The sequence below is a fragment of the Mytilus edulis genome, chromosome 10 (assembly GCF_963676685.1).
Source record: "Mytilus edulis chromosome 10, xbMytEdul2.2, whole genome shotgun sequence".
Lineage (NCBI taxonomy): Eukaryota > Metazoa > Mollusca > Bivalvia > Mytilida > Mytilidae > Mytilus > Mytilus edulis.
In genome coordinates, this window is record NC_092353.1 from 60,879,730 (window position 1) to 61,001,625 (window position 121,896).

Below are 121,896 nucleotides of genomic sequence, written 5' to 3' on the forward strand. Positions count from 1 at the left end.
CACGGCTACTTTCATAAGTCGGGGTTCAAACATTTATATGTCGGTGTTAAAAATTAACAAATACGCGAATAAAAGATAATATTGACAGCAGTTCAATATTAATGAAAACAAAGTTAATTGCTCCTCACAGCTATAATACATAAATACTATGTTACTATTTTAAATAGACAGGTTTGTGAATTACTTGTTAACATCGCGAAAAGAACAATCTGTGTAACTCACACTTGATCAAATTATACAAACAGAGCATAGTTGGTTGACTCTCACACTAAATGCCAGCGAGTATTTTCTGACTTGTTGTTGTGAATAATACATAATGCGCATGATAAACCTTTTATTTGAATTATTTTTGTGAAGACCTTTAATTACTTGAAAAATTTCCTCCGAATTTTGGCAATGTACGATTCATTCTCTGTATTGTTTTAAGGTCTTTAGTATCGTTCGTTGTACATTAATGTACTGTTAGTTGTGCAAAAGCCTATTAATATGGTAGACATATGTATGACACGGCGTGACAAATTTTTAAAGCCTTTTTATGCGAGTTCTCAAACTTTTAAAGGAAAATTACCGTATAAATACAATATATTCATGGTTGTTTTTCTCCAGTAAATTTTCGAATCAATGACAAAACTCACCAACAATATTTAAATAAGCATGATATGAACGTTATTATAATTGTTAGTACCGTCAATAGTAAAGTCATTTTAAAAACTATTAGTTGTTGCATGTCGAATTAACATATGAATCAACAATGAAAATTCATCGCACCTTAAAAAATTCCACATCAGAAATGATTGCACTTACAGTGATAATTCATCGCATCTATAGTTAAAATGAATCGCATTCAGTGATTAATTTTATAGATTCTGCTGCTTTAAATACACTTTTTGGACATTAATCCTTTTATTGTACATTATAGAGTTATATTCTAATGAAATTGTGTTGAAACAAACGTTTAAATCAATTATTTTGTCTTTTCAAAAAGTAAACAAATGCAGTTTTTCTCATCATCCTTTATTCTAAAAAAAAAAAAGACATACTCGAATACAACAGTGAAAATGAACGAACTGGATTCGCACATTATATACACTGATTTCGATTACATTTAAAATTTCGAGAATTTCAAGAAACTCGTTGCATGTGTCTTCAAAGTAATAGACAACACATATTATTAATACATTCTAATATAATATATATAAATGACTTTTACAGATAATGAGATATATAAATTAATACATGCTTTTTCCATATCATCACGATCCTTCTCGAATTTTGCGCCTGTCCTAGGTCAGGAGCCTATTGCCTTTGTTAGTCTTTTATTTTTTTAAATTTTTGTTTTAGTTCATTTATATGTTTTAAAGTTTAGTATGACGTCCATTTAAACTGAATTGGTACACTTTTTTTTCAGGGGCCAGCGTAGGTCCGCCTCCGGTTGCTGGATTTTCTCGCTGTGTTGAAACCCATTGGTGGCCTTTGGCTGTTTTCTGCTCGTTGGTCGGGTTGTTGTCTCTTTGTCAATTTTATTCTTTATATATTTAAAAATTGTAATTTTTCAGACAGGCGAAGGATAAACCTCAAGAGCACCTTAAGTGATTCATCTACATCTGAAACAACAGACGGATCAGGTACGTGTAGAATATTTGTCTTTAGAAACTTTCCGAGAAAGGATTTAAATATCGTCGTCCTCCATCTAAAAAACTGAAAACAACACGTTATTAATTTCATGCGTCGGAAGCGCTTTTTCAGAATTTACCTTCATCCTGAAACCTCAAAGCCGAATACTTGAAAGCCAATTATGTATAAGGACCGAAAACGTTGAAGAGCTCAAACAGCTTGAAAACAATAACGTCAGGTCATTCTGACGTTCTTTCAACCTATTGTAAATGTTGGTGTAAACGGTTAATAAATCTGATAAAAAGTTTAGGAATATTGTGATTATTCGAATATCATATTTTGAAAAAAACTTACAAATTAATAAGAGGTTCATAACATGCTTATGTCTAGAATAATTATTTTTCAAGTACTCGAAAGCAGTTTGTGTTCGAAGCGGCCCACAAGTCATCCGACAATGTGTTGGTGGTATGACGTAAATACTGTATTGAAGTTCGAAAGAATAAATCATAAATTATTCTACATTCAATTCCGTGCGTCATAGAGTAAAGAATCCTATCATTAACATATATCAGCGTTACTTTGAAGGTCCCTACTATTTATGAGTTACCTACACTACACACAAAAAAAGTAAAATATCGCTTTATATCGGCCTGTGGTGAGTGTTCTTCAACTAATCTTCCAATTTTTTAACTAGATTCTTGACTTCACTATCAAAGAACTTATCTTTTACATTTGTAATAAAGCATATGAAAATAGTGGAATTAACTGTTTATAGAGTATAAAAAATTCTTTCGATGTTTTAAAGAAATTACATTCTTCTGATGGGACATTTGTTTTGGTGGACAGTTCTGACTTTTCAAATTTAACACAAAATTTCCTATAAAATTAAACGGTGGTTTGATTTAAAAAAAAAATTATATCTATTTGCTGCAAGTCATATACAGCATTTTTTTGTAATGAAAAGGGTAAATATACAAGATAGTTACTGGAGGAAGAGAGGTTCTGGAGGTGTGATGAGATGATTAATGCTGTAATTTTTTTCCTTGACAGCATTTACGTTTGGACTCTTAAGTTTGTCAACAGGTTTTTGTTATTATTCTGGGCAAGAATTACGCTCGTTTATTAGCAGACTTGCTCCTGAACTGGTATGAATCACAAACTCAGCAAAGATCCGTCTTAACTCTATTGAATTGATACATTTAAAAACATTTTCTAAAAACACTGTCGAACTGTTTTTTTTTACTATATTAGATTCAGTTATACACGGGCAACTAAATATACAAAATTACGACGAAAGTGATCATTTTCCTATTTTGGACGATGATGTATCTGTGGTACATTCTTATGGTGTTTCTATTTCCAAACTCGTTATGCCCGTGCCTGCAGCAACGTTTTGAATTTCAATGAACGTAATCTATGTATTACTGGTAAATTTTTAAGTCAAAGATTTCGGTACCATATATTTCTTAAAAACCGGATAGCACATCCTAATTTTTTACGGTGATTTCTTTGACCGAACACGCACATTTAGATGCGATCCGGGTAAACTTATCGATCTTGAAAATCAACTTATTCTAAAGGGTTACCTAATAGTATTTCACACTGTTTTTTAATATTGTTTTCATCGGTATATATTTCATGTTGTTAATTAATTAAATCCTCCCCAAAAAAATAATTAATGTTATACACATATATACATGGACAGTTCTACAATCTATAATCTGACGATACCTAAATGTCGGCACTGCACAAGATCATGTTTTTCTACGACTATCAATGACATCTTTACACTCAATCCATTGGAAGTTGAATGTGTTTGGGTCTGAGATTCGTGATTTTCTTATTAGTTGTTATTGGCTTTAAACTAGCTCGAAGGAACTGCTGGAGTACTCAAAGATCTGTTCTTTGTGTCTTTCGTGTTTTTGTTCGATGTTTTTGTGCTTTGTATCGATCAAAAAAGTATAGCAAAATATCAAACTTCAAGATAAATTCAAAAAAGAGAAATATCATAACAACTGAAAAAAAACAAAGGTTATAAACCAATGACGCGAGTAAAAAATGTCATATTATATATTTTTATTGACAAAATTGGGTTAGTAACCTGAACAGACATTATAGGTTAAGGTCTTTTGGACCCTTTGACTAAAAAGGCTGTGTTTTCATCGAAATATTCACTGCGAGCACAGACAAACCTATGTATGTGGTTTTTGAGACATGGGATGCCCTAGATGAATAAAATTCGAATGAATTTATGTTCTAGAAAATCACAAACTGAACTGGATTAAGTGGTGCACTTTTTTTGTTCGATCCTACAGATGGTGACACAATAAACAAAGTTGGGAAAGAACTTTTAATAGGTTATAACTGAAGTGACCTGTTTATGTATTGATTGAGATAGATAATATCAGGACTTAAGATACCTGACAATAATTAGTGATTAAAACTCTGTCACTGAGTTAGTCTCTGGATGCGGGAATTTCTCGCTGCGTTAAGGACCCATTGGTGGCATCGGACTGTTTGGTCGGGTCGTTGTCTCTTTGACGCATTCCCCATTCCCCATTTTCATTGTAATGTTTATAGTAGGGATCTTCAAATGTTCAAAAGATGCCTTAAGCTGTGATGCGGTTTTGATATGACTGTTTACTATATGGCAATAGAGCCTACAAACTGTATTGTATAAGAATTTGAAATTTCATTCTTCAAAGAACTTCAGTGTAGTATTTACGACATACCACCACCACATTGTAGACTGCTTTGTCAGACTGTACAAACATAAACCGTTTGCGAGTACTTGAAGTTCATAAAGAATCAAAAGATTTTTTATTTGATTTTTCCGGTTTAAGGCAGTTTTGAAATACTATGAAATAGCAACTTTTATTCCCTGACAACACTATTTTCAATCTATTCTAGATTGAGGACGAAATTTTGGTTCTGATTTTATCTTTTAAAAGTTTTCACCTCACGGTTTTAAACGATATTGAAGTCCCCTATAATAAATTGACCATAGGGATTATAACTAAAATTGGATGATTCACAGTCGCATGTTACAGGAGTATTAGTTTTCACACTGATGTCTGATGTTGCTGACGTATAATTAGAAAATAGACTTCTGCTGGGTTCTTTTGTATTGATACGAAATAATAAGTGGCATGGTTCGTTGTTATCAAAATAGGGAGGTATGCAGTTTTCATGGAAGTCATTGAATATACTCCATAAGTTGATACAACCAATACCTCTGTTAATATAATTAATTTTCAGAAAATGCCGTTTATGACCTTCATGTTTATCTATAAGAGAGTAACTGTTCCCCATATATATAATAAGTTGAACATATCTTATATGTGAAATGACAAGATGTACATGACGTTTTTTACCAAACTTAACCCACTTGAACTTTACCATAGTTTCAGGGTTAGTTGTATTTAGAATTAAAGAACTTTTGCGAGCACGCTCACATACCCCTCATCCACATTGTTACTGGGCAAACAAAATATCACCAGATCTGGCAAAATAAAATTATTTTAAGATTACTGCAGGTGATTCACTTGGTGTTTTTATTTCGAAACGATATACGGTGAGAGTGGATAAACATTATCTTGCTTTTTTTTAAAACAGGAATGTATGTTAGTAAAAGCTTCTTCAATGGTATTTGTGCAACAGGATTTGCTGTTTTATTTCTGTCAGTGTGTGTCAATTGTTTCTTCATTAAATCTAGAGCTGCAATCCTAAAAAGAAAAGAACGATATTCAGATGACAACGAAAATCAGGACGTCATGCAAGGAAATGCTACAAATAACGATACGGCAAATGACACAGCTCTGGAGGAAAATGAAAATGTAATCTCACATTACGAAACGATTAACGAGAATGAGCTGTTAGAATTGTCCCACCCACCAACTAGTCAACATTTGTCAAATCGTCATGGTGCCCCCAACATTGTTCAATCTTTACAACAGGATAACACTTACTTGGAAGTTATAGAAGACACCAACAATCAAATTTTAAACCCAAGAACGAGAATCAACGGAGAGGAAGACCATGTAAGGATATTCATTAGTTCACCGAGAAGGGAAAGAAATCCTACGAGGTTTATTTTTTCTACAAATAATGAGAAAGATGAAAAAAGTAATACAATTAACAAAGAATTTCCAGTGACGATTGAAAGAAATAACTTTGAAGACTACAAAGCAAGTAACAATTCAATGTCATTGTCGTCTTCCTCTTCAGAACAGTCTTTGAGTGAGGACATACTCGAAAAAGACAACAAAGAGTGCAAACATCCAAACCAATATGTGTCTTTAAATGTGAATGATATGGAATATTTAAACAGTTACAGCGCACTAATGACAGAAAACAAACTAAGGGAAAATGGGTCACAGAATTCAAATGAAAGTGAAACTCCTGGAAATAAATGAGCAATACTGAACAAGAAACCTAAAAACCAGTGCCTATTATGAGGTTCTTAATATTTTTAATTATGTGAACTAGACATTATTGAGGTGGAAGTTAAATGAATTTGTAAATATCCAAGAGAGAACGTTCTGTGTTGCCCGACACCGCGTTTAGTTTTCGCGCGGAACCAATAATATTCAGCTTTAAATCCTGTTCCTTACCTGGAAGAAGTAAACGAAGGAAACATAATGAATCGCATGCCTTGATTTGAAATAAGTGCATAAACTAAAACCTGTTTATAGGTCCAAACAAAAAATGCCAGATTTTTGTGTAACCAATATCAAAATAGCATTTTTTTAATATTTGAATTATTATTATTTCTATACAAAAACCTGTAATATTAAAAGTAGATACCAATAATTAAACACCTTATTTTGTAATAACTTTAGTACTTTTGATGTTTGAATAAATAGAATGTAATGTGTTTAAATAGAAAAAAAGACAACATGATATATAAAAATAAGAATATCTGGTATGATTCCCAACATGCATGCCCAATGAAACAATTTCCAGCAGGAACCATAAGAAGTACATATAAGCGAGTGTTGTCACTGTGCAGCATTCAACAATGAAAATAAATCAAACCTCTAACAAAATGTGTAATAAAAGTTTATAACAAGTTAAATGATCCAATAGGTCAAGGTGCTTTATAATTAAATTTGTTATACGTAGCTGGTAATTTACAGACTAGAGGTAATGCCATTATCATTTTATTGTAAGTAAATTTTCTTGGTACAGAAAGTTATGTATTCATTAGGTTGATAGTTTTGTCAATTATATTTGTTGGAAGAGAAAAGGAGTTAAAACGCTGTCTTCGTCTTAGTTCTTTTGCTGATCTGCACACTTAATAAATACAACCAAACTAACAACATGAACAAGCGAATTGACAAAACTAATGACGAACATACTTCAATATATCAAAGTTATAGTTGCTAACATGGCTACATTTGAAGTGATTTAATAATAAAGGATCATAATTCAATCTTTCAAAAAACAAACACAGAATTATCTTTTTTACAGTGTTTTGAATTTACACAAAATATATAGAGGCATAATTTCCCATTTCCTTATTCAGTTTGTTGTAAAAAACTGAAATAACACGTTTAATAATTCTATGCGCCCGAAGCGCTTCTCTGGATTTACCTTCATTAGGAACGCTCAAAGCCAAACATTTGAAATCCGAAGATAAATAAGTACCAAAACCGTTGAAGAGCTATATGACAAAAATACCTAAAATAAATAACCAAATTCATCTAAAGTCAACTCTGTCTTAGAGAGTTAAAACCTTGTAATATACTTTGCACATTGTCGGACAAGGGAAAAACTATATCTATAATTGTAGTGACGGATAGATAATTCATTAGTAAGTATATGAGCTTACTTACTTACTTACTTAATCCTCTTCATGTTCTTTACCACATAAGGCATCAACAAGGGACCTGTGTAACCATGTATTTTATTCTCTGCTGCTATATCTCCTCTCCATGTGCCTTTCGGTCTTCCAGGCTTTTTTGTTCCTTGTGGTATCCATGTCAATACCTTTTTCACATGCCGGTTGTTATCCCTTCGCAGTATATGTCCAATATATTTCCACCGCCTTCTCATGATCTCATTCACTATATTCTTCACACCTGTTCTTTCTGATAGTTCACTGTTTGAAATTACACTTGGCCATCTGATGTTAATTATTCGTCTCAAACAGCGTCCTTCGACTTTCTACTTTTTTGGTTGTTCTCCCTGTTTCTGAACCGTACAACAGAACTGATCTAACATTGCTCAAGTACAATCTGATCTTTGTCTTTCTGGATTTTTTGTTGTTTTTCCATATGTTATTCAGGTTTGTGAATGCAGAAGTCAATACGGATGTTAACTCCTTTTTCAATACTTCCTTCTGCGTTAACTCTACTACCAAGATAATTGAATTAGTTTACTTTTCCGTACACTGTTATTGCTTTATTGTTCTTTGTACCTATCTTCATCACCTTAGTTTTCGTTGCATTAATATTTAGTCCTACTTTCGCTGCCTCTGATGTTATCATGTAACTTATCTGTCTTTTTCTGCATGTGTTCATGTGTATGAGAAAAGAGGCTGATATCATCAACAAAGTCCATGTCCTCTAAAAATGCTGTTAGTCCCCACTGTTTACCATGATTTTCAGTTGTTGTCTTCTTCATTTCCCAGTCAACCACCAATATAAAGAGAAAGGGAGATGTTATGCATCCCTGTCTTACTCCAAATGTTATTAAAAACCAATCTGATAGTTTTCCATCATGTCTGACTGCACATCTAAAACCATCATACATTTCCATAATGATGTTAATTATTTTCTGTGGAATTCAATACATACCCATGATGAACCAAAGTGACTCTCTATGGACGCTGTCAAAAGTTTTTTCGAAATCCAAATAATTTATATATATGGGTTACTTCCATTCTAGTGCTTGTTCTATAATGTTTCTCAGTATGAGGATGTTATCTATACATGCACGGTTTGTTCTAAATCCACTTTGTTCATCCCGTAGAATGGAATCGATTTTGTCTTTGGTTTGTTCTAAAATTATTTTACAAAGTATCTTACCAGGTACTGATAGTAAAGTAATTCCACGCCAGTTGTTACAATCTGTAAGGTTACCTTTCTTTGGTAGTTTTATTATGATACCATCTTTCCACTGAGTAGGTAGTATTTCTTTTTCCCATATTTCATTCAGCAAATCACGTACGATGTTTAAGTTGAGATTTATGTCTGATTTTAGTACTTCTGTTGGTATGCCATCTACCCCAGGAGCTTTGTTGTTTTTAAGTTTTTTAATGGCTGCGTTGATTTCATCATCTGTTATGGGTCCTATTTCTATTTCTATTTGTGGTGGAGCTTCCTCTGTCCTGTCAACTGAGATTTCATGGTTCAGGCCTATTCAACACCTCATCAAAATGCTCTTTCCATCTTTCCAGTTGTTTCTCAAATTTGCATATTGTCTGACCATCTGTATCTTTGATGTTAGTACTGTTGGTATTTACCCTGTCACTTAGTTGTTTTGTAATGTTATATGGCTTTCTCATATCTCCAACTTTAGATGCATTTTCAGCCTCTTCCTTCAACTTCGTACTTTATTTGGCCTTTTTTTTTTTTTTTTTTTTTTTTTTTTAACTTTTTTGGATTCGAGCGTCACTGATGAGTCTTTTGTAGACGAAACGAGCGTCTATTTAGTCCTGGTATCTATGATGAGTTTATTTACAATCACTGGGTCAATGCCACTGCTGGTGGAGATTTGTTTCCCCGAGGGTATCACAAGCCCAGTAGTCAGCAATTTTTTTGCTGACATGAATTATCATTGATATTGTTATATTCATAAATTAACTGTTTACAAAATTTTGATTTTTTTGAAATACAAAGGCTTTTCTTCCTCATGCATAGATTACCTTAGCTGTATTTGGCAACACTTTTAGGAATTTTGGATCTCAATGCTCTTCAACATCGTTCTTTATTTGCCCTTTTTTTTTAAACTTGTTTGGATTCGAGCGTCACTGATGAGTCTTTTGTAGACGAAACGCGCGTCTAGCGTATATATAAAATTTAGTCCTCGTATCTATGATAAGTTTATCTATGTATGCCTTTTTGTCTGCCTTTGCATTTTTTTTCACTTCTTTTTCCTCACTGTTATATAGATCTTTCATTCCCTCTTGTCGTTCTCCTGTTGCTTGGTTGTTTTTTTTATTTTAATACTTTTCTTTCCATAATTAGAGCCCAGGTTTATTCAGATATCCATTCCTTTCTTTCTTTATTTTTGTAATCTAAGATGTCGTCACTTGTTTACAAATAAATTTCACTCATATGTTGCCATTTAGAGTTTATGTCAATCTCGAGTATATGAGCATCACATATCAAAAGATAACTATAACAAGTTAATGCGTTCCTTGGTATATTTTTCTTTCTTTCAGATACCTCGACCTACTATAGAAAAGAAAAGGGCTGAAATGATTTTTTATACTTAAATGAAGTTATCAAAGATATGATATTTACCAAAGCTGTTCAAGAGCAACTGTAATTCTTATACGATTTATCCATATCTTGATCTATTAATTATTTGCCTTATTCATGGTTCGTCTGATCTCAGTTCTTCTTTAGATAAATTCGATTATGGAGTCAAATTTTCTGGTTTTTCTCTGAATTTCCTATTGAGAAATCAAGATAAAAAGACAACCATACCTGATGACATCAACTAGAAAGAACGCATATTTTTGCAAATCATTCGAAAAGAATTGAGTTTGTCTGCATATTATTAAAAAAAAACATAAGGCAAACAGATTCCGCCACCAAGTCTTAGGCAATACAATATTAATGCACAGATAAAAACTTAATGGCACAATGGCAAATATTTTGTACACAAACATTCTTTGCTTTTTTAGGGAGAAAACATCCAGTGAAAATAAGTAAAACACAAAAATAAAAACAGCTAAACACAATATTTTAATTAATGAAAATACCATTACTTGATTATTTCTACATTTGCCTTATTATTGGTCCTAGGCCAGTTGAATTGACTTGAGTCGATACCTCAGGTAAAAACACAAGTCTGGAACCAATTCAAAGGCCAAAATAAAAATGATTATGTAATAATATCATAAAAAGATCCCGTTTCTATCTTTGCTTAAAATTCAAAAACGAACATAGAACAGAACTAACGTTATTCATGACATAATGGTTTTTAAGTGTCGTAGTGAGTTTATACTGAGTTTCCAAGTGAATTATCAATACTAATACCTTAGTCAAGCAGTTGATGTTATTTGATTTCACACAAACATACACACACGGTGTTGTTTGGTGCAGTGTCTGTATGTAAACAACATATATGCACTGGAGGCTGGACAGGTGTTTAACGATACATATGTCTTAAAAAATCAATTTAGCATGTATATTCATAATCCCAATTGAATATTTTCAATCTTAATTTAATAAACGATCTCATTGCCTTAACCGATTCGAAAATATCTACGTCTTCATTTTTGCGTATTGTCCAATGACAGATTAAATATTCAGGAACCTTTGTTTTAAGCAATTAAGAAAAGCAAACTGCTTGGGGTATGTACACGTAGCACAAAATACTGTTTGGTCATGTACACTTCGATGAAATAGCTGTAGTTATCGCCTGGTAAAAATGGCGGCGGACACAAGATCTGATTGAGCATGAGAACATGCAAAAAAGTTACATCACCTCATTTCTAGCTTAGTATAGAAATACTAGAAGGGACACCGTCGAAGCTATTGAGCTTTGCAGAGGATATTTTCCCTCGGTCAAGCTGAACCATTTGAGATTTACAATTTTGGAAATCAACTTTAGATTCAGACCACAGTTAGTTGAAAAACTTTAATTGAGTGGCTATATATTTTTATAATAAAATGTGGCATGAGTGCCAATAAGACAACTCTTCATCTAAGCCACAATTTGTAAAAGTCAACCATTATAGGTCCATTTTTTTTTTATCAAAATATAAACATTCTGAATATTTTTAACACAATATGAAAAATGACACGGTGTACGAAACAGGCATGAGTCAAGCCATTTCAAATGATATTTTATAGTGTGTCTTTTTAATGTTATACTATTTCTGAAGGTTGGTACCTATCAAAACGGCTAAATCCGCTGCAATTGTTTGCACCTGTCCTAAGTCAGAAACCTGATGTTCAGCGGTTGACGTTTGTTGATGTGGTTTATAAATGTTTCTCGTTTCTCGTTTTATATAAAGATTAGACGGTTAGTTTTTCCATTTGAATGATTTAAAACTAGTATTTTTTTTTTGCCCTTTATAGCATGCTGCTCGGTGTGAGCCAATGCTCCCTGTTAAAAACCGTACTTTGGCCTATAATGGTTTACTTTTACAAATTATGACTTTGATAAACAGTCTCATTGGCACTCATACCACATCTTCTTATATCTAGGCACTTAATTATATTGTTTATATGGGTTCAAGATTGTTGATTTTCTAAGAAATTATACACGAAAAAAAAAGTAATAAGACTTGATCTATATATAAAGTTGTATGTTATTATCACAAAAAAGTAATCTATATATAAAAGGTTCCGATTTTACACACATGTTTGTATTAACCAAGTTCAATGATTCAGAGCTAGTCACAATCTTAATGTTGATCTTGATTTCCTGAACATTTTCTTATGAGTCAAGATCATTATTTATCGACGTTACTTTTCGTTCCAGTTTCATAAGTTTTTGTGCTTAAAACTCTAAAAGAATATTACAATCTTTAATGTTGTTTGGAAATAAACTCATGGTAAAACTTTTCAGTCAGAAACATTTCTCCAATCAACTTATATTGGTATCGTCGTATACCTTTTGCATTGCTCGAGATGGTATTAGTAAGATACAGAAGATTTCACAACTGCCAATAAGACAAATCTGCATCAGAGACCAAATAGCGTAATATTGAACAACTTTATGTCACCTTACTGAAATCAACAATTAGCAAAACTCATATCGCATAGAAATAAATAAACAATATCGAATTTACAAATGTAAAACGATTCGAACGACAAACCAAATGCCTGGGCTAGGTACTAAATAATAAACGTAAACAATATATCGCATACAGCAAAAAACGACTACAACTGTATACAGGCTCCTGTCTTGGGACATGCACATACATAACGTGGAGTAATAACAATGTTTGCTGGTACCTATCTAAGGAAACCACATTTACATGTTTGACGTCTTGATGGTCAAGAATGATATCTTTTTGTGTAATATTATCTTGCACACTGTGTTCTTAACATAAGATTTGAACAATTGAATCCTTCTGTTCACTTTCTTCCGACTCTGTCGACAGTAACACTACCTTCTGTTTATCTAAAAAGAAAATTATAAAAAATTAAACAACATCGATAAGTGTTATATAAATTCAGCGCAATTATTAAACACTAGCTATGTTTCTGTTTGAATAAAACACCTTTTAGCCAATACTTTTAAATGATGTTGTTGCTCATTATTAGAAATATAAACGTTTTAAAGCACATTTTGAGTGCATCTCTTTCGAACACAAACGTTACAAACGGTTATATCATTTCTTTCTAACATACGTTTTCAAAGTTTGCATAAACTTCGACAAACTATACACTCGCTAAATATACGTTTATAGATTGTTGTTCATCGTTAGTTAGTACAAATGCTGCATTTCTTTCTTACTTAAACATTGAGTCAATTATCTATTCATATTTTTCTCACTAACGATAGAAAGAGAGGCATAATCCTGATTGTCGTAACTCAAAACAATGTCAACAACTACTGAAATTTAGGGATATTAGGTATACGCCCTTCTTTCTGTCAGTACTGTCATCTGCATTAAGACGACGAACTGACAATTACATTGTATATTCACAGATATCATTTTTGTCTAAAACATCTTCTACAGAAGCTATTTCCGCGCGTAATAAGTTTCTGACAGTTCAAACAAGGTCAGTAAAAACTGATTAAACGATGCATTTGTTTCGAATTTTGTAACGTTTAACAAACTATAACAAACAGAACACATAGTTTTCAAACATTTGGTTAGAAAGAAATACACTCTTGATCGTTTATTGATTCCCACCGATAACAGATTGAAGTATTGTCAATATTGCATAATAAATCGGACTGAAAGTTCATGCTCCGACACCAGCATTATATGCTACGAATGTATTTGTTTTACGTACACCATTTGTTTAATACTACGAATGGTCTAACCACATTTGTTGTTAAATTCTAGACAAAGAAACAAAGTTTATCTTAAATAGCATTAATGATGGTTGAAGGTTAAGGTTGTGCTTGCCGGAATTTTTATGAATGAAGTAAGAAGGGACAAAAGATACCAAATGGACTGTTAAAAATCATTAGTAGAAAAATCAAAACTGGGTGGGAAAAAATTGAAAAGATAAATAACACCAAACACATGTGTTAAGTTTTGTTAGGTTTGGAACACTCTTTAGGTTTCTTTTGTTCTTGCTCTTTTTGATAGTAACTATGAATTTATGGCGCACATGGTGGTTTATTTATATAAGGATGGGTCATGTCATTTAAAAGACTTATATAAGAAACCCTTCTTATCACTTGGTACGCCAGATAACCGTGGTTCATCTACATGGGACTCATCAGTGGGATTCAAATCAAACCAAATTTATTACCAAAATTTCAGAAAAGTTGTACCAAATACACCTTAGACTACCAATGCCTGGTTGTACATATTGTAAGTATTTATTGTTTGTTTTTTTGTTATCTCTGTACCGAGGTAATGCATTGGCTTTATGGGAATGAAGATATATAAGAAACAAAAAAATGTTCATAAATAGTCAATTAAAGAAAAAGAAAATTCAATGAGTTTTCATGTCAGCACACATTGCTGGCTACTGGGCTGAAGAACAAGAAAGATGACACTATATTTCCAACTGCCGTTTCAGGTAAAATAATGATAAAGAGAATGAAACAGAGGGATATCAATATATCACCGACTGTGGCTTGATACCACCATATTAATTTAGTGGCAAAAGGTCAACCGACTTTAATTAAAGCAGATATAATAATGAAGAAACCGATGAATAACAAAATATCTTGGCTTTCATTTGGAGTGGCACTACAATCAAAACAAGGAAACGAAGGAATAACATATGCCGTCCGATTTTCGTGCGTTCGATCGTAAAACAAATAGTGATAAACGTAGAAAAAAATAATATTACTTTCTTTTCGACATTAGGTCCAGGTGACATACTTAAATTACCAACGAAACAGAAGTGTAGCAATATATCTTATCGGACTTCACATAATCCGCATTTAAAATTAAGAAAAGAGAGATTCGGAAATACCAAAAAAAGTAAATTCACAAAAATACCGAATCAAATGGCAAAATCAAATGCTCAAAAACATAAACGAAGTGATAACAACTATCATATTCCTGACTTGGTCCAGGCATTTCCTTATTCCTCCCACGAACAAATGCAATAAGTTTCAAGGACAGTTGGTTTATGCGAGTTAATAATAACTGAGTAAAAACAATAAGTCTCACTATCTTCATTTGAAAAAATTGTTAGATTAAACCAGTTGTGTTTTAGACAAGAACATTTATTAATAGGATATATAATGATTTAATCAAACAAATATAAAATATTACTTTCATTTTTATACCAGTGATTGTAAGTCTACAAGGACATCATCAGCTCAGTAGTCGGTGCTGCGCTACTGAAATGATTAGTAACATACCATACTTAAATATTTGTTGACAAATTTATAAATCTTTTAGAAACTAAGGCTCCAAATCCCTCAGCCAAAGGATAAGGTACGAAAAGCCTTGGTTTTGGCCCCCTATTTTCTTTTTTTTCACATTTTGTTTTGAAAAGCTACTTATCATATTTTTGTTTCTTAAAATTTAATAGCCTGCGCCTACTTGACCTGGAGAAAATTATGGTTATTTAGACAGCAAAAGAGGGCTAATGACATTGGAATAAAAAAAAAACGTGGGTCACGTTGGTGCAGGCACTTAAAACCTAAACATTGGTTGTACGTAACACCTCCAAAGGGAATAATAGTTACAATATTTGAAGAAAAAAAACCGGAAAGTTTACCCCCTCACCTTTTTCAGAAACAATGGCCGAAAATCGTACTGTTTCCTTCTTTTGGTGTTCTTGGTGCCCTTTTACCCCTATCACCTCACCCATTTGCTGAATTTAGTGGTTTTGAGGTTCATTCAAATAAACTTCAAACTTCAGGGAATATTTTAACATGATAAGTAGCTTATCCGAAAAAGAATTTGAAAAATGAGAAAATAGTGGGGCTAAAAAGGAGGCTTAACGTACCTTGTCCTTTAACATATGGATTTGACTTTTATCATTGCTTGTGATCATTGTCCTTCAAGTTAATGATTTTGAGCGTTTCATGTGAAGGTTAATTACCTTTGATAACTATAACTAACCAAATAATTCAGAATAGGGCTTCAGACGCCAAAAACATAAAGGATAATTCTGATTTTAAATCACCTACTTCCTTTGTATTCCCGTGTGAGAGTCCTTATCGTCCTTGTGTAATAGTTCTGCTTCTGTACTGTGGCTATCTTTAGACGAGTTTTCGGCAGTTTGATAAACAACTTCAGCTGCAAAATTTGGAAAAAAATAGAAATAAAGTTTTGAAAACGACTTTAATGAATAATTAGGCAAATACATAAAATCATGAAATGGCGTTTATACATCGTTATATTTTACAAGTGAAATTACGTCATAATTTGCACATATTTTATGAAAATTCACAAAGTTTTCAATATAATCCTATGTCTTCCCTACGGCCACAACTGAACTACAGGCTCCTGACTTTGAACAGACACATATAAAATGTTGCTGGATTGAATAAGTTTGTGATATGGAAACAAATAGAAATACATCTAACAAAAAACAGAGTGAACATGGACGGGTCTTTATATATCCCACAAACATATAGACACTCAGTACAGATCTGAGATAAACTCTTCATAGATACCAGTATTGAAATTTTATCTTTACGCCAGACCCGCATTTTGTCTACAAAAGACTCATCAGTGAAGCTCGAATCAAATAATGTTAAAAAGGCTAAATAAAGGACGAAGATGAAGAGCATTAAGAACCAAATATTCCAAAAAGGTTTTGCCAAATACAGCTCAGGTAATCTATTCCTGAGATAGATAAGCCCTAGTATTTCACAAATTCAAAGTTTGTTTACAGTTTATTTATAATTATTAACATATCAATGATCACTCAAGTCAAAACAGAAATCCTGACTACGGTGCTGGTGATATTTACTGACACCTAGTTCAAAGCCAATAATAACATTCAAAACAAAACATGTATCTGAGACTAAAATATCAATCAGTATACATCAAACATGCAATGGATTTAGTGTTAAGACGCTATGAACAGTAAGAGATAAACATGACTTTGTGCAATGCCAAAATATAGGTATTGGAAAACTGTAGTACCATGAGAATGCATATGTGTAATATATAGTATGGATTTAATTAACGAATGACAAAATCAATATTAATACTCATAAAAACAATATTCCAAAATTTGTTAACAGTGTTGAACATGTAACCTTTAAGCAGAATTTATTTTGATCGTTTCTAAATTTCCGGGCTCGGCTTACAACATTCCCGTAAAATGTAGGATCCATCTTGATAGTTCCTTAGTAAGTCAACATGGTTGCGAAGTTGTATGAATATGGTTCAACTCATACTTTAGATTCATAGATTCATCAGTCAGATAATCAGTCTATGTGCATGAAAAATTTTAGTGTTTTGAATAATTTTAGTATTTCATAAATAGTAAATTTACAGAAAATTCACATGCAAATTACTTTTTATGTCACTCAAAGTGCTGAATACTGAGCCTTTGGCGGAAAAACTGAGAAAGGACATCAAAATATCCAACTTTCGTTCGAGGAAAAAAAAATTTAAAAAAAATAAAAATGGATGACATAATATCTCCGACCATGAATTAACGATTGTATGTGTTTTAACTCCACTTCTAAGCGCTACTTTTGGGCGGTCAGTTTTTTATTGATGGAGGAAAACATAGTGCTCGTAGAAAACCACCGACCTGTGATAGGGACACTGACAACCTTAGTCAATTAAGATTGTGGTCGAGTGCACCCATACGAGCGGGTTCGAACTCACAACCTCAGTATTGACTGGTTAGTGAGTACAGTATTAACTACTTATACCACTCGGCTGCCTCTTGTTCGGGATTACATGATTCCAAATTAGTTAAGTAGAAAAAGGTTCACCATACTTTCATTAGAGCAGACATAATAACGAGAAGAAACTGATAAATAACCAAATATCTATGGGCTGTCGTATGGAAACGAAGGAATAATAATAGTGTTCCTCCGAGTTGGATAAGAATGATGTGGGGAAATCCAGTTGACCTTCTGAAATTACCAAAGAAACAGAAGTGTAGCAATATAAAATATCGGACTTTCGTTATGTGTGATACGGTACTCATATACAAACAACATAAAAATAACAATATCACATCCCACTGCAGAGCAGAAGGACATATCAGTTTCAACAAAGAATCTGGATATTGCTTCATTAGGAACAGTCTAACTTACATCTTTGCTGATTTAATCAACTAATGTTTAATTAAAAGTGAAAACGGTCAAACGCAATAAGTTTCAAAGACAGTTGGTTTTTAAATCTTATTTGAAAAATATTAAACTAAACCTGTTGTGTCGTACACAAGAAAATAATTCATCAAAAGGTATTTAATTATTTTATTCAGACAAATATGAAGTATTATTTTCAATGTTTAAAGCAGTTATTAAGTCCACATTGGTGTCATCAGTTCAGTAGTCAGTGCTCCGGGAATGTCATAATTTGTAGTTTTGATTTATGATTTATATAGAAACGAAATCTCAAAGTCCCTCCGGCAAAGTTGACCTTAAATGGATTTGACTATAATGGTACCGTGTGATAATTAGCCATTGACATCGAGCGTTCCTGGTGATGGTCAATCCAGAAAAGAGCTTCGAACGCTATTAAAAATATATATCATTATTTTCATTTTTAATCACCTACTAAATTCGTATTTCCGTTTAAAAGTCCCTACCATGTTGTATCCGTTCTCTTTGTGTACTATGACATTCATTAAAAGATTTTTCAACTGTATTTTTAACTAATGGGATTCCTGTAAAAGTTTAGAAAAAAAAGTAAATTGAAATACAGTTTGAGATTTTAATGTTGGAAGAATCAAGAAAATGCATAAATCAAGGGATAGGAATGAATTTGCATGATAAACAACTTCGGCACCTTCAAAGCAGTTAAGCACATCAACATTTTGTTTTTCTCTCATAATTTTGTAAATAAATCAGGCTGTTAGTTTTCTCGTTTGAATTTTTTCACATTGTCAAATCGGAACCTATAACTGAATAAGCAGTGTGGGTTTTGCTCATTCGTGTCATTGTTGACCCACAGGTGATAATTTCGGTTTCATTTGGTTTCTAGAGGAGAGTTGTCTAATTGGCAATCGTATCATCTGGGTCATTTGGTCTTTTGTGGAGAATTGTCTCGCTGGGAATCATGATTTGTCTTCTTATTTTCATCATATATAACGTTGTAAAATTACGTCATAATATACACATATTTCAAGAAATTTCACTATGGGTCAACAGAACTCCTATGTCTTGAAAGCCTTTTTAAGCTGTTTTTAAGTAAAAGCTTAGGTTAAAGTATTTTAGAATTCAATGTAGGTTGTACAAAATCATTCAATGTTTAAAACAGTCATAAATAAAGGCAACAGTAGTATACCGCTGTTCAGAATTCATAAATCGATAAAGAAAAAACAAACTCGGGTTACAAACTAAAACTGAGGGAAACGTATCAAATATAAGAGAACTATGACACAACAGAGACACAACACCGAAATGTAACACACACAGAAACGAACTATAATGTAACAATGGCAATTTTCCTGACTCGGTACAGGGTATTTTATGAAAAAATGGTGGGTTGAACCTGGTTTTGTTGCATGCCAAACCTCCCGCGTTAATGGCAGTGTTAATTATAACATTAAAATGACAACATTACACGACAGGGTTACAATAAATAAACAGATAAATGGAAGAAAAAATAGGACAGAGAAATAAACGAATAATAGCCGTCAAAAATTACAGGTTAAAAAATATTTTTATACGCCAGACGCACGCTACGTCCACACAAAACTATGCTTAGATGTAAAAAGTGTGAAAGCCATAACAACTACAAAGTTGAAGATCGCCGAGGACCAAAAGTTCCAAAAAGTTGTGAGGCCAGGGTTATCCGCCTGGGACAAACACATCATTATTATCATGAATAATACATAATTTTGCAAAAAATCTATTTTATAAAATGACAATATAATAGATATATATGATTAAACTGAAGTGGTGACTACAGTATCGACCAGTAAATTTTGAATGTAAATGCTATGTAACGACGATTCAATCGTACTGTAACATGGGACAGAAGGAATGTAAATGCTATGTCATGACGATTCAATCGTACTGTACCATGGGACGGGGGGAATGCTATGTCATGACTATTCAATCGTACTGTACCATGGTACAGCAGGAATGTAAATGCTATGTCATGACGATTCAACCGTACTGTACCATAAAAAGTAAAATAAAAAAAATACTGAACTTAGAGGAAAATAATTCGGAAAGTCCATAATCACATGGCAAAATCGAATAACAAAACACGTCAAAAACGAATGGACAAGAACTGTCATCTTCCTGACTTGGTACAGGCATTTTCAAATGTAGAAAATGGTGGATTAAACCTGGTTTTATAGCGCTAACCCTCTGACTTTGATGTCAGTCTCATTAAATTCCGTTATATTTACAATGATGCGTGTACTAATCAAACACAATAAATAAAAATAGTCAAACTATGGGTACAGCAGTCATCATCGTGTAACAATTTCAAAAGGGACAATTTAACAGAACACAAAAACATCTATCTACAAACACAGTCATTGATTCGCGTGTCTGACGTCAGAAAATTTTTATACGTCACATATATTTATCATTCAATGTACATACACCAATTTTAAAATTTGATATAGGCAATGTTAGCATACAGGATTAAAATATCAGTATGTAAGAATAAATTTCAGAAATAGACCGAGATTAAAAATAGTCCAAAAGTTATATAGAATTTGTAAGAATCCACAAATAGTTAATTCCACTACGCGATTGAATGATTTTGACGTTTGTGGTTAAACGTATTTTATAATTCATAATAGAAATATATCATAATGAGATAAAATAGAACAATATCATACTGACGGGATCTTTAAAAGTATAGAGTCACGTTATAAAAACCAAAGAAAGACAAAAAGTCGCATATACAAAACACTCCAGAAAAAAATGAAAGACAATACAAACACATTGACAGGATGTATAAGTACCGAGCATGGGACAGGATGAATGTAAATGCTATGTCGTGACGATTCAATTGTACTGTACCATGGGACAGAAGGAATGTAAATGCTATGTCATGACGATTCAATCGTACTGTACCATGGGACAAGGGAAGATGCTATGTCATGACGATTCAATCGTACTGTACTATGGGACAGGGGGAAATGCTATGTCATGAAGATTTAATCGTACTGTTCCATGGGACAGAAGGAATGTAAATGTTATGTCATGACGATTCAGTCGTACTGTACCATGGGACAGGAGGAATGTAAATGCTATGTCATGGCGATTCAATTGTACTGTACCATGGGACAGGAGGAATGTAAATGCTATGCCATGACGATTCAATCGTACTGTACCATGGGACAGGAGGAATGTAAATGATATGTCATGACGATTCAATCGTACTGTACCATGAGACAGGAGGAATGTAAATGCTAAGAAAATAAAATTGAAGTTTGTCACATCATCTAGTTCGAAGTGATATGTCTGTTTCAATATTAAGAGAAAAATCAAGAAATAGATTGTGAAACCCTTCTAGCTTTGTTTGTTTTTCTAAATCTGAAGTTTACCAAAACTTATATGTAAGTTCCAACTGAAGTGTGGGCAGTTGAGTAAGCCCTTAATATATAAAGTATTCTTAGAACGATGTTGGTTGGTTGATATAAGTTTTGTTCCAATTGACCATGTATTTTCAGATGATTTTTTTTCGTAAACGTTAAACGTCAACAGATACAAGTGATGACAATTACTTTCACTTGCCCGTTTGACCAGGGGATCCTGTTGTCTAGCTGAACTAAAAAAAAAGCAAAATAATATACACACATATGCAACTAGTTTTAGCTTAATTTGAAGGAAAACAGCAGTTCATTCACTCATAGTATACCAAATATGTAACTATATTACCAAATCAAACATAATTTTCTATACTTATTTTCTGTGATCGTACTCGTGTCTGTATTGCTCCTCATTCTTCGTTGAAAGTTATATCTATTCCTCCATTTCACCATAAATACAGTCACTATAATGAGTATAACCACAACCGTGAGTGATCCAAGTGAACCAATACTATAAATAAATGAAGATTTCAATATTCAAATTTCAATTTGCATTCTAGGGTTATCATTCGTTTTTTTTTTTTTTTTTTTTTTTTTTTTCAAGTCATGACATGAAGATGACATACTGCTGGGTAAAAGAGGATATATCGAATCATCCAGAAAAAATACAGAATACAGTTGAAATATAATAAAATTAAAGAATATTTTTTGCGGGTGGATATTTGTTACAAATGTGACATGTCAACTAGTTGAAGAATTGAATATTAATTACAAACTCCTCTACCATTTAAATTATGACGAAAAGCAAAAAAGAAATGAGTGTTTTACTCTGTATTTTATAAATTAGATTATTTCTGTCATGTAAATTGATTCTTTTGAGCTCGTCGTCTCGTAGAGAACACAGCTGGAGCATCCCATTAATTGAAACTTTACATTTAGGGTTACGCCTACTATGCTGACACAATGTTTGTTTTGTTTCATCTTTTACAGAGTGATATAGAAACCCGTCCTTTCTAGATTGATTATGTGAAAACTTTAAAACGTTACTTTTAACAAACAAATATCTAATGATTAAATTTATGTCAACATCGAGAAAACAAATTGAACAGACTGTTTTGTATATTATATGTAATGGCAATCAATTTAAATACCGTGTACGTCATACATATGAAACAAAATGAATTAATCTATATTATATGGATATGATATTCAACCTGAAGCAAAGATATTGCCCAATAAAGGTATAGACATTTCATATATGACAGTTTATTGAACAAAAACTCGTCAGATACCAGGAGTATTGATGGTCCTAAAATCAGAAAGGTTTTGCGAAGATAACTCAGGTAGTTCTATTCTTTGGGTAGAAAATCTTTAGTGTCCGACCAATTTTAAGATTTGTAAACAGATAGTTTTCATTTATGACCATATCAATGATAGTCATGTCAACACAAAAGGGATCACTACTAGGCAGGTGATATCCACCTGCACCAGCAGTGTCATTGTCCAAGTTATTGCAAACAAACTCATCATAGATCGATTCCAGGATTACAATCGTGTACGCAAGACGCGTATTTCGTCCAAAAGAAATTTCCACTTAATATTATTTTTTTTATGTAATAGAGAAATATTAAAATAAATTGCAAAGGGACACTACTTCATTGAATTATCATAATATATTTTCTGCTTAATCCTTAATCCTTATTTCTACTTTTGTATATGTTAAATAATTTCTATGTAGCAAAAAGATACGCAATGCTTTAGAACCCAAATCAAGGTATAAATCATTTACAATATACAAAATATGTCTAAATTGGAAAAGCATTTTACGGTCTACAGCTACAAGCTTTTTATCAAATGCTTTCCGATAAGCATTGGATTTTATATATATATTTTATTTATACAGTAATGTAGCTGTTGTTTGCTGAACATTTCTCCAAATATAAGAACATGAAAAAGTTATTTATGTAAAAGAAATGGTGTTTTTGAATACGTAGCTTTTTTTCCTGGTGATTGTTTCGCATAACTAGAGCTTATAGTTTCTTTTATGTAAATGATGTGCATTTTCAAGCCTTCCTATTTTATGTTTATCGTAATGCGAATATCTAATACCAATGAGCTGATTGTGTGTGTGTGTTAAATTGTGATTTCAAATACTCCATTCATAATTCATCCAATACGTGTGACCACATATATATACATTTATATAACATAACACGCGTTATATTAAGGTATATAGGAAGTTATTTTCTGGGACAAGTGTCTGTGCGTGTGACTAATTAATTTCATACTTACACTATTTCAACTAAATGTAATTCAACTGAAATTGAAAACAAATATATAAGACCTAAATTGTAAATAGACAAAAGAAAAGATACGAAAAACGACATTAAGATCATACATCGGACACGAACTGAAAATGCATGCAAAGGCAAAAACAAAATGATAAACCCTTATGCAGAAACGATATATCATTACCTACCGATTTCTATTCACGGTAAGAGGATTGTGTTGAAGTCAGAAAAATAATCAACATCAACAGTTAAATTATACATTTTAACCAGAGGCTCCGAGAACGTTGTATTGCTCATCTTGCAATTTCCTACAACTGAAGTCCATTTTAATTCAGGGGTTTTTCTCAAGAAATGATAGTAGAGTGACTATATTTTTTACCACTTTTTATATTTTTAGCTTTATGACCGTGTTGATTGATAGCTTTATCAGACAAACTTTTTTTGTATACTTAATGGGGGATTGTTCGAAAGTTTCGATGGAAATGGCCAGACAGTATCAGAAGATCTTTTTCATGTGGAAGTTAATAGGCAATTTAAGCCGCCGGATAATAGAACACAGACATTTTTTAAACTAAAATAAATATTATCAGTTCAGTAGTCAGTCAAATGTCAGTTCAGATCCTACATGATTATTCAGTCAAGAATTTAAAACAGATACAAACATAAACGTGGCGAATTGGAAGTACTTCAAAGGGAGCGAGACTTCACTTTTGACAAGGTAAGCGTTACTTTCTTCACATTCATCACAGACATGCGAATTCACAGTCATGCCAACATGCCACAATCAAGGTAAATAAAACACATTTGTTAAAACTTTAATATCAAACAAACTGTAAGTAGTAAATAAGTGAGTAAGATTTATTGAAAGGGAATTTGGGGTTGGTATTCAAATGATGTTTTTGAGACATTTTATCTTTAGTAACATACATGAACAATACGTTAATCAACGTATTGGAACTTTAAAGCTATGAAGTGTCAATCCACATGAAAAAATCTTTATTAAGGAAAACCTCTGTACATGTAACTGGGAAAATTCAAAACAAAAAATGGAATTTCCGAAATTTTTCCAAATATAACATGTATAACTAAAACATCTATTATTTAGGGCTCTAGGTACACACGTTATTAAGAAAATCTAAAATAGGGCTTAAGTCAAACCAAATCTTTAAAATGTTATTTGGATTAAATGGATTTACCTATGAAAGCATCGGACTGGGAAAGAACTTTTTGACTGCTTTTTTCGAAACCGTACGAACATAAATACTTTATATTGAAGTCATCTTCTCGAACATTCCTTATAACTAAACCGAATCCCGTGCTATTAGTTGTTGCAGCATACTTGTCCTTTTTAGTAGACGTTTTATATTTAAAGTCCCGCACATCTAAAAAGATTGTTGTGTAATCAGGATCAAATTTAATCCATCCTGCTGCTTTCTTGCAGCAATCATCAACAACACAGAATAATGTCACATTGTCTCCATATCCTGATACTCTTTCATTAACCAGCCAGTCTAGTTCTCCATGTATAACTGCAAATTAAAAATTAAAAAAAAATAGTACTTGTAATCAACTGGCAGATCTCAAAGGTTTTTAGTAAACATGTATTGGTATTTGTATTTAATGATAATTAGAGGTTTAAAAAAAAGTTCAAAATACAAAAAAATGCCACTGTTCATTTGAAATATGTCAGAGGATGCAAACTCGTTTATAAATTGCCCCATATGAGTCAAAGATTGCTTCGGTTCCAATTAAATGCTAAATGAGGACATCTTTGGAGAGAACCTTAAATCAATTATTTCTTCCTGGTTCCAATTGGCCAACCTTTTTACTGATTCAGACGAAAACTAAAAATGTGATTTTCTTTAAGATTTTAGCCGAAACCCATATGTATATGCAATCAAAGTTGCCTTTTTATGACTCATTCAACATCTAATAAGATTTAAGACTGAAATAATTCATGGAAGCCATCGATTTATCGGAAATTTACACATGGCCTTGGGCGAGATATTTGAATTTTATCCTGAGCGTTAGCGAAAGATAAAATTTCGAATTTCACGGCCAATGCCATGTGTAAATTTACAACAAATCGATGGCTTCCATGAGTTATTTCTATTCTAATAGGACTCATACTACCATTATAAAACTCAAACGAGGTTGGGTATGGCATGTGTGTGGCTGTTCTATTTTACCCACTGTTAGATAAATGTACAAAAATGTAGTAAATATGTATCTTGCATAATTGATTTCTTAAAAACCGCTGGACAAAATGTAATTGATTCTTTTAATTCTCAAATCCAACATTTGCTATTTTCAATTTACATTTTTTTCTCTCGTAAGCTACCGTCAAATTCACTGTTGACATTTTGTAACGAAGGAACCACTTTGTTGACTTGCAGAAATCAGTAACATGTGAATAATTCAATCAAATAGAAACAAGGTAACACCCACCTCAAAATTTTATTTTTAATGCAATATTAACCAAGTTTAGATGGTTAATGCAGTGGGAAAACCTTCAGCTATGTCGTTCTATTCCTATGATGTATGTATTGAAATGACGTTTATGCACCAAAAACATTATTGGAATTTCGCCGAATTTTAATTCATTTTGATTTTGTACATGTTTTTTTTTTTTTTATCGCTAATGCATTAATTCTTTTTGTCATGCGTCTTAATTAGAATAAAGGTTATATAGGCTTTTTAATGATTAATTTCTTAAAAACCGCTTGACAAAATGTAATTGATTCTTTTAACTCTCAAACCCAACATTTGCTATTTTTAAATTTAATTTTTTTTCTCTTGTGAGCTACCGTCAAATTCACTGTTGACATTTTATAACTAAGGAACCGCTTTGTTAACTTGCAAAAATCAGTAAATGTGTGAATAATTCAATAGAATAGAAACAAAGTAACACCCACCTCAAAATTTTATTTTTAATGCAATATTAACAAAGTTTAGATGGATAACGCAATTAAAAACCCATCAGCTATGTCGCTATTACGCATGTTTTGAAATGACATTTATGAGCCAAAACATTAATGGAATTTCACCGAATTTTAATTTATTTTGATTTTGTACATGTTTTTTTTTTTTTTTTTTTTTTTTTATCTGTAATGCAGTAATTCTTTTTGTCATGCGTCAACATTATAATAAAGGTTATGTAGGCTTTTTTTTATTGTATTTTTTAACACAGCGAAATGGACATAGCCTTTACACATAGGTTACGATACATGTGGATTTACGTGGGAGGTATATTTTAACAGACATTATCATGTAGATTTCGGAGTCTAAGTAAAGATATATCGAGAGTTTTATCACGGAGTCACGTGATATAAGAATAGTTATTAGACTACTTCAAATAACCTTAAATTCAAAACATTTGTGCATGTACTATCTGCAGGGAATAGTATGTGTTGAAACTTTGATAACCAGCACACGATCAGAATAAACATTAGGTTTTCGAATCCATGTTTTTTTCGGACAATCAAAGGAAAATCATGATTATTTTGATTATAGACCTTCAATCCATTCTTCCTATCCATGAAATACACTTAATAAATTGCTTGTGCTCAAGGCGTTTAGGGCTGAAACTTCACTTTCTATTTTTTGTCAAAATACTTTATGGTAAATTGACCAATCTGACATTTTCATAGTGGGGATGAATTTTCCTTGGTGGATCTGATGGAATGATGGAAAATTACAATGAAAAATTAGTAAAATATTTTCCGCCATACATTTTTAACATATTGTTTAACTTAAACAGTTAGGATGGGAATTTTATGAAATCTTATACAAGAAGCCTCTCAGTGCTTGAATAGCTCAACTAGTAAATATGTGTCATTTTATATGTATAATTGTCTTTTTACTGCAATAAGTTTAAAAGCAATAGATCTTACTACTAGTGTGACAATTAAGCCATTGTTGTCTTCCTTATTTTGGCGTGGTTTTGTAGTTATCAAAGGTACCAGGATTATAATTTCACTCCCTAACTCCAATAATGGACAAAATGGATTACAGTCCTCCTTCTGGGGAAATACCTTCTGTAAGTCATTTCGTCCATGACGACTGATTAGCAGTTCTTATTGTTCTAATTGTTGTGAACAGTTTTGCTTGTTTACTGATAAGCTGATTGCATTGTGTTAAACATCTTTGCTATTGACAGTTTGACTCTTTAATAATGATTTCTTCCCAAAAAATAATAAGAGTTATCAAAGTTACCAGGCTTACAATTTAATACGTCAGACGCTCGTTTTGTCTATGTAAGACTCATCAGTGACGTTGAGATCATAATAGTTAGAAAGCCAAACAAAGTTGAAGAGCATTGATGACCCAAAATTCCAAAAGGCTGTGACAAATACGGCTAAGTTAATCTATGCCTTTGGGTAAGAAAATCCTTAGGTTTTTTTTTAAATACTTCATTATTTTGCAAACAGTAAATTTATCAAAATGACCACATACTTGTTATTTATGTCAACACCGAAGTGCTTAGTACTACACTGGTGATACCCTCGGGGACGAAACGTCTTTCAGCATTGGCATCGACCCACTGGTGTAAATAGTTATCAAAGGTCTACATAGTACTCATTAGTGTAAACTTTTACAAATCATCTTTGCAATAAGTGCTGAATGCTTGCAATTGAAATTTATGTTATGTTGACTAGTTTGTAACTCTCTTTTTAGTTGAAAAATTTAGCTTTCAGTAATTTTTCTCTATCCATAATAGTTCCGATACAAAAAACGCAGGGAAGAAAATAAATTAGTCAAGGGCAATTCTTCGGACTTTTTTGAGTATACATGTATATACCTTCATTTTAACACGTTAGCTTTGCACTACGTTATGCAATGTCTTCCCTATATATGCTTTATACGGTTTTCTAAAAACATTTTAATTCAAATAAAAAAAAAATTCTTCAAATTTCTATTGTTATATGGTACGTGATACTTTACGGGTTAACTGAACACGCAAAACATTTAAATACATCACATATTGGTATACATATTCTAAATATCTTTGAATTTTTTTATTACAAAGAGCTAGATTTAAGATAAGAATAAACCGGAAAGATTAGGAAAAGCCACAAATTCATAAGTTGCAGAAGGGCTAACTAAAAACATAGAGAAAACCAATAGATATTGTTATGTAATACTTTTCTATCTAAAAGAGGGACGAAAGATACCAGAGGGACAGTCAAACTCATAAATCGAAAATAAACTGACAACGCCATGGCTAAAAATGAAAAAGACAAACAGACAAACAGTAGTACACATGACACAACATAGAAAACTAAAGAATAAACAACACGAACCCCACAAAAACTAGGGGTGATCTCAGTTGCTCCGGAAGGGTAAGTAGATCCTGCTCCATATCTAAAGTAGCAAATCAAATTAACATAGGAAGGTCGAAAAAACCAGAAACTTTTAAGGTAAAAAATCAAAATTAAAAATTACCTGATGTATATAAAAGTGATTGAGCAATATAACACCACAGAATAAACTGGAATTGCAAGAATATATATTTCACTTTATTTAGTAATTGTATGATCTCTCAAGTACAATAAAATTACTAATTCGTCTTTTTGATTATTCTCCTTTACGAAAATATCAAATAAATTAGACTCCTATATTCCAAGGTGGCAAAACTATTGTTGTGTATTACTTTTCTATTTAAAAGTAGCAAATTAAATAAACATATGAAGATTGAAAAAGACAAAAACTTTAAGTTTAAAAAAAACCAGAAAGGAATTAAAATACCCAAATTGAAGAAAAGAAACTGAGCAACATATAACACACCAAAAAACTGGCATTGTAAGAATTCGTGATGCCTATAAATTTAGTAATTGCAGGATATCTTGAGTAAAATTAAATTAAAATTCGTCGTCTTGTTTATTCTCTATGAGAAGGAGATCATATATATTATAGTACCATATCACAAGTTGGCAAACATATTGTTATGTATTACATATTCAAAGGTAACAAATTAATATATGACAGTAGAACGTTGAACGTTGATGTTTAAACATCATAGCTTGTCTATAGATAAATATCCAAGCTTCCTCACACTGCCTGGTTTAGTATTATGTATTTCAAATTAATTAAGGGGGGGTATTAGATAGTGTACTAGAATTAAGGTAAGAAAGCGAAGGACTGTTTGGTGTGTGACATTAAAAAAGAATGTGAATATGCAGTCAACACAATGAGTTATGCAATATCAAAATACTGTAACTTAAGCATCAGCGATGTTGAAGCTAATATTTTCAAAACCTGGAAACGAAACTGAAAGTAAAAACACATTCCATTCTTTGTATAAATGGTTTTAAGCGTAAAAAAATCTCTATAAACAAATTGAATACACCCTCGTTTGGTGGGTTTCAAATCGTCCTATATGATAATATACCACAGAATTATCAATGGTTATGTTTCCCAATTTGATAGGTTGTGATAACCATGTTTTACAATTAATCTTCATTTTTCTAGTTATACTTACTATGAAGGTTTAACGTTAACCAAATAACACAAAAGGTGTCTGTCAGTACGATTTTCATTCTAATATTATTCTAATAATCTTCCTTCTAGTCTTCAAAGATCTACGTTGTCTTTTTAATAGCATCGATAAAAGCATTGATATTGATTACCTGGCAGATATTACGGGTATATTGGGTAACAAAGGAATTAAATATAGAACCAAATCTATAAATATCACTTCGATTTAAACGTGTAAAAACAGTCAACACGATCTATTGTAGTGTATAAAAGCTCATCAAATGTAATTCTTAATCATGTTTAGCTCACTGTTTGATGCAGATAGTGCTTTTGTAAGAAGAGATACGATGTCAATTATTGAAAGAGCTAAAACGGCTACATATTTGTTTTTCGTTCATTTTTATTTTTTTTATATATAAATAAGGCCGTTATTTTTCTGGTTTGAATTGTTTTACATTGTCATATTGGGGCCCTTTATAGTTGACTATGCGGTATGAGTTTGCTCATTGTTGAAAGCCGTACGGTGACCTATAGTTGTTAAGGTTTGTGACAGTTGTCTCATTGGTAATCATACCACATCTTCTTTTTATATAAACGAATGGATATCAACTGACATATTCCTGACTTTGTACAGGTATTTGCTTATGTTGAAAATAGTGTATTACACCTGGTTTCATAGTTAGTTAAGCCCTTACTTGTATAACAGTAGCATCATTTTATTGACAACGATGTGTGGACAAAACAAACAGACATAATACGGTGACCTGTAGTTGTTTATTTCTGTGTCATTTTGGTCTCTTGTGGAGAGTTGTCTCATTAGCAATCATACCACATCTTCTTTTTTATATAGTATGTACAAATGTCAAAAAAGGGGTACAGTAGTAAAAATTGTGTCATAATTGTAATCACTATTAAAAAACCCAAATCTATTATAAACAAAAGTTAGTATTAAACACCATATTCAAAACTAAAAGACAAATTGAAGTTCGTATTGCTTTGTTTTATAAAAAAGAATAGCCAACGTCGATACAACTTTCTTGTCTTAGGGAGGGTGATTCAAACAAAAAATTCTTTGAAACGACATTATCAAGATGCTTGATTTCTTGATTGATAACATATTTTTAAAGGTTCTGGGGACGTGTTTTTCAACAGACTGTCGACATTCAAATGGGAACCAATTGTGCACCTCGTCTTGTTTCTTTATTATCATGAGGCTGTCTTTATACCGGAACTTCAAAGGAAGAAAGATGAGAAGTGAGCAATATCTTTTAACTTAACTTTCCGCTATATAGATGATGTTCTCTCACTAAATACTTCAAAATTTGGTGACTATGTTGAACGCATCTATCCAATCGAACTAGAGATAAAGAATACAACAAATACAGTTAAGTCGGCCTCATATCTTGACTTACATCTAGAAATTGACAATGAGGGTCGGTTGAAAACAAAACTGCACGGCAAAAAGGATGATTTCAACTTTCCAATTGTGAACTTTCCATTTCTAAGTAGCAACATTCCAGCAGCACCTGCATACGGGGTATCTCCCAATTGATAAAATATTCCCGTGCTTGTATTTCCTATCATTATTTTCTTGATAGAGGGTTGCTGCATACAAGGAAGCTATTTAACCAAGAGTTCCAAATGGTGACGTTGAAATCATCCCTTCGTAAATTTTACGGACGCCATCACGAATTGGTTCAACGTTTTGGAATAACCGTTTCACAGATGATATCGGATATGTTCCTTACGTCGTAACTACAATCCCCTTCCCTTTCATGATCGTGAACTACCGAATAGAATACTTATCGGATTTGTCATCACATTAGCAACACGACGGATGCCACATGTTGAGCAAGATCTGCTTACCCTTCCGTAGCACCTGAGATCATCATCTCTAGTTTTTGGTGGGGTTCGTTTTGCTTATTCTTTAGTGATCTATGTTGTGTCATGTGTACTAATTTTGTCTTTTTGTCTTTTTCATTCTTAGCCATGGCGTTGTCAGTTTATTTTCGATTTTATTAGTTTGACTGTCCCTCTGGTATTTCGTCCCTCTTTTACAAGTTTAATTTTAGTTGTAGAATAACAATCTATCATAGTATTTGGTGAATTGACTGACATAGTGGTGGCATAAACAAAGTAATATACGTTTCTTTGCATTGCTCACTTTTGACTGTTGTGTCTGTTTGTTTTGTTCAAACATCGGTGACAATATAATGGAATGTAATTCGACTGTCATACAAGTGAGAGGTTAGGCTAGCTATAAAACCAGGTTAAATCCACCATTTTCTACATTTGAAAATGCCTGTACCAAGTCAGGAATATGACAGTTCTTGTCCATTTGTTTTTGATGCGTTTTGTTATTTGATTTTGACATGTGATAATGGACTTTCCTAATTGATTTTCCTCTGAGTTCAGTATTTTTGTGATTTAACTTTTTGTTAAATGTATATAAAGAATATTTTCCAAAAGAACTGTGCATGAACTTATCTAAAAGGAAATTTATGTTTCCTAATTTCTAGGTTTTCTTTTATATATTTAAAGATTGTTTACTGTTATAAATTGCGACTTTTTGTTCCATTTACATTATTTAACAGAATAAATTGCATGCTTATACCCTGGTGATTTTGAATCTGTTCAAAGATCAAAGTTGTTTTCTATCCTTTATACAATTTTGCCTCATAATCTTATTAAGAACAAATCCACACCCCTAATCAAATGGGCATTGAATTAGGCATAATGTGAACATATATGTGCAAACTCTTTTAGGTCAATTTTTAGTAAAGGACTTTGTCAATTGGAGTTATCGGAATTCCAATGGGGACTAACTGTACTCGACTTATTACGGGCCTTTTTCTGTAATTTTATAAGTTACACTGTATGACTATAATCAGCAAAGACCCACCGAAACAACAACTGATACAAATATTTAAAAACACTTATAGATATTTGGATGATATGTTGGCTCTCAATGGTCAAGAAATTATTTTAATTAAAGCTTATACTAACAATAAACACTGCCTTTTCCCGGATCTTGATATCTATATTTTTAACAGGATGCTTAATAAAAGAGATGATTTTTCATTTCCTATAGTTGATTATCCATTTTTGGGTGGTGACGTTTCCTTGTCACCATCTAATGTTGTTTATGTCCCAACTTTTTTGATTCGCTCATGTATGTAACAACGTATTCGATTTTAAAGAAAGAACTCTCGCTATTACTGAAACAAATAATAACACCAGGGTTTTCGATATCACAAACTAGTCAAAACCTTTACCAATCTTTATCATCGGTGTAAGGACACCCTTCGTAAATATAAATCAACATGCAGAAAGCTTATACGTTCCGGTATTTCACATCTAATCTTTTATTTTAAAATTCTATACAAAGCACACAAATATAGGTTTAAGAGAAAGGGAAAATCCTAGTTCCTGATTTTTTTATATCCCTTTTGCGATACATTGTTTCAAATAATTGCAGATTAATGGCTACATCTAGAATAGATTAGAATTCAACATGTTATCTATTGGAAATCAAAGTTATGGAAGATGTTGTTTCCTTACATATACACATACATGACACAAACAATAAGTTTTATTTGTAAGAAAGCAAGGGAAAGATGGTTGTTTAAAATAATACCAGTGTGTAGATTTGTTTCCAAACCGTGTATTGCTACCTCAAGTTCGAACATCGAAGTTTATATGTTCCAAGATATTAATATCATGGTGCCAAACTAAACTCAATTTTAGATAAAAAATAGTATTTCCCCTGGATGCATTATGTATATGTGCGAACCAATGCTGATAGTACTGAGATGTAAACCGTGTATTGCTACCTCAAGTTCGTACATCGAAGTTTATATGTTCCAAGATATTAATATCATGGAGCCAAATTAAACAAAATTTTAGATAAAGAGTTCAGCAACAGGATGATGCCATCCTATTTTATTTTAGAGATATTCAAAGGAACTCGACCATGTTTTCCGTAAACCATAATATTTGGTGTACTATTCCAAAGACCGAGAATATTATTCAGAACTGTAGAGGCCTTTTCTCATCCTTTTGTTTAAATTCAGCCACGTTCACTCCAACCCCCCAACCCCTTTTTCCCCTCCAAACTTTTTGATGAATATAATAAAATAGGTGCGATTACAGAATCGAAAAGTTGTTCCTGGTCTTCTGTAGAGATCAAACAATACTGATGTTTAGTGGGGAAACCTTAAATATTTTTTTTTCATTAATTTGAATATAATTATGCCTTTTCGACTCCATTATATTTCATGTATAAATACTAATTTATTTCCTTGTTTGTTCAATAGTCGTTTCCTGATGTTGCTAATTACGTGGTGACACAAAATATATGAAACGAAATAGGAAATACAGAATAATGTTTATGCTAAATAACATGCAAACTATATTGATCTATTTCATTGTGTATCAACTTGCAGGTATGTGAATTTTTACCTTTGCTTCATACTGAATATAATACTGATATCATTTGAGACAAATAGGTAGGTCCAATTTCTCCAGAATTCAATTCAGTTTCTAGAATTTCTCGAATTCTTTTAATCTCTTCTAAAGTTTCATTGATTAGTGGCGGATCCAGGGTTTTTGAAAGATTAAAGAAATATCATATCACTTTTTTCCTTGCCAAGCAGACCGATGCAAACACTATTTTGGACGATTTTATGCTCGAGATAATAAACGTGTCCATCAAAGAGGATGGAAACCCTCTATATCCCACTAAATCAGTCACTGTTGATTGAGATATGTTAATGAGTACTTTAAGGTTTTAATAAAAGTTTGGCTTTATTCCGAACATGTAATCAAATCAAATATGTTTAACCTCGTGGCATTCTGTAAACGTTACATAATGTAATTCAGTAGTCGTTGTTGGTGATAATTTGCAATATTTGCTCTTTATTTTTGTTTTTACAGTTTTCTCGTTGTATTGTTGGTATTTGGGTAACCTGAAGCCTAGTGGAGGTTACTCTTTGTTCTTTGATGAAGGCCTTACGATAATTATCTTTGATGGATATTTGTATCATTGGTACGGACGACGGAAGCCCTGGAGTACCATGCAAAAATTGAATTGTGAGCAAACTTGTCTAACGAACACAAGTTTCTTTTTTTCCCACATGAATAACTATCTTGGGTGCACGAGTTTCTGCAAGGCAATCATGATACAATCCAACTAGGTTTGTATACTGATCGTGTACATTTCAAAGTTGTTGTAAATTGGGACAGAATAAAAGGAGAAACACTACTCGATCAAAGCTAACTTTGTCAACGTATCTTTCTTCTTGATTCTTATATCGATATATTTGTTATATTAAGTTTTGTTGTTCTTAAAATACTAGTGTTGTCAAATCGTACAATTTTGCCTAACCGGTTAACCGGTAATTTAAGTTGGTGTTTGAAAGCCTTATCAATAGAACCCTACACATAGATATAAGATGTGGTATGGATGTCAATTTGACAACCTTTCATCAAAGTCATAAATACGCTTTAAGAATTGAAGTTTTTCCTTTAAGGCTTGTCTGTGAGGATTCCTGGCGAAGTTTGACTTTTAATAATCAAATACACCGTATCAACTATAGCGTTTGTACCAACTTCAGATTAAAAAATCCAAAAAAAAAAATCTTAATCTCGTAGAATTGAATATGTCACATGTCTGAAACCGATTATTCTTTCCTTTTGTCTTGTTGTCTTCGAAAATAATGGGATGTGTTTCAATTTGAAATGATTAATTATAAAAAATAATATGCGGTATGATTGCCAATGAGACAATTCTTCACAAGAGACCAAAATGACACAGAAATTAACAACTATAGGTCATTGTACATGCTGTCAACCTGTTTCTTCACTGTGTTTGCTTTTTTCTTTCAGCATGTTACTCGTACTTTCACGTATACATTGAGTACATTCACATTGGTTTGCATTTCACAATTTTTGAATTTAAAGTATAACTAACCCTTGCACTACGGAGGTTGCACATTTAAATGTAGATTTACACAATATTAGATCTAAAACGAAATAATGAAGTAATTAGTTAAATTAAATCTCATTACTGATTTAAAGTTACTGTTAAAAAAACTTGTTGACTAATTGTGTTTCTTAAAGATCCTGCCCCGAACTATAATTAATTTTATGTTTTTAGAATTAACAATAGCAATCAATATACTGGACAATTGATCTTTCAAACTAATTACAACGACGACAATTTTTAAATAAAACATAACTATTGAATGATTTAATTTTCAACACAAATTTATATCAAACCTATCAAAATTGGAAAAAGTCCAGTTAACCGGTTAGCGTTTTTGGTATTCGGTATTCGGTCGTTCGACCGATTAACCGGTTAACCGTTGACAACATTATAAAATACATTTAGTTGCGTTTAGCAAGAGCTCTAAAAGCATCTTACGAATTCTTAATGGAATTTTATGCGACTGTCATACAAGAGAGAGGTTTAACTAGGTTTAATCCACCATTTTGTACGTATAAGAAAGAAAATGCCTGTACCAACTCAGATATATAACAGTTCTTATCCATTCGTTTGATGTGTTTGGGGTTTTGATTTTGCCATCTGAATAGGGACTTTCCGTTTTGAATTTTCCTCGTTGTTCGGTAATTTTGTGATTTTTCTTTTTATGGATAGTAAATCTTTGTTTAACACTTCATGTGATTGTTCCTCAAGTTGCAAAAAATACTCAAAATATTGTTTTTCCTTCAGCTTCACACGGAGACGAAATATTTCACGAGGACATGTATGTTCTTGTTGGAAGTACTGTTACCCTGTCGTGTGAGATCTCAAAAGGTGCCTCAACACCGAGTTGGAGGAAAGGTTTAATAGTTTTAACTCAAGGAGGTGAAATAAACAGAAATGTGCGCGGACACGGAAGACTTAAAGCTTTCATCGACGGAAAGTTTTATAATCTTAAAATATACAACATCACTGATCATGATTTTGACACTTACTGGTGCGAGACACAACAAGACAACTCGATAAGAGCTGAAAGGACAAAAATAATCAATTTAGGTATTAACATAAATTGAACATGATTTATTAGACTTGATTTTGGGAAATTATTTTTAGGTTCCTATTATCAAAGCCCTTGTTTTTGTATAATTTACATTTGGTATAAGAGGGTCTTCCATAGACTGTTATGAAAGACCCCCTTATGCCAAATGTATATTTCATAAATCACTTCGCTGCAATATAGCTTTTTTGTGCTGATGCGGCGTTTGTTTGAGTCAGATGTAAAAATACACATATAAATGGTCGTTTTTGTGACAGTTACTTTGGTGCGTGTGCCACGTGTAGAGAAAGTGTCATGTTTTATATTCGTTTAAGATCCTCTTCTCATATATAACAGGGTTCCGTTGGTCCATGACAAGGCAAAATATGTCCTTGTGTTTCAGTTCTAGTCCAATCACCCGCTAGTATTCCCGTTTATTTGCCTATTATTGATATTTTGTTTCAATTTGAACTGAATTCGAACTATGTATGCCAATGGAACTTAAGCAAAAACAACTAGACAAAACATCTTTAGAGTTCCACAACTTATTTGCATGTATAATAAAAGAGGGACGAAAGATACCAGAGGGACAGTCAAACTCGAAAATAAATTGACAACGCCATGGCTAAAAATGAAAAGGAAAAACAGACAAACAGACAAACAGTAGTACACATGACACAACATAGAAAACTTAAGGATAATTAAACAACACGAGCCCCACCAAAAACTAATAAATTAGTTTGTGTGACTTATGCCTCTAAACTTCGATTGAAATAAAATTATCTTAAATAAGACTTATGAATGATCAAATAAAATAATATATTGCTAGAATAAAGATCAGTAAACATAACTTGATAAGCAAACATACTCATTGATTGTAAAATAGAACATAATAATCATTGATAGTGTGCAATGAAATATAAGATCTATATTCGATCAAACTGTGCAACAAAAGAACCAAAATTGTAAAGTAATTAATTAATTGAATGCAAAATTAGTAACTGTTCTAAAAACACGAGTAAATATTAATCCATTTCATTTTCAGTATAGCCAGCCAAGGTCGTTAAAAACTTCCATTTGGCCATTTCATTTGAACTTTCGGTAGAGACTCTGTACTTTGGATAGTTGTCTCAATGACAATCATACCACATCTCCTTAAATTTATATAAAGCAATAGCCATAAAAGGAGATATCTTCAAAAAGTAATTTATTCGAAAATTTATTTGTTTGTGTTTTACATTTTGATGTCCAATATTGGAACAGAAGTTTCCGATATAGGGTGCAGGGTTCTTTGAAAAACGAGTAGTCCAAACAAAACAAACACACAAATTTAAAACATCTAAACATAAAGACAATCACACATTTAACAGCATACGTATAAGAAAAACAAAATTACACTCGCTATGGTATTATCAAGAGGCTGTCAGAGCGACAGCAAACCGGATTTATTAACATTTATTTGTGTCCTTGCATTTTTCAATATCGCAAGAACTATAACTGATGTAGGGTGAAAGTGAAAATCGTCAATACCAAATTTGACCTCAATTTTCATCAGTAACAACATATTAAAATTTGAAATTGGTTGAATGGTTCATGTGTAATGCACGGACACGACTGAAAACACCATTTTTCAATCTTTCAAGAACCATAACTCCTAAACGGTAAAAGTAAAAATCGTCATTATTGAACTTGACCTTCATGGTGTATTCAGTAACAACATATTAAAATTTTAAAAGCTTTGGTTGAACGGCTCATGAATAAATGCACGAATAACATTTGGCTGCCGCCCGCCTGGCCACCCACCGTACAACCCAAAACTAATTATCGACATTTGTGTCTCAAAAATCCGGTTAACAAATGAACTTGAAAGGACAGAGGTGGAGAGTTGTCCCATCATTATCATTTAACTGTTTAAAAAACTTTGAATTTTGAAATTACTAAGGTTTTTCTACCTCAGGAATATATAACCTTAGCTGTATTTGGCAAAACCTTCAAGAATGTTTCGTTATGAATACACTTCGACTTAGTTCTTTATTTGACCTTTTTAATATGTTACATCTTCCTATCATTCCATTCACTAAGAAAGTTGACCTATGATCCGGAAGTATTGAAAAAGCAGACCAAAACTAGACAACTTAAAATTGATCAACGAACCATGAAAAAGGTGTGAAGATCAGCAGAAATCTGTAAGACTGACAGGTACACCTTGCAATAATTCCTTACACTACATATTGTTGACCTACTGATTGTCGTATCTGATAAACGAACCTAATTAGTGAATAATAATATAATATATATTCTGTTCTACATTATTTAAGTAATATGCAAGAATTTTCTTTTATTCATATCATTTGTTTTTTATCTATAAAGTGAATACTGCATGTATTGCTAACATGCAGCTTTTGTGTTCCTATTGCGAATTATATTTAATTATTGATTTTTTTCAGACAAGCATACTATTAGTGCTGTAAGTGAGTCCTCTCCGTCTGAAAGTACAGGTATGTAAAGAATATTGTCTACATACATGTATAGATTTAAGCAGATGTAGTATGAGCGTCAAATGAGACAAGCCTCCATCCAAGTCTTAATGTATACAAGTAAACCATGATAGGTCACAGTACGGTCTTCAACACGGAACCTTGGCTCATGCCGAACAACAAGCAATAAAATGCCCCCAAAATGATTAGCGTATAACCATTCAAACAAAAATCAACGGTCAAATCTATATAAAAAAATGTAAACAAGAAACACTGATCAACCACATCAACAAAACACAACTATCGAACATCAGGTTCGTATATTTAAAAATTAATATTAGCCGTGTAAACAATTTGCAAATTAAACAATATTCTATTCCCTTTTTAACAGAGTTTAACAAATAATTGCACATATCACAAAACGATATCCTCACTTGATTGCTTTAAGAATTGAGTTTTCAAGTTTTCATTATTCAATTGTTCTTTGATAACTATCCACGAAAATTCATTGATCTTTGGTAATCGAAGTTTGGCATATGTCATACTTACATGACCTACTTTAAATGCTACAATGGACTTGGTGAGTGTTTAGCATATATGTCTTTTCTTCAGTAACATACATGTTTAAGATGTCAATAGTACCGTATTTGGTAAATGTATTTATTTTTATGCCCCACCTACGATAGTAGAGGGGCATTATGTTTTCTGGTATGTGCTTCGTTCGTTCGTCCGTCCGTTCGTCTGTTCAGGTTAAAGTTTTTGGTCAAGGTAGTTTTTGATGAAGGTGAAGTCCAACCAACTTGAAACTTAGTACACTTGTTGCTTATGATAGGATCTTTCTAATTTTAAAGCCAAATTAGACATTTTACCCCAATTTCACGGTCCACTGAACATAAAAATGAAAGTGGGATTTTCAGGTTAAAATATTTGGTCAAGGTAGTTTTTGATGAAACTGAAGTCCAATCAACTTGAAACTTATGTTCTCTATAGTATAATCTTTCTAATTTTAATGCCAAATTAGATTATTACCCAATTTCACGGTCCATGGAATAGTGCGAGTGGGGCATCTGTGTACTTTGGACACATTCTTGTTTTATAAAAAAAATAACACGGTTACTCTTTTTAACCACAAACTATTTCATTATGTTTAATTATAATCATTGTTATTATCATAATCGACAAATAGATTATGTTTGTTTGTTTGGTTTTCAGGAGTGTGTCTGTATGTCTTTGACCTTCTTTTATATAATAGTATTTGTTTATTCAGACTTGATACATATGGCCTTAAACTAATATTATATAGATGATAGGTTGAAAACAATTGTAAAAAGACAATGTGTACATACTATTTTGTTCGAAAACTTTCACTTGACCTCAACACTAATTTCAGTGCAAGTTGTCTCTAAGATTAATTTATTCTAAGATTGGTGTAGATGAGGAACTTATTTAGTTGACTTGTTTTCATTTTGTTTTGAGATTTACGGTACAGCTTAAATAAGTGGGTAAATAATCATTTTTATTTGAATACAGGAATCCATTTTGGTCAAAGTTTCTACTACAGTATTTCTGCAGGAGTTGCTGTTATATGTCTGTCTATTGGTTGCATTTATTTCATTAATAAATGTAGAAAAACAACTTCAAAGAGAAACAATCCAAGTTCAGATGACAATGAGGATCAGGTGGGTGCGCTGAATGGAAATGGTACAAATAACGTTATGGCAAATGAAGCTGTTCTTGGAAAATATGATCCTGATTCACCACACTATGAAACGATTAACGAGAATACTTTGATAGAAATGTCAAATTTTAAATCACACAAACAGCCAAACCAATACATGCCTTTAATTGGGAGTGAAATTGAAGGTTTAAACAATTACAGTACCCCAACAACTGAAAACAAACTTACAGAATTTATATAACAGTGAAAGTCCTAGTACAAATGAGCTGTCGTTTAAAGAGCTCATTAGACCTCATGTTTTGATTGTTATTGTATACTGACTCAAAATAAAATTCACAAACTTACTAAATAAATTTACTTACTATCAGTACTGAACTAGAAATTTAAATATCAGTATTGTATAGTTTTGTAATTTTGTATATATGTATTATAATTAAATTAATTCATGAAAACATTGCAATAACCAACACAAGAATCAAAGTGATTAAGATCACTAGTGTAAAGATTGATAGAGAAGTGCACAAAATTTCATATCATATTTATGTCTCTTCCATGTAGTAGATACAGTGGTGAACACAAAAGAACTTTCTAATGTTTATTTGCCATCTTGCAATTCTAGAAAAATGTAATATTTTTTTTATAAATTCAAACTATAGTTGAAAACCAGTAGTTGGTGTACTCATGCCATTGCTTAGAACCTATCATTAATTCTTGGACATCAGTTGAACCTTGTCAAAATTCCTCCACCATGGTGAACCTGATACATACATACAGATCAAGTATACCTTAATTTTTTTTTTGGAATACACCAAACAACCATAATGGTTAGAGGCAAAATTAATTATACAGATGCTTTCAGATGAATACTTTGACATTAACCCAACTCAGTTGATGAAAAACATGTATTGGGTTAAAGAGAATTTAGTAAGGTTATGGGATAGCTAAATTCAAGTTTTATGTTAGATTTCTGTTTGCTTGACATCCATTTGTAAATATTCCTTTTTCCCATTTAAACAACAAAAATGTATATCAATAAGAAACATGTAAAGTTGTATTTTATTTAAAATTGCAGCAATGATAGCACATTAAAATGAATGACTTTTGAAACATGATCTGTACATGTGATGATTGCAATAAAAATGATATAACATTTTAGCATCAAAATTGATTTGTAATACATTCAGCTACTACTAAACCAGAACACTTTGTGGATCTGATCATTGTTCTCTTGATGTTTTGGAAGTCCATCTAAGATACATTTTTTTCTTCCTCTCAAATGTTATAAGGCATTGATTTTCCTGATTTGACATAACAGTATTTCATTCATCTCAGTCCCAGTATTTTATCACACCATCCCATCCACATGATGCCACTTTTGAGGTTTCATGAGGATGCCACAACACAGTGGAACACACATCATCGTGGGCTTTGAATTTTGTATAAAGTTTTGTTGTTTTCCAGTCCCATACATAAAGTTTTCCATCAGCATCTCCTGATATCACATAACTGAAATAAAGATAAAATAATTAGTACATTTGTAGCATTCAATTCAAACAGGTGTAATTGGCTGTCTTGAAGGTGTAATAAAAAAGTAATGGTGCTTTAAACAGCAAAGATATTTGTTGATGACCCATAAATTTTTAAATGCAATGAAATGTAGGATTATTTACCTACAACTGTCAAATTCAAGGGAATATCTATTTTTCTACCCTTTTTTCATATATAACCAGATGTGACGTACTATGATTTTGTGGTATTACACCTGAATATGCAGTAAGATGGATGTGGTCTTTTTCACATGTAGACGGCCGCATCAGCAGGACAAATGCTGTTCCTTTCCTTTGATTTTGTTAAAATGTATGCATTGATAATTTCATAATGGTTAGAGAGTACATGTACAGCCTCTTTAGCAACAAAATGCCAGAATTATACAAGAAAAATAATGTACAATTCATTCACATCTTGCTCAGATCTGGGATATTTGAAGTTGAGCATATGGTACCAATTTTTGCCTATTGTTGGAGATCTTTAATATGATGACCCTTACATTTTTCTTTCTATTTTCATGTTTTGTTGAGTTGATATCATGTTGACTTATGTGCTAAATTTGCTTTTTTTATTTATATGTAAAATTATAATCTGTTTTCCTCTTGTTGAAAATACCAAATAATTGTTTTTTTGTAACATTTTTTGTAAAGGCATATTCAAATGTCAGCAGACTTTCTGCCAATTTTTCAACATGTACACATAGGAAAAATAAAAGATAGCAGTCCATAGTTTTCGGTATAGGTAGGCCATTTATTTGCTTAAATTTTACCCTTCCTTTGTTACATGCAACTCAGGAAAAACTATTTATCTACAGATGAAAAAACAATGAAAAACCCATCAGCTGTGATAATAATTTACTAAGTCATACCTCATATCTGGTGAAAAATCTGGTTGACAAGCATAACCTGCTACCTGTAAAGACATATGACAAAATTAATTAATAAACTTTTGACAGAGATATGTTTGCCCTGAATGTAATTTTAAAAGTAGGGCCAGATAATATAATATTCATGGGTATGAGATGGCAATTCAACTAATTTTACAACTTTTTTTACCATTTATCACTTTTACCTTTATTCATATTAAAACATTTTTTAACCAAAACATACACACGTGCTACACAAACTGATTTTCAGGAAACTTCATTTGAAAAATGTGTGTGGTTGAGTTACTGCTATTGGAATGGTCAAATAAAATTAACTGAATGAAGAATCCATTTTGTGTTAGTCATACTTGAGGCAGTCACAATATTTATTCTTGATTGCAACTATTACTTTTTTTTAGAGTGTGTGATTTTGATTTGTATATAGTATTTATTTACTACATGCAATCTGTAACTGTTTTACATGTTCTAATGGTACATGTACATTAAACGGCTATTGGTACTTTACGGAACGGAACGGAACGGAACGGAACGGAAAAGAATTTCATTTAAGGTATCCAAAGGGGGCATTTATCAAAATTTCGAAAAATCTTTAAAACAAAACAAACTTTAAAATTTCTGTGTTTTACGGTTTTCCATATACAAATAACACAAATGTATACTTAATCTCATCTTCACAGGTGAAATGTGTAATAATGTATAACATCGGAAAATATTCTGTAGATGAATATGTCGGATTGTCCTGATAAATTATCATGAAATTAACGCATTTGCAAGTCATGCATTATGATATCTAGACTGACCTCACGTCGTCCTTGATTAGAGACAGTGATCAAAATAAATCTGATTTAAACTTTTTAATTTATTTTTCCGTTCCGTTCCGTTCCGTTCCGCAAAGTACCAATTGCTCTGAGGAATCGGTATTTAATGGAAAAAACGGAAACAGACATCTTTAATGTAATTAAAGCAGTATGATAAAAAAAAATTGTCTGACACCTCTTTTTGCATGAGTGGTATGTGTTTTAGATAGCATTTTCGACTTGATCAATAATAAAAAATTTAACACAAAGGCAGGTTACACAAAAAGTCTTTCTCCTTCCATCGGTAATTATATTTTAAAAAAGAGGCCTTCAACAGCCCGTTCCGACGATGATTAGAGACAGTGATCAAGTTGAATCTGATGTAAACTTTTTAATTTATTTTTCCGTTCCGCAAAGTACCAATTGCTCTGAGGAATTGGTATTTAACGGAAAAAACGGAAACAAACATCTTTAATGTAATTAAAGCAGTATGATAAAAAAAAAAATTGCCTGACACCTCTTTTTGCATGAATGGTATGTGTTTTAGATAGCATTTTCGACTTGATCAATAATAAAAAATTTAACACAAAGGCAGGTTACACAAAAAGTCTTTCTCCTTCCATCGGTAATTATATTTTAAAAAAGGGGCCTTCAACAGCCCGTTCCGACGTTGATTAGAGACAGTGATCAAGTTGAATCTGATGTAAACTTTTTAATTTATTTTTCCGTTCCGTTCCGTTCCGCAAAGTACCAATTGCTCTGAGGAATTGGTATTTAACGGAAAAAACGGAAACAGACATCTTTAATGTAATTAAAGCAGTATGATAAAAAAAAATTGTCTGACACCTCTTTTTGCATGAGTGGTATGTGTTTTAGATAGCATTTTCGACTTGATCAATAATAAAAAATTTAACACAAAGGCAGGTTACACAAAAAGTCTTTCTCCTTCCATCGGTAATTATATTTTAAAAAAGGGGCCTTCAACAGCCCGTTCCGACGATGATTAGAGACCGTGATCAAGTTGAATCTGATGTAAACTTTTTAATTTATTTTTCCGTTCCGTTCCGTTCCGCAAAGTACCAATTGCTCTGAGGAATTGGTATTTAACGGAAAAAACGGAAACAGACATCTTTAATGTAATTAAAGCAGTATGATAAAAAAAAATTGTCTGGCACCTCTTTTTGCATGAGTGGTGTGTGTTTTAGATAGCATTTTCGACTTGATCAATAATAAAAAATTTAACACAAAGGCAGGTTACACAAAAAGTCTTTCTCCTTCCATCGGTAATTATATTTTAAAAAAGAGGCCTTCAACAGCCCGTTCTGACGATGATTAGAGACAGTGACCAAGTTGAATCTGATGTAAACTTTTTAATTTATTTTTCCGTTCCGTTCCGTTCCGTTCCGCAAAGTACCAATTGCTCTGAGGAATTGGTATTTAACGGAAAAAACGGAAACAGACATCTTTAATGTAATTAAAGCAGTATGATAAAAAAAATTGTCTGACACCTCTTTTTGCATGAGTGGTATGTGTTTTAGATAGCATTTTCGACTTGATCAATAATAAAAAATTTAACACAAAGGCAGGTTACACAAAAAGTCTTTCTCCTTCCATCGGTAATTATATTTTAAAAACAGGGCCTTCAACAGCCCGTTCCGACGATGATTAGAGACAGTGATCAAGTTGAATCTGATGTAAACTTTTTAATTTATTTTTCCGTTCCGTTCCGCAAAGTACCAATTGCTCTGAGGAATTGGTATTTAACGGAAAAAACGGAAACAGACATCTTTAATGTAATTAAAGCAGTATGATAAAAAAAAATTGTCTGACACCTCTTTTTGCATGAGTGGTATGTGTTTTAGATAGCATTTTCGACTTGATCAATAATAAAAAATTTAACACAAAGGCAGGTTACACAAAAAGTCTTTCTCCTTCCATCGGTAATTATATTTTAAAAACAGGGCCTTCAACAGCCCGTTCCGACGATGATTAGAGACAGTGATCAAGTTGAATCTGATGTAAACTTTTTAATTTATTTTTCCGTTCCGTTCCGCAAAGTACCAATTGCTCTGAGGAATTGGTATTTAACGGAAAAAACGGAAACAGACATCTTTAATGTAATTAAAGCAGTATGATAAAAAAAAATTGTCTGACACCTCTTTTTGCATGAGTGGTATGTGTTTTAGATAGCATTTTCGACTTGATCAATAATAAAAAATTTAACACAAAGGCAGGTTACACAAAAAGTCTTTCTCCTTCCATCGGTAATTATATTTTAAAAAAGAGGCCTTCAACAGCCCGTTCCGACGATGATTAGAGACAGTGACCAAGTTGAATCTGATGTAAACTTTTTAATTTATTTTTCCGTTCCGTTCCGTTCCGCAAAGTACCAATTGCTCTGAGGAATTGGTATTTAACGGAAAAAACGGAAACAGACATCTTTAATGTAATTAAAGCAGTATGATAAAAAAAAATGTCTGACACCTCTTTTTGCATGAGTGGTATGTGTTTTAGATAGCATTTTCGACTTGATCAATAATAAAAAATTTAACACAAAGGCAGGTTACACAAAAAGTCTTTCTCCTTCCATCGGTAATTATATTTTAAAAAAGGGGCCTTCAACAGCCCGTTCCGACGATGATTAGAGACAGTGATCAAGTTGAATCTGATGTAAACTTTTTAATTTATTTTTCCGTTCCGTTCCGTTCCGCAAAGTACCAATTGCTCTGAGGAATTGGTATTTAACGGAAAAAACGGAAACAGACATCTTTAATGTAATTAAAGCAGTATGATAAAAAAAAAATTGTATGACACCTCTTTTTGCATGAGTGGTATGTGTTTTAGATAGCATTTTCGACTTGATCAATAATAAAAAATTTAACACAAAGGCAGGTTACACAAAAAGTCTTTCTCCTTCCATCGGTAATTATATTTTAAAAAAGAGGCCTTCAACAGCCCATTCCGACGATGATTAGAGACAGTGATCAAGTTGAATCTGATTTAAACTTTTTAAATTTATTTTTCCGTTCCGTTCCGTTCCGCAAAGTACCAATTGCTCTGAGGAATTGGTATTTAACGGAAAAAACGGAAACAGACATCTTTAATGTAATTAAAGCAGTATGATAAAAACAAGTCTGACACCTCTTTTTGAATGAGTGGTAAGTGTTTTAGATAGCATTTCGACTTGATCAATATTTAAATAAACAGCTGCGCCATGAGCGCATGATACGCCCGTCGTCTTGTGAAAAAACATAAATCTTTTTTGAATAACACAGGGTTGTACAGGATGTCATGCTTAGTATATCCTGACTCATTCCTTATTCCCGCTCAATAGGAAGATTGAACAAGATGTATTTGGAAACCCGACGCAACATTAGCCTGTTAAGTTTTAAGCAATAGAGATACAGCGCAACATGTGAAACAAACCCTCTTTTTTTACAAAAAACTCAATAACTCGAAAATATAAAAATGAATCGTCACCAAAAAGTATACAGATCTTTAGATTAATATAACAAAGAAGTGTGTAAAGTTTTAAGCAATAATCATGAATCGTTTTTGAGATATGGTGCGACATGTAAACCCCCCCTTTTTTTTTTACAAAATACTCAATAACTCAAAAATGAACTTTTGAATCATCACCAAAAAGTATACAGATATTAAGATTAATATAACTAAGAAGTATTTAAAGTTTTAAGCCATAATCAAGAATCGTTTTTGAGATACGGTGCGACATGTGAAAAAAACACACCCCTGTTTTAGTTACAAAGTGCCGTAACTCAAAAAGTTGTAATCTTATTTTCACAAAAAAAGTATACAGATCATTTTACCATCATAAGAAACAACTATGTTAAGTTTCATGAAATTTGGATAAGTCGTTCTCAAGTTACGGTGCGACATGTTTACACTGGACAGACGGACACTGGACATTTGTATACCATAATACGTCCCGTCAAAATTGACGGACGTATAAAAAATAACACAAAGACAGGTTAGACAGAAGGTCTTTCTACTTCCATTGGTAATCATAAATTAAAAAAGGGGCCTTCCGAAGATGATTAGAAACAGCGCAGCGATCAAGTTGAATCTGATTTCCGTTCCGTTCCGCAAAATACCAATTGCTCTGAGGAATTGGTATTTAACGGAATCGAACGGAAACAGGCATCTGTAATGTAATAAAAGCAGTCTTGATAATATCAGTGCAAAGTTTTTAAAAATTACTTCTCATCTTATTTCAGTTCCCTTATGTCAAATTTTTAATTCAAGCATTAAAAAATCAGTTTATCCATCATTATTCAAACTAGCTAAAGTCATACCAGTTTTTGAAAATAAACGTTAAAAAATGATGTATTTAATTACAGACCAATTGCATTTTTACAATTAGCATCTAAAATACTTGAGAGACACGTAAAAACTTATTTAATGAACTATACGAACACATATAATCTGTTGTATGTCCTGCAATCAGGTTTTCGTTCGAACCATTCCTGTCAAACTGCCATGACAACTTTGTTAGATAAATGGTTAAAAGCAATTGATGAAGGCGAATTAGTAGGAGCAGTATTTCTGGATCTTTGTAAAGCTTCTGATGTTCTTCATCATAAACTGCTCCTCCAGAAATTACAAAAATACAGATTTTCTTATTCTTCACTGCACTGGCTTACTTCATATTTAACTGATAGACAGCAGGTTGTATACATTTCAAATACTTTTTCAGGTGTATTAAAAGTAAAAACAGGTGTACCTCAAGGGTTCGTTTAAGGTCCCATATTATTATTATTCATTAATTTTTTGCCTTTGTGTAATCCAAATCATAACAGTGATCTTTTGGCTGATGATAGTACTATTTTTGTTACTGGTAAAAACAAAAGTTGTATAGCCAGACACTAAATACTGTGTTAGAAAATATTTCTCATTGGTGTGATGAAAACAAAATGTTAATCAATGTATCCAAAACAAAGAACATGTGTTTATGTTCAAAACACAAACTTTCTGTCATGTGTAATGAACCTTTTAATATCTTCATTAATAATCAATATATTAATGAAAGTCAGCGTGAACAAGTCCTTGGTATTTTTGTGGACGCAACTCTGTCTTGGTCTGATCATATCAAATATGTTATTAAAAACTTTAAGGTAAATTCTTCCTTTAGCTCTACTAAAAAGGATCAAGAAATATTTAAATCATAATGCAAGAATTTTATTTTATAATGCATACATTCTTCCAAATTTTGACTACTGTTGTTCAATATGGGGCAACTGTAACACATTTTTAATCGACAGTTTGCTTAAATTACAAAAAAGGGAAGCTAGAATTATTTTAAATGAACACGATTTTCAAAAACCATCTGTTGAACTTTTTAAAGAATCTGGAATAATTCCAGTAAATACATGTAATAGAATATTATACCACAAGTCCTTATTAATGTATGAATAAAACAATGGATTGGTACCCCAATACTTGTCAAATCTTATTGTAACTACAAATAGCAAACAGTCATACAGTACTCGACTCTCATTTTCAGATAATTGTTTTGTTCCAAAATCAAATACAGAATTATACAAACCAAGCTTTTCTTTTAGTGGTCAAAAGGTGTGGAATTCACTATCCAAAGAAATCAAAAAATCAAAAAAATGTATCGTCATTCAAGTATACTTACAAATCATTATATATTTTAACAATAAAACTCAAAACACTATCATGTAATCCGTTTTGTTCATGTATTTGTTTATGTAATTTAATATTTATACTATTATTCATCATTGTGTATTGCTAGATTGATTTGGTTTATATCAACCGTGCAAGGGCTTTTGTCAAGGTCGTTAAAAAAAAAACGTAGTAGTAGATTATGTTTATTCATGTTGTTAATATTGTGTCTATAGAGAGCCTTATTGAAAATTGATTTAATGTTTTTTTTTCGTAAATAAATATGTTGATTCTGAATAGAGAAAATAAATAATTTGGCCAGCAAAGGGAGAAAAAAAAATTTGACAGAGGATATTTACCATAAAAAATAATGTTAAATTTGAAAAAAATAATTTGTCGCGCCACTTCCCAAAAATAAAAATAAAATGCGCGCATGCCTCCCCCTCTGCAAGTTAAATGGTCCGTCCCTAAAGATGATATAAAATGTGTCGATACGTTGCTTATAAGGATCTGAAAACGCTCAATTTTACTTTCTGTTTAAAGCTCTTTTGAGGTTCTCTTAATTTGTCGGATTAATACACACTTTTAAAATTTGAAAGCTTAAATTTTTATTAGCTGATGTAAAAACTACCAGGACAGAAAGTAAAACGGAGTGTTGTCAGATCCTTGTACGCAAACTTTTTAAGAGTAGACACGGGATTTTAATTAAGGTCTTTCCTCTTCCCGAGGAAAGACCTTATTGTTTTTCTAATGTTTTTTTTTCTTTTTTTTTTCCTTCCAGCATTTGTTTGGCACGCCCTCCTACCGCTTCTATTGGAGTTATCAATACCAAATTTGAACCATCGATAGACCTCATCATGAACTTTTGCCAGATGAACTTTTGTAGGATTTCATCAACCCCTTTAGAAGTTATCTCCCTTTTATTGATTTTTTTCAACATGGCCCCCCCTAAATGTTTTAAAAGATATCATGACCTTATTTAGACAATAGAGAGATATTATCATGATGTATTACCATATGAGGCTGCATAGGATTTCATCATCCCCTTTAAGAGTTATATCCCCTTGAAGCAATTTCTTTTATTTGTATTTTTCTTTAAAAGTATTAGAGATAGAATCGATTTGAAAATGGCAGCATATACAAGAACAGATGGCAATGTTTATAAACATAAACAATTAATTTGTTACTAAGCCTGATAAGGAGTTATTTCCCTTTAAAAATTATAAATATTTTTTGAAAAGTTCTATTTCGAGAACCAGAAGTCATAGAGACTTGTAACCTTCACCAATAATCTTGAATTCATATGACCTTTAATATGCACCTAAGGTCAAAGGTCACCGAGTGCAAAAAAAAATTACGCTGCAATTTCAAGCTTACATATTAGGAAAACGACAAGACTTTGCTGCATACATACAGCGCATAAAATGTTCTCGACGAGCTCTACATTTTATACAATAAGCCCAAAAACGTCCGACCGTCTGTTCAAAAGTTACAACGGGATGATTCTTAAAAATATAGTATTGTGTGTATATCTTTTTAAATGTAACAGATATCAACCTACTATAAAGTGCAAATATGATCAGTAATTCAAGACCTTCAATTTGAGGTCAATGTCAGGTCATGATGAAATTTCACCTTGACCTCCACAGTATACAATGACCTTGACCTTGTGATAGTTGAAAGGTTAAGTGGTCCTGAGTTGAATGGTGCTAGTCCCATGTCTCTATGACTTCCGGTTCTTAAGTTTAGTATTGCATCATATATTTGATGATTAATTGTGACCTTGGTGAACTTTGAAATTGTCCCAATTCTTTTTCTATAATGTTGTCCTTCAACTGTAGATCATTTATCATTTAACAGATTTGAGATATCTATTGTCATTTAAGAGATAATGCAGTTTGAAGTTTTGCGAGCAGAGGCGTTTATTTCTGAATCAACAAGAGCTTACCACTTAAAATGTTTTAGAAATTGAAGAGGTTAATATAGTTATATGTTTGCCCAAATACCAAAAACATTCCATGGAAAAAAACACCAAAAAAAAAATTTGAAATTTTCAAGTTTTGCATTGACTTTGTAAGTTTCATAACTTTTATTTATAGGAATATATTGCATCATTATTTGCACTTTGTCAAATGGGGTCATCTGATATATCAAATTGAAGGTCTTGATAAAGTCTACTTAAAAATGAAAATTTTAAACCCCCTTTTCATCCCAGGGGGACGGGTGGGGTCATTTAGTGCAAACATTCAAATTTCTCAGATGGTAAGGTTGTCGCATATCAAATGAAAGAACATAAAGCGTACATTTCAAATTTCAAATTGACGTCTCCCAAAAATGGGTTGGATGGGGTTATTGAGTGCAAAAAATAAATTTTCTTTTAAGATAGGGTTGTTGTATATCAAATGAAAGGTCATGATGTGTACATTTGAAATATCAAATTGCTGACCTCCAAAAATTAGTTGGATAGGGTTATTAAGTGCAAAAATCAAACTTTCTAGAACAAGGCGTTGTCGCATATCAAATGAAAGCTCATCTACTCTATGTTACATATATCATACTTCCGATCTCAAAAATGTAGCCGGATGAGGTCATTTAGTGTTAAAAGAGAAAAGTTTCAGAAGGTATGCTTGTCGTATATAAAACGAAAGGTCGTACAAAGTACATTACGAAAACATCAATTTTACAGGAAAGACCTTTCAATTGTTTTACAAACAATTGAGATACTAGTTTTGATTTAATTTGGTTTGAATATAAATAAAAATTTATGTGTTAATCTTCTTTGTTTAACCTACTATAAATTTCATGATTCTTCTTTTGGAAATAAATTCAATCAACGATGACAGAAGGAATGTTCATGTAATATTATACTTGCCTGACGACGACAGAAGGAAACTGGAATCGCAGAGCCAATGCAGTGTAGTCTATATAAACATAGCAGACATAATGGGTATGATTACAAATGAGACAACTTTTATCAAAAGACGAACTAATAAAGATGTATACCCCAATAAAACATCGTATGCCTAATGGCATTCAACAATGAACAAAGCACATCCAATATAGTAAGTTATAAGAGACCCCTTTACTTGCACTCACTACTAAATGTAAACCAATAAAAAGCGAGAAAAACAGCTTTTCCGGTTTCTAGAAAAAAAAGCAATAAACAAATATAACACGCATAATTAAAAGCTGCCGATTTCGGATCTTGATCTATATAATGAGGCGCTGTTCAAGTCGCCGTGAGCGATCTATCCCCTCAAGAGCAATGGTGTAATAGTACAACTTGTTTAGTTAAATTAAAATTCTGTTTAATATTAGATCGCCCATGTTAAGAGTTGTGTACATATATTTGAGGTGTTCAGAAACAGCAAAGATAATTGTTATCATTATAGAGAAGACTTTTTCACTATACAAATTTCTATTTAGTTGAGCACTCTTAAATAATTGTTAAAAGTTTGGCAAAAACAGATCCTCTCCTAAGAAACATTTTAACAAGAGAAACGTTTTAAATAGCTCTGATTTCTTATGTTAGCATGCTACAATAAATAAATATTACATGGATGTTTGCTGGGCGATATTCATGCATTGGTTTTAAACATTTTAGTCATTTTGTTGGAAGATTGGTTATTTTCATCTAAAAAACTTAAAAAGTTTACATCAGATTCAACTTGATCACTGTCTCTAATCATCGTCGGGACGGGCTGTTGAAGGCCTCTTTTTTAAAATATAATTACCGATGGAAGGAGAAAGACTTTTTGTGTAACCTGCCTTTGTGTTAAATTTTTTATTATTGATCAAGTCGAAAATGCTATCTAAAACACATACCACTCATGCAAAAAGAGGTGTCAGGCAATTTTTTTTTTTTATCATACTGCTTTAATTACATTAAAGATGTCTGTTTCCGTTTTTTCCGTTAAATACCAATTCATCAGAGCAATTGGTACTTTGCGGAACGGAAAAATAAATTAAAAAGTTTACATCAGATTCAACTTGATCACTGTCTCTAATCATCGTCGGAACAGGCTGTTGAAGGCCTCTTTTTTAAAATATAATTACCGATGGAAGGAGAAAGACTTTTTGTGTAACCTGCCTTTGTGTTAAATTTTTTATTATTGATCAAGTCGAAAATGCTATCTAAAACACATACCACTCATGCAAAAAGAGGTGTCAGACAATTTTTTTTTATCATACTGCTTTAATTACATTAAAGATGTCTGTTTCCGTTTTTTCCGTTAAATACCGATTCCTCAGAGCAATTGGTACTTTGCGGAACGGAACGGAACGGAAAAATAAATTAAAAAGTTTACATCAGATTCAACTTGATCACTGTCTCTAATTATCGTCGGAACGGGCTGTTGAAGGCCTCTTTTTTAAAATATAATTACCGATGGAAGAAGAAAGACTTTTTGTGTAACCTGCCTTTGTGTTAAATTTTTTATTATTGATCAAGTCGAAAATGCTATCTAAAACACATACCACTCATGCAAAAAGAGGTGTCAGACAATTTTTTTTATCATACTGCTTTAATTACATTAAAGATGTCTGTTTCCGTTTTTTCCGTTAAATACCAATTCCTCAGAGCAATTGATACTTTGCGGAACGGAACGGAACGGAAAAATAAATTAAAAAGTTTACATCAGATTCAACTGGATCACCGTCTCTAATCATCGTCGGAACGGGCTGTTGAAGGCCCCTTTTTTAAAATATAATTACCGATGGAAGGAGAAAGACTTTTTGTGTAACCTGCCTTTGTGTTAAATTTTTTATTATTGATCAAGTCGAAAATGCTATCTAAAACACATACCACTCATGCAAAAAGAGGTGTCAGACAATTTTTTTTATCATACTGCTTTAATTACATTAAAGATGTCTGTTTCCGTTTTTTCCGTTAAATACCAATTCCTCAGAGCAATTGGTACTTTGCGGAACGGAACGGAATGGAACGGAACGGAAAAATAAATTAAAAAGTTTACATCAGATTCAACTTGATCACTGTCTCTAATCATCGTCGGAACGGGCTGTTGAAGGCCTCTTTTTTAAAATATAATTACCGATGGAAGGAGAAAGACTTTTTGTGTAACCTGCCTTTGTGTTAAATTTTTTATTATTGATCAAGTCGAAAATGCTATCAAAAACACATACCACTCATGCAAAAAGAGGTGTCAGACAATTTTTTTTTATCATACTGCTTTAATTACATTAAAGATGTCTGTTTCCGTTTTTTCCGTTAAATACCAATTCTTCAGAGCAATTGGTACTTTGCGGAACGGAACGGAACGGAAAAATAAATTAAAAAGTTTACATCAGATTCAACTGGATCACTGTCTCTAATCATCGTCGGAACGGGCTGTTGAAGGCCTCTTTTTTAAAATATAATTACCGATGGAAGGAGAAAGACTTTTTGTGTAACCTGCCTTTGTGTTAAATTTTTTATTATTGATCAAATCGAAAATGCTATCTAAAACACATACCACTCATGCAAAAAGAGGTGTCAGACAATTTTTTTTTATCATACTGCTTTAATTACATTAAAGATGTCTGTTTCCGTTTTTTCCGTTAAATACCAATTCCTCAGAGCAATTGGTACTTTGCGGAACGGAACGGAACGGAAAAATAAATTAAAAAGTTTAAATCAGATTCATTTTGATCACTGTCTCTAATCAAGGACGACGTGAGGTCAGTCTAGATATCATAATGCATGACTTGCAAATGCGTTAATTTCATGATAATTTATCAGGACAATCCGACATATTCATCTACAGAATATTTCCCGATGTTATACATTATTACACATTTCACCTGTGAAGATGAGATTAAGTATACATTTGTGTTATTTGTATATGGAAAACCGTAAAACACAGAAATTTTAAAGTTTGTTTTGTTTTAAAGATTTTTCGAAATTTTGATAAATGCCCCCTTTGGATACCTTAAATGAAATTCTTTTCCGTTCCGTTCCGTTCCGTTCCGTTCCGTAAAGTACCAATAGCCCATTAAACCATCATAAATATACAATTGTGTTAATATGTTGTATGTGCACATTTAAAAAAAAAATCTTTCTCTCATTATTATTTTTTACTTGTATTGTATGCCTCAGGGAAGATAAGTAATTGTAACTAACTGTGTTTACCCTCTTTAAATAAAGAATTTATTATTACTATTATTATAATTATACAGTACAAAACAAAAAAATGATATAAATTATTTAACAACAAAAACTTACCATATGACCTGTAAAAAGTTTCTTTCTCATGTACTTAAATCTGTTAAGTACATTAAATATACAGATCTTGTTATCCATAGATTGGCATGCTAACCATTTTCCTATGAGAAAAAAAGCAATGAGAATATTAAATTATGCAAATTTTGTTTAGTCATAAAGGTTAAGGGTTAAGATAAATGGAGTCTAAATTTGTAAAGATTCCTGTCATTGTCTGTCATTTAACATATATTCAACAAAAAGACAAGAAACCTGACAAGGATTTTTGATTTATAGTATGATTTTCATTCATAGAGCTTAAATATTACTGTTTTTGTTTTTTTAAAGTCATATGAAACGAGTGACTGGTGAGAAATAATGTTTATCCACTTCTTGAATCAATACATGTATATATCATAAACTTAGTCTTCTGTGCATGATTTATGGTCTGTTATAATGTGAAAATATGGCAGTTAATTAATTGTCTTGCTTTGAAGCTATAGTTTACTTATTGTCACCTTATGTAAACATCAACAAAGAAGCATGGATATTGAGCATTTAATGACAGATCTATGCATATTGGGATCGACAGATTTTCACGAGAAACGTAATGTTGGGTTCACTGCCTACGGAAAAAAACTTCAGTGAATTTTTTACTGGAAGCATCAAAAAGAAATATGAAGCTAAAAAAAACGTGAAAGAATAGGCTGCATCTATAAATATTTAAATATTAAAATGTCTGAATTGGACCTAAAATGACTGAGTTAAAAATCATCTTATGCATGAAATATTATGAACTATAACCAGATGCTCCGCAGGGCGTAGCTTTATACGACCGCAGAGGTTGAACCCTGAACGGTTAGGGCAAGTATGGACACAACATTCAAGCTGGATTCAGCTCTAAATTTGGATTGTGATTAAATAGTTGACACAGCATAGGTTTCTGACACAGAATGAATGTGTTCTAATGAACTTAAAATTTTTGTTTCTCTTAGAGCAATTCACTATGCTGTTGAATATTAATCCTCTCAAAAAAATGTTTGAAGAAATTTTCTTTTTTATTTATGAAATTTCAAATGAGAAAAATTGAACCCAATTTTTTTAATCACATCCCCCTTTCCCTTATTCCAAAACTAATCTCAATTAAAATTTCTAATGGAGTTTGCAACAATAACTACTCATTTAAATACATCATAAAATATTAAGATGTAAAAAAACTGCTTGTTATCACTGAATGGTAAAGATCATTTTAATTTATCAGTTGGTAGTAAAAAGTGAATATACATTGTATATTGTATATAACAAAGATTTAAGTTGATTCTGGACAAAGAAAGATAACTCCAATTAAAAAAAAATCTTGCTATTGCACAATATTTTGCAATTAGATATTTCTTGCTTACTATTCTGGACAAAGAAAGATAACTCTAATTAAAAAAAAAATTGATATTTCACAATATTGTGCAATTAGATATTTCTTGCCATTGCGCAATACTGTGCAATTGAAAAGACTTGCTATTGCACAATACTTAATATAATAATTTTAGATCCTGATTTGGACCAACTTGAAAACTGGGCCCATAATAAAAAATCTAAGTACATTTTTGGATTCAGCATATCAAAGAACTTCAAGATTTCAATTTTTGTTAAAATCAGACTAAGTTTAATTTTGGACCCTTTGGACTTTAGTGTAGACCAATTTGAAAACAGGACCAAAAATGAAGAATCTACATACACAGTTAGATTTGGTATATCAAAGAACCCCATTTATTCAATTTTTGATGAAATCAAACAAAGTTTAATTTTGGACCCCGATTTGGACCAACTTGAAAACTGGGCCAATAATCAAGAATCTAAGTACATTTTTAGATTCAGCATATCAAAGAACCTAACTGATTCATTTTTTGTCAAAATCAAACTAAGTTTAATTTTGGACCCTTTGGACCGTAATGTAGACCAATTTGAAAACGGGACCAAAAGTTAAGAATCTACATACACAGTCATGACAGTTAGATTCAGCATATCAAAGAACCCCAATTATTCAATTTTGATGAAATCAAACAAAAGTTTAATTTTGGACCCTTTGGGCCCCTTATTATGTTGGGACCAAAACTCCCAAAATCAAACCCAACCTTTCTTTTATGGTCATAAACCTTGTGTTTAAATTTCATAGATTTCTATTTACTTATACTAACGTTATGGTGCGAAAACCAAGAAAAATGCTTATTTGGGTCCCTTTTTGGCCCCTAATTCCTAAACTGTTGGGACCGAAACTCCCAAAATCAATACCAACCTTCCTTTTGTAGTCATTAACATTGTGTTTAAATTTCATTGATTTCTATTTACTTAAACTAATGTTATTGTGCGAAAACCAAGAATAATGTTTATTTGGGCCCTTTTTTGGCCCCTAATTCCTAAACTGTTGAGACCAAAACTCCCAAAATCAATCCCAACCGTTCTTTTGTGGTCATAAACCGTGTGTCAAAATTTCATAGATTTCTATTAACTTAAACTAAAGTTATAGTGCGAAAACCAAGAAAATGCTTATTTGGGCCCTTTTTGGCCCCTAATTCCTAAAATGTTGGGACCAAAACTCCCAAAATCAATACCAACCTTCCTTTTGTGGTCATAAACCTTGTGTTAAAATTTCATAGATTTCCATTCACTTTTACTAAAGTTAGAGTGCGAAAACTAAAAGTATTCGGACGCCGGACGACGACGACGACGACGACGACGACGCCGACGCCAACGTGATAGCAATATACGACGAAAATTTTTTCAAAATTTGCGGTCGTATAAAAACATGTAGTATCTAAGAGGTTTTACATGAAATACATCAAATTGGAATACTATTTTTTTCATCTTACCATTAGGTGACAGTTTAATAGCAGGCATAGAATGCATAGAAGGATCAGCTATGTATTTAAAATCTACAGGAATTCCCCTGAAATAAAAATAAGTTTTGTTTAAATATATGTACTGGTATATATATATATCAACATAAATTAAAATTGTTTCAAAACATTTATTGAGATTTCCAAAAGAACCTTTAACTTTACAAGATGATAACTATGATGAATTGGTGTTTAAAGACCAGTGGCAGTTATTGTATGCAAATCAGGATGAGAACATGTTAATGCAATTTGGACATGAACCCACCTTGTCGTAAACCAATAGGCTGAGCTAGATTTTCAAAGTGCTACTTCACAAGGCAACAGTCCTGGGGAAGACATGTCGACCCTTCTAATACACACATTCAGACTTTGAGCCCACAGGCATTGCTATTGCTCTGAAATTCTGCTTGCTTTGCAAGTAAGCAACTAATTCTTTATTCCCAGATGTATCTAGACATATCAATTTTTAGTGTGCAAGTGATTTGCTCTCTTTTTGATAAATTCCCATCTACTTTTTTCACATTTTTTTGGTCAGTTTTATCAAATTTAAATAATATTTTCACATACATAATGTTATTGCTTAAGTATAAGCTTTTTTCCGACAACATTGATTTTAAAATAAAAATATAATTTTTCACATACCATTCCCATATTCTCATACTTTTGTCGTCTGATGTCGACACAAATCTTCTGTTCTGATCTACAAATTCTAAAGCATTTACTGCACCTAAATGTCTGTCATATTCCTGAACTATTTCACCTGACCGTATATCCCACTAAAAAATTAATAAATACATATTTGACATTGGTAATAAATAATCCTAAAAAGTAATTATCAATTACTTTGAAAATGTAATAAGAATACACACATTGTTCTACTTACCATACCAAATCAGTAATCAAAGTACTGGAATCAAGGATCTAAAAGTGCACACATTTTACAACTTATCACAGTCAACATGGTAAATATGGTCAGGATGCTGACAAAATATGAAGTTTTTGTGTTCTCTAGTATTACAAATTTACACACAAAACTAAACTTAAAGCGATTTGATAAAATGTATACTGTGATTAATTATTCTTTAGAAGGGTACTTATTTTCCTGGATTTTCTGGGTTTAGGTGAACAATGAATTTAAGTGCTCAAAGAAATTCAAAATATCTATGCTTTGTATGCAGAATTGTCAAAACCACAAAATCAAGTATTTACAAAGAAAATATTTTTCTCTACCAAAATTAGTTACATATGGACATGGTAAATGCAATATAGCCTCAACTTCTATTACTATTTTTTTTTTAAATTTTATATTGTTTTTAATGCTATAAAACTTACACAGATAATCTTCTTGTCTGAAGTACCAGCCACAAACAAATGTTGTTTATCTTCGTCTGGATTGAATCTTATACAATAAGGCACTTTCTTACTGGTAAATCTGGCCTTACACTCCCCTGTAAATACAGCAATCCATTATTAGCACCTATGCTTAATCATTTTGGAAACCACAAAATGGAGAAAATTGAGGACTATTTAATATTGTCATGTCTTTTGGCATGAAAAGATTGAAATATAATGTTCAGCTTTTTAAATTTAAACCATAAAGATTGATTGATTGTTTGGTACTTGCTCTGCAATTATTTCATGCCTATCGCAGAATAAGTTGGAGTCCTATACATTTGGATCCTGCTTATTACAATGTAACAAATTAAATGACAAGTCATCCTGATCATACAAATTGTTCTAACTTTCTGAGATATTTTCAATTTTGCTCTTACTTGTGAAATCTCCAAGCTTTAGAGAAACTTTATATATATATTATCCTTGTCTACTCCAAGGAAGCTCCACCAAAGTTGATACATGTGTATTTATGTCTTTTTAGGGTGCCAATTATTTGTTTTTCTGACTTTTTTGTTTGTCTTTGGAGTTTCATTGTTTGTTTTAAATTTCAAATGGGTCTTTTAAACTTCATATGTGTTATATTCATTTAAGTCTCCTATTTCGATATTTCTAAATGAATCATCATTTCCTTCCTAAATGATTTACACTATGATGACTGGTTGGTTTTCTTTTTTAATGATTATTGTCTTGTTCAAAATATTATATATTCAGAGTTCTCGTCACACATTTCATATAGCATCCTAGTAAACAGGGAATTTAGTTGCCATCTCGTTTCTAGAAATTATAACATCTCATCCAAAACAAAATCAATAAGAACATTTTTCCAATATTAACATATTTAAACAATATAGTACAGTACATTCCGGTCATTTGCATAGCCTATTTGTCAGACGAAATTATGCAATAAAGCGGAGTATGCTTATATCCGAAATGCCAAATTACGGAGTCAAATAACATCGGTAGTGCAGGAAAAAGGAAATCCCTGAAGAAAGATGAACGTCCATAATCCACTTACATCATATGGAATGCTTATTTATTCTAATAAAAGTTATTTGTCTAGTGTCATACATTTTATTGCATTGTGCATACTTTCAATAAAGTTTATAAACACATCTTATTTTTAGTTTATTGATGTACCGACTTTTCCTTTACCTGTGATACGAAAATAAAATTGTTCTAAAAATAGATTTGTTTCTATGACCCGGATGTACACATTACATTTTAAGCTTTGATTAAAACAAACTGTTTCACAATGGTACATAGTTTATAATCATTTTAAACAATAAATGTGTAATGAACTGCCTTTGATATGCAGTATTTACCGATTACACAGTGATGTAACACTGTTACTTTAACCTTGTTAGTTTCGTATATGCAAAGCAGCAGGTAATGGGGCCCTGTACGGGTTATTTGCTGGACACGAGTGTTGAAAGTTAGAAAATATAATAATTGGAAGTAAATGTTCTTTTAAAAAAAATATAAAAAATGAAAGATTGATTTATTAAATTCTTCAACCATATATAAATGTCCTGTAATATTTAATATAAATGTAGATCACCCCTAGCCGAATTACGAGATTAATACATTGGATAATGATCGATAATTAGCAGGCGTTGATGTTTTAAAAATTCACCGAAAATGTAATTTATGAACAATGTTTGAAACCCAATCAAGAATTAACACATTTGGAAATAGAAGATCATTGAATGGTTGTGTTTTTACAACAATCAGCTGATTGACATTTTTATGACCTCAAGGCTTAAAGTAGAATATGGGAAACTTTACCTGTGTACACATCGAGGACTTTTTTATAATCATATAAACACGAAAGAAACTGTTTTAAAACTTTATTTAAAAAACACAGAAGTAAATGTGAAATAATAACGAAAATAATGATGCATTCAAGAAAAATATACTTACCAAATTGCCGTTTCCGGTCAAAAATCTCGTCAGTTTTAACTAAGCATATCTAGCTGGCGATAATTTTCTATGCAATTAACCGAAATGCCACTTGTAAGGCTATGCATATAACCGGACAATTTAACATTAGATGAATGGGAAATGGTTTTGTGCAGGAGAAAAGTATACAATTAACCGAATTATGCTATTAAGCGGTATGCAATTAAGTGGAATCGACTGTATCACTTATCCATGATGCCTTAAGTCAATACTATCTCAATGCTTATACGTTTTAAATATATAAAAGGCTCCACATTTTAAAATTTAATCTCTAGCCCAAATCATACTTTTAACTTATACATCAATATATAAAATTGAGAATTGAAATGGGGAATGTGTCAAAGCGACAACAACCCGACCATAGAGCAGACAACATCAATATACCTGTTTCAGTATCCCACAGTTTACAGAATCTGTCATAAGCACAGCTAAGGAATTCTGTCCCTGAGTTATTAAAACATGCATCACGAACAGCCTGTTTATGTCCACTGTAAGTTCTGACTAATCTACGGTCATTATAAACTTCCCAAATCTGAAAAATATTAGTTATCAACAATAAGAATAAAAGATTACTGCACATTCTAGCTTTTCTTTTGCAAATCTGAGGAGAGAAAATGTTTTGTTTTGATTTTCAAAATTGCAGAAAACTTCTTTTTCCTTTATTATCTGATGAAAAAAAACTTATGAATAAAAACATATGAAGGGTAAACATCAATTAGAAGCTTCTAAACAACACAAACAAGTGAATCTGTCAGCTACTGCTCACTATTTATACCTCTGCTCCTCTAAAGGTATAAGGGAAACAGTAAGTTGTGGAGTGATGAATCTGATAAAGAATTACATGGTATAGCTGACTTATATAAACCCTGAAACCAAATTTCAGACATCCTTGTATTATTGTTCCTTAGAAAGATGCCACAAAAAATATTCATGGGGCAGAAGGATGGACTGTCAGAAGGACTATGGATCAATTGATGGACAGACAGACAAACAGTAATTTTTTTAAGCAGGGGTATAATTTCTTAAATGTGTATTATAGGATTTTGAAAGTTGTACTGTGGTCAAACAAAGATGAAGAAAAGAATAAGAAAATCAGAGGGTTAAAAAAAAAAACATTACATGGAAATGGACAGCTTTAAAAAGACATTAATAAGATAATTTGTAAATGCATTTTTTGAGGACCAAATATCTGACATGATATGTCTTTAATCAGTTTATGTTTACAACCTTGTCCTTTTGGTCTTTGAATGTTATTTGTCTCATTATCAATCATACTACTTAAGTTTTGAAGGCATTTTCTGTTGAAATTCTATTGCAAATGTTGGAATGAAATGAAGAACTAAGATGCCAACCTCTTTTTGATATGATTAGTATATATTTTTTTTTATGTAAGTTCTTGGTATTATCAACTATTAGCATTGTAAAAGTTTTTATATATAAAATCTGCTGTAAACAAAAATTTTGTCAGTTCATTCACTTATGCTGTTGAGAATGGAACAAGAGTTATCTCCACTTAAAACAAATACAGAAACATTCAAACATACATCTACTTGGTATTCCTAATCATTTAAAATATTAATATTGCATGATTGTTCAATGGAAAAAAAAGCATCAAAATAAATGTTCTGAGAGAGTAATCCATACTGTGAATTAGTAACAAATCCGTAACGAATGAATGACTGAACATATTTATCTGAGATTAAAATGATAAACTTCACATGGAGTAGATAAATGAAATTGTAGAAAGAACTATCATGTAAAGGTGGGTTTATCGCTAAGTAGATCAATATTATGTCTGTTGGCTTCTTTTCGAAAGTGTTTAATAGTTATTACTAGCCAATCAGGGGTCTGATAACAAAACGGTGACTAAAAACCTGCTTGAAAAGTTTACAATATAAAAAAAAAACAATTCTTGGTTTACCTAACACACAAGCAACATTAACCTATATCCAAAATCTTTCATGCACTACTACATACGGAAAGTGGGAAAGGGATTAATATAAGTTGAAAAACTTGTTTCCCAATCCACTATAAATAAATATGTTTAAACTAAATACTCAATTTGATCAGATGTAAATGAGAAATTATGTAAAAATACTTACCTTCAATTTTGAATCCATACCACAAGATAAAATTAAGTGACCAGATTTTGGAAACCATTTTATGGTAGCCACACCCTTTGTATGACCTGTCCAGGTGTGAATTAATTTCTTTGGCAAGAAACATTTTTCTGGTGGTTCGTCTGATTTTAGATTAATACCAACGTCCTGTGGTGGGCATAAGAATGATCTCCCTTGGTAGTCGTAAGCATCTTTAACTATAAATAAAAATAATGCAAGTAGATTAAGCCAAAATAATGGAATTTATAAGAATCGAACAAAGAAGTGTGTATTGCTGAAACAAATATTTTATTGAGAGAGATTGTTATTCTAGTTTATATTGTGAAAGGTTGTATGTGAATTGTTTTGAAAAAGTTGCCATTTTGTGGATGTTAATAATTTAAGTTGATTTGCTTAAACTAATGTTTTGTACAGTGTTTTTATTTGGCAAACATAATTTCTTTAATAGATTCTTTCCTTTTAGAAGTCTTTGTTTTTCGCCAAATGTTTTTTTTTTATATTGTTTCTACATCCATTAGTTATTTTTCTTCTTTATGAAATCCAATCATTTTAAAGGTTTACACAACCAAAGTTATGTATTTTGAAGTTAGAACTATTAATGAAAATGTTTTGCATAGCTTTTTATTTCAGTTGTTTTGTGGAAGATTTTTTGTCAATTTATTTTGTTGAGTTTGTATTATTAAAGTTTGTAGATGGGCCAAATGTTATTTTCATTCCATTGCTTGTTCTGTAAAGAAAATTCTTATATAAGAGTTTGAACAGCCATTGGTTTTACTATTTTGTGAATTTTTGTTGTCCCAGACTTTTTTTTTGGTTCACATATTCAAAATTTGTGTATTCATTCATATGTAATTATCTTGCATCATTGAAAAAGGTGTACATTGAAGTACTGAATATTGAACTATTTTTTTTATATAAAATTCATAACATTTGACAAATTTTATAACTACTTTAAATGTTATGTGCAGTTTTTAAGATTTCATAATTTTGCTTTCCAAGGATTTACAGATGAAAACTATTCCACAAACATGTTTTTTTGGCACAAAATCATATTATTATTTTTTTTACTAATTCAAGATAAACATGTCACCATACCATGGAGAGTTGTCTTCTCTTCAGATACTTTTTCTTCAGTCTGTTTTCCTGTTTTACTTCTCTTTGCAAGTATTTCATCAAGTTCCTTCTTTTCTTCCTATAAATACATGTCACTTGAATTATAACATGTATAAAGCAAACGTACTAAAAGTGCTAGATTAAGCAAAAAAACATATACATGATACAGGCATGCATTATGTATAAAAATTAAATCAACAATTTATTAACAATATGTCAAATTTTCTTTTGAGTCATTTGATCCTTGACCTTTGTTGGTGTCTCAGCTTTATTTCTATTTAAGAAGGCATTTAAAAAATTAACTGGAAAATTATCATCACATATTAATTATGTTTTGTTTGTACCTCATTTGGTTTCATAATAGTTTTCTCGTCTACAAACTTGCCCCATGGACCTAAATACCCCTCTATGTCAGAAGAATCATCATTTCTCTGCCTCTTCCTCTTGTCCTCAGGCCTCTTTTGTGTCAGTTCAAAAACGGTTTTACCTGTCAAATGTAAAGACATACATTTGAATTGTGTTAAATTTAAAAACATGCACGGATATACAAGCAATACTGCGGGTAAGGATTACTATAGATCTGTAGTCTTTCTATTTCTCATAACTTTCATATAAATAAGACAATTGGATGATTCTAATACCATCCGAAACATTTGATTAAGCAATTGTAGGTGTTTTGTTGTATGCCTTCTTAATAATTCTTGTTTTCTGTAATGCTCAGTGTCCTCTCTATAATAAACCTAGACACAATGTGTAATCTGTTGAAAATTAATATGCTGGTGGGGAGGAACACTGAACTTATTTTCACTTCTTTTATTGATTGTACAGAAACAATTCAATGACATCTTACAGGTACATGTAGGAGGTTTTTTGGATGGGCTTTTTTAAAATTTGTTAAATAGCAAATATTTAGTATTACAAAAGAGGGACGAAAGATACCAAAGGGACAGTCAAACTCATAAATCTACAACAAACTGACAACGCCATGGCTAAAAATGAAAAAGACAAACAGAAAAACAATAGTACAACAATCCTACTTATTTTCCTTCAATCATACCTTTGTTGTCATCTGATTTAGAAGAATCACCAACAAGTTTTGCATCTGCTACGACATTATCTACAGATGGATCAATGGCATATCCTGCAAAATAATATAAAAAGTTGAAGTCACCATAGATTTAACATGAAGAAAAGACATGAACCATGCACTGACAAAGTTCCATTTTTTTTTATCTTTAATCAAGGCTCTGTATTTCTTTTCTAATTCAGCCATTGGAGGAAATTATGAAATTCAAATATGTTTCCATCATCAGAAAAGTTTGCCCTTCATTTTTAATGTCACAGGGGAAAGAGCTTGAAACATATCGTTCATTTTTTCAGTTGGTACTTAGTTAGATCCAAAATAAATCTCTTGATGTGCAAATTGTCTGCATGTACATGATGTATAAGCAAATATTTCTAATATACCATACCATAACTAGTGAATGTCTTTCTCTGGTTGTCAAACTGGAAGTCACTGATATGTGCAGGCTCTGCAAACCCTGACATCATGTTTCTAGGGGCCAACATCTGTTGTGTTTTGAAAGGGTTACCAGGACCAATCTGAAAAAAGAACATTTAAATAAAAATATATAATACTCTGAGATTTGATATTTGTAGTAAGAGTGGAATACATGTATGTAATAAGCCAACATGTCCAATGTAATTGTAACCTTAGACTCACTTCTTCCAACTATGTATTATTTCAAACTTTGTATATTTTGTTTGTATGTCATTCTCTGGTTTGATTTGATTAGTTTTAATTAAATATTGTAGTTGTTGATGTTTGGACATACTGTCCTACAGACAGAATTTTGGATGGAAAAGGGTAATACCTAATGCCACCTGCAACAACAGGTGACCTATAATGGTTAACTTTTACAAACTGTGACTTAGATGGTTGTCTTATTGGCACTCATACCACATCTTCTTATATCTATATCCCCTTTTTCTTGATCAGAGGATAAACAAAATATACAGAGAAGAACTCACACTACAATTCAGAAAATTTGCAATTAATTCAAAGATATCTAGATTACAGAAGAAAAAAAGATAGTTTCAATAACCGTTAGCAAAATAATACTATACAATGCCTTGCCAAATAATACAAATCATCAAATTTAATTCTATAGAAAATACTTAAAAAGTGATTCTTCATCACATACCTCTGGTGCAAAAAGTTCTTCATATTTAGGGTTATACTTGACTTCCTTAGTTGTTGAATCTAAATGTCTGTTAACCTCGATATCATCCTGAAAAAAAGAACAACAAAACATGACAAAACATACCCGTAATCACTGTTAAAGTCAACATTCTGTTAAAGTTGAGTTCGTGAGTCCAAATTGAATACATGAAATATCTTCTGACTTTAAAAAGAGCTACTTACAAATATATTGGCACAGTCATATCCTGCTAACATGTTTAACCTCACCACATTATATAAGTATGTATGTGCCTGTCCCAAGTCAGGAGCCTGTAATTCAGTGGTTGTCGTTTGTTTACGTTTTACATAACTGTTTTTCGTTAATTTTTTTATATAAATAAGGCGGTAAGTTTTCTCGTTTGATTTGTTTTACATTGTCATTTCAGGGTCTTTTATTTATAGCTGGCTATGCGGTATTGGCTTTGATCATTGTTGAAGGCCTAGAGTGGTTAATTTCTGTGTCATTTTGGTCTCTTGTGGAGAGTTGTCTCATTGGCAATCATACCACATACTTTTTTTATATCAAAATTGATGATAGTTAAATTATCACTCAAGTGTTAACTCTTGATCAAACATTTTATGATGCTATCTTGGAAGAAATTAATTATATGAAGAGGGAAAATTAATGATTTTGGTTTGAAAAATGTTTCATTACCCGGTATCTAACATTTGTCTGAACCCTTTTTTTAATTAATATTATAGAAACTAAATACAAGTTTACAGAGAAAGTGCAATAACAATACAAATACAATAGCTGATTTGAGAAAAAAAAAAATAGAAAGTGCAATAAAAATACAAATACAATAGTTGATGGTAAAATAAATAGATCTCTTTATCATGCTTTATCCTGTTCTGTCAAAATAAAATTGTACAATAGAAATTCGAATCTAGCTAAAGATGCTATATTACTGATTGATTCAGTCTTCTCCAATTAATCATGGTTTTAAATTATCAACCTTTTCTGTTTTGTGGACATTGATGTACACAGAACTGCTATTATAACCTCAACAGGTGTAAAACTTATAGTATGGCCCAGGACAATACATCTTTAAAAGGTATGGACGATATGTCCCATGGAAGATGTGGTGGTATGTACACCATGTATGTATGTATGTACTTCGAGATTCCGCCAGTTGAGACGCACCCCTTGATTGCCTGCAAGGGTACAGTGGATCCATGTACACTCCCTAAGGATTAATGGAAATACCATTTGTGAGTATGGTCTTGAGGAAACAATGATAGTCCATCGGAAGTGAACAATAAATGGCTGACCTGTGTTAAGAGAGAGCCATATCTCTTGCACGTTAAAGACACCCTTGTAGATTTCCAAAAAGAGCAGGCTAATGCTGCTACAAGGCAGCACTCGCACCCGCAAAGTGGAAAGGGATTAATATAAATTGCAAAAACTTGTTTCCCAATCCTCCATAAATAAATATAGAGAGTCTTATAACAACAACACTTTAGGGACTGCTGCAGAAATTTATTGATCGACATGTTTCGGTGCCTAGGGCACCGTCATCAGGATAAAAACAATACATAAAATCATGCTAGGTTGTTAAAATTTAAATGTCACAATGTTACAATGGTAAGTAACGTTATTAATAGCAACTGAAAGTGAAAGTTCATTGTTAGTATGTAAGTAAACTATAAAAAGAAATTAAAATAAAATGTTTTTGTTGTGAAAATTAATGTTTGTTAAAATTATTCTGCCAACATGTGTTTGTCCTCTTGCATCATGGAAAGAATAATACAATAAGTTGTCAGGCTGTGTATAGAGTATAGACTGTATAGGTTGTGTGGTCTGAATGTTTATTTAACTTTCTTCCCCAAAATAGACGACATTTTATTAGCAATTCCATACCATTTCGACTGGCTTCCCTTGGCCAGAGGTACTGCTTCCAATCGTGTAAGGAATGCTGTAAAATATTTCGGTCACCGAGAGTAAAGGACAAAGTATAAATATCACTAGTCTATATGCTGAATATTAACTATGTATCGTTCATCAAACTATCGGGAATGGCCAGTAATCTGTAAAAGTGGTTGTATCTCGTGGGTTGTATGTTTGATTACCATATTTTCAGGAGCATCAGATTGAATTTGAAGAATACGAAATCGGTGCATTTAATTTCAAATGAATTCTGTAAGAGAGAAATAGTTTCCTATCACTGTTCTTTTCCTCCTTAAGGCTCGTATTGGGTTAAGATGGTCCGTAATTATCTGTTTCTTTTCTTGTGTTTGACGGCAGCATTCTCGGAAGGTTCCTGTGGGTGCTTCAACAAAATATAACTTTGTTTACTCTGTGGGAATGGCTAGTATGATTAGTGCTGGTTGTAATTGATATAAATAAATATGTTTAAACTAATGGAGATGTGTCCTTTACAATATTATCCCACCACCAGAACAATCCCCACCCAACACCACTCAAGGGAGCGTTTAGGACACTGGGAAGTCTGTTATTATGGTGGAGGAAGCTGAAGTACTCGGAGAGAACCACCAGGCGTCTCGGCGGGAACAGACAACCCAAAGAGATTTCAGAAGATTGATCTCCAGGCCAAACTGGGAACAACTTTGACCTACCGAGGCGAATCCGGGTCTGTTCACGCCCAATCACGTTTGTGCCTATTCAATAGTCTTGGCAAACTTTTCAATACCATTCTGTATAACAGACTTGATAAATTTTTATCTGATAATAATATCATAAACAAAACTCAAATTGGTTTTTCTAAGAAAGCTCGCACTTCGGATCACATTTTTGTACTAAAATGTCTCATAGAAAAATATGTTAAAAGAGGCAAAGGTAAATTGTATGTATGTTTTGTAGATTTTCGCAAGGCCTTTGACAAGGTTATTCATATTGGTATATTATACAAATTATTACAGCATACAAATAATGGTATTTTTTATAACATTTTGAAATCTATGTATAGTAACGACAAAGTGTGTGTTAAAGTAGAAGACAAAATAACTGATTTTTTTAGATATAATGTTGGTGTACGACAAGGTGACGTTTTGAGTCCCACATTGTTTAAACTGTTTATTAATGATTTGCCAGATATATTATCTAACAATTATGATGATGTCAATTTAAATGATGAAAAGATACCATGTCTACTTTATGCTGATGATCTTGTATTAATATCTGACTCAAAAGAAGGGCTTCAGAAGAGACTTGATACTTTGTGCACATTCTGCAAAGATTGGTGTATGGAAATAAATGTGAAGAAAACCAAGATTATAATATTCAATAGGAGTGGTAGGCTCCTTAATGAAAATTTCAATGTAGGAAATAATTCTATTGAATGTGTTAAACAATACAAATATCTTGGCATAGTCATCCAAAATACTGGAAACTTTAATGAAGCCAGGAAACAATTATTCCAAAAAGGTCAAAAGGCCAGTTTTAAACTTTATAAAGATTTGAAATCATCTAATCCTCCTATTAAAACTCTTTTGCATTTATTTGATCACTGTATACAGCCAATTGTAACTTATGGTTGTGAAAATTGGGGTGTTATTAACATTACTTCTAAAAGGAAAAATTTGTCCCTTTATGACATATTTAAAGATTGGGAGTTTGAGAAGCTAAATTTAAAATTTTGTAAGTATATTATTGGTGTTACAAAGATGTGCACAAATGTAGCAGTCCTGTCTGAATTGGGTAGATATCCTCTTTATATAAATTTGCTAACACATATGTTTATGTATTGGCATAGACTAGAGAATTCTCCATCTGATTTATTGAAAAATGCTTATGCTGAGTTAAAAATGATAGAAAGTAAAGGTCAAACCCGTTCCAATAATTCATGGCTCTCTAATATCATTTTCTACAGTGAAAAATTGGGTATTGACCTAAATATATGTAAAAATCTAGGAAAAAATAAATTTAAAAACTTATTGAAAAAACAGCTCAAATTAAATTTTCAAAATGATTGGGAGAAAATGCGAGATTTTTATTTACAGAATCAAGGCAAATTGGACACTTATTTTTCATTCAAAAAGTCATTTGACTATGAAAATTATTTAGATTTAAAGCACCCACAAAAACATTTATTAACAAAATACAGACTTAGCAATCACTGTTTAAGAATAGAAACTGGCAGACATGAACGAATTACCAATGTATGTGGTAAATATGAAATATTACCTCGACATGAGAGGATATGTTTATATTGTAATACAAATTGTATTGAAAATGAAATGCACTTTCTTCTGGAATGCCCTATTTACAATAACCTCAGAAGAGATATCACTGATTATATAAAAAAATACCCCAGTTTAGATAGTTTAAATATAAATGATCTTTTTTCATGGATCATGATTAATGAAGATAGCAGATTTTTATCTATTTTATGTGCATACCTGGATAAAGGCCTGCAACTAAGAAAATCAGAAAATTAGTTAGATACTCTAAAATATATCAAAATTATCTCCCCTTGACCACTGATCCTTTCTTCATGCATTTGAATTTCAATTATTATTTTATGTTTCTTTAATCACTCTGTAATGTTTATGTCATGTTGTAATTAATGTTATGCTCTTAATGGGCCCTTTAATTTGGAAAATAAAAATATTGTAAATATTGTATTGTATTCACGTTCGTGCCCTTTCATTTAAGCACCATACATATTGCACCCAAAGTCTGTTCGCACCTACATGTTCGCGCTCAATTTTTATTGGTATTATTTATATAATTTGGAATTGAGTTTTTTAAGTGTATTGCTATAAATATTTTTTGTTCATTGTTTCTACATACATGACATATAGTGAGATTCTGATTTTTTTATGTGTTGAATAAGTCTTAATCATGTTTAGGCAAGTGTACGGGTCTCACTAATTAACGACAAGAAGCGTCAAGAAGCGACAAGAAGAATAATTTTAGCGACAAGAAGCGACAAGAAGACTATTTAGCGACAAGAAAGCATTTTTTTTTTTTTTATTAAATATTAAGAAATATGCATTTATAAATTTTTTTTAATACACGGGCAGATATAAATTGATGACCTATTTAATAAAAGATATCGTTAAATGAGGAAATACACAAACTAAAATAATGTGAAAAATATTCACATTTTTATTTTTGTTTCCCTCTTGTTTGATTTCAGTCCTTTGTATTTCACAATTTTTGCCTGTACTTTCAGGACAATGATGTACAAATAATGCATTTCGCAAGTTTATTATATATTATACAAAGAAAGTTTTAAAAAACAAATTATAAGATAAATATATCTGTATATTATTGTTCTAAAACACAAGTAAAAGTAATATCATAATACGTAATACTTGCTGTTGTACATAATAGATAATAAAAATCATATAAATAAATGTAGCAATTAGATCTATGTTTCAATTTTTTTTCTATCAATATTAACTTTCTTGTTGCTAAAAATTTTTTCTTTTGCATATTCTTTTAATATTTATTTGGAATAAATAATTTTAATAAAAAAATGTTTTTGTGTCGTTAAATAGCTTCTTGTTGCTTCTTGTCGCTAAAATTCTTCTTGTTGCTTCTTGTCGCTAAAATTCTTCTTGTTGCTAATCAGTGAAACTGCAAGTGTACTGCTCTATATAAATATATTTTTTTCATTGTTTCTAAGTAAAGTGAGATTCTGACAACGTTTTTTTTTCATTCTTGTGTTGATAAAATCTTAATCATGTTTTGGTTAGTGTATTGCTATGAATATTTTTTTTACATGAGTTCAAAGGAGCCAAGCTGTTAAAAACAATTATCTTTATTTTTGGTTATACAAATTGTTATTATTACAATAAGATGGATAAATTTAATAAGTGAACAATTGAAATTAAATGTTTGTTTAATTGTTTATAAATCTGAATCCTATTTTGTTACTCTGGCCCAAGGCGACACTTGCTCAGTAACACATGCAAGGAATGTCATATTTTTTTTTTACATTATTGCGAACCCAATTGAACCTTTCAATAGATTCACCTGATAGTTACCTGTCCATTTAAACTTTTGGCCGTTCTATTGTCCCATTGAACAAATACAACAGGTATTGTTCTCTGTATAGTCTATTCACTCAGACCTTTAAATTTCTTCTAAGAGAAATCGATCACTCATTGATTAATCTACCAGAGTAAAAAGTTTATCTGCTAAATTGATGGAAATTACAAACAAACCGCGCACCGCGATTAAAATTTTAAAAACTTTAACCACAGAGTGAATGTAATGTTTCCTCGCAGAAAAACTAAGTCCATTTATAAGTAAAATACGGAAAAGCGGAAATTTATTTTCACAAAATTTTCTTCTTGATACTATCTTATCATCATAAACAAGCTTCTGTCCAAGTATGGTACAAATCAAGGATAGTTTATGAAAGTTATTAAAATTTTAAAAACTTTAACCACAGAGTGAATGTAATGTTACCTCGCAGAAAAACTAAGTCCATTTATAAGTAAAATACGGAAAAAATAGAATTTTATTTTTACAAAATTTACTTCTGGATACTTTCTTATGATCATAAACAAGCTTCTGTCCAAGTTTGGTAGAAATTCAGTATAGTTTAAGAAAGTTATTAAAATTTCAAAAACTTTAACCACAGAGTGAACATTTGTGGACGCCGCCGACGACGAAGGAATGTAGGATCGCTTAGTCTCGCTTTTTCGACTAAAGTCGAAGGCTCGACAAAAATGGGTGCGAAGGTATAGTTGACCATTATCTACTGGATTGTGAAAATTATGAGAAGGCTAGAGAAAAACTCCTCTCTGCACTCTACATGTACTTCATAACATCAAAACTTACACTTGAATCAGAAGTATTATTAGCAACAACAGAAAATGATAATTACAAACATCACATAGAAGATATTCAACATTTGTTAGGGGTCTTTATTAAAGATACTGGAAGGTTCACAAAATAGATAGTTACGGTTTTATAAGGGTTAATTATTTATTCATTTATTTGTTTACTTTTTTTTAGTTAATTAATTATTTATTTATTTATTTGTTTTTCTCTGCAGTGCCACATCATAAAAACAAATATACAAATGAGTTTTATACAGTAGCGACATAAAATTACCAGGATGATCGAAATTACAGAGAGATTATAATGTCAAGTTGACACTTCTAAAGACTACGCGAACGTACTTCCGGAGCGAACATGAGAGGTGCGAATGTGTAGGCTGCAAATACGAAAGTGTATTGGGCGCGAACGGACCTGATACCTACTAATGCCCCCGAAGTATCCAATCTAGTTTTAACTCCGGTTTGCATACCAGATATTGTGTGGGAGGGTAAAACCATGGAAATATGGCGGTCATGTCTTGAAAGCAATCTCACGGGTACTCGTAACTGACATCAGGTAGCACCTCATTCAAATATAAAAGAGGATACAAATTAGAATTTTGGGAAACAGATTATCTGGAAAACTTTTCAAAATATGGTTGTCATACTTTTGTAAATATTTCTGGTGCTGCTTTCAACTGAATCGTTGAAGAAATAGCATTTTGCTGATTTATTGGTCTGAGATGGGCTGTGAGATCCTCTAAATGATCTTTGTTTTCATGATCTGAATTGTCTTCATCACTGCTATATTGTTGGAGTGCCAACATTTTAGGACATTTTCAATAATTGGCGTTGAAAGAGTAAAACTAGGCAAAAAACGTTTCAAAAAGCATTAACCGGAAACTAAATGAGTAAACAACAGTATCGAACAAAAAGTTTACTGCAGTAAATGAAATTAAGTTTTATATCAAATTTTATTTTTTCATTTATTGTCTGGTTTTGTTAAAGTTTTTGTAAATTATAGAAATCAATTGAATGAAAGGAATATTTTCTTAATGAGGACTTCAATCAAATTTATGTCAAGTCTCGTTGATAATGAGAATGCATGATAATTAACGAGATTTCATCGCCATTTTCTTGACTTCCCGGATTGATGATGCTGTATCGTAAATATTTACATTTTTCCAATCATGAAGTTTGAATGCAACTGGTGAGCATGTTTCTATATCACAAAAGAATCATTTGTTCGAATAACCACGTGAAAAATCATGCCATTTTTCTTAACTACTCAAAATTTATTATAAAACTTGGGTGTGCCAGTGACCTGTTTTTGTTTTTCTGCTGTCATCTTTCAGGTCGAATCCAAGAAATGTAGACAGATTTGATCATTTCAAGAATATGTTCATAGTTACACATTCAATCTTTTCATACTGATCCCTTAAAGCATCTTCATATCTCAATACACAGCTCAATTCGTAATCAATCATTCAATGCAGCTTAGGGTCGGAATGTTAAATTATCCAGATAAATTTTTGTAAAGAGTAAACCACAAATAATGGTGTAGTCCTGAATTGGTTATCAGTGATGTGAAAGACCACTCTTAAGTTGGCTGCATTTCTGTCAAAACTTTGGTCTAATTGTCATATTGAACATCATTTTTGCGTTTTTAGGGCATCATCACTAATGTCACTTGGGCCAGTCACCTGTTCCATGCTGTCGCTGGGCAATCAATTGTAATGTTGTTCATAATTCTTAATCACTTTGTCTTAACCTGAACCTCTGTGAAACAATGCAGCGAGTATACTTACATAGCTAAATCCAATCTCACTAGGGAATTATGATTTTAGTACAGACGGAACTAACAACATGAACAATAATATCATGTATGGCGGTTTTTAAAAATAAAATGAGACAGATGCAGCTGAGATGCATTATATACTTGCAACAAATTTTATTATAAGATATATATGAACAGTACACTGAATTCATTGTTATGACCATGATGACATGTATGACTTTGATTACAAATTTTCATGGTTATAGTGGTATCAAATTAAAGGAACCAGAGTTTGCTAAAATTTATTTTGACCTTTGACAGTAAGACTGTCATGAATGACATGTCAGTCCCAGGGATTTCCATGGCCTGTTTAACGATGGCCCCCCCCCCCCCCCCCCCAGTGATATTGTTTGCCTCAAATTACAGCCGATATTCGGCTTTTTCCCCTAGAGGAAATTCCCAATCACTAAAAAAAATGGCTTAAAATTCCTACCAAAAAGTTAAACTTTTTCCCAAAACAGTGAAGGCATTGATAGTAATGTTTGTAAATATCGTATTCATGTCATTATTTTGATATTAGAAAGCACTTTTGAGATCCGGTTTTCTGATCAGAATCAATATGGTGCTTGTAACACAAGTGGTTTTCAATGCATTTAAGTACCAACATTGCTTCTGTTTCTTTCCCCTCTCCGAAAAGTACCTTTCAGGTTCAAAATGTCTGACAACCAAAATATCCACGAAAAAAAAGTGCAAAAAAGACAGCAAAGGTCAGTAAAAAATCGGAGATGTGTTTAGAATAAAATATACAAATTTCCCAATTTCAATAAAAAATATCGTTTTTCCCAATAAAAAACGGTAGAGGTAGTTTTGAAAAAAGACAACAATATCACTGCCCCCCCATCTTTCAAATGTCTTGCGCCATCGTCAAATGACTTGCACCATCGTCAAATGACTCGCACCATCGTCAAATGACTCGCGCCATCGTTAAATTGTCTTCCGCCATCGTTCAAAACTTCATCATTTTTTGTAGCCCGACACTATTTTTTTTATCATTTATAATCAAATGCATGTAATTGCATAACCCTTAGGCTTTTTATGTTATAATCCAATACAGTTCTAACGCCTGAGGGATATCCGGATTAAGATCGCTAATCACTTGTACCTGAGCTTGTACAGGTAGATCAACAAATCAGACAGGAGAATACTATCTGAGGATAGACGATCCATTTGTCGAATTAATCAACTAAGTTTCAGCAAATGATCGATGATTATGATAATTTAGATTAAATAAATAAATTAATAATACAGTTACAAAGAAAACAGTTTAAAATGTCGAAACACATGCTTTTTCTTGACTTACGCAATTAGCATCCCCCTTTTTTAAGAAGTACAAAATAAGACGCAAAACAGTAAATATTTATTTCATTGCAACTAACTCAAGTACTGCTGTAACGATAATTTAGAATTACTTTAAAAGTTTAAAAGTAAAAACTTAAATATTTCCTGTAAAGAAATATCGTATCGTAATTCCGAATTCATTTTGTATATTACAATCAATATTGATACATCCGTGTTTCCGGTTTGTATTCAGACTCGAAAGATGGATGTTGCACAGCATCAATTTGCCAGATACAGTCATTAAAAACCTTTTCATTTGTCAACGTTTGCTTTACAAATCTCTTTAACCTTTAACATAACCCGTACGAATCGTTTTGTTGTTGCTGCAAATCAGCCATACCGTTAATGGGTTATGAATTTGACAGTGTCCATGAAAAATAAGCTCCACATCATATGATTTTTAACCCCCATAACAATTACCAAAAATACAAGAAATCTACATGGGGACCTTCATGACAGCTTTTGGTCATTCTCGACTAAGGGGACCATGAAGACTTGGCATTTGAATGGTTAAAAACGGCAATAAATGAAAATATTGATACATTGTACTTCTAATTCTATAATGAAAATTCAAATAAATATAATTTAAATAAGCAATGAATTAGCATGTTCATCATTCCTTGTATGGAGGTATACAATACTTCCGATCGTGCTACACTGTACAGCATAGACACTGTTTGTAATGGTGAAAGTTCCTCCATCGTTCAATTTTCATCCATGGAGATCCCTGAACTGTCCTACAGTAAATTTTCCCTGAAATATAACAAATTGTAGCTTGCCGCTTTGGTTTGTTTATAATAAATTTCAGAAACCAGTACCAGAAAAAACGTACTAGAAATTGGCTGTGGGTACATTTGATGAAGGATGTAAAATAAACCATGTTTATATCATAGGCACTGCAACAGCCATTTTTGAATAGGTCATTTGGGTTGCTGCTTGCGATCAAAATACCAGATCAAGTATCACTTTGAATCTCATGACTCTGGAGAAACCACAACTTGAAATGTGAAATGAATTACACATTTTTTATTGTAATGTATGCAACCTTAAGCAAAACCACAAAATTAAATATCCACGAAAATGCGAGTTTTCCTCAAATCCATGAAAATTAGTACGTTGACAATTGAAAAATTATTGAATACACAATATTCAACATGTTCAACATGTTCAAAGGGACTGCTCTCTGTTATTACAGCTTTTACATTAATGCTAGCAAGACAAATCTTTGTTTGGCTTGCTTGCTTTGTTTGAATCAATGTTTGCTCAAGCATGGCAATTAAGATAGGCGGGGTTTCAGCTTGTGTACATCATGATACTTAAATTTAATTGGACGTTATGTTTGAGGTAAAGGACCTTAAATTTTAAAACATCACATGACAATTATTCTCACATGTTTCCTTACCTGTAAATATACGATACATTCGTCAAAATTATCTCCCTATTACGTCGATTCATTCTCACAATCGATCGTAGAAATGGAAGATAAATTTTTTTTTCGAAGATATGCATTGTCATCATCCAACTTAAAAGACTGTCGTCTATAACTTTTATTTAAAAAAAAAAGTTTTTCGAACACACCTACTCTGATTTTGTGATTCATTACACATGTTACATATGTATTTCACTTGACCTATATATTTCATCTTTTAGTACTGTGATTTTTTTTATGTTATAAAGTCAACCTGTAGCTTTGCTATATAAAAATGATAGAATCTGATGATGTATCAAATACTCTTGCTTAGTACGTTTTTAAGACAAAATATTCATTTCAAACGCACCCTAACATAAAAATGTGCACTCGATTTTCTCTTTTCAATACCCATTTTTTGGAATTTTTTCTTGAGTCACATAATGGAAGGGAAGACACGAAAGTAACTGAAATAACAGTTAATAAAAATATAAACTTTTTTTGCACTCGACGCAAAACTGTGGAAGGCCAGTTTCTCAGCCTCATACAAGAAAAAAGTTAATATTTCTCTTTCATTGACCAATTATTGTTTTTTTACAGGTAAGGAAACATGTGAGAATATTTCTCATGTGATGTTTTAAAATTAAGTCTCCTTATTTTTAAACCTCAAACATAACGTCCAATAAAATTTAAGTATGATGTACAGTGATGTATACAAACTGAAGTTCCGCCTTTCTTAATTGCCATGCTTGAGCAAACATTGATACAAACAAAGCGAGCAAGCCAAACAAAAATTTGTCTTGCTAGCATTAATGTAAAAGCTGTAATTTATTTAATTTCTTTTTGGAATGATCAGCAGTTATTTAAAGTAGGCCTTGTTTTACTTCAATATTTGGCTACCATTATATGTACATCTATAGTTAAAGAGTACTGGTTATCTTTTAACCATAGTCCATATTTTTAGATGTTTTATGGCCTTCTAGACAATAAGCAGGCGCGTTAACCAAATGGTTTTCCCAGTGAATTAACAGATTGTTCATGTTATTTTTTTAAATTCACAGGATTGACTTTAGAAATTTCACTACCTTTTCTAAAGTTAATTTAATTGTAATGGTTTTACAATTAATGATTTACAAGGCTAACGTTGTGTGTACAAATGTATGTACAAAAAATGTAAATTTTAATCTAATTCAAAACAGCATGGTCATCTGTCAGACTTGCATGTACATTTATAGTAAGGTCAATGAACCAGCAAGGATAACTTGTGCCTTTAAGTATGTAATTATCATTAAATTATTGATATAATTCAGTATTTCCCCAAAGCTGTGCTGCATCATTGTAATGTGATGCTTTATGGCTTGGATGTGATTTTATCTGAAATAATAAGTACCCTTCAGACAACATGGACAAAGTAAAGAGGACTTATATATTTGCATTCGGTCAGTTGGTCAGTCTGGAAAATCAGTTTTCAATGAAAACACATTTTTGACTTGTGTAAGTCGAAAACAAATAACTACTTGTTTATGTCTGAACTCTGACTGGTATTTTTTAATCATGACAAGTAACAATGTTGTATAAGGGACGACATCACAAGATCAATGTAAGATAAAAAACTTAATTCAAATAGTTTGGGGGTGGTTACATGTATCCGACATTGATTTTTTACATATATCTATATGGGTCAATCAATTTTTCCCAAATTAAGTTGAGGTGGGGGGGGGGGTCAGAGAAAAAACTATGTGAATTAAGTTTTTTATCCTTCATTGAACTTTTGATGTCGTCCCTAAGTCATTAAGTCAAGTTTGAATTTTATTATGATCTGTTGATTTTGTGGAGAGTTATTGTCCTTGAATCACAATGATGTGCAGGAAAACTGGAAATCCTAGCATAGTCAATTTAGATTGGAATTGAATGCTACATTTGTAGGTGCAGGGTTCGAACTATTAAACATCCTCAGTGTTGACAGACAAGCTAAAAAATATATTAACTACATGTACTTAAAACACTCATCCACACACATGACAAAAGCCCCTGTGAATTAGGAAGTTATGTAATGACCACACTTTAAACAATGTATATATATAATTGAAGACCAGTAATTAGGGCTATTAACTATAGTTTTAAAGGGAAGTTGATAGAATTTTTACTCTACAAAATACTCAAAATGAGGAAATGTGAAAAAAGGTGTTTTATTGCCTATTGGATTGCTGTCTCGTTGAAAATATACCTGATATACGATGATATATATACATCATATATATTCATATGCAACTTCAAAAACTTGAATATAAACTTCGAAACTTTATCACCATAGGAAATTGGATTTTTTCATCAATGTTATGAACATAAACAGATAATATTTTGAACATATTTAAAACTAAATAACTTTATCATATCAAATTCTCCATAACAAAGCTAGAGAGATATCGAGAGACAATATCAAAAAAATATCCACTAGTAAACATCTGAAGTACAAATGGACATGAATCAAGTATCGTGTGAGTTTTTAACTTTAATTTTAATTTTATTTGCAACTTATTAGTTACTCCTACTGTCTACATATTAAAATAAACTACATGCACTTGTACGGTGGTCTTTCAAAGACAAATACTTATCAAAGATTATTAAAAATGTTTTGGAAGACTGAATGTTGACCTATAGATATCTTGCTTTTTGTATTGCCTTTGGGTTGCTGTCTCATACAACATGTACCTATAATCAAATGATAATTCATTTATCTCCTGGTAGGTTTGTTCAATTCCAATTTGGATTAACTAGGATTGTCAGTTGTTATTTTCTGAGGAGACACCTTATTTAAAGCGGTTGCCATATGATATAGCAATCAGTTCTGAAAGTGATGTTAAACACCAACAATCTAAATGTATATATATATATATATATTATCTTATAAATATCAAAAACGAATATATTTCGCACACAAAAACATTTATAATCAATTAGTCTAATTCTCAGAGAGGTACATGTATTCACATTCTTCATTCATTTTTAAGTGCCTTCTATGTAATACTTAAAATACAATCGTAATCATGAGAAAATGGAAATGAGTTGAGATATATTTGAAGGCGGATTGTAATTACATCTTTATTTGTCTCTTCTTTTGTGAAGATTACTCAAGGGTGACATGTATTTTATTTACAAGGCTGTTGTCCTATACTTTATTGTAAGAGTTATATTTACGTTTTATTGCACACAATAGAAGATTGGAGGGTGATTAAATTAGACATATGAATATTGATTAAGTGAAAATTAGTACAAGTTTGACTGAAGTGTTGACAGATTTTTCCTGGTGGATGATGTTATTTAGAACTACATTTGTAGCAATAAATTTGTGAACATACATTGAACATGTACATTGTATATGACCTAACTTGAAGTAGTAAGAAATGAAAAGAAATAAAAAAAAAAAAACATGCTTACATTAAATTGTAAACATAAAATATAGTCTGCACCAAAAACTTTTTCAACTAATAGTCCGAAGACCAATATTCTGACATTTTTCTTATCATGCTTATGGGCCAAACAAATTTTTGCAAAAAACTCACTAGTCCAATGAAATTTTACTAGTTTGGGGCATCGGACTAGTGCCAGTAGTGGCTAACTGTGCAGACTGAAATGGTAATGTTTTTTAAAGGCATGAAGCAAAATGAAATATAAAGAGTTTTATAGGGTGTTTTCCAGTCTTTACGAAAATAGTTAGGACTTGTTTTTAATTTGCTCAATTTTTTCACCTCAAGTTTGTTAGAAGGCCAAATTTATTTTTTTCAAGATTCATTACAAGAAGTCCCAATGATAACTTTTTGGTAGGAGTTTTGCAAGGATCAAAAGATGGAAGGCTATGTCATTGTGTGTACAAAGAGGTTTAACTTGAACATATTCTTTTTAATTTGGCCTGAAGTTACAAAAATAAGTTTGCCGAAGGTTAGGTGCACATGTAGCACATGTACAACAACACAACTGCATTGTATTATATTTTAATGACCATCATCAAAGTGGTGAGATGACACAAAACATCATAAACATACTGAAGTTAATAAAATATACTTCATACATGTATCTAAATATATACTGGTAATGGGTCTGTACCAAACTGTCTAGACTAAAGTTTAAAAAAAGACAGTGTTACTTTATATATATATATGTACATGCACTATTATGCATATTTTAGGGGCCAGCTGAAGGACACCTACGGGTGCGGGAATTCTCGCTACATTGAAGACCCATTGGTTGCCTTCGGCTGTTGTTTGCTCTATGGTCGGGTGGTTGTCGCTTTGACATATTCACCATTTCCTTTCTCAATTTTATGTATATGCATGTTGATTTGAACACGAGTAAAACTGTAAGTGGAAACTTCTTGTTGGGACTTTTTAAATGTTATGAATGTAATATAAGATCCTTGTAAACAGAGTAAAGAAAATCATAACAAATTTCCTCCTGCAACATCTGATATAACAAGCTTCATTCAGTGACCTTCCAAGGTTGTTTTTTTTTTTGTTAATTTCCTTAACAATAATTAAGAAAAAGAAAGGGAGAAAAATGTCCTCCATCCATTTCATTGGTCTGTTTCTCAGTGTGGCATCCATTGTCCTGATCTACATGTAGTATACATTATCGTTTAGAAGCCTGCATCTGAGTGCCAGATTTTCTTGTTTGTGTTAAAGACTCATTGGTCATTGGTGGCCTTTGACAGTTTTTGGGTTGTTGTCTCTTTGATACATTCCCTGTTTCCATACTCTAAATAGTTAGTAATTGTATAAGATACATGTACTAATAGTTTGTCTACCAAGTTTGTAAGTTGGTACAGCTACATGTATGTATGTGTAAGTTTGGTTTCCTCTTATAGTAAAATTTGCAGTCACATCATGATGTCATGGTACTTAAACAGTAGGTGTGGTTAAAACCTATACGAACAAATATAGTCATATTTCTCATCATGCTCATAAAAAGCTGCATATGTACATGTATATATTATTAAACCGCTATGAAATTTCAAAGTTGTGAACTTTTAAATGAATTTCACTATTTAAGACTATAATGGAAACTTTTGTTTGTTGTGTTTTCAAAACATGCATGTTCCCCTACATGAGCACAGGTAAATCATCCTAGGTGAAGGTCATTTTGGGTGTGGTTTTAGTTAAATATTGAATTGACATTATTCATTGTTATATATATTTGAAAGGGTTGTTGCAAGGTAGCTTTCAGTATTAGGCAAAGGATACTCTTATCTGAAATACATCCATCTGTGAATTAACTAGTGAACATGTATAAGGCTGTTCTTCATAACTGAAATAATTATTCATATCTTCTGATATTTATCAAGTTGCAGTTTTTGTAATACAATTATTTTAAATTGAAGGTATTGTTTTTTAAATGTTAAAAAATCATTTAGTAGTCATGGGGCATGTACACTGAGCTTCTTCATTCCAGAAGTAAAACAGTATTTCTGGATATACCATCTCTGATACACAAAATATTGTCTGAAAATACAAGACCAAATAATTCATGTAATCATGGTATTACTAGGACTCAAAAGTACATGTTGCTTATCAGAGAAAAAATTGAAGTTGACAATTTACTTAATATAAAACTGCAGAGCTATCATAAAAAATAAAAACGACAGTCAGACACAAATTATTCTCTGTGCAAGAAAGTGATGAACAGCTTTTCAAAACTTGGTGAAAAAAGTGATATTTTTTTAATAAACAGTCATAAACATAAAAACTTAAACAGTACTTCATCAATGTTGTCCATGTTGTCAATTTTCTATTTAAATGTACAAATGTCAAGTTCATTTGATATTGTAAGATTAACACATCCCCTTAAGCATATTACAATGTATTAAAAGAGAGATTATCAATAATAAATCTTAAATGGGTATTTTTACATATATGGAGTTAAAGGCTATTAGATTAGGAACGAGAAAAAAAGCTGTTAAGCAAATGTTAAGTGATTTTTAATTTATTTATAAATGGTATAATTAAAAGAAGATTGAATCATTTTCTTGTTCGTTAGTTAGCTAAAGGGTTTAAGTTTCTAAACAATGCAAATTCTTTTATGATTGAAATTTCACCATGTTCATTGGGAAATGTGAATTTAAGTTGACAACATTTATGGTGTTTATGTTTTGTTATTTTATATTCATGTACTTGCATTTGTTCATGTAACAATAATCTACTCTTGTAAAAATAGACGATATTAATCTTGTTCTGGATTGTGTAAAGATTTATAAATTAGATTTAAAGATAACTGGGACAATCCATAAGATTTTATCTTTACAGACAGACTATTATGTATTTTCCAATATTGCACTTGTATCCCGTTAAAACTTCAGTGGTAATTGTGTAGGGACATTCCTCAGTGTATATCTAGGCTTATAAACAGGAAATATTCTATTGAAATCACTTAACGTATGAAGAAGTTATATGTTGTACATCAGGAAATATTGAATATCGTATCTATGAGATTTAGTAGAAGATATACATTTGTAAACGTTCAACCCTTAATCCTTGTAATGGTCCTTAAGCTTGTAAATGGTCATTTGTTAATTGTATAAGCATATACTGGTATATACTCTGATTATAAAACTAAGCATTAAGAGGTAGCCTAAATCAGTGAAAAGTTTGTTGGTATTCTCATCAATTTAGCAAAAAGTCTGCATTTTCCAATACATACCAATGTTAGATTTAGGAACTTAGAGAAACTGCAATTTATATAAATTATTTTCATTTGTGAGCATTTTGTGTTTGGATAGTATATCCACCTAACTGTAAGATAATGCTGTTTTTCTTAGTTTAAAAAAAGCTGTTCGTGATGTTTGAAATACTATGATGACTTTACCCAGACGATAATGATGATAATACATGAGGAATTAAATAAAATATGTACTTTTAAGGAACAAGGAATTAAAAGTTTTTACTTCTGAATATGGTTGAATGCTTCTTGGTTTTTTTTGTTTTAACATGTATAAAGACATAAAAGATATTTTAAACTCTATAAACAGTGTTTTAATTGTTTTAATTTATGAAACTATAGTGCAAAAAGGACAAAGAAATATAAGGAAAATATTTGATAACTTTAAAACAAACATATGTTTGTACTATGTTTTCTTTATTTATTTTTTTTTCGATTTCAATGAAGAAAACAAAAGTACTGATACAAAATGTTGAATTGCTTCCAAATTTAGTCCTGTTTTTATAATTTTCATTAATCTAAAAATAGTATTTATAAGTCAGTATGTAGATTCAGGTACATGTAGTACTGATTACATAATATTGAGGAATCATTCTATATTCATTGTATATCACCATCTCTCTTACCTCCATCAACTAAAAATCTGTCTGATTGAATTGAATTGAAACAGTGCTGTACATGTAAAAAAAACCAACACCATACAAGTCCTGATATTCATGAATATAAATTACAGTAAGAATAAACAGTGATAAAAGATAATTAAAAACTTACAGAAAAAATGTGTCACATTTTATAAGTAGATGCAAAAATTCTATTTAGTCCTGTTAAGCAATATCAGAAGTTGGATTTATTTTAACAATAATTTTTTGATGACTTAATGTAAAAATGTATTATAATTGCCTATTTTCAGATGATTGTACAACATGCCTTTCATTCAGCGAGGTATAGAACCAGTTAATGTCAGCCATGTTGAGGTTGATAAATCAGTCGCTAACGAATTAGAATGTGTGACCAACCACACTTTGAGTTCTGTCATTCAGCAGCTCAGCAGCCTCAGTCACCATGCTGAGGACATGTTTGAAGACCTTTCGAAGGAGGCCTCTAATTTCTTAGGAAGAGCCAACCAGTTACAAAACCGAATTGATCATCTAAGAGATAAAGTGAAACAGCTAGATGCAGAAAGAGAGCAAGGTAAACTAGAACTAAATGGTTTAGAATATATATTATTATATATTATATATACATCTCAGCTGCTATACATGTAGATCACTTAAATGCAGTTTAATTTTTTGGCTGTTTTTTCGACACGTAATTTTATGCAAATTTGAGATTATTTCATGTATTTTGACGATTAAACTTGAGAACTGCTCAATTTCTATATTTCAATTTTTTTATGTTGTTTCTCAGGGCAAACATGACAAATGGATTAAGTGTTGAATTGGTGATTTTTAGATTTAACAAGTTTTAGTCTTGAATTTATGATCAATGTTTGTGTTGCATGTGTTGTTTACGTGCCATAATTACATGAAAAAAAAGTTTTATTTTACTTAATTGCTAATATTCCTATTTAAGGAGGCTCGCGGGTATAAGATTTTCAGAAAAAAATAAACATTAATTTTTCATTACAAATTTTATTGATTACCTTAAGTAGCTGTTACTTTATCATATAGTACAAAAATCATTTCAAAAAATCAATTCTTGTTGGCCCCAGCAGACTTTTAAAATGTAGATATCATTGAAAAAGCTCCAAATTATCTCCCTTTGGTGCAAAAATGCCATTTTTTGGCATTAAAATTGAAATATCTTTTTAAACTCATCGGTGACCTATATTTTTTATTGTTGTTTTCGAATAAGCTGTACATAAACTAAATAATTGTAAAATTTTAGCGATTTCTGTAATTTAGTTCTTTTTTTATTTCGATATTACCGCTATTTCTCCTATTAGTTCAACAGAAAAAATGGACATTAACAAAAATGTATGCTTCTTTCGAAGGCAGATTGTGAGCGTAAATGAACGGTGACCCCATTTTTTTATTTCATTTTTCTATTAAGTATAAGATAAAGTTCATTTATAGAAAAATATAGAGAAAACCCATATTAAATAAAAAAAATCATTTAGACCCGCGAGCCCCCTTAAGTATTTACACACTTTACTCATGAAGAAAAGTCTTTTTTTGACCACACACATGTACATGGTCAGTTTGGACACACCATAGGGAAAATATTGGTTACCCATTTAAAATTTATACATGTTAAAGCTGATAAGACACCTATTTATTTTTCTTCATTCATATCATTAGATTGTTGCAAATAGTATTTAAAGAAAATTGATATTGACTTTGAAAAAAAAAGTAGTTGGGTGCCTACAATTAAAGGTATGACAGGTGGAAGTGACAAAATTCGCTATTATTATATTTATACCTGTATGGCATAAACTTTAGTTTAATAATTTATGTTATTGATAACGATAGATGTATACTTATTTAATAAAAATCTATTATAAGTGCATTTCTATTTTTAGTTTCCTTACAAGACATACATTTAAGAAAACCATATAAAAGTTCAAATCAACATGATCAACAGGTTGTTTCCAGGGCAACGATACCAAAATCTATACAACAGGCATATATTGAATGTACAAGACCTCCTGCGTTGGAGAAACTTAATGAGTTCAGGTATTTAGAAATTTCATATGGATTAAATTAGTTCAACATTAATGCAGGTTTTCTAAGGTAGTGGATTTGAGTTTGGAACAGTGATCATCAACAGCATAAACAGCATCTTGTTTCAAACCTTACACACTGATTTACTAGTTAAAGCATGTTTAGTGTGACAGTTAAACTAACTAGATATGAATAGAAGGATATAAACAGCTACCCAATTACGCACACAAAACAAAAAGCTTACAGCTTCAAAAAATAGACCATGTGTCTATGAACAAGATGAATATAAAAAGCTCTTAATTCCCTTTGAAATCTGGTAAAATGAGAATTATTTCACATAGAATTTTAAATCTATACTTGGTAAATTTGAAAGTGCTGTTATACATGTTATATTGGTTGAGTAACAAAGAAAATGAGAAATCTTTGTATTCTTCAGTCAACTAAACATGAACATGTACACAATAAAACAGGAAAAAATGTATTTTTGGATCTTTTTATCATCTTAAGTAAAGATTTATTGTTATAGATATAGAAGCAGATGCTTTACCAAGAAGGAAGAAAATTCCTTTCAATCTGAGTGTTAATAATTTGTCAGTTATCTATTTGTTTACTTAGATGACATAATCACATTGTCAAGAGAGTCTATTGAAACATGCTTTTTGTCAATTAGTTTTTCACCTATTTTTATACAAAATATTTTGAGGACTTCCTTGATGGTAAAATCATACTTGATGTGCATTGCAATTAAAATTTACATACTGATATTATTTAATTTATTTCAAATTAGTTAAACAAATTTATTAAAGATTCAGGCCATGAAAATTGAAAAGATTAAGCTTATTTGAAATAGCCTATTTTAATAATCATACCCAGCTTTTGTCCTGTAACTGAGGATTTTGGGAGTATACATACAGTGCTGTAAATGCGAAAATTATTTGCGTGTTGTGAAAATAGCGTCAGTACAAAAATTAAAAAACTGGCATTTTGTTTGCTTTATAAAATGATTTAGAATTTCCTGAAATCGCAATAATAAATCTCATATTTGAGCCCATTGTTTAAAATAGCTTGCCATGTAATAAATCTACATGCTTATTTCTGAATTTACAGTAATCATGGTAATCACAGTAAAAATTTGGGGTCAATATATAGGTTCCCAAGATCATTTACATTAAATATAATTGATTATTTTCTCTTTTCAGAGAGGACGGCAAGGACAGTATGAAGTTCTACACAGATCCTGGGTACTTCTTTGAATTATGGTTCTCAGATATACAGAAAGATATCGAACAAAAGAAAACAGAATACAAAGCAAAACGAAAGAAGGTTATCATCTGTTATGTTTATTCTGTGTCCCACTAATAAGTCATTATTTGCTTTAACTTATTGGATTGGGAATTTCATTATGACTATCCAATTGAACAATGCAAAACTGTTACAAGTAATCAGTAAATTTTACATCTATATCTACATAATACTTCTTAACTTCAATATGTTGAAGATTACATGAAGGCATGTTTACTACATTAACGATATCTTCATACAATGATGAAACATCCGCATCATCATAATTTCCTCTCTTTGCACCTACAAAGAGAAAAGATGTCTCATATCACAAATACAAACACTAAAGTCTGAATTGATATAAGAATAAGGAAATGTGGTATGACTGCTATTGAAACTACTATAAAGTTCAAATAAAGTGGATGTAAGCAATTAAAGGCAATCTACCTTCATCAATCAGAAAAAATAGTTTATTTATTTACTTGATCAGTCCTGGAATTTACTTGCTTTGGTATACACTGTACATATTCATTCAAGTTAATTGTAGGGACCTTATACAAACAAAGAAACTGAAAAAAATTAAGGGGAGATTATTTAAACCTGATAAGAAAATATGAATTTAACAAATTTACTTATATAAGTATATTATTATCTTCTTCTTCATGTAGATGAAAATAACTTTTTGAAGTAGTATCCTTGACTGTCTTATGTCAACAGAACATCAAATGTGTATTTTAAAAAAACAATGTTTATTTATTTTATAGTTATTTCTTGGTTTTATTGTTGATCATACAAATTTCATCTTCATAATTCTATTTCTATATTTTAGCAAAGGCCTAAAGAAACGAAAACAAGAGCAAAACCTAAAGAAATTAAATTAATCAAAGAAAAATATAAAGACAGAGCACAAGGAATAGAATTTAGTTCTGAATATCAGAATCCCCAACAAATTTTGAAAGGATTACCTTCTTCTAATGCGACTTCTTTATCTAGTGCTGACATTCAAAATAAACCTTCTCAAAACCATGTTTCATCGCCACAGCAACAAAATGATATAGATCCTAGATATTCACAAGTAAGTAAATATATATAAGAAGATGTGGTATGAGTGCCAATGAGACAACTCTCCATCCAAAAGTAAACCATTATAGGTCAAAGTATGGTCTCAACACGGAGCCTTGGCTCACACCGAACAGTAAGGGCCCCCAGAAATGACTATTGTTAAACCCTTCAAACAGAAAAATGAACGGTCTAATCTGTAAAAAAAAATATGAGAAACACTCATGAACCTCTTTTAACAAATGACAACTACTGAACATCAGGTTCGTGACATAGGACAGGTGCAAACAAATACAGCTGGTTTAACATTTTAATAGGTAAACATGGATAAAGCAAAATTTATTCTTTTTTTAAATTGCATAAGTGGAATGTATTTTAACTATCAGAAAATGTTTCCACAAAACCCTCACTAAGGTTATGACCTATTACTTGTCAAATTTTCAACTCGTATCTTTAATTTTTACATAATATTAGTTCTAGATACATATATCATGTTTATGATTTTAACTTTTGTCATTAAGAAAAAAAACTCCTGACTTGCAATGCATTGTAATTGAATACAGAACATAATTCATTTTGAATTATCTCCTATCTATCACTAAAAAGTATCAATACCTTTAAATTATTGTGAAGTTTTCTCAATATGAATAAGGTATCTTCTTGAGTATCACAATAATAAAAACTTGCATTCTGATATCAAATATATATAACATATAAGAAGATGTGTTATGAGTGCCAATGAGACAACTCTCCATTCCTGTCAACCAAAAATCTGTGATTAAACTCACATTTTCGTTAATTCTTCAAAAATAATAAACATGATAAATGCAAGCAATGGTTTTTTTGATTGACAGTAATAAAGAACAAAGATGAAAAACATTAAAAATAAAGACATACCAACATTACTTAGATATTAGGGACGACATAAAAAACTTAAATCAAATAGTTTGGGGGGGGTAAAATTCTGCAAGTTTTGCATATCTTAAATCGATTTTACATATATCCCTATTGGTAAATTAATTTTTCCCAAATTAAGTTAAGAGGGGGGTGGGGGTGTCGGTGAAAAAACTATGTGAATTAAGTTTTTTATCCTACATTAAACTTTTGATGTCGTCCCTTATGTAACAACTCTGAACATCTTTATTAGGTCTTCCTTCACTTGAAAACTTGCTAACTTTTTACATATTTTTTTTCAGGCACATGCGAACAAAAAGTCACAGTATATGAATGGTCCAAACGAATTACCATCAACTCAGGACCCACGAATTAGTCAGATGTCACAGCAGCATCAACAATATTACGATCCAAACATACCAGATCATCCTCAACAACATCCCAGTCATCTACACCTTCAGCAGCAACATCAAAGAGGATCACGAGCACCGTCAATGATCAGTCCTGCTAGACCGCAGCAAGCTCCTCCTCCCCCTCCGCCTTTTGATCCAAACAGTGACAGGATGAGAGGGCAAAGAGACAGTTTGCCACCTCCTCCTCCCCCGCCCCCATTGGATTCTGACAGTTATAATCATAAGTCATACACGCCAAGTCCGCAGATGACGAGAAACCAACAAATGAATTATGACGCAAGAGGGGAATCACCGCAAGCAGGCTCACCAGTACGACAGCCTAGTAGTTATTCTTCTAGTCCCTCGAGGCGAACACCAGATCATCTACCTCCGCCACCCCCTCCTCCTCAATTCATGCCAGAGACACCAATAGAAATTATGCCGCCACCTCCAATATCTCCGCCACCAATGGATGGAGGTGCTCCACCACCCCCTCCTCCTCCTCCCCCTCCTCCGCCACCACCCCCAGCAATGTCAATGCCTAATGGACATGTGAGAGCACCTTCTGATGGGGTGTCCATATCATCAACTAATAGTTCGTCAACGATAGGAAGGACAGAAGTTGAGCAACCCCCTGCACCAGTGGAAACAGAAAGAAGTGCTTTATTATCAGAAATTAGAATTGGGGATTGTAAGTATTTCTAAATGTTGCAGTAAAGATTTTTTTTTTGGAATGCCTGCCATTTAAACATTTTTTTTAATTTTTAATTTGAGACATCAAGGATAAAAGACTGATTTAGTTACTGCAATTAGACAGCATTGATTGATGAGGTATTGTTCAATGAGACAGCAACCAAAATATGCAGAAAACAAAATATTGAAGTAACATGTTTTAAAGTCATTACTATGAGTTATCAGTGACTATTGATATTTTTTAGAGTTTTTAAAAATAATTTTTACATTAGCAACTTAATCAAGAGCAAAGAAAGATAACTTTGATTGTTTCAAATTGTAGTCTGTACTTAATTTGAGAGCAATTTTAAGGAGAAACATCTTGGAATACTTCTAGCATTTTTTACTTGCAACTGATGGAAGGCGCCATTTGCCATACCATACAAAGCTGTAGTCTTTATGCCACTGTTTACATTGTAACAGAACTAACTTAAAATTACCAAATTTCAAATACATACAAGAAAACTGCAAAAAACAAACAGTGTCTCCCGTGAAAAAAAACATTTAAAAAAAAAAAAAATATTTTCTAGTTATTTGTATTAGTAACTGCATCATGTGTATCATTGTGTACTATACATGTATTTGGTTTATGTTTTAGCTAAACATTAAATGTAAAAAATTGTCTTAACTATAATCACGAGAATTATGGGAGAATTTAGTGAAATCAAAACAATTTATTGTAGTGTTTTGTGATTGATTTGTACAAAATGGGGATAAAGTTTGATCGTGCTTGAGAAAAGAATAAAACATATATTTTCTCATTCAGGGATGTCAAAGTTAAGAAAAACAGAAGAGAGAAAGAGAAAAGAAGAACAAAAGAAAACACCATCAGGACGATTTGATGTGCATTCAATTATGAACCGGGCATTTGAAATGAGACGGAAGGCAATGGAAGCTAGTGATAGTGAGGGCGGTGAAGAGGACTCAGATGAAAACGGTGAAGATGAATGGGACGAAGATTGATAAAAATTATGTGAAATTAGAAATTTTTAATGAAATTTGTGAAAATTCTTTGAAATTGTCATGGAATTATTTTAAACGATATACTATAGATGCAGCTGGTAGGAAGTATAAATGCGAAGTGTATACATGTCAACTACAAAGCCTGTCTTGCTGAGATATTTGAATAACTTTACTACATAGCTACAAAAGATGCATGAGAAGCTCTGTCTGAATTTGTAAATTCTTAGTTTAGGGCTAGCTCTGAATTCTAACGCATGTATGAAAGAAGTGTTAGAAAAGCTGTCAGATTAATTGACTTGCATATGATAAGCATTAATTGTTAAGGGATGTGATTTTCTGCAAACACAATGATATTCATCCTGTCTAGCTGGTAGCTATTAATTTGAAATATGTCTTTCCTATATTGTGAATTTGAAAGCATATTATTTGACAAATTACCTTGAATGTTCAGAGAAAAGTTAAAAGTCATGATCATCTGATTATTTTCTCTTTATTGAAATATGTATCAGAATAATATGAAGAGTCCCTTTCTGTTGACATGGAAAATTTAGAAATTACTTTTTTTTCAAAATTAAACCTGAATAGGGAAATTAACTTTATGATAGAATTATTATGTTATGGTTCTCTTTCTTTGAAAATATTTGTTAAGTGTCAATATTTCAGGTTAATGATCATTTATTTAACCCTTAGAGTTTGCTCAAATACAGTTAGTTGTAAAGAATTATTGAATTAGTTGGCTTTTATGGTCATTCTATTTAATAAGCCTTGTCTATGTGATAATTGTTTTCCCCACTTGTAGTTTGAATGTGAATTTATGCTGTCATTTGTATTAAAATTGTGAAAAAATACAAAAGCAATTTTGAAAAGCTCGTCCCAGTTACTAAATAGTAGACCCCTATTTAATGGTACTTCCATAAACATCATTTTTTTTAAACAGATTATACTTCTTAATAATTATTAATGGCAGAGCTAAGAAAGTGATGAATATTTGTAATTTTGGAAGTGTCTGTTCTTCAACCTTTAACTAAAGAATTGTTTAAGCTACATGTATGTTATTATATTTCTGTTACAGAAAACATTTAAAGTTGATTTAATATAAAATTGTGTAAACAGGGCATATATTGGTATTAAGTTCATGTATTACAACTACAATGTAGTTTTATGTAGACCTACTCTGTACATTTATAACTAAACCCAACTAGATGTATACAGTTAAATTATTTATACAAGTTATATAAATTTTAAACATTGCCATGAAGCTTATTGTTATTTTTTGTTTGCCTTTTTTGATATATAAATATATAAATGCATGAAAATGCTCCTGCCAGTAGAAGCTGAATGTTGCAAGGGTACTATTATAATTATCATATGTAGCCAAAATATTGTCTTTGTATACTATAACGTATATGACTAGTTCAAATTATACAAGTGATGTTTTTACACAAGTTGAAGTACTTAAATATATTTGTTTTTTTAAGTTTCGGTACAAAAATTCATGAAAGTCTGGTTTATGTAGGCCTTGGTTTACACATATTTAATTCTTACATGTTTAAGATCTTTCAAACACATCAGTAAATCTGTATACAGTAAGTGCGGAATAACTTTTCATTCTCTCTTAAACATAAACGACAGTAAGGGCGTAATATCATTTGAAAATGATAATTAAACTCCATTTGGGTCGTCCAGTGATGATTGCAAATCTTCAAATACAGTACTGTAATTTCTTGATTGTAGTGCAGTAACCCTACAGTATAGGATGATCTGTTACAATGTACATGTATTACTGTCATATTTTCATCATACTACAAATGTCAGTGTTATTATATCTCATAAAAATTGTGATTTCAGTTGGAAAGTATTAATGAAAAAACTCAGGGGATATCTTTTTGTCTTTAGGAAAAGCACTTACAATAAAGGAAAAATACTATAGATTAGTGGATAGAATAAGTGTCTTAAGTCATGGTTCTATGTCTATTAAGACTGTTAGTCTCATGGCATGGTCTTATATTTCACTGGCCAGAAAATAGGGCTAATTGTAATTTTTGTCACTCCAAATTTGTATGTTTGTTGAGTTAAATGTGCATGCTCATCTTTTTCATAAAATTGAGTGATATATGTGTGTAATGTGTGAAAATTGTGTGATTTATATATGCAAAGTGCTACAGTTATTATGTAATGGTACTAAATAGAACTATATAGTTAATTGATTTAGGTAAACCATTTAAATATTTTCGACTAAGTCCAAATTTTGAATTAATACTTTGAAAGATTAAAAAAACTCTAAACAATAATTACTGATGTAATAAATACACATATTTTTTTCTACCTAATTGATTTGTTTTTTCCTTTGTTTGTTTTTTATACATTGGTGCTTATTTCTCTATTTTTAATACTGTTTGATTTCATTTTCTTTCATTAAAAATGATTTCAATTTGAGAGCAAGTTTTCCTCAATAGTGCTCCAGGGGTTCTTGTTTCCATGGAAATATTTTCTATTGGAGAATTACAAAGTGGAACATTTCTAATAATCTTTATAATGTATAACATTAAGATAATAATTTGATAAAAGGGACTGATCAGCAATTAATGTTGTTAAGTGAGAAATTGAGAAATGAAGAAGACAATTGAATTTTTATGTACAACAACAAATCTATTATATAACTTTTTAAAGATGCTAAAATTCTATTTATAGAATTTCATTAAAGATCTCTGGCATTGTGCAATTTAAAAAAACAAGAGATAACTGTATTATAATCTAGCTATATTTCTTCCCTCTAAAAGTCTGAATTTCCATTCTTTGTGCTCTAGTTTATACCAATTGATTTCTCTTGTAGGGCTATTTCTCTCCATAACTTTAGAACTACTTACATTATTCCTAGGTTTTTTAGTTGGTATTTTTCTGAACAAATTACTATCAGAATCTCAAAATATTGTAATTTTCAGTAGAACTTTGCAGCTATCTGGGTAATACCATGTCCCTTGTTTTGATTTTTGTTCCGTTTCAATTGTTTTGTTTGTTTGTTTTCATTGTTTTGTTTACTGCTGCTTATCAAGTGTACACTAGAGTCTTCCTTCATTGTACAAAGTTGTATATATAGAGAAGTATAGATATAGATATATATATATAAAACATCTTATTTAACAAGTCATGTGCAATATTTTGTCTTATTGATGTGTACATTAATGAAGAAGTTAGATTGAAAATTATAGTAGCCTAACTCCCATAGTTCAAAGGTCAAATCTGTGTAAAATGTAAACTAGGTTGATTTTCCCTTATAATAAAAAAGAAGGTATAAATTGATAAGTTTGGTAAGAAACATAATCCAAATGAAATAAAATACAGATAGAAAAATACTGATAGAAAAGTTTGTCTTTATATAACAGCTGATTTTTTTTTCAATCATCTGAGGTTTATCTGAGAAAACTTTACTTTGATAGTTAATTTGATGTTTAATGATTATAAATGTACTTTTGCAATAATATACATTTATTTGTTCCATTCAATTTCCAGCACTTTTTTTTTATATTTCAATAATGTTTCCATCAGTCAGTCCTTTACATACATTCATGCTATAGTTTTGGTTTTTACATTTTCTTTACTTTTCTTACAAGGAATGTATCATTATTGTGAAGTTTTTAAATTAAAATATAGCTGAAAAGCACAGGCTTTATGAAGACCAACTTTGTGACAATTTTTTTCCCATTAATTTTGAGACCTACTATAATATCAAAGATTAAACATAACAATTAAAGGAGAAGGATTCCTAAAAACAGAAGTGTCAATTAGCCGTTTCAGAATCTAAAGAATCATGGGTAATTTCATTGTTCGTACCCCAAAATGAAAATAACGCCACATCATTGGTTAAATTTTCATTGTTTATGACATTTTTAACCAATCAGGACGTTTTGGTGTACACTTTTGAAAATATTACCCAGGATGCATTAGATTCTGAAACGGTGAATTGGAAATATTATAAAAGAGTCATTATGTGTATTCAGGATTTTTTAATTTTCAATAAACAGTTGTGAGTGTGTGGTTTAAAAATTATAGCCATTGTGGTGTTGTTTTGTGACTTTATCAAATAACTACACACTTTCACAGGATTTTTTAATCACATTATTTAAGTCTAAATTAAGAAACAAACACAAAACCACAGAGGTATCTCTTCAGTTACATGAGTTTGTTAATCTGAAATTAAAAATAGAAAAACAATATCAGAATTTTGTATTTGTATTATACCAGCTTCTTTCCCCTATTTCATATCACCCCTAACCATATAATTAAATAGATAGTTGTGTGCTTACCAACTAGGATTGAACAAAATAGAAAGTTAGATTTGAGCTTAATTTGTTTTTAAAGGGCATAGAATTGGCTTACAAGTTTTATAGGGACTCTGACATCATCTCTATCTTTTCTGATTATTTATTCAATATTTGCAGGCTCTGTATTTGAATATTTTGATTGTTTACAAACACATTTCTGTAAGAGATTTGAAGAAGTCTATACCAAGTTAAAATCTCATTTTGAATTTAAAAAAAAAAATACAATTAAATTTATGTAGTGCAAACCAACACAAACTAGATATGAATTTACTGAAATTTCATGTGGGCAGAAAATTGCCAGTGTAATTTAAATTTTCTGATATGATAAAAATATGTTATATTTTAGCCTGCACATATCTATATCAGAGGTAACTTGTCTATGTGGTATAATATCCCATCATTACAAAGTCATATCTTCTAAGAAATCATTTGTATCATTCATATCATCTAATCATTAATTTTGCAAATCATTCCCTGTGAATTTTGTGAAAATTTATTGTGATATTAGTGTAGCATTAATAATAACACAATTTGATCTACCATGGCATAAACATGGTATATCTTTTTCTCTTCATTTTGCATATATGCTCACCTTTATATTAGTAACGTATTAATGCATATGTGTATACACATGATACAGTATTTACACAAAATGTTTGGTGTTCTTTGGTATTTCTTCACAATTTTCAATATTTACAAAAGTAAATTGGTTTACTTTTGAAATTCTGGAACCCAGATCTCTGTGAATGCAAAGATTGCTACTCTGCAATACAAAAACAGAAGAAAAAAAAATCTTGTCATGTCAAGCTTTATTTGATAGTTTACAGTAATTTTCAATATTCTAAATAAACCTAAAATTGTGATGAAGAACCAAGAGCAATAAATCAGTACTGCCAAATTAAAAAAAATTCTTGTACACTATTTTCTTCATACTTAAAGAATTCTATATGATATTGATAAAAGCATTTTAAAATGACATATGCATTGTTCATAATCAGACTTGCATGTATTTGTAATATTTTAATATATTTTACAATGAATAAGCATATTAAAGAAATATTACATATAGAGTTTTATATATAGAATATTATTTTTTGCGGTTTTTAAACTTCACAGAAACCAAGAATCTAAAAACTTGTCAAATTCACATTAAGTTTAAAACAAGTATTGTCTATAATTGCTTTTACAACACAAATGTTAATATCTGAGATGCAGGTTTTGAAAATACGGATAGAACAGCTGCCTATAGCTAGCTTACACTTTGTTTGACAAATTTTCATATTCTGTTTTGTTTATGTATGAAAACATCATTCTACTTCTTGCAGGAAGCCTACAAATGGTTAAAATGGAGAACCATTTCATTTTGAGGCTTTCAATATGTCTGTAGTTATTGATCATTATTATTAAATAAGTAATTAGTTGCTATATGTGGCCATAACATTAAAGTTATATATGAATGTTATTGTACATTAAATTTGTACATTTTGTATAGACTTGTGCTGTAATAATAAATGCTGCTTACAAGGAAATTATTTCAATTATTGATCACCATCTTTTATCAATTAAAACCTTTTTATGTCCCTTCATGCTCCTGTCTGTCATTGTATTGCCATATAATGCTCACAGAATACTTGTTGTTAATGACATTTCAGCAAAACCAAGATTAAAAATGACTTGGTTTTCCCTATTTATGACAGTATTGAAGAAAGTAAAGCCTGTTAATTTATTTGAGGTAACAACTGTTTAGGACATTGAGTGTTTGATAAATTGTTGTCTACTTCCAGGATCAACCAATTATTGCATATAAATATCTATATTTAATTGAAACAATTGAAAAATCTACCTCATGGCCATTTACTAAGCAGTCATCCCCCTTTTTGTTGAGCCTGTGACTTTTGTCACAGAAAGCCTGACATAGGGATAGTGATCTGGCGGCAGTGGCGGCGTTAGCTAACTTCTTAAAAGCTTTATATTTTAGAGGGTGGAAGACCTAGATGCTTCTTACTTAGTATATAGATGCCTCATGATACGAAGTTTCTGTCAGTCACATGTCCCATGTTCTTGACCTCAATTTCATGGTTCAGTGACTACTTCAAAAACTACTAAAGTCAATCATTGTCAAATTGTTCCCTATTGTAGTATGATGATTGACTTTAGTAGTGTCAACCCTGTGATTATGGCCCGTGTATATAGCAAAATCCTAAATACACTGGTAAACTTTGGTGGTGTGCCTGTCAGATGAGGAACGTACAGATAAGATAATAGGTAACAGGTAAATGTACTATTGGTATCGGTATCGGATTCGACCCGGAACTTGTTAATTATTGGCAATATTAATTATGTGGAAAACAAAAGGGTCTGGAGTGGTGTAATTTTTAATCTACACCATTGTCCTATATTAGCTATATATAAAGTTGAATTCTTTGATTTGTCGTTTTTACCCGATGAAGGCTGACACATTGGACCTCGTTATTTTAGTATTATAGATAGGATAACTATATTTGGTATGTGTTTACCTTGCAAGGTCCTCATACTGTCAGATAGTTTTCACTTGAACTCAACCTCATTTCATGGATCAGTGAAAAAGGTTAAGTTTTGGTGGTCAAGTCCATATCTTGGATACTATAAGCAATAGATCTAGTATATGCGATGTATAGAAGGACTGTAAGGTGTACATGTCCATTTAGCAAGTTTCATCTGACCTTGACCTCATTTTCATGGTTCAGTGGTCAAAGTTCAGTTTTTCAGTTCTGGTCTTTTTTCTACTACTACATGCAATAGGTCAACTATATTTGGTGTATGGAAATATTTTATGATATATGTATATGTCAGTCGTGCAGTTTTTTTTACCTTTACCTCTTTTCATGGTTCATTGCTCAGTGTTCAGTTTTGGTGTTTTGGTCTGTTTTTCTTAAGCTATAAGCAATGGATCAACTATTTTGTTGTATGGAAGAATTGTAAGCTGAACATGTCTGTCTGGCATGGTTCATCTGTCCTTTACCTCATTTTACTGGTTAATTGGTAAATGTTTATTTTTTATATGACTAGAAAAAAAAATTTGCGTTGTATAATGCTTCATGTCATTTTCTGCGTCGTCATCATCCGAAGACACATTTAGTTTCCGGACAATAACTTTAGCTTTAGTAAATGGATCTTTATAAACTTTGACCAGAAGGTTCAATACCAATAAAGGAAGGTTGGGATTGATTTTGGGGGTTATGGTCCCAATAGTTTTGGAATAAGGGGCCCAAAATAAGCATTTTTGTGATTTACAAACAATAACTTGTGTGTTAGTGTATGAATTCCTCTGAAATTATACCACAAGTTTCATAGTTAAAGAATAAAAGGCCAAAAAGGGGGCCCAAAATCAGCATTTTTGTAGTTTTCAAACAAGAGCTTGTGTTTAAGTGTATGAATCTCTCTGAAATGATACCAGGAGTTTCCATACAATGAAGGGATAGTAAGTATTGACTGGGGGGTTATGGCTCAAAATGTTGTGGAATTAGGGGCAAAAAAGGGGAAAAACTAGGTTGTTCTGGTCAATGGACAACACATTAAGACAATTTAAAAGCAGTGTAAAGGAGGTAATTCAAGAACATTTAACATAGAATGTTGGGTATGTTTGGAATTACCTCCCTTACACTAATTGTTAAAAGAAATGTCAGGTTTTTTACTAATTGCAAAAAAGGGGGGTGGAAGTAATTTTCAACTTTTTTTCTCCAAAATTCTCATTTATTTTAAAGTGCAATAGATTTGTAAGATGTTCACATTTGTTTTGTATGAGAAACCCATATTATGTCAAAAATTTGATCACAATCCAAATTCAGAGCTATATCAAGCTTGAATGTTATATCCATACCTGCCCCAACTGTTCAGGGTTCGACCTTTGCGGTCATATAAAGCTGTGCCCTGCGGAGCATCTGGTTCTACATTGGCTAGAGGTGTATGAGGAGAGTTGAGAAATCAAATTCATGTTTAACCTCACCACATGTTTGCGCCGGTCCAAAGTCGAGCCTTTGGCCTTTGTTAGTCTTGTATGATTTTTAATTTTCGTTCATTTTTATATATCTGAGTTTAGTATGACGCCTATTATAACTAAACTAGTAAACCCTTTGTTAAGGGTTAAGCTGATGCATGATGGCGTGAAGACCAATTTACACCCGAAACTAAGATACATATTATCGAGCCCATGCCCTGGAAATTGTTTATTTTAGACTTTTTTTAATTTGGATAAATGTTTTAAATGGTTATAGATCAAATATTAGAATATGAGTCAAAACGGTGAACATGAATATGACAGCTAGTACCCTCTAATATAATTAAGATTCTAATGTCAAAGTCATTGACAATTTTACTGTTTAAAATCATGTACAACAAATCATTTAAAAAAGCAAACAAAAACTGCCACTTGTGTACATGAACATCCTCGTTTAATTATACTGTTGTTTTACAATCACATTAATTTTGTCAAATATCTTTGTGAACATATTTATTCGGTAATAGTGTGTTAGTTAACGTTTTTTGATTGAGCTAAGCATTCCAATTCATATTTTATCGTGTGTTTTTCTATGTTGTGATGTTATAGTATTGTTTCAGAAAAAGGGAGAAGGTTTGGTACCATTAAAACGTTTAATCCCGCGGCAAATGTTTGCACCTGTCCTAAGTCAGGAATCTGATGTAAAGTAGTTGTCGTTTGTAATTTATACGTGTTTCTCGTTTTTTTATATAGATTAGACCATTGTTTTCCCCATTTGATTGGTTTTACACTAGTATTTTTGGGGCCCTTTATAGCTTGTTGTTCGGTGTGAGCCAAGGCTCCGTGTTGAAGGCCGTACCCTGACCTATTATGGTTTACTTTTATAAATTGTTATTTGGATGGAGAGTTGTCTTATTGGCACTCATACCACATCTTTCTATATCTATATACATCAAATTGGTAGATTGACTATTTGTTACATTTGAAGACGATTTTTTTCAACAAACAATCGACATTCCCATAGAAACCAACGGTTCTACTCTTCCAGTGGCGTTTACTTTTATAAATTGTTATTTGGATGGAGAGTTGTCTTATTGGCACTCATACCACATCTTTCTATATCTATATACATCAAATTGGTAGATTGAATATTTGTTACATTTGAAGACGATTTTTTCAACAAACAATTGACATTCCCATAGGAACCAACTGTTGTACTCTTCCAGTGTCGTAGCCAGGGTTAAATTGATGTGGATGCGAAACTGTCTGCGAGCGCAGCGAGTCGGAAAAAAAATTGGGACCATATGCATTATTATGCAGAAAATTTCATTTTTCGGATGATTTTCCCTGTATGCATGTGTACTCCAATAAAATCAGACACTGGCTAGATTTTTGTTTAATTTAAAGAAAACCACCAATATATATATTTCTATTTCTTTTAATTGTTTTCTCCAAACTACTAGCACTTAATTCAGAAATATTTGATGAAAGAGTTTCAAACCAAATCTTATATTTGACATCTAAAAAACGGACCCATTACAGCAGCACTTATGTATATGGAACTGCGAAACATAGGAACCGAAGTGACCCCACTTTCTCGGACTTTGATTACTTGTCTTAACGCGTTACACATGTTACAGGGGACATGTAAATACCGGGTGTCTGTCCGTCTTGTCTTGTTAACGCTGTAATGTGTGTACAATTCTTAAAAATGTTTTGTGAAAATTGTATCCTCAGCAATATGTTTGACACTAATGAAAATAAGTCCTGATCAAATAGTTTTAACCAATCCCTGACTTTTTCCCAATTTATTCCTTTATTCAAAACTTTGCGAGCAAACAATAAATATCGAATTCAGCTTTCCAATCGTAAACTTTTCATTTCTATTTATCACTATTTCAGCAGTGCCTGCATATGGAGTGTCTATATGCTATTTTGTTTTTATACGACCGCAATTTTATTTTGCTATCGTAAATTGGTAACACGTCGTCGTCGTCTGAAGACATTTGGTTTTCGCACAATAACTTTAGTATAAGTAAATAGAAATCTATGAAATTTAAACACAAGATTTACTTACTTACTTACTTAATCCTCTTCATGTTCTTGAACACGTAAGGCATCAACACAAGATTTATGACCACAAAAAGAAGTTAAGGATTGGTTTTGGTCCCAACAGTTTAGGAATAAAGTAGCCAAATAAGTATTTTCTTAGTTTTCTCAAAACAACTTTAGTATAAGTAATAAGAAATCTATAAAATTTAAACACAATGTTTATGACCACAAAAAAAAAGGCTGGGATTGATTTGGGGAGTTTTGGTACCAACAGTTTAGGAATTAGAGGCCAAAATGGTTCAAAATTAAACTTTGTTTGGTTTCATCTAAAATTGAATTATTGGGATTCTTCGATATGCCGATTCTACCCGTGTATTTAGGGTCTTGATTTTTGGTCCTGTTTTCAAATTGATCTACATTAAGGTCCAAAGGGTCCAAAATTAAACTTAGTTTGATTTTAACAAAAAATGAGTTATTGGGTTATTTGATATGCTGAATCTGAACATGTACTTCGATTTTTGGGCCCAGTTTTCAAATTGGTTCAAATCGGAATCCAAACTTAAACTTAGTTTGATTTGAACAAAAGTTGAATATATGAGTTCTTTGATATGCTTAATCTAACCATGTGTTTAGATTATTGATATTTTGGCCCCGTTATCAAATTTGTCCACATTGAGGTCTGAAGTGTCCGAAATTGAACTTTATTTGATTTGATCAAAAATTGAATTATTGGGATTCTTTGATATGCTGAATCTAACCATGCACTAAGATTCTGGATATTGGACCATAAAAGGTAAATGTCCAATTTAAAATTTTAAAGTTCTAAGATCACATTCATTCTGTGTCAGAAACCTATTCTGTGTAAACTATTTAATCGCAATCCAAACTTAGAGCTGTATCAAGCTAGAATGTTGTGCCCATACTTGGCCCAACTGTTCAGTGTTCAACCGTTCGGTGGTATCAAGCTCTTCCCTGCGGAGCATATATTTGTTGCTGTGACTTAGTTGGTTTTTTTTTTTAAATATCGATTTGAAATTTGTGACATGATGTTGACTGATATACCACATTTTTTGACATTTTGTTGTGCTCACTTTTTTGTTGTGCTCGCTGATTATTGTCAATGAAATGGAATTATACGCGACTATCAAGGATACTACAGATACAGTTAAGTCAGCCTCATATCTTGACTTACATCTAAAAATTGACAATGAGGGTCGGTTGAAAACAAAACTTTACGACAAAAGAGATGATTTCCCCTTTCCAATTGTGAACTTTCCATTTCTAAGTAGCAACATTCCAGCAGCACCTGCATACGGGGTATATATCTCCCAATTGATACGATATATAAAATTATAATCCTGGTACTTTTGATAACTATTCCCGTGCTTGCATTTCCTATCATGATTTTCTTGATAGAGGGTTGCTGCTCACAAGGAAGCTATTAAACCAAGAGTTCCAAATGGTGAAGTTGAAATCATCCTTCGTAAATTTTACGGACGCCATCACGAGTTGGTTGACCGTTATGGAATTACTGTTTCACAAATGATATCGGATATGTTTCTTACGTCGTAACTACAATCCCCTTCCCTTTCATGAATGTGACGTACCTAATTAGACTATTTACCGGATTTGTTATCGCATAAGCAACACGACGGGTGTCACATGTGGAGCAGGATCTGCTTACCCCTCCGGAGCACCTGAGATCACCCCTAGTTTTTTGGTGGGGTTCTTGTTGTTTATTCTTTAGTTTTCTATGTTGTGTCATATGTACTATTGTTTACCTGTTTGTCTTTTTCTTTTTTAGCCATGGCGTTGTCAGTATATTTTCGATTTATGAGTTTGACTTCCCTTTGGTATCTTTCGTCCCTCTTTCATACATGTGAGAAGTTAAGCTAACTATAACACCAGGTTTAAACCACCATCTTTTTGGTAATTATTTTTTAGATATCTTCCAGTTGAGATTGCATTTCCTATGTTATTTGCTTGATAGAGGGTTGATGATTACAAGGACTCTATAAACTTAAGAGTTCAAGATGGTGAAGTTGAAAACAAATGAAATGACACTTTATATATTGGATGCGTCTTAAACACTTTCCTGACTTTATCTTCATCATGAACGCTCAAAGTCGAATATTTAAAGCCAATGATGTATAACAACCGAAACGAAGAGCTAAATAATAAAAATAGACTACATAAAGCATATACATCCTTATGAGGAAGTTGAAATCACCCCATTGAACATTTTTACGAAGTCTATCAAAAGTTTATTGACACTCCGGCATTCTCACCAACAACAATTGATCGACACGAACTTACCAATGCGCTGAAATAATGAACACCAATCAAGCAAACGAGGAGGTTGAACGTACAGAAATATCTGTCTCACAAAATGTAACCTTAACCCCGTACTTTTTTCCTCTTATGTGACATACCAAATTATACTTTAATACCACTGGTTTGTTCTATTATAAGCAACAGCACGATTGCCATATGTGGAGTATGAGAATTATATACATGTGTATCTTGAACAAAACATATTTGGTTAAATATGAGATAGTTAGAGATTTTTTTCAGTATTTTCAACCAAAACATTTGTATTATTTCATTGAAATAAAGTTTTAATCTGCGACATATGTTTTGACTTAAGCGCTCTGACGGACTTCCTAATTCTCATATTTGAGGACATGAACATCGTAGGTTCGATCCTGGTCAAGGACGCATCAAATACTTGGTAATATGTTTGTGGGATTTATGAGGAAGGACACATAAAGAAACAAATATCGACTCGGAGGCGAGCTTGTTCGTATCTAATTTTAAAAAGTACTTTTGACAGTCACTACTGTAACTAAATTCCCTCGCAAAACCATCTATGAATAAAAAAAACCTTTAAAAATATAATCAAATATAACTTAGGTCAACCTGTCTGATGGAGTTGTTAAAGAAACAGAATTTATTAATATGTAAATGGAAAAACTAAACACCATTTTAAAAGCATGGTAATACCGATTGAAACTCTTTAAGTTTAATAGTGGTATCACAAAAGACATCTGTTTTTTACAAACATTCACAGTATGCAATAGTTTTATGTGTACTTTCAGAATCAAACAAATGTAGACCAGACCATATTCAATATGTTTCTAAATTGTATGTGCTTATGTTGATTTTTCTTAAATATCGCATAGATCTTAGCAAATTCAACCCAAATAGAAATTGAAAGAAATTAAATCATAATGGTTAAGAATGTCTTCAAATCTAAAATTTTAGAGATTGTATTAAACTTAAGAGCAAAATAACATTTTTAAACGTAGGGAGACAATGCAAAGTTATTGTATATTAAACCGTTTCAAACAACAAGGACAGACGGGTCTTGCTAATAATCTATACTATTAAACGAGAAGACCTCATTTTTGGTGTCGCTTCTCTTCTTTCCACAATAAATTAATCAACACGACTATATGTGTCCTATATGTACAGTGCATAGTCGCATTTGTCATCCATTCATATGATTATTCAGATTGAGTTATTTTGGGAGAAAAACGAGAAAAAAGGCATCCGGATATTGTCCCGTCATTGGACGAAATTTTAAGTCAGATTATACTTCCGGTTTGCGTTTTTCTGTATACTTTGAACAAACAAATAGTACGAATAAAGTGGTGAGGGTCTGTATACTATGTCAATTGACCACCATGGATCGATTACTAAACTAAGAATTGAAAGTAAATACACTTTATTTATATAGTAATATACAGATAAGCGCTAAAATTATTCATGTGAACTTTTGATACCTTTTCTGAAATTCTCCATTCATTAAATATTTTACAAAATTCATTGATAACAAAAAGAAATGTGGTATGATTGCCATGTTGAGACAACTCTCCACAAGAGACCAAAATAACACAGAAATTTACGACTATAGGTCACCGTACGGCCTTCAACAACGAGCAAAGCTCATACCGCATACTCAGCTTTAAAAGGCCCCGAAATGACGATGTAAAAAAATTCAAACGAGTAAACTAGCGGCCTTATTTATGTACAAAAAAAGGAACAAAAACAAATATGTAACGCACAAACGAACGACAACCACTGAACTACAGGCTCCTTACTTAAATGTTCATAACATACTAAATGTATGTTCATATTGAAATTGATAGAAAACCAAAAATTGGGAATTTTGGAAATGAAGGAGGAGGTATAAAACTTCCAACAACACTTTACATACTTTTAACTCCGCTCTGAATGCCCGCGATTTAGCGGGTGTGTTCTAGTTTATAATTAAAGTTACTTATGGTATATAGTTAAGTTTTCCTGTTCATGGTAAATCGCTTTAGTCGATTTTACATAAAACAACTTGTCCCGACGAACCACATGTAACGACAAATTTACTACTATTAGGAGCAAACCGTATTGTCCATAGTGATTGAAGTCCAAATTTTTCAATTGGAATTATTCGTATCAAATTTCCATCATTTGTAATTTGGTGCAGGTTCCTAGAACTGTATCCAGCAATATAGATATTGCCCTGAAGGTCTACCCCGATTCCTCGTGGGGAGGACAACTGTTTATTTGTATAAGTAAACATGATATTGTCACCTACTAAACGTGATACGGAATTATCACAATCTCCATATATATAATCTTTCATATCCGATGTCGAAATGAAATACGAACTACCAGCTGTTGATTTCTGTTTCAATTTCGTCCCTGATGAGTTTACCCATGTTAGTGTAGATCCATATGGTAAAATAAATGTGCTCCTTTCCACACAGCATAATCCATATACTGATATACCTGACGACAAGTTCAATGTTCGTAAAAACTTCATTTCCGCAATGTCAACAATCAAAATTTTGTTTCTATTAAAAATAGAAATAGCGACTTGAGTCCCGTCAACTTGTGTTATATCCAGTGGATACCTTTCTACATCTAAAGCTTCTAGAAATTGTCCATCGAGGCTGTATTTTGCAACATTACTTTTGATAAAGCTCGTTATAACAAGGTAATTAGCAATAAATATTGCACTTGTTTGACTACTATCAGCAGCATTAATTCGTTGTAAAATTTTAATGCCACCACTTCTAAAATTAACCTTTTCCCTAAAAGACCAATCAGACAGTGGACTTGGAAACTCTTTTTCTACTATATTTAGGCAACCAAACGACTCTGTGCTCGTTTTAAACTTCTCAATAAGTTCAGAAGGAACAAAATCAATAGTCATGTTCTTCATCTGTTTCATATCTTCTGCCATTTCCTTTTCAAGTATAGTCATTTTTGGAGCAATCTTATTGACCTCCATTAAACACTGTTGGTCTGATCCTTGTTCTATGACACCATGAAGGACTGACTGCCAGTTAGTTGCTGTACTTTTATAACTTGAAAAAGTGTTAACTTCATCGGTACATATCATGAAAACACGCTTCTTTGATGAGGCCACTTCGGCCTTTATGTTCTCTTCTAATTTGTCTAAATGCTCTATTACTACCCTCTTCAGTGTTGACACTTCTTGAATAATGTTCTCAGAGGTGGCTTCAAATTTAGTCATACTATCTTTCCGATTCTCAATTATTCTTTTCAGTTCCTTTTGTCTTTCGCCAAGTTTTTCAACCAAAGTAGTTGCAAGTTTGGATTGTTTTATACCTTTAGCGGCATTTTCGATTGAAATCACGTTTTCACATTTGCGATGTGATAGTGTGGCACAAAGGGTACAACATGGCTTAGAATGGTCCACACAATATACCTCCACAATCTTATCAGGATGTTCTTCGCAACTTAGGACTTCAGATATTTTCAAATCGGAATTACCCGACTGAATTTCATTGAATGAAATAAGTTTATGTTTAGCCGAAAATTTGAAAGATTTATGACATTTTTCACACTGCTCACAAAATGCCTCTTCACAAATAGTACACCAAGACAAAGCCGTTTTTGTTTCATTGTTGATCTGACACGAGTTGCAAACTTTTTCTGACCTCTGGATTGCTCGCTTATCCAACATTGACATCACAAAATGGTTCGTCGGTAATGTTGAAGCCCATTTTTCTGGTTTTTCTGCTGTTTTATTGTATGAAACCAATTTTCGACACACCGGACATTTGAATCCATCGGACTCTTTTTCCTTTTCCGTAGATGATACAATGTAAGTTTGTATACACGAGTCACAGAAAGTGTGGAGACATGGCAAATACTTCGGAACTGTGAAAGTTTCCAGACAAATTGTGCACGTTAATAGATCGTCAAAATTGTCCATATCTTTTGTGGGTGTCGCTTTTTTAACCGTTGGACTTTCTCCTTCCTGGTTACCTAATTTAATACAGTTAAAAATAGGTTATAGATTGTGTCAATAACTTGAATGGTAGTTATGAATTGTCGAACGAAGATTACGCAATGGATTGTTCAATCTAATTCAAATACAAAAATATCATAGCAAACGCCATAATTCAGGTTTTCAGATTAGTATTTACAGTTTAAACTAGAATGCAATTTACATGATTTATGACAAAGATAACTTTAAACAAAATATAAATAAATTAGAAACAAAATATACAAAATATTATTAAAACAAGATAAACATGATAAAGAAATACCAATTGGCTTTTACAAATGGAAGAGACTACTAAATTTTGAGAATATAGAAAATAAAGCTCAAAACACACTTCAATTTGTTCATAATTATTTGAAAGAAAATAAATTAAAAATGTTCAAATGGAAACTATCACATTTTATTCTTCCAAACAAAGTTTTATTAAAACAATGGAAAATATGCCAAAACTCAGACTGTAATCACTGTAATATTACAGAAGATTACGAACACTTTTTTTTATTACATGCCACTTTCTTGATAAATTTTGGAAAGACATATTTAATCTGTTAGAAAAAGTTCAACTTGGAAAACACATTTTAATACTAAAAAATTTTATTTGGGGTTACAAAATAAATGATATAGAATATCATGATATTAATGGTTTTCTTACAGTTATTATATTTTCAATTCACAAAATACACTATTTGTCAGAGTTTAGAACTAAGAATATAAATGTATTTTCTGTTTTTAAAACTGAGCTTAGAAATAGGCTCGTTCTACAAAACAAATTGGTTATATATTGGTTATACAAGTATAGTTGTTCTTTGATTACCGTACGACTATTATTCTTTCAAATTAAAGCTGTCTCACCTGAATAATGATGTAGATAAAAGATAATTACAATCTTTTTCGATATTGATTGAAAAAAACCGTTATCACTTATCCGGAAACACATGGAAACTAACACTAATGACAGGACGAGTGCCCGGATAGTGACAGGACGATTGACCGGACGACATATAAATAGTCATAACTTTTTTGTTTTACGGTAGATTTGTAGACCTTAAAGATAGTAATATATATTTTATGAAAATCAAACAAAAAAGTAAAAAAAAGTATTTTTGAGAAAATAAAGTTGACCGGACGGTATTCCCACTAGCCGATATACGCTATACATATATTCAACTGGTCGACAACAAGTGTTAATATCTCTTTTGTTTTACAATATTTGTCCAAGAAATTCAGGAAACTGTAAGATTTATAAATAAATTATACGAAAATATAAATTTAATTAAAAAAAAATGTTTTTCTGCTAAAAAAGTTGACGGTACGGTATTCACATTCGCCGATGTACGCGTTAATTATATTGAACTGATCAAAAGAAGTGTTAATATCATATTTGTTTTACAGTATTTTTACACGATGATGAAACTAAGAAATCTACGAGATCAATAAATACTTGGTATGAAAATATAAAACTTATTAGTAAATAAAAATGTTTTTCTTTAAAAAAAAAAGTTGACTGGACTGAATTCACATTCGCCGATATATATGCTTTAAATATATTGAAATAATCGACAAAAATGTTAAAATCTCTTTTATTTTACCATATTTGTCCATGATATTAAGGAATCTTAGAGATTTCTAAATATGTTATACGAAAATATAAACTTTATAGTAAAAAAAAAATGTTTCCCCTCAAAATAAATTGACCGGACGGAATTCACATTTGCCGATATATGCTTTAAATATATTGAACTGATCGACACATGTTAAATATCTCTTTTATTTAACAAAATCTGTCCATGAAATTAAGGAATCTGTGAGCTTGACAAATATATTATACAAAAGTATATACTTTATAATAAAAACTTTGAGCCCAAAATATTGACTTGAGTAAGTTCACCAGCACAGTAGTAGACCTGATATTTAAAATATTTATTATTTAATTATAGTGCCTAACAAGATTTTGTGAGGTAGACGAAATTGACTTTAAAACGATCGTATTGACTTTTGATGTGCAGAAATAGGCAGATCGGACATATTTTGACTTTAGTTATTTACATCTTAAGTTTGGGATTAATTGTAATCAACGTATTCCAATGAGACTGAAAAATGCTTTTTTTTATTATAATAAATAATAATTTTACCTGCCGTAGTCGTGCGTAAAATATATTTCGGTATATCTCTTACGAAAATGACTTGTTTAATGGAACAAAACGTATTATTTGTAAACTTTCTCTTTACTCTTCACAATAGGCTTTTAAAAAATAACCTTTCAACTGTATATTCCGAAAAATTTGTGAAAATCGAATAAGTGGCAATTCTTACCTTTCATACCTTAACTTTCATTGATAAAACATAATATTGACTCGTCCAGTGTCCAGTTTGAAGGTCATTTTAGTTACCGTACACATTCATGCACGTTCTAATTAATCAAAAGTCACGTATGAAAAGCATAAACAAGTTTGAAGGTAAACTAATAACAACTTAATCCAATCAAATTGCCTACGATTCAATAACAATGACCAGTCCACATCATAAAAATGTATAGGGGTAAACTGGGTAGGGAGAAAATGTCAGATATATTAAGTTCATTATTTTGCAATAACGAGTAAAAATTTGTTAACCAATAGATTTGTTATAATTTCATAAACATGTCGTTATGTATTGGTATAGTTGTTGGATCTTTCATTAGCGTATTTAAGGCTGTAGAAAGTTTGGCCTTCAAAAGTCAACATAATCATTGACTTTATAAAGAAAATTCGCCTTTTTAAAACATTGAATGTTTCACAAATAATACGCGACAACAAAGCAAAATCATTTCTTAAAACACTGCAAAAAAATAATTCTGATTGATGCAGTGGCATTGTCATAAATTGCACTGGAGTGAACAGTGGTACATCAAACGTCGAATTCCCTCACACAATGTTATCACACACTATAACACTGTGTCTAAACCACACCGGCAAAATTTGCTCGGACTCGATGGTATCTAACATCCGGCACAATGACGGAACATCAGTAGACAGAAGAAAGATAGGTTTCTCTTTATTTTCTCAATTGTTTTATGATATCGAAGAATATATATACATATACAACTATTTTCTATTGTGAGATGCAATATTTTCTACAACCGTTCTATATTAACGGAGAAATAAGTCAAAATGCATGTCAAAATGACGAATTGAGTGAACCTTGCGTCGAAATTGTTTAATTTCTCGTTAAATTGTTCACATTGTACGGAAAGAAAGGTACGGGAAGATAGATATTGACACGGAGATTGCAAATGTTGTTATTATGAGCATCTCCATAATTGTATCTCTGTGTATGGAACGAAAGAAATGTGTCATGTCAAAATGGAACTGGCCGGTTTCGTCAATGTATACAACCCGGTTTCGTCATAGATTTCAAAATGCATAACCCGGTTTGGTCAAATAAAAAAAATCATAATTGCATTACATTATAATTGATTATTTAACTTCAGCGTTCAAAAGGAGTTTTGTGGGTCGTTGGAAAACAAGTTCGTTCACCGGACAACGGCTTATTATTTATATGAGTCTCAGATTCAAATAAATAATAAGCAAACACTTGAATTCCTACTCTTATAGAACACAAATATTTTAATTTACTTTGCATTCCGAAATTTTTTAACAGCATATTGAGATTAAAGCTCTCTAAATATGCGTTTTCTATATGAGTTATGGGAAAATATGTTGAACATGTTTAAACTTGAAATTAAAGTTTACGGTCTTAAAAATCGAAACACACAATTGATATGTGATTTTCTCGCACAAAAGGATGGACACCTTTATAAGTAATCTAATCATTCTATGTATGTAATCTTTTCTACAATCGTTAAGGGATAATTTTAACTATGATACAAGTTTTGGCACACATCGCGCATTTACTATACAGGCTCTGTCATCGGACGAGTTAAGGTTTTTTCATCATTTTTTTATTATTTGTACTTTTGTTGTACTGTTTGTGTCAGCGACAACACTTTGACTCAGTCTATTCCCGAATCACACGCTTGTAATTCCATGGTTGTCTTTGGTTGCTTTATACCATATGCGTTTTGAACATAAAATAGGCAGGTAGTTTTCTTGTTTGAATTGTTTTACATTTATAATTTAGGGCCCTGTTATAGCTTGCTTTCATGCAGTTTGTGTGTTTTTCTTATTGTTTAAGGCATACGCTGACCTAAACTTGATTAATTCAACATAATTTTTGTGTCTAAAAGAAAGTTGTCTCATTGTCAATGTTTATGGGATAAGTGGTTACTGTCACTTCTTCTTAATAGAGCTTTCTTACAAATTGACGAAAGGTACGAACGAACGTAAAGGGAGCACGTATTTCATTTCTACAAAAAATGTTAAAAGAGTCTTTGTTTTATCCAGTAAAACAGCATTCTTTTCTAAATCAAGTTTATTTAAAAAAAATAATAATATCGCAAATAATACACGATTTTAATATAATCAAACAGAGAAAAATAGTGTCAAATACACTTACGTCCGATACGTTATTTACGTAAACCACGAGTACACACATTTCCGCGGGAATTTTTTAAGCACGAGTTTCACGATTAACATTTCAATGACATTACTGAAGATCGTTAGTCTAAATTTAACGACAAGATTTACATATATTTTTATTTGTTACAGTACACTTCCAGCAAATTGTCAAAGTGGAATATCGAGATTTTCTATAAAATGATGATACAATGATTTTAAAAAGTAATGTTGAACAAATCTAAAAAAAAAAAATAAAAAAAAAATAAAGACTTTGTATATCAAGAAATAAATCTACAGTTTTGCACCATATATATTGTGGATTTTATAATGACGATTTAACAGTACACATGTTTGGAAGATAGACACGAAGTTGTCACTTATCGTCCAGTGGCTAATATTTCATGAATATTCAGGAGTTAGGCAAAACGCAGTTATACGCTAAAATAACCGTTCCATTGCTCCGGTGTATCATATATCACATTAAGGCGATGATTCAAAAGTTATGAAATGAGCACCAGCATATGACATAGTATAAAGATCATCCTATTTTCTTCATTTTATTATTTTGAGCGTTGCAAATTATGAATCAAGGAAGTATTTGTATTTCTGTTAGGAAAGAAGACATTTGTATTTGCTTTGACATTTTCTTAGGTTAAACAGTGCAACATTGTAATATTAAAAGTGGGGGAGGGGTCGGTTTTTAGTTTTCTAGGGGACATTTTTTTCGTCTGACAACTCTATATTTAGAATACTTTGTAGTGTTACCTCCTCCGACCTGGTGGTATCAATAATCATATTCTAACCTATCGTACGTCCCGAAATCCTAAATATATCTCAAGAAAAATCCAATTTAATAAGTGTCGTAGCATGCACGATTATTGTCCGAAGTTCCACGACTATTATATAAATATGTCAAAATAAAGGATCCCTAAAACGAGTCTTACGTATGATTCGTCAAGCATACGTACCTTTCGTCAAGTTGTAAGAAAGCTTTAGTAAGACCTAGATATAAATGACGGTCATGTTTTGCAAACCAACTTTTATTCACATTGAAAATACAAAACTGTCAGATATTGTTTTCGAAAGTTATCTTGAAGTTTCAATTAAATTTGAACTGTACAAAAAATTAATTTGAACTGTAAAAATAATGTGAAAAACATGCCTATGAAAATAAATGTGCCTACCAGAAACGGGGAGAAAGTTACAAATCTCACTGCTATGTTATGGATGCTTAAGTGTGAAAACTCGCTTTAGTGCGCAAGTAACACAGTATATATAGTACCAGAAAATCTGACAGGACTGCATGCATGCTTTATTTGTGCAGAACAGTATAGAATATAGTCGGTTTGGGACTGTTCGTCAATGATTGAATGCATAAATGTATTAATAATTGATAGTAAATATTGTAAACTAAGTGTATATAATATAGTATAGTAAATTAATATTATGGCACAATCAAAACACATCCTTTTATTTTTCATCTTTACATACTACTATTATAAACAAAGAAAATATAATAATGTTACAAAATAATTAGATACCAGTGTTTGCTATTCAGTATTTATATTCCATTTAAAATTAGTTTGAAGTTAAGTGAAATAAGGGATACGCCTTTCATGCATTAGGAAAATGTGTATTATCATAATTAACTATGTCAAAAAGTGCCCGTTTAAAATAGATTTTAACACGCCAGGTTTACTTTACAATAAATATATATTTAAATTCTCGAAAGACAATGTTCAGATCCGTGCCAAAGTTTCTTTTCATAAATTGATTGTTAAAAAAACCCAAAAAAAACCGGGTGATATATATAGACGAAACCGGGTGATTGTGTAGTAACAACATTGACGAAACCGGTTTATTTTAATTTGACATGACCCTTTTCTTTCGTTCCATACACAGAAATACAATTATTGAGATGTTCATAATAACAACATTTGCAATCTCCGTGTCAATATCTATCTTCCCGTACCTTTCTTTCCGTACAATGTGAACAATTTAACGAGAAATTAAACAATTTCGACGCAAGGTTCACTCAATTCGTCATTTTGACATGCATTTGGACTTATTTCTCCGTTAATATAGAACGGTTGTAGAAAATATTGAATCTCACAATAGAAAATAGTTGTATATGTATATATATTCTTCGATATCATAAAACAATTGAGAAAATAAAGAGAAACCTATCTTTCTTCTGTCTATTGATGTTCCGTCATTGTGCCGGATGTTAGATACCATCGAGTCCGAGCAAATTTTGCCGGTGTGGTTTAGACACAGTGTATAATTCTGACACCTGTCGTAATCACCAATCAAACCAATAATCATGTCATTTAAGTTTTCACACCTGAGACATCGAATACATTTAATTGAATTACCTGATGTAATCAGTTGGCTTTAGAATCCAATCAAAGATTACAGTGAATTGAAATTTTTATTAAAGAATACAAAACTGGCTCTCTCGTTGTTGTAGATAAAACTAAAGAGTTGGCATGGATTAAATTGAATTGACATGTGAGACCACCAATCTTCCGGTAACAAATCATCTGGAAAAAAACCCAACAACAATGTAAATGCAATATGACCTTTAATAATTAATGAAGGAGTAAACTTGCATTAAGTCGTGTTCGAACCCTTTACAATATGTAATAGCAAATAATTTGTATATACAAATCCTTGCATACATGTTTAATCAACGTGTACATCGGCGAATGTGAACACCGTCTGGTCAAGTTTTTGGCAGAAAAAAACATTTTTGTTTATCATGAAGTTTGTATTTTCGTATAATATATTTATTAATCTCATAGATTCCTGAATTTCATGGACAAATATTGTAAAACAAAAGAGATATTAACACTTGTGTTGATCATTTCAATATATTTAATGCATACATCGGCGAATGTGAATACCGTCCGGTCAACTTTATTTTCTCAAAAAATGCTTTTTTTTATTTTTCTGTTTGATTTTCATAAAATATATTTTAATATCTTTAAGGTCTACAAATATTACACAAATCTACCATAAAACAAAAAAAGTTATGAGTTTCCTGAATTTCTTGGACAAATATTGTAAAACAAAAGAGATATTAACACTTGTTGTCGACCAGTTAAATATATGTATAGCGTATATCGGCTAGTGTGAATACCGTCAATACCATCCAGTCAACTTCATTTGCTCCAAAAAAAAAATTCTCACTTTTTTGGTTCGATTTTCATAAAATGTATTTTAATATCTTTAAGGTCTACAAATATTAAACAAATCTACCGAAAAACAAACAAGTTATGACTATTTATATCTCGTCCGGTCAACCGTCCTGTCACTATCCGGGCAACCGTCCTGTCATTAGTGCTTCCCGGAAACTGATAGAAGTCATCCCAAACTCGGATGAACTATGAAATTCCTAAAATAACGCCAGATAATATAAATACTTTAATATAATTAGAATAGCATTATTTATCTATTGATGTAATATTTACAATATTTTGTAAATGACTAACAATATGCAGTTTATCTACCTGAAGAATCCCTGAACTTCTGGTACTAATGAAACAGGGACCTTCACTGAGATAGCTGTGTCGGTGGAGTAATTGTGAACAGCGAGCAAAACTGTTGTTGAATAAAAAAAGAAAAAAAAAGAATGCAAAACCGTTAACGAGAAACGATTAAGGGACTGGTTCTTGTTTATCAGGAATTCGTCATCTGAAATATATTTTTATTTTTAAAATGGTTATAATGAATGCAAGTCATGAATTCGAGGCTATTTACTAGTTAATGAATTTTAATTATTTTTTTTTATATTCAGAATAATTGAAATCAACACGTTGAATAATTTAATGCATCCGAAGCGCTTTTCTGGATTTACCTTCATCAGGAACGCTCAATGCCAAACACTTAAATTGACCTCATTATATTGATTCTCAGTGTTAAAGAAAACGAAAGCCGTAGACAAACAGGCAGAAATTATCGTACTGTCCTTGAATTATGTGCGTGTTCTAAGCGAGATAGAGATGGATACACATATGAACTTCTGTTAGATTGATTTTAAAATTACGTATACCGACATCTGATCATTTTGTTTGAAACCTTCAGATACTGGATACATTCATGCACATCTATTATTATGTAGTATTCGGAAAGCCATTTTTTCTTTTTTTTATTTTCTATTATTATTTTTCACTTCTTGAATGCAAAATCTTGCTAAACTGGTTCAGTGTATTTAATAATTAATCCTTCATTGTGTTTTAAACCATTGATTTTGATTTATATGCGCAATTTGGAAGACTAAATTAAAAATGTTGCATAACGAATTGTGGCGTATTCTATATAACGTTCCTTATACATTTAAAATAAAACGGACACATTTGCTCATGTTTATTGAAAACAATCAATTTATTATTTTTCAAAATGGCATCTGATCAAAAACAAATAGGAAATGACTTTGAACTGACGCACGCGTCTGGCGTATATACTAAATTTAGTCCTGGTATCTATGATGAGTTTATTTACAACCACTGGGTCGATGCCACTGCTGGTGGAGATTTATGTCCCCGAGGGTATCAACAGCCCAGTAGTCAGCAGTTTTTGTGCTGACATGAATTGTCATTGATATGGTTATATTTATAAATTTACTGTTTACAAATTTTGGAATTTTTTAAATACTAAGGATTTTCTACCTCAGGCATAGATTACCTTAGCTGTATTTGGCAAAACTTTAAGGAATTTTGGTCCTCAATGCTCTTCAACTTCGTACTTTATTTGGCCTTTTTAACTTTTTTGGATTCGAGCGTCACTGATGAGTCTTTTGTAGACGAAACGCGCGTCTGGCGTTTATACTAAATTTAGTCCTGGTATCTATAATTAGTTTATTTTTGCCTATTTGGCTTAAAAGAAATTAAAACACAACTCCAAATTATCAAAAATATTTTGATTATAAAAAAAGTCGGAAAATTAGATGAAATACATGCTTAATTTTTGTCACGTTCTTAATGTATGCAGGGATACATAATTCATTTTAGTATGGTTTAAGCTAGATGATACAGGCTTTAGCACAGTGTATTTCAATTTTAAGAGATTAACATCCCATATTCTAACGGCAGTATAGGTTGTTTCAATGTAATGTATATATAGGATTTACGAAAATGGTGATGTGGAATTAACCTTTACTTTACTTTTTTTGAAATATTTGAAATTCAATCCGGAATATGTAACTAGTATAAAGAGAGCAAAACCAAAACACATCTAAGGGTGAATTTAATGTCCTCTGAAATTGACAAATGTCAAAATCTGAATCTTAATCGCCCAGGGTATGAAAAATTTATTTTGATAATCAAACCTTTTCCATAGACACAAACTTACCAAGATAACTTATCATATAAAGCCTCCAAAGAAATCGTATTTTCGATGATAGCAGATATATATGTTCCTTATGTCTTAACTAATATCCTGTCCCTTTTTCACAAGTGTGACCAAATATATTTAACTTTTTACTGGATTTTTACTACATTAGGTAGCACTCCACAGTTAGAAAATAAAATTAAAAATGAGCCACAAAATGTTTTATCATCTCCTATTCCTGGATTTCTAATACATTAATCTAACTGTTTGTGTTGTACATGTGCATATGTATGTAATCAGTATATTTCATAGATTTGATTTTCAAAAGTTGAAAGAGTGAAAATTAATTCCTATTATGTGTATCCATGGCAACATTCTGCATTTATTTACCATAAAATATTGTAAAAAGGGGGGTGGACATGTCACATATCCCCCCAAAATTTTGATCAAACTAGAATTTCAATGCCTTTGAGTGATACCTTTTTAGAAACTGTTTTCATAAATCTTCCTAATGATCAAATAAAAAATGGGTGTCTTTCGCCTCATTTTTTCGTAAATTCCAATCACAAAGTTCGTGCGATAAAAAGTTGGAAAAAAACATTGCAATAAATGCCGGACCAATGTATGGTAGGGACATGCAAATACGGACTGTCATACAGAAAACAGCCTATATTACATACATTACATAATCATGATGTTCATATAAACCCAATACAAAGGCTATTTTAATACTCAGCTATCCAAAAATGAATTTTATTGCACACTAGCTCTCATATTTGAAAAATCCACAGGGGCCAAAATGCGAAACTACACACCTAACTGTGGAGTGCTACCTTAAGGTGAAATTTTTCCCCTCCTGCCTCAATTTTTATTATATTTTCTGTGTTCTACTAGCTGTTACGATGAAAATGGTACCTTAGTTTTTAAAATTGGTTCAGTAATAAAGATTTTATGAAGGTTAGCAGTTGATGTTGAAACGCGACAAAAAGTGATTTAAAAATAAATGCTGGATCATAGTGAAAAACTTCAAGTCTGTCTCATTTTTGGGGTAAATTTCTAAAACTTTTTCCATTA

At 31.6% G+C, this 121,896-nt stretch overlaps 4 protein-coding genes across 4 annotated transcripts; 2 read left to right on the forward strand and 2 right to left on the reverse strand.

The window, feature by feature from the left end:
* The first annotated feature begins 34,680 nt into the window (after positions 1–34,680).
* On the forward strand, positions 34,681–42,676 carry LOC139491657 (uncharacterized). Its single transcript, XM_071279449.1, has 4 exons — positions 34,681–34,797; positions 37,086–37,391; positions 39,819–39,869; positions 41,379–42,676. Exons 1-4 carry the CDS (start codon positions 34,710–34,712, stop codon positions 41,765–41,767), a joined length of 834 nt encoding a protein of 277 aa, XP_071135550.1. The 5' UTR covers positions 34,681–34,709; the 3' UTR covers positions 41,768–42,676.
* On the reverse strand, positions 42,556–76,165 carry LOC139491653 (pre-mRNA-processing factor 17-like). Its single transcript, XM_071279443.1, has 14 exons — positions 75,723–76,165; positions 68,279–68,365; positions 67,547–67,676; positions 67,132–67,215; positions 66,419–66,561; positions 66,057–66,153; positions 64,944–65,158; positions 63,226–63,373; positions 60,820–60,935; positions 60,130–60,263; positions 59,461–59,537; positions 56,621–56,721; positions 43,943–43,986; positions 42,556–43,032 (listed from the first exon to the last, which is right to left on the reverse strand). The coding sequence occupies exons 1-14, from the start codon at positions 75,879–75,881 to the stop codon at positions 42,855–42,857; spliced, it is 1,713 nt and encodes a 570-aa protein (XP_071135544.1). The 5' UTR covers positions 75,882–76,165; the 3' UTR covers positions 42,556–42,854.
* A 5-nt stretch (positions 76,166–76,170) lies between these two features.
* On the forward strand, positions 76,171–100,180 carry LOC139491652 (actin-binding protein WASF2-like). The gene is made up of 7 exons (XM_071279441.1): positions 76,171–76,264; positions 87,256–87,536; positions 88,867–89,020; positions 90,208–90,331; positions 91,119–91,364; positions 92,545–93,325; positions 94,133–100,180. The coding sequence occupies exons 2-7, from the start codon at positions 87,269–87,271 to the stop codon at positions 94,327–94,329; spliced, it is 1,770 nt and encodes a 589-aa protein (XP_071135542.1). The 5' UTR covers positions 76,171–76,264; positions 87,256–87,268; the 3' UTR covers positions 94,330–100,180.
* Positions 100,181–108,392: 8,212 nt separating this feature from the next.
* On the reverse strand, positions 108,393–110,972 carry LOC139491617 (tripartite motif-containing protein 2-like). The gene has a single exon (XM_071279387.1). It carries the CDS (start codon positions 110,921–110,923, stop codon positions 109,004–109,006), a length of 1,920 nt encoding a protein of 639 aa, XP_071135488.1. The 5' UTR covers positions 110,924–110,972; the 3' UTR covers positions 108,393–109,003.
* Between the last annotated feature and the right edge of the window lie 10,924 nt (positions 110,973–121,896).

Excerpts from the sequence above, each read along its gene's own strand:
- LOC139491657 (XM_071279449.1), top strand. The coding sequence starts at position 34,710 with ATGAAACGAAATAGGAAATACAGAATAATGTTTATGCTAAATAACATG. Across the intron at positions 37,392-39,818 it reads GACAAAAATAATCAATTTAG|ACAAGCATACTATTAGTGCT; the intron begins GTATTAACATAA and ends GATTTTTTTCAG. Across the intron at positions 39,870-41,378 it reads CTCTCCGTCTGAAAGTACAG|GAATCCATTTTGGTCAAAGT; the intron begins GTATGTAAAGAA and ends ATTTGAATACAG.
- LOC139491653 (XM_071279443.1), bottom strand. The coding sequence starts at position 75,881 with ATGTTGGCACTCCAACAATATAGCAGTGATGAAGACAATTCAGATCAT. Across the intron at positions 59,538-60,129 it reads AGTATGAGAATATGGGAATG|GGGAATTCCTGTAGATTTTA; the intron begins GTATGTGAAAAA and ends TTTTTATTTCAG. Across the intron at positions 56,722-59,460 it reads TATTAAACTGTCACCTAATG|GAAAATGGTTAGCATGCCAA; the intron begins GTAAGATGAAAA and ends TTTTTCTCATAG.
- LOC139491652 (XM_071279441.1), top strand. The coding sequence starts at position 87,269 with ATGCCTTTCATTCAGCGAGGTATAGAACCAGTTAATGTCAGCCATGTT. Across the intron at positions 87,537-88,866 it reads AGATGCAGAAAGAGAGCAAG|TTTCCTTACAAGACATACAT; the intron begins GTAAACTAGAAC and ends TTCTATTTTTAG. Across the intron at positions 89,021-90,207 it reads GAGAAACTTAATGAGTTCAG|AGAGGACGGCAAGGACAGTA; the intron begins GTATTTAGAAAT and ends TTCTCTTTTCAG.
- LOC139491617 (XM_071279387.1), bottom strand. The coding sequence starts at position 110,923 with ATGGACAATTTTGACGATCTATTAACGTGCACAATTTGTCTGGAAACT.